This window comes from Falco peregrinus, unplaced genomic scaffold (assembly GCF_023634155.1).
Source record: "Falco peregrinus isolate bFalPer1 unplaced genomic scaffold, bFalPer1.pri scaffold_29, whole genome shotgun sequence".
NCBI classification, from domain to species: domain Eukaryota; kingdom Metazoa; phylum Chordata; class Aves; order Falconiformes; family Falconidae; genus Falco; species Falco peregrinus.
Window position 1 is genome coordinate 348,525 of NW_026599598.1, and position 144,179 is coordinate 492,703.

A 144,179-nucleotide genomic window follows, 5' to 3' on the forward strand; every position below is an offset into this window, starting at 1 on the left:
AGTGGGAGCAAAGAGGCTGCTGCTGCTGCTGCTGCTCGGCAGTTGCCCCCCTCCCTGGCTGCCTTCTGGCTGTAGTAGCGGCCACGCTAGAGGAGCAACCGGAGGCCTGGGGCATACCAGACCCCTATGGAGGGGTGCCGCGGGGACTCGAGTGGAATGGTCGAGACTAGGGGACCGGGCCCCCAGTCCGGTGTCTTTTTGAGGGCTTGAGGCTCTGCAGAGGGGTCTGGGGTGCAACGAAGGCCTCAGAAGGGGGCCTGAGTGGACTAGAGAGAGCCTAAGGCAGCCTCCGGGTAGCCAGGGGAAAGGGTGCCCAGTGCCAGGTGGCCTCCACAGCCATCAGGGACCTGGGCACAGGCACTGTCATGTGGGGAGGCAGGGAGCGTGGCATGGGCTTGTTGTGCTCATCATCTCCTTGCCCCTTTGCGGTGCCTTGATGTTGCAGCTAGCCCAGGCACTGCCCCCCACCAGCACAGGGACCCTTGCACAGCACTCCAGCTTAAGATCACTGGCACCGGCTGCCCAGAGAGGCCCTGGAAACATTCCAGCACCACCTGCACATGATTTTGTGCAACCTGCTCTAGCACAGCCTGCTTTTGCAGGGCGTTGGACTCGATAATCTCCAGAGGTTCCCTCCAACAACGACCATTGTGTGATTCTGGGACTCGTGGCACTTTGGCTGAGGAAGAAGAGGTCAGGATCCTCAGGCCACCCAACACCTGACTGCCTTCCCAGTGTCTGTCCAAGAAACCTGCCAGTCCTCACTAACAGAAGTTGGACCTGCACACGTGGGCTTGCACATGTGCATGAGCACTGCAGGGCAACAGCCTTCTCTCTCTTCCCCGTCCTCTACTGCAGGGCGAGCGCAGATGTTCTGCCAAGGGAGCACCAGTCTGCACAGGCCCTGCTGCTGTCGCTGTCATGCAGCGGCTCTTCTACCCTGGGCTCCTGCTACTGTGTCCCAGACCACTGGCCTGGTGTGATGGCAGACCCAGTGGCACTACCCGGCTCTGCACCTTCCCGGTCCATCAGGGCAACCTGGGTGCCAGTGAGGAAGCTGGGAATTGCCCTTGGCCAGGCCCTCTCCCTGGAGTTGCCAGAGGAGGAATTCCTTGTGGATGGCAGGGATGCCAAAGCATGAGGAATTCCCCATTGGACGGCAGGGACAGTGCGTAGAGCCCCATCGATTTGAAGCCACCCCCAGCAGCCCCTCAGCCATGGCCACGGTCACACAGAACCTCACCGAGGAGCTCATCCATATTGTCCAGGACACCCTCATAGTAACCAGGCAGTACCAAAAGTTTCTGCAAGTAATGATGGCCAAGTGGCAAGAGGCGGTCTGTAGTGGGACACACACCACGCTCACCACCACGCCACAGTTCTCTCCCTCCCCCCCGCCAGGAAAGAGGAGCAGCAGGAAAGAGGATCAGCTCTATCCAGGGCTGCTGGAGCCCAGAGGGTTTTTCCAGGGCCTTCGAGTAGAGCTGCTGGGGGCAGATGCGCACATGGAGAAGATGGCAGATGGGGACAAAGGCCAAGGGGAGGACATGGGGCCAAGCAGAAGCAGCCCTGTGCAGGTGGGCAGAAGGAGCCCAATGGGGATGAGGAAGAGGAGCCCCATGACTCCAGACAGAATCAGCTCCATGGGCCTGGGCAGCACCATCCACGTGGGGCCAGGCAGCAGCACCCCAGCAGAGCCCAGGCCCCAGCACCATGTCCCCACGGGCAGGGCACGTGGGCAGGCAGCCTCAGGACCGTGCTGGGCAGGATTGTGCCTGCAGGAGGGCTGCTCCCAGCTGTGGGGCTGCCCAAAGGCTTGGTGGAGATGCGACTGCCGGCACCACTGTGTCTGTTTCTGCAAGCCCCCGTGGTGGCAGCGCTGCTCCCACAAGAGCAATGGGTTGCCCTGCCAGTGGGCAGCTTGCAGGGTGCAGGGCTGGGACACCCCTGGCGTGCCCCTTCATCTGAAATGTTCAATCTTTTCTCTATCCATGGTTCTATCTATGGAGCTCATCCATCCATCCTGCAGCTGGGGCTGCATCACCCTCAGTGCCTGAACCCAGCGGGGATGGTCTGGCATTGGGCACCGCTGGCACCCACAAAATGGGGGGTAGGGGTGTCTGGTACCACAGTGGGTGTGCTGGCAGCTGGGGACCGAGTCTGGCTGGAGAAAGGGCGCAGCAGGGACCCCATCAGGTCCAACAAGTGCTGAGTCCAGCCACCTTGCTGGAAAGCAGCTTAGCAGAGGAGTCTTGGTGGGCCCCTCAGGCAGCTGCCTACTGGTCAGGGGATCTGGACCCCTGGCAAAGGGGGGATCCAGTATGTATTGAGACCCCACGGTGAATCCGTGCACCACAAATAGGAAGGCATGTTATCCCCAGGCTGGCATTTCAAATGCCTAACAAATGGGGTATGGCCTTGGTCCCTTGAATGCTTCTCGTCCAAACCAGATAATAGGGTTGAAACATGGGAAATAAATCCCCTACCCTATCCGAATACTCCCCTCAGGAATTGTTCATGAACAGTTTGATGTGAGTTGTGAAATAGAACCACGGTCTACCCCAGAAGCGCGAAGCCTTATTCCAGGGACGTGTTCTTGTTGGGGTTTTCTGGCACCAGTGTTTAAACCTGGAGATCGTATGTGTTATGCAAAAACTACCAATCCAGAAAACGCATTGAAATATGTAGTTTTGCTTACTCACAAAACAAAATGGAATTTTGTGTGGGAAGGGAAAACAAACAAGCTACCACCCATCAGCACGCTCCACCGGTCAATATCCAGCCCCTCAGGGTCCGTTCTGGGCATGTTCAGATGGGAAGATGTACTTTGCACTAACTACTTCCTCAAAATTATTTACATATGCATAAGGCACTTGCCTATGGCCCTTTGCTCCTGGGGGGTCTTTAATGGGGTCTTTGGAGAGCGCTGGTGGTCAACAACTTGGTGAACTTCAGATGAACTTTCCTGGGGCACCTGCACTCTACTTGTTCTTATAGAACTTCATCTCTTCTCTGTGCTCTATGCTTTGGAAGGCAACGCTGCGTTACCCCACTTCCCTTGGCTACTGTTATAGCCCAGCTGCCTCAGAAGGCTTGCCACCCCTTGGTGAGCTAATTCAATAGGTGGAGTTAATCACTGCCGTAGCTGCAGCCTCTCCTAGTGATTCTTTATAACTTCATCCCATCAGCGAGGAGAAGCGCCCAGCTCTGCCGCTGAAGGGCAGAGCCCCAGCAGGGCCCCAGCCCAGCCCAGGCTGCGCCTGCCCAGCTCAACATGGCTGCTGGGAGGCTGAGGGTGGGCAATGGCAGCTCCCAGCATGCCACGGGAACAACATGGCTGCCCTGCAGCACCGGGCCTACAGCTCCCAGCATTCCCTGGGAACAACATGGCCATGGGGCTGTCCCAGGCCTACAGCTCCCAGCATGCCCTGGGAACAACATGGCCATGGGGCTGTCCCAGGCCTACAGCTCCCAGCATGCCCCGGGGACAACATGGCCATGGGGCTGTCCCAGGCCTACAGCTCCCAGCATGCCCCGGGGACAACCTGGCCATGGGGCTGTCCCAGGCCTACAGCTCCCAGCATGCCCTGGGGACAACATGGCCATGGGGCTGTCCCAGGCCTACAGCTCCCAGCATGCCCTGGGGACAACATGGCCATGGGGCTGGCCCAGGCCTACAGCTCCCAGCATGCCCTGGGAACAACATGGCCATGGGGCTGTCCCAGGCCTACAGCTCCCAGCATGCCCCGGGGACAACATGGCCATGGGGCTGTCCCAGGCCTACAGCTCCCAGCATGCCCCGGGGCACGCCTTCTCCCAGCAGCCTCCCCAGGCAAGAGAGGGGAAACACCAGCCGTCCCCAGGGTCAGGGGTCAACAAAAGCCACCCAAGCGAGTTGGAGGCTATAAGAAACTATGGACTAGGATATTGTTTATTAAGATTTATGTTAAGCCCAATGTAAAGATTAGGCAACAAAAGATAAGATAACCGCCAGGTGTCCAGGATGCCGCTTGTGAAAGATAAGATAACCGCCAGGTGTCCAGGATGCCGCTTGTGCATATGAATGAAGGGTCAACACCTCCACTACTTCATGAACATGAAAGTAAAAAAAAAGGTATAAAAAGGGACTGTTTGAACTGCTCAGGACGGCAGTTGGCGGAGCGCAGACTCCCCTGTTGTCCAGCGCTGGTTTTGCTCATATTCTACTTGCTATAATTAATAAAAATTTTAATTGGATTATGATCTATTGTGGTCTCAATTTATAACAATTCTGGTGCCGTGACTCGGAAAAGGAACGGTGGGCTTTGGTCCTCCGGGGAGGCGCCCCGCGACATTTCGCGGCCCCGCGACCAACAGCTTACTCCAACCTTACCTACGAACCTAAATTCTAGAATAATGAGCAAAGGAGAAACCGGTAAAATCCCATAAAAATTCTGTGCACGGGAGTCCGGACGAAGACGCAGGACGCGTAAGTATATTGCGAATTTGTTCGCGGGTTTGCCGTTCGGGCGGGATTGGGTTTCCTGGAATATAACGAGTGAGTGTATGTTTGTGGATATTCCAGTAGATGGGGGCGAAGGGCAGCAAGCCTTTGACTCCCATGGGAAGGGTACCCATTGTACCTAAGAATACCCCTCTGGCATATATCTTAGACAATTGGAGATATTTCCCTGGAACTCTAGGGAAAGATAAGCAGAAGATGATAGAATATTGTACTAAGATATGGGGAGGGAAGAAAATTTCTAAAAATGTCTTTTGGCCAGTCTATGGGTCAGAAGAAGATTGGGTAAGACAGCAATTAAACCTCTGGGTTAATAATAAAAAAACCCTTAACCCGGAGGACAGTCGATATGCGGAAGCGTGGCTAGAAAGACCGGGAGCTAGACTTTACCCACTGAATGAAATAAAAACTAAACAAAAGAAAAAGCAAGAAGAGTTGGACGAAACCCTTCTAACCCCCCCTCCTTACATTCCTCCTCCTGCTCCCGCAGAGGTCCCCAGAGCGCCCACTCCCCCACCAGAGTCGGAACAAGGGTCTCCCCCTCTTCCTAGACGCATAACTAGAAGTCAGAAAGGGGCAGCTCAGATGTACCCCCTAAGGGAAATACCCATGGGGGGACCTCAACCTGTGATCGGATATATTTCCGTACCCCTAAACTCGGCTGACCTACGAGATTTTAAAAGAATCGAGATGGGAAACTTAATTGAGGACCCACTCGGAGTGGGAGAAAGATTAAATCAATTTTTTGGGACCAAACCTTTATACTTGGGATGAGATGTAATCTATCCTTGGTCAATTATTTACTACCGAGGAAAGAGATATGATGACGAGCAGGAATGAGACTGTGGGATGCTCAGCATGCCCAGGGACCCCAAGCAGATATTAAATGGCCACTCCAAAGACCTAATTGGGATAATCAGGATCCAGTGCATAGAACTCATATGCAGGACCTGAGAACTATAGTAATTCAGGGGATTAGGGAAGCAGTACCCCGTGGCCAGAATATCAATAAAGCATTTAATGAAATGCAAAAGAAAGATGAAAGCCCTACTGAGTGGCTGGAACGACTGAGGAAAGCCCTTCAGCTGTACTCTGGGGTAAATCCAGACGACCCTTTAGGGTAAGCGCTCCTCAAAACTCAGTTTGTGGCAAATAGGAGAGTCAGGGGCTCTATATCTTAGGGGACCGGAGTCATCATGAGCCCTTGATAAAATTAAAAATAGGTCCCCATAAACAAGAGTTCACCTTTTTAGTAGACACTGGGGCTGAAAAATCAACTATTAAGCAAATACCTGAGGGATGTAAAGTTTCCCCTGAAAAAGTACAAGTAATTGGGGCAAAAGGAGAACCCTTTAAAGTAAGCAAAATCAAACATGTGGTATTCGAAACTGAAAATAAATTTGGAATGGGTGAACTCTTGCTCGTCCCTGAAGCAGAATTTAATCTGTTAGGACGAGATTTAATTGTTGAATTGCAATTAGAAATTAAAATAAAAAATCAAGAGCTAACAGTGATATGGAGAAATAGTGTGAAATGGCGACAATGGACATCGATTGTGATTGTATATGTCTGCTCAAGGAATGTGGGTATGGTGACTGGTCATGGGTGCGATGTCTGGTCACATAGGCACACAGCTCTGAGGAGACAACTACAGTTTTGAGGAGACGCCTGCCCTTCTTCCTCTAACAAAGGGGCTATTTAAGAGATATTCCAATGCTATCTAGAGGGAGGGAGTGCTAAGTCTCCTTGCTGGAGAAGATCGGATGGTCACAAGGACATGAATCACCTACAAACCTGCAAGACCACCACATTCCAGGCAAAGGACTGATAAGCTAATTAACATACAAAGCGGGGTTCAGGTAACAAATATGTATAGGCGTTAATTGAATATTCATTTGTTTTATTGTATAAATGTGAGATGGTTCGTCACTTCGGGTATGCACGCTTGTGGAGGAGCGATCCCCCGTGCATCTGCGCGCAATAAGCATACCTACTTTATAACTTTCGAGTTATAGAGTCTAATTCCGCACGTCAGTTTGGCGAGCCAGGCAGGAGGATTTCTGCTCGGCTGAGGGACCAGCTGCGGAGCGGACGCTCCTAGGCGCGCCCCGGGAGATTTCCTCGGAGGAGCCTCCTCTTCTCAGCTGTTCACCCGGGAGCAGAAGAGAAACCCCTGGATCCACGGATAAAACGGTATGTTTAGTAACGGGGCGGCTGGTGAGACGCACGGAGACGTCCGGCGCGCAGCGTAGTCCCCAGGAGGAAAGGTACCTTGGGAGGGGGTTTGCTGACCAAGGGGTGGCCGCTAGCGATCTTGAGGGCAGATCGAGCAAATCCGAGGTTACTGCCATTCCTAAAAGCCCGGAGGCCTCGTGACGGAAAGCGGGGGGCGGGACGGAATAAGGCGGAATCTCACAGGAACAAGAGGGACCTCACAGCAAAAGTAAAAGGGAAACTTTTGCGTAGGAAAAAGAGGAAGCTAAAAACTTCCTTTAGGTTGTTTTAAGAATTGGGGAGTTCCTGGAATGTAACAACTGAAATAGCGCTCTGTGTCTTGTTTGTTCTATGTGTTGTCTTGTTATATGTTCAAAACTCGGAGTTATGAAATGTATGTTGAAAAATATTAACATTCTGGTAATTCGTGGCAAATAGCGGAAAACTTAACACTCTGCTTAAGACCAGGAAAAATTGGTTTTTGTTTATTGTTTGGTTTTTGGCAATTGTTCATTGAAATGCATACTTTGTGAACTGTTAGTGTTCCTAAGAGTTTGTACATAAGTGCACGGTACCGTATAACATACTGCTTGTGTGACTGCGGGCTGCCCGGAGAGTGTGAATGGTGTGATTGAGATGCGCATTTTGATTTTCCGTGTATAGCTTAATTATTTTGACTGAGTGTGAGTGCAAGAGTGCTTGAGACAGGCGTTTGAGTGCAAAACGAGTAAGAAGCTCTATCCGCGTTTCTGACCTTGGGTGGCTAAGGCGGCCGGGAAAAAAAAAAAGAAAAAAAACCCAAAGTAATTAAAATTGCAAAATGGGAAATGGAAGGAGTAAGCCCTGTGAAAAATCGCCCTTGGGTTGTATATTAAAACATTGGAGTGATATTGTAGGACATGGTGGTACCGAAAATAGAAGGAAATTGGTTAAATATTGTAATCAGTGGTGGCCTTTGTATAAATTGGAGAGTGATGCGAAATGGCCTCAGGAGGGAGGAACGTTAGATCATAACACTCTCCTGCAATTAATGTTGTGTCTGAGAAAAGAAGGAAAATGGGACGAAGTATCGTATGCAGACATGTTCTTTGTCCTCCAGGACAAACCTGAGTGGCAAAAGGACTGTGGATTAGTACCCCCTCGGGATCCTATGGTACTAGCACTAGAAAGAGTGCGGGATTAACATCACCTGATCTTTGATTGTGGCTCTAGAAAAGGATAGGAAAAAACTGAGACCTAAACTAGAAAGATGTTCTTGTTGAAATTTCTGTGTTTAAAAGCTCAGGTTGCGGTTCCTTCTGTGGAGCAACCAGAATGAAACACGTTGTAAGATATAAAAACTTGTACTAATGTATGTAAAACCTGAGGCGTGTGTGTGTGTGTAGAATCAAAGACCTTGTGAAAGTGTTGGGGTGAGTTTGTACAAACCCCTGTACCCCCTCGAAGGTGCGACTGAATCATGCTGGGATGCATGGCAGGATGTTTTCTGTTTGCCTGCGAAGGCCTGATATGTAATAACACAGACTTAAAGCAACAAGTAGCAGATTTGCATTCAGGGTAAGAAAGAGTTAAAACAGAAGTGCTGCTGCAGAGGCAGGCTTGTGTAACCTGCAGAGCAGGAAGAGCATCTCCTGCCCCGAACCCTTCTGATGGTGGGGAGGAGGGGGTTGCTGTTGCTGACAATTGAGCAGAAGGACCTGACAATGTCACCCCAATTGCTGCAGCATTTGCAGCACAACAGGACCGGTAACGGCCCTTCTAGGGCAGGGAATGGGTATGAGGTGGAATTTCAGTGAATACAAAACCAACTGAAAAAAATTGTTACAGTTGTGGGAGCTGCTGGCCACCAGGAAAGCATCCTGAAACCTTTAAAGTACAAACTAAAAAAACAAATAAGAATGCCAAATTCACTAAAATCTTTGTTGGCATGAGATTTATTAGAACATCTAGATGTTTAAAGAAGGGGAAATGAAATTAAAAGTTAAATATGATCAAGTAATTGAAATATTGAGCTTATCTTTAATTCAGCAGAAAAGAGGAAAAGAGGACCTCCCTGAAGTAAGAGAAATTTTTAACCAGGTGTATCTGAAAATGAATTCCAGGAAAGGTGAAAAATGCTTCACCTGCTACAGTAAAATGATAAGGGGGAGGCTTGCTCAGTTCAGATAAAAACAATATCCCTTGGTCAGCAGGGCTGTGGGGATATTGGCAGAAAAAGTGAAATAAAATACACTCTGTAGTAGATCTACTAATGTAAATCTGTGTGTTTTGCCATGACAGTGACTTGTTATGGGATGTGCAGATGAAACTGCATTGACAACGAAGTACAAGGAATAAGGTTGGTCAGATGCCTCCTACCATAGTCAAGGGCAAGACTGGGTTGGCCTCGGTGTTTGCCACCAAGAAGAATCTTGAGCTCCGCTGTTGGCTGCAACCCAGTAGGCGTTGAGCGGTGGGAACATATGCCATGCCAGACCTTGATATGAGGCATGGCCCACTCTGAGGCACTGATTTGGAAATTGGAAACCGCCTGGCCGACCATGAGGCCAGACGAGTAACAGAGGAGGTAGGAAAGGAGGAATTATCCTTAATACCAGATGATAAAATCCAAACTGTAAGTACAGATCAAGAGCCAAACTATTCTAAAGAAAACTTAAAGGTAATTCAGGACATGAATTATAAAATAAAATTAAGTAAGTGGACTTATTTAAGGGATGGTTGTATAGTGGTACCATCCAATTTAATATGGACCACAGCCCTATTATTAATAAGACGCATTGGGGAGCTGATACTTTATATAAAAGTCTAAATCAGAAATTGAAAGGGCGAAACTTGTATACTGTAATAAAACAGGTGACTCAGCAATGTGAAATGTCTTTACGCAATAATCCCAATACAGCAAATAAAATAAAACTAGGGAACATTAGCAGAGGGAATGTTCTAGGGCAACATTGGCAGATCGATTTCTCGCAACTTCCTTGAAAAGGGGGGTATCGATATTTGTTGGTACTAGCAGATACCTTTTCAGGTTGGCCAGAAGCCTTCCCGTGCAGAACTGCTAAAGCCCGGGAAGTGACCAAAATACTACTCCAAGAGATAATACCTAGGTTTGGAGTCCCAGCGGTAATGTCCTTGGATAGAGGACCACATTTTGTGTCCAGAATAGTACAACAGATCAGCCACCATCTAGGAATAGATTGGCAATTACATACCCCATACCGACCACAATCGAGTGGCCAGGTGGAAAAGATGAATCATCTAATCAAACAACAGATTGTCAAGTTAGGTCAAGAAACAAATCTAACTTGGCCCCAATCTTTGCCATTAGCTCTTACATGAATTCAGTCTAGACCAAGAGCAAAAGAGGGGCTTAGCCCATTTGAAATTTTATATGGACAACCCTGTGGGGTACAAAAGGGGATGTCTTCACAGATTGGTGAAGAAACAATGACTTCCTATATGGTGGCACTAAACAAACAATTAATAAGAATTGAGAAGCATGTGATGGGAACCCGCAGTAGGGGTCTGGATGGACCTGTTCACGATATACAACCAGGAGACTATGTATACGTTAAGTGTTTTGCAGATAAAACCCTGGAACCACAGTGGACCGGACCTTTTCAAGTCCTACTCACCACCTACACTGCAATCAAGGCTGAGGGACAGAATTCTTAGATTCACCATACCCGGATTAAGAAAGCCCCTGCAACTTCGTGGAAAGTAACCCCAGATAAAAAAGAACTGAAACTCAAATTTACTCGGACAAATGGGAACAATGTGGGTGGCAATTAAAGCTGCAAAGTGGGAAGCCTATGTAAACAGGCAGAAAGCCTGAAGCAGCCGTTCTCCTGAAGAATTCCCTTGCTGCCGAGAAGATGGTACACCCCGTGGCTCGAAGCAACCGAGTCAACGGGCAAGGCAGAGGAGGAACAAACTGTGGAGAAAAGAACCAGAACAATGGGACACTAAAACAACAATGGCCGAACTTCCCCAGGACTGGAGTAGTCCAGGACACCATGTCTGAACTCCGGAAAAGGTTAGATCAACGTAAGAAAGATCGTGAGGCGGGCAGGTCATGGTATGAAAACTGGTTTAATATCTCACCTTGGCTAACCACTTTGTTGTCTGCTTTAGCAGGACCACTTATTATGTTGATTCTGGGACTTATATTTGGGCCTTGTATATTACGCTACACTTTATTAGAGAACGGTTTGACATAGCTAAATTGCTTATTTTAACTACGAGGTCTAGGGCAAAATATAAGAGTGTATCTATTAATGAGGATGAAGATTGTTGTGAATGCGTTATGCCACGTGAGAACTATGCCTATTGTAATTGTGAGGTATTACCTTGTGAGTGTTATGATAAATGTTGGGATTGTGGAAAAAGGTTTGTTTGCAGTGCCGAGAATGAAAGCAGCGTCTAATAAACAATAATAGGATAAAAAGAAAAAAAAAAAAGGGGGGATTGTAAGAAACTATGGACTAGGGTATTGTTTATTAAGATTTATGTTAAGCCCAATGTAAAGATTAGGCAACAAAAGATAAGATAACCGCCAGGTGTCCAGGATGCCGCTTGTGAAAGATAAGATAACCGCCAGGTGTCCAGGATGCCGCTTGTGCATATGAACGAAGGGTCAACACCTCCACTACTTCATGAACACGAAAGTAAAAAAAAAGGTATAAAAAGGGACTGTTTGAACTGCTCAGGACGGCAGTTGGCGGAGCGCAGACTCCCCTGTCGTCCAGCGCTGTTTTTGCTCATATTCTACTTGCTATAATTAATAAAAATTTTAATTGGATTATGATCTATTGTGGTCTCAATTTATAACAGTGGCCAAACTGGATGCCTCAAGGTCAGGGTTTGTCTCGGCGGGTAGGTGAAATTCCTTGGCAGCGCACCTGTCCGAGCCCAGGTGCTTTGTTCCACGAGTCTCACGTGCACAGTCCTGTAGCTGAGAAGAGTGACAAAGAAACCCTGCACAATGGCCAGTGCCAGCCACAGCTGTGCACAGGCAGCTTCCAGCCCTGGGCAGGAGTTTCCTCCTCTGGCTGTGCGGCGCAGGGAAGAGGTGGGAGCTGTGCCGGCGGCCAAACAGCCCTTCACCAGCAGCACGTGGGGAAGCCCAGCGGCAGCCGCCTGCTGGCTGCAGGGGAGGTGGTGGCTGCGTGGCCACCGTGTGTCGCCGTGCAGCCTCGTGTCACAAAGGGGCAGTGATGCGGCACCCACCCGGAACTTGTGACCTCACCTGGCCAGGGCTGGACATCCTGAGCAGCGGGCCAGTTGGGCCGAGCTGCCCGTTGGGATAACTCCTTCTTGAGCTACTTGCATGGCTACCTCTTTCTAAACATTTCTCCTTTCCTGCTGACCCCTCCTCACCTTCCACCCTCTTTCAAAGGTAAGTTGGCTTTGACTTTTGGCACAGATCCTACAGGAGGTAAATCGGGAATAAAAGTGGAGGCCGCTCTCTGCCTCCCAACCTCTAGGCTGAGCTCTTCCACCCTTCTAGGCTGGCCAGACAGGCGCTATGGGGAGCGTTCCTCTTGGCTAATTCCTATGTCTTTCCCATCGCCTAGGCTAGGAAAGTAGGGAGGGGGCAGCCCGAGGCGTTGAGCTCAGCATAGCCTGACCCGAAGCCCACCTTGACTGATGGGTCAGGAAGGGAGACCAGAAACACAGCCCAGCAATGGCAACCGTTAAAGGAGCGGCCAAAAGGCAGTCACTCCTGCAGACAGGGTGGGCAAATGTGGGCTGGAGAGCCAGAGGGCTCTGCTGCCAACAGGCGCTACAGGCAGTTAAAACGACCACTGGAACACGTTTGATGGTGACTGCTGGCCTCTGGGTTTTTTGGTGCTTGAATGATTTTCTTGAGCTCCGCTTCTTTCATTGCAACCAGGTGACGGGATTGGAGCTGATCTTCTTTTTCTGGACTGCGTCCGGACATCCTTTGTCAGCCAAAGCTTCCCGCTGTGCTGCTGAGAGGAGCGATGGCCGCAATGGGGAGCAACTCCTGTGAGTAACGGTTTCACCAGCAGGCTTGGCCTTGGTGAATCCCCAAATGCAATGGGCACGGCTGGTGTTCCATCCCGCAACGTTGCTGTGGGGACAACCTCAAGGGAATTCTGGGGCTTTTCCTGAGAGCAGCCAGGCCTACCCAGGGGTTTTGTGCAACAAAACCATCATTTCCCTGCAGTCGTTGCCAAGGGAATGGCTCCACCACAAAGGATCCTCTTTCCCCCGGAGAAGATTTGCATGGGCTGGCAGCAAAGGCAGAGAGCTGGAGCAGGCCTCTACAACCTGGGCAATACGTGCTTCCTCAACTCCGTGCTGCAGTGCCTGACGTACACCCCACCTCTTGCCAACTACCTGCTCTCTTGTGAGCACAGCGACTCCTGTGAGTACTTTTTGGAAGATCTCCTTGTCAGTCTGTTGGGCACTTCCCAAGGACCCCCAGAACCTGCCGCTGGATGCAGGAGAAAAGCAGCCCTTCTTTCTCAGCCACCGCCAAGGTGGTGCTCTTGGGACGCTCAAGCCTACAAGCCGCTTGGCCTATCGAGGCGTGTTTGCTGTCACAAAGATGCCTCTTTCTAGTGCTGCCTGCCGTTCCCTATTCCTGCATCTAACCTACATATTTGCTGGTTGCACAGAAAACTTCTGTCAGCGAGGCATCCCTCTCAAGAATGTTTTCTGTGTGCTGAGATGTCGTGGGCTTGCTGGGCCATTGGCACCTGGGGACGACTAGGAGACTGTCCTAGCAGAACTCCAAGGTCTCCATGAGGTTTCCCATCACAATGGCTCTTTGACTGACCTGACCAGCTTGCTTCCTTCCCTCCCTCCTTCCCTCCCTCCCTCTTCAGGTCAGCAGGAAGGCTTCTGCATGATGTGCATCATGGAAGCGCACGTTAACGATGCCTTGTCCACCTCAGACTGTGCCATCCAGCCCAGGGCCGTCATCAATGCCCTCTCACGTAAGTCATCTCAGCTGCTTTGACTTGCTATCCTCTGTTGGCAGAGGACTGAAGTACTACCTTCCTCTTGATTAGGAATAGGAGGGCATTTCACGCTTGGCATGCAGGAAGACGCCCACGACTTCTTACGCTGTACTGTCACTGCCATGCAGAGAGCTTGTCTGGCTGGAAGCAGCGCGTAAGCACAAGCAAACGACCTTTCAATGTTGCCCAGCGCTTTGGCCTCCTTGACGTACCCCATCAAGGAAAGCCTATGCCCAGGGCTTTCAGGCACAGGAAAACTCTTGGAGGAGATAACTCTCTGCCTTACCATTTCCTTCCAGCTGGGACATCTCTTCTCAATATACTACCATCGTCCATCAAATATTTGGGGGCTTCCTGAGGTCCAGAGGTATGTTTCCACAACTGTTGCTCTCCTTACACTTGCCTGTGCCCTGCTGTGTGTCTGTGAGAGACAGCTGAGCGTGGGGCTGGCTCGAGTAGGGATGAAGAGCATAAACGGGCACGGTCAATCGACTTCGCCTGTCGCTGATCATTTCCGTTTGCCTTCCAGTCACGTGCTGCAGCTGCAAAGCAGTTTCCGATTCCTACGAGGCCTTCCTGGATGTGCCTTTGGATATCCAAGTAAGAGGGTTTCTCACTGTGCTTCAAGTCGTCCCAAGCTCCTTGTGGCTTCCCAGAATCTGCGCAGCTGGCTTTGAAAAGTGCGCTGTGAACACAGGAGAGCTGTGGGGGTGGTGGGAAGTGGTATGGGTGGTGTCTTCCTGCAACGGCCGTGGCAGTGGACTCCTTGTAGATGCTGGCTTTAAAGCTGGACAAGCACGCATTATCCTCTCTGCACCCCTGAGGGACTCTCAGCCACCTTCTCTTTGCCCTCCCTCAACACCCAACTGGCTCCTAGGCTGATGGCTCGTGTTGTTTTCATTCCTGATGACCCTGCACACCATCGGTAGCTGAACTGAGCGGTGGCACGGTGAGGTAGCTCTTAATAGTGCCGGCCGGGAATCTCTGGGAAGGGAGGGAAATGTTCGGCATCATACCCTCTTTCTGCCTCCCTCTGGCCAAGGTTTGCAGGGTCACAGTGGATCTCCTCAGCGGCAGCTCCCTGGGTCTTGTGGGCAACTCCTCCTGAGTGCTTGGGCGAGGGCATTTCCACCAGCTCAGAGCTCTCCTTTCTCACCCCTCCAGGCAGCCTCATCTGTCACCGCAGCTCTGGAGGACTTTGTCAAACCCGAGCAGCTGGCTGGTGAAAACAGCTTTCGATGTAACAGGTAAGAGGATGACTAACACCAGATTAAGACTTGCAGCTGTGTGGAGATGCTGCGTGTCATCGAGCCTCAGGAGGTTCGATGCACAATCAGGAGGCACAGCTTTTCTTTCTTCCAGCCTAATGGTTCTGAAGAGCCATGAAATGGCGTGAGGACGTGTGAGGTGGAAAAGGTTGTCTGGCCGCCGTGGGGCAAGCTAGGGTGCATTTCAGCGCTTTTCTCTCTGCTTGCTTTCAAGCTGTGGCAAGAAGGTTACCGCCCTCAAGAGGTTTACAATCGAGCGCGCGCCCAGGGTTCTCACGCTGTGCCTGAAACGCTTTGATTTCTCCGGCAAGAAGATCGGCAAGGTGTGTACGCAATTGGAGGGCCACTTTCTTTCTCGTCCTGGAGCAGGAGATTTCCCAAAGCAGCACGCTCTGTCACAAGCTGTTCAGGTGGAGCTTTTGGTGTTCCCTTCTGGGGAGAGGAGAGCTCCTGTGGCAAGGCAAGCACATGCTCTGCTGCGACAGAGCTGCTCTGGCCGAGAGCAGTTTCCTGCCACCCAAGGCGTCACCTGCTGCTTCAGGGACAAGCGAGTGTTGATGAGCCCCAGAGATGTATTTCTACACAGCTGGGCCCCGGTCTTGCCAGGCTCTTTCACGTCGTATGCCAGGATCCCTTATGAGCCCTCTTGGTCTCTCCACAGTTTGTGCAGTATCCCCAGTACTTGGATCTCCAGCCATACATGTCTCAGGGAGCAGCAGCACCGCCCCTCTACACCTTATACGCTGTCCTGGTGCACAGCGGTGGCAGCTCCTTGGCAGGACACTATTTCTGCTACACAAAGGTAAAGAGCCACTTCCTTCATCTCGGGGACTATGTGTGCTGGGGAAGGCAAACTTTGGCGGCGCTCTTTCTGGCAGCCAAGGTTCTGGGGGAGAAGGTCCCCTGACCAGCTGGGTGGGATTTGCGTTGGCAGACTCTTGCTTGTGTAGTTTTCTGCCTGTGTCGTTCGAGAGAAACCATGCAGTTCATCTCCACACGTCCTTGCCTTTCTTTGACAGGCCAGCAATGGACTCTGGTACCAGATGGATGATACGTCTGTGGCTTACTGTGACCGCAACACAGCTCTCGGGCAGCAAGCCTACTTACTGTTTTATATCAGGTAACAGCCAGGACTAACAGCTGTTCAGAACACGTTTCCTTTTCAGGGTTTTGCTATTTCTCTTCTGATCCTCCTGAGTTGTTCCGTCCCAGGAGGCAATTACTACCCGCACCACTCAGGGCTGTCGAAGGTGACCTACCTGCCGCCAGTCCTTCCCTTCCCTTGCTGGGCTTTAGGCTGCTGCCCCCATGTAAACTGCTATTTGTCTGCTCTCTGTAGGTGGCTGATAGAGAGCAGAGTCCCTGAAGGGGCCTACAGGGAAGATGGGGGGGGGGGGGGGGGGAGGAGGACAGGACTCCTGCTCAGGGAGCGTAGTGATAGGGCGAGGGCCATTAGTTTTCAACTTAAGGAATGTAAATTTAGATTTAATGTTAGGAAGAATTACTTTATGGCAGGGGTGGGGTGACCGTGGAAGTGGTTGCCCAGAGAAGCTGTGGATGCCCCCTCCCTGGAAGTGTTCCAGGCGCGCTTGGACAGGGCTTTGAGCAAGTCGGTCTAGTGGAAGGTGTCCCTGCCTGTGGCAAGGGACATGACCTAAATGCTCGCCGAGGTCCCTTCCAACGCAAACTGTTCTGTGATTTTACGATTCCACGAAATGGAGGCCATAGCGGGTATGAAGAGGAGGTCTTGCTGTGACAGGGGCAGAGTTGGTGGGAAGACCCCAAGTGAAGTCCCCATTTGTAGCCTGACGTGTCTTCTCTCTGTCATACAAACCGCTCCAAGTCAATGAGTGAAGGCCAGTGGAGGTTGCAAGAGCAGCCCTAAGTGGACATCACTCTTTTTTCTTATTTTCCCCAGATGCTCTGATGGGAAATCTAGTCAACAGGCGTCAATGTCACCAGCACCATCATATGCCCGCTCCTTCTTTGGTCAGCAGCGGGGCGGCAGGCAGCAGGCAGACCCTGTGGGACCACGGGATCAGCCTGATTGGACTAAGGTAACTCTGGGGAGGTGGGTCAGGGCAGCAGATGGACAGCGGATTTCTTTCGGGGGTCTTGGCATTGCTCTCCTTGCCCCCACACACTGCAGCCTTCTTCAGAGCCACCACGCTGCTCCGTCTCAAAGCATCGCCCCTAGATCCAACCTACTTGTGTGCCTTCGGCCCCTCTGCCTTTGCAGCCCTCCAGGAGGGCCTCTGGGAGGTCTTTAGTTGTCGCCTCAGAGCGCTCTGGAGGTTTCCCACTGCTCCATCCCCTCCAGGAGGAAAGGACAGGACCTTTTCACAGCTCTCTTGGCAGGATATGGCGATGGGCATGGAGGACTCTGCAGAGGACAGCAGCTCCTGGCCAGGCGGGCTCAGCATCACCTCCCATGTGGACATGCCCTTGCATCACTCCTGCGTCTGTAGGAGGCTGGAGTCCTGCACTAGAGCTGCATGCCCACACTGCCATCCACCATTTGACCATGTGCTGCACACTGCGCGAGAAGACAGCCACCAAGAGGAGCACAGATTCAGCCCTTCTTCCCGCTGCCAGAGGAATGGTGCCAGGAAGAGAACCCGGAGCAGATCCCCGCAGCGCAGAAATGATCTCCACAGCTGCTTCGTGGAAACCACAGACTGCAAGCGCTCCACAGGGAGGAGGAGGAGACCTAGTCCTCCAAGTTGTCACCACACTCCCAGGGATAACACAGCTCCAGGGCCCTCCAAACGCAGCTGCCAGTATACTCCTGCACCCAGGGCTGCTCCCAGGGAGCAAACCCTGCCAACGCAGAGAGCGCGGAGCCGATCCCTGTGGCACCGCTATGATCTCCACAGGCAGTTCACAGAGTACCACCCCTCAGCAGCGGGGATGAGAGCTGGTCCTCCAACACAGGACCGTGCTCCCAGCAACAACAGAACGCAATGGCCTTCCCACAGTAGCTCCCACTTGGCTCCCGCACCCAGGGCTCTTCTGGAGCAAGCCCTGCTCAGGCAGAGAGAGTGGACCAGATCCCTGCGGGCATGGCTAACATCTCCGCAACTGGTTAAAAACACACACCATTAAAACAAAACACACTCCTCAGGCCTATGCCAAGGACAAGCTGCCACCAATGAGGTTCATCTTCCACAAGGCATCACCATGCAGGAAATCTTCCAGACGAAAAGGAAACGATAAAATAAAGACATATCAAGCAAGAGCTGGCTAAAGGCTTAACTGGACGCAGTAGTGAAGGAGAGGCAAGCTTTTAACTGCCTGAATCTCCAAGAAGCAAGTGGAGTGTTGGAAGGTGTCTGAATGATCGAAGAGTAAGGGGAAGGGAAATCTAGCAGGCAAGCGCAAGGGCTTCTGTGCAGATGGGCTGCTGGAAAGGGGACTTCAGACGTGGCGTCCTTGGGCATGAGTGTATCTGCACGCTTTGGTGGTCCATTCTAAGTGGGGCTAGTACGGAGAAGGGTGACACCAGGAAAAGCCCAGGGCTGGGACCGCCAGGTGGGTAATAAATATCTCTGAACCTGTGCAGAGCCAAAGCTCCACTGCAGGCTGGCCAGCAGGTCCCTAAGGAAGGGATCCGTCAATCCAAGGAGCCAGTGAGCCACTCAGGTCCCCAGCCATCGGCAGCTCCAAGCCACCTCCATGGGCTTGGAGACTCCAGGGGCGATCACCCAGAGGCAGAACTGAAACCCATCGCTTGGCAATTACAGCCTGCCTCTTCAGGGGAAGCACTTCTTGTTTCCTCCAAGCCTTCCTCCTCCTGACGGCATCCTGTCCCACCATGCGGAAGGGCTCTTCTTAGAGATGTCTCTTTTGGGTTGGAATGCTGGACTTCAGAGCCTGCCTTCCTTGCAAGGAAACACGCCAAACACTAGAAAGCTTCAGGCCACTTTGGAGGCTACGCTCTGGCTGCTGAGGGAAGCAGGTTGGTTTGTTAGCTTCACCTTTGCCGGGGGCTGTGATGTGCCCGGCCCCACCATCCCAGCACCAGGACCACCCAGCCACCCTCTTGAGGCTCTGGGAAGGCGGGTGATATTTCCTTTACTGCGCCAAGTAGCTGACACAGGCTTTAGTCATTCCCTCTTTCTTGGCAATGCTTAGGATGGGCTTCAAAGAGGTTTAGTAAAACATTTCCCATCAAAAACTCTTTTGACAGAAAATGGCTTTTGGGCACGATGCAAACTCCTGTGGAGAAGAAAAGTTCACATCAAACCTGCTCAGCCGATGTGAGAGACCTTCATGAGAAACCAGGAGTTGTTTTCCTCCTCCCAACATTTTTGGCAAGGTACTGCTGATGCAAAAGGTTCTGTGTTGTCAAGGTGGACACAGGTTGGTGGTGGAAGTAATGGAGACGTTTTCATGTACTCCTGGGCCAGGAATCACTTGCGAGTGCTTGAATCTGACAGCAGCAGCGCCCAGGCAGAGCTGGGAGCAGCCCCTGGCGACATCTCTTGGCTTTATGGCAGTGTTTGCAGCCCCAGCACACGTCCCCTGCCCCCTGCAGAGATCAGGCAGGAGGCTGGAGGGAAGACTCCCACCGATGGCTTTTGCCTCCAGGCTGGAGCGCACTGTCCCAGGCGCAGGAGCCGCCACCTCCGCGCTCCCCTACCCCATGCTGGGGCAATAAGGCAGCACTCCTCCTTCTACAGAACAACACCCCAAGCTTACGCCGAGGATGAAACGCCGATTTCCTCCTCATGCAGGTTTCTCCCACGGCTACAGGCTGCCACAGGGCTGTAGGGTCGACGTTCACAGGTGTCTCGAATGCCAGCACAAGTGTGGCTTTTCACAGGCAACACTGCAGGGAGATTTCTGGAAGAGTGTATCAAACCACACATATTCATTTGCCTTTCGAGTCTGTTATGCCGAGGACCTGGCAAGGTCACTGGTTTTGCACAGCAGCGGAGATGCTGATGTAGCCACATGACTCCAAGGTCCAGGGGCTTGACAGGAACAAACCTCAACATCTCGGTGCTCACCGGAAAGTCAAAGGAGCTGGCAGTGAAACCTTCCTTTGAGACGGCTACATGAAATTGCATGGCAGAAACGGAGAGGCAGCAAGCTTTGGACCAAGGAAGCAGCTCTGTTTGCCCGGGGGCTGTAGCAAACTGCCGTGTTTCCTCCCCAGAAGCTTCCTCCGGTCCCCGCCCTGCTCGGCACCGAGCCCACAACGTTGCACTGCCAGTAGCACCAAAGGCAGACAAGGGGACAGGAGCAAGGTGTAACAGTCAGTCTGGGGTGGGAAGATAGGTGCGAGCTGACCAGGGCAGGAATCGTCACAGCCCTTGACAGGGTAAGTCTCGGCCAGCAGGGCAATGCAGAGGAGGTCCTGGAACATGTCACAGCTGAGAGGACCTGTCCTGATGGCTCTCCTGCATTTTCTGGTGTGGGGCAGAAGACGTGCTCCAGGGCAGGACTGGCCTGCTGCACCACGGGAAGGACAGAGCATGGTGGACCCCTCCTCCCAGGGCCGGCTGCAGGGCTGCGAAGGTGGCTGTGCAGGCAGGGGTGCCCAGCGCTGTCCTTGCCAGCAGGGTCCCTGCAGCCCAGGGGGCTGTGTGCTGGGGCAGGGGCTCTGCCACCTGCCAGGGGCAGCTCTCAGCCTGCCGGGGGGCTCCCCACAGAGATGCGGGGAGAAGCTGTGCATCGCGTCCAGGCAGGTTTTGAATGTCTCCAGAGAAGCAGACTCCACAGCCTCTTTGGGCAGCTTGTCACACTGCTCCAACACTGTCAAAGCACTATAAAAACTAGCTGGCTGCTACAAGGCTTTTACCATCATATGCCAGGTTAACTTCAATAAGTAGTTCCCACGCCTTGCCCCGGCACAGCCACCAGTCCCCTACAAGGTTTCAGAAGTTCATCTACGGGCCATGCTGTTTCTTCAGCCTCTTCAAGCCAGTCTACCCTGCTTCTCCCGGGGCCTCTCCTTGTCTCTCCGCCATCTTGGGAGGGGAGGGAGGGGGTGGGGGGGTGGGGAGCGGGTGCAGGAAGCAGCCACAGCTGCACATTATCCACGTCAGCCGCCAACACACCACCCCTGAGGCATGCCCACAGCTGTATATTATCAATATAATTAACCTGCCTTCATTCCTCTATAATTCCTCTACAATTCTCCCCCGGTTTTTTCTTTTCTTTTTTCTTGTTCTTCTTAACATTTCATTGTATTTATTTACGTATTTAACAGGTATTTAACAATCATCACAACATTTTCAAAATAAACTACTCATACAGTCCAGACAACTCGTCCCTGAACTCTTTTGTTCTTCTTTGTTGAAACATGTTTTACAAGTGTATAGGATTTGACCTGTGATGTGGTGTGCTACATTCTCAACTCTGGTGGGATCAGGAGGACTCACGGACACGGAATGCTCATTTGAAACCGGTGGGAACATTGATAATGTATGTTAAGAAGAGTGATTGTTGTGTACGTACCCATTTCCCTGAATATACTCAGGCAGGAATTCCTCTAGCTGGTATCCCCGTTCCGTTTGGGACTAACGGGAATAACTTGTGGCTAAGACCAGGATACGCTCCTTGGAACGAGACTGACCTCCAGACTTGGACAACACTGAATCCACACTTGTCCACTGTGAAGTGTGTTACTGCAAATGAAGCCAAGACACACGCAAATGCTCCCGCAGAGGGGGCGTGCCTAGGTGGGCAGCAGCTGAGGGCATGCGTGCTCAAGCACCTCCAAGTCCTTCCTGCCTCCAGGAGGTGGAGAGGTGGCCAGTGGTTGGCAGGCCTGGTCCTCTTGCAAGGTGGGGATGCTGGGGATGAGCAAGCACGTGGGCTGCAGCCACAGGCCATCCACATGCCTGAAAGGCTCTCTCACCCCTCTTGCTGGTCACCTAGTCCAGCTTCAGGTTCACTAGTGAGTTGCGTGCACACACAGGGCTCCCAGCAGTAGCTGGCCCAAGACACTGGGGCTTTCCAAGCGCTGGCTGCCTATGGCCTGTGTTGCCGTCAGCCTTTGCTAGCAGCCAGGCCAGGGGACCCACCGCGCAGCGGGTGCAGAGTGGGCCCACACAGGAGGGGCTTTGGGGTGGCTCTCCAGAAGAGGCCAGCGGGTCCTGTGGTGATCAGGCACAGGGCTAAGCAAGTAAAGCAGCCAGCGCTTTGCTTCTGTGTGCCTGGCTCCTTGATCCCCCCTTCTCTCCGTTTGCCGTGCTTATACGTGCCCCTCATCTTCCCTGGCTCCTCCCTTTCTCAGCCCTGCTCTCCTTGGCCAAGACAAGGCCAACCCCGCTTATTTTGCCCCACCGTGCTCCCAGGTTTGCCCCATCTGTCAACACACAGATGTGGCCTTTGGGTGCTCTTAGCTAGGTCCCCTTGCACTTGCGTGCCATTGCTGACGGGCTTGCCTGGGAACTGCTGTCCCTGCCAGAGTCCTCTCTGCAAAATGACCCCAAGCTCTTGAAGGTCAAGCAGCTGTGAAGCGTGGCCACCTCTGACGCCATTCCCCGCTAACCACCTGCCAAATGTGGTGCTGGAAGAGCAGCGTATCCCCAGCAGACAAGTTGTCTTCTCCAAGGACGCCTTCTGCCTGCTCTCCGCAGACCCACGGGAACCGGCAGCAGGTCCCTTGTCAAAACACAAAGCAGCCTTGAGCCCGCTGGCTTGGAGGCCCAGTTCTGGGGCCTAGGAAGCCCTGTGCGCCTCAAGCGCCTTGAGAGCAGCTCTTCAACTTTCAGGCAGAGCCTGCCCGCTCCTCCTCCTTGGGACCCAGTTGCTCCCTCCGCTGTGTTCCTTATGCCTCGCCACACAAGCCAGGGTGGCAGCAGGGAGCTGCCGCACCTTTCACAAGCTTTGAGGCTGCCATGCTTCAGGCCACTGCCCTCGCCCCCCCACGGACCTAGCCCTGCTGCGCTTTAAATGCAGTGCACGTGCCTGGATCCTGCTTCTCTGCTGCACTCCAGCATGTGAGTGAGCAAGGCTCCCCCAGGCAGTGGCAGAAGGCAGACTCCTGAGACAAGGCTGATGCAGGATTTACCAAAGCCATGGACAGCAATGGCACGTACGGCTAAGAGCAGGAGCATCCTTGTCTCTCGAGAGCTTCACCTTGCTTGTCCTTGCCACAAATGCCCTGCTCAGTGTGCGCCCAGAACTGCAATCAGACTCATGGATAGCAAGGAGGACACGAGGCCTGCCAGAGGGCGTTGCTGTCACTGACATAGCCAGCGAGGACTGTGCTGCACCTGCATTTCACTGTTCTTTGTGCAGCAAGGTTGACACTGCTGGGCTACGCTTGGCTTATTTGGCTTGCCCAGCACCGTTGCCAGCCGCAGCCGTAAGAGACATTGGCTCTTGGACACCCAGGCATGCGCGTGCTGCCTGTAGTAGCCCCGTTCTCTGGCGTCTCTTTATTGGGAAGGAGCTGGTGGCATGGGGCTGCGGAGAGCAGGGCGGCAGGGAACTTCCCAAAGAGGCTGTGAGGCCATGCTCGCTTTTGTCCTGTGAGCTGTTAGAAGGCAGAGCTGGGAGCCAGGCGCCGCTGCCTGCCATGGGGCCTGCCCACCCTGATGGCGCAAGCAGGGCATTCCACAAGGCTCTGTCGGGGTGCGCGATCCCAGCTTCTGCCTCCACTCCTGCTTGGGACCCCTCCTATTGCCTCCCCTCCCTCCCCTCCCCCCCCACCCCCCCGACGCCACCACGCCCAGCACCCGGAACCAGGCACTCTGTGACATCAGTCCCACGTCCAAGGGAACCCCGGGCAACGGGAATCCTGCGGGCAGTACGTCAGCAGCCGTACTGGTGGCGACAAGCCCTCGTCCTTGCAGCTGCCACATGTCGCTGGCAGCGATGGGTTTTCTGCGTCTCCTCGTTGTCCTGCTGGCCGTGTGCTGTCCTGTGCACGGCACATGGGACAGCTGTGGGTAAGTGGCCCGAGGCTCTGGGAGGGAGTTGGGCAAGCCTTGTGGGCTTCACTGGAGGGGGCCTGCTTGTCCCCCATGGCCACCCCCCAGGTTCCTGAAAGCCATGTGGGAGGCTCAGTGCCTTGACAGCAGCCAGGCTGCCGGCACAACTCGTCTACGGGCTGAAGCAGAAAGCGGGGCGAGGGGAGCGGGTTTTGGCCCCACGGGTTTCCTCGGCCCGTCTGGCCATGCCTTGTGGGGAGGGAAGACGGCTGGCCTTCAGCCGCAACGGCGCAAGCCATCCAGCAGCACAGTAAGGAGTTTCTGGTTACAGAGGGAGCTGCGGGCTTCGTCCCATGGCTTTGCACTATGGCATGTCGCGCGTCGTGGGTGGCACAGATGCCCAGCCAGGGGCCTGGCCCTGGATCGTCAGCATCCAGGCTCTCGTGGAAGGAGGCACGGCGCACATCTGCGGGGGCTCCCTCATCAGCCCACAGTGGGTCCTCACAGCAGCCCACTGCTTCATCGAGGTCAGGTAAGGAGGACCAGGGGTCGGGGCTAGCCCCACAACACTAGCAGGTGCCCTGAGCGCAGCAGCACGTGCTACTGCCGTCCCGTTGCCCTGCAGTACGCCCAGTGCCTGGGCACTCCGGAGCCCCGCCGAGAGGCTGCTCAGGAGAAGGCTGGGCTCGTGCCACTGCTTCCCAGCAGCCTCCCGCTCGACACTGCTTGAGCCCAAGGCACGCGAGGGCAGTCGCAGCCTCCCTAGCGCTGCTTGCCTCTCTCCCTCGTCGAGCAGAAGGCAGGGCAAGTGCCGGGCTGCTGCAGCACGTGGCTGCGCTCCCTCTGAGCCCTCTCTCCATCTGCCTTCCAGGCACATCACCGTCTTGCGCGTGGTGCTCGGTGCTACCCAGCTGACTCAGCTGGGCCCTGAGGCTCAGGTGCGCGCCGTCAGGCGGCTGCTGGTTCACCAGCACTACTGGAACGTCACACAGAGGAATGACATTGCCTTGCTGGAACTGGACCAGCCTGTCCAGTGCAACAGCTACGTACAGCTTGCCTGTGTGCCCGACGCCTCGCTGAGAGTCTCAGAGCTGACAGCCTGCTACGTCAGTGGCTGGGGTGCCAGGAAAGCAAGAGGTGAGTGGCCCAAACGCAGTGGCGGCGCCAGTGCAAGCTTGGCCAGCTTGGGGAAGCAGGATGCGCTTCCTGACGGCAGAGGCGAAAGCCAGAGTCAGGCTGTGGGGGCGTAAGCCTCTCTCTTCGAGAGAGGGGCCGGCGCCATTGACCCAGAGCAAGGCAGAAAGGCAAGAGCGGTCCAGCGCCTGTCCGCATGCAAAGCCAAGCCCCGGGGGAGGGCTTCAGCCAGACGGGGGAGGAGAACTGGCAATGAGCTGCTGGGTGTTCATTCCTTTCTGTGCTCTTCACAGCTGGAGGATCGGCATACGCGCTGCAGGAGGCCCAGGTCCACCTCATTGATGCCAGGGTCTGTAACAGCAGCGGCTGGTACAGGGGGGCCATCCACAGCCACAACATCTGTGCTGGCTATCCGCAGGGCGGCATCGACACCTGCCAGGTAGGAGCGTGCTACAAGCCAAGCCCTGGCAGCGCAGGCAGCCCCGCCACAACCGCCCAAACGTGCGCCATCACGGCCTTTTGCTGGCCACTCACACTCCCATGGCTGGGTCCCCACTGCTGAGGGCCTTACCCGCCCCTCCCCATGGGCAAGCCCTTGCCCAGGGCCTGCCCGCCTTGTCCCAGAGGCCTGGCACGCTGCCCAGAAGGCCCGCCCGGTGCCCCTGGCAGCCCAGAGCTTCACCATCCCAGCCGTCTGACACACCTTCACCACCACCGTGAAGAGCGGTGAGAGCGAGCCCTGCCTTACAGGCCCACCGCCCCCTGCCAGGCAAGCTTCTACAGAGCTTGGCTGGCCACTGAATGCAGCTCTGGCAGGTGCCGTGAGAGAGAAGGAGCCAGCCACCGGGCTGACGGTGGCCACCCAACAACCCCTTCGTCCTCTCTCCTGTGCTGCAGGGGGACAGCGGTGGGCCTCTCGTGTGCCAAGACAAGAGCGCCGACTACTTCTGGCTTGTTGGCGTGACCAGCTGGGGGACGGGCTGTGCGAGAGCAAGGAAGCCCGGAGTCTACACCTCCACCCAGCACTTCTACGACTGGATCCTGGCGCAGATGGGCCTGCGCCCAGCAGTAACCACTACTGCAAGGCCACAGCCAGTCTTCACCTACACCCCCGTTCAGAGGCCGAGGCCAAGGCCAAGGCCAACAGAATCGAGCCGGTTTCCACCCTGCCCGTTTCCAGTCCAGAAGCTGCTGGACTTCTTTACTCGGCTGCAGGAGCTCCTGCAGTACCTAAGAGCGAAATAGCTTGGAGCAGCACGATGAGGAGCATCCAGGGCAGGCTGCAGCGCACAACGACCGTTTCCTGCTGGGGCAATGCCTGCTGACGAAAGGCAGCCTCAGTGACAAAGGCCTGCTCTGTCCTGCCCACGCTCCTCGCAACGGCAGAACCCAGCAGGCTGCCTTCTTGCAATAAAGTGTTTCCGTTGGCATGGCTAACCACGCGCCAGTGCACTGCAGTCTCCTGTGCGAGGCAAGGACTTCCAGAGCCGGCACCTGCCGAAGGAGGCAGGCTGCCAAGTCGGGCACAAAGGGTCACCGCAAAGGGCTGAAGCTCTGCCTGCTCCGAGAGAAGCATGAGGGAACAGTGGAAGGAAGGAAGGCAGGTCATAGGAGGGCTCAGGGCCTTGGGGGTGGCAGTTGGAAGCAGAGAATGCCTTAGGCTGGCTCCTGCTGGCATCCCTGTGGGCTTCTGTACGAGGCGCAAGCCAGCTTGAAAGTGGCCGCTCAGGGCCAGCTGGGCTTCAGGGGAAATCCACGAGCTGGGGCCTTTGCTCACGCCACGGAGTTCCTGGGCTTCCCCAGGCTGCTCTGCTTTCACAGCTGCACCATGTTTCCAAGGCCAGGCCTACGGCTGCAGTGGCTGCCGGGAGCGCCATGAGCTTTGAGTGGGAGCAAAGAGGCTGCTGCTGCTGCTGCTGCTCGGCAGTTGCCCCCCTCCCTGGCTGCCTTCTGGCTGTAGTAGCGGCCACGCTAGAGGAGCAACCGGAGGCCTGGGGCATACCAGACCCCTATGGAGGGGTGCCGCGGGGACTCGAGTGGAATGGTCGAGACTAGGGGACCGGGCCCCCAGTCCGGTGTCTTTTTGAGGGCTTGAGGCTCTGCAGAGGGGTCTGGGGTGCAACGAAGGCCTCAGAAGGGGGCCTGAGTGGACTAGAGAGAGCCTAAGGCAGCCTCCGGGTAGCCAGGGGAAAGGGTGCCCAGTGCCAGGTGGCCTCCACAGCCATCAGGGACCTGGGCACAGGCACTGTCATGTGGGGAGGCAGGGAGCGTGGCATGGGCTTGTTGTGCTCATCATCTCCTTGCCCCTTTGCGGTGCCTTGATGTTGCAGCTAGCCCAGGCACTGCCCCCCACCAGCACCGGGACCCTTGCACAGCACTCCAGCTTAAGATCACTGGCACCGGCTGCCCAGAGAGGCCCTGGAAACATTCCAGCACCACCTGCACATGATTTTGTGCAACCTGCTCTAGCACAGCCTGCTTTTGCAGGGCGTTGGACTCGATAATCTCCAGAGGTTCCCTCCAACAACGACCATTGTGTGATTCTGGGACTCGTGGCACTTTGGCTGAGGAAGAAGAGGTCAGGATCCTCAGGCCACCCGACACCTGACTGCCTTCCCAGTGTCTGTCCAAGAAACCTGCCAGTCCTCACTAACAGAAGTTGGACCTGCACACGTGGGCTTGCACATGTGCATGAGCACTGCAGGGCAACAGCCTTCTCTCTCTTCCCCGTCCTCTACTGCAGGGCGAGCGCAGATGTTCTGCCAAGGGAGCACCAGTCTGCACAGGCCCTGCTGCTGTCGCTGTCATGCAGCGGCTCTTCTACCCCGGGCTCCCGCTACTGTGTCCCACACCACTGGCCTGGTGTGATGGCAGAGCCAGGGGCACTGCCCGGTCTGCACCTTCCCGGTCCATCAGGGCAACCTGGGTGCCAGTGAGGAAGCTGGGAATTGCCCTTGGCCAGGCCCTCTCCCTGGAGTTGCCAGAGGAGGAATTCCTTGTGGATGGCAGGGATGCCAAAGCATGAGGAATTCCCCATTGGACGGCAGGGACAGTGCGTAGAGCCCCATCGATTTGAAGCCAAGCCCAGCAGCCCCTCAGCCATGGCCACGGTCACACAGAACCTCACCGAGGAGCTCATCCATATCGTCCAGGACACCCTCATAGTAACCAGGCAGTACCAAAAGTTTCTGCAAGTAATGATGGCCAAGTGGCAAGAGGCGGTCTGTAGTGGGACACACACCACGCTCACCACCACCCCACAGTTCTCTCCCTCCCCCCCGCCAGGAAAGAGGAGCAGCAGGAAAGAGGATCAGCTCTATCCAGGGCTGCTGGAGCCCAGAGGGTTTTTCCAGGGCCTTCGAGTAGAGCTGCTGGGGGCAGATGCGCACATGGAGAAGATGGCAGATGGGGACAAAGGCCAAGGGGAGGACATGGGGCCAAGCAGAAGCAGCCCTGTGCAGGTGGGCAGAAGGAGCCCAATGGGGATGAGGAAGAGGAGCCCCATGACTCCAGACAGAATCAGCTCCATGGGCCTGGGCAGCACCATCCACGTGGGGCCAGGCAGCAGCACCCCAGCAGAGCCCAGGCCCCAGCACCATGTCCCCATGGGCAGGGCACGTGGGCAGGCAGCCTCAGGACCGTGCTGGGCAGGATTGTGCCTGCAGGAGGGCTGCTCCCAGCTGTGGGGCTGCCCAAAGGCTTGGTGGAGATGCGACTGCCGGCACCACTGTGTCTGTTTCTGCAAGCCCCCGTGGTGGCAGCGCTGCTCCCACAAGAGCAATGGGTTGCCCTGCCAGTGGGCAGCTTGCAGGGTGCAGGGCTGGGAACCCTCTGGGGTGCACCCCCATCTGAAATGTTCAATCTTGCAGGAGCGGGCTGGAAGCTAGGACCATGCGTGGCAATCAGTTAGCTGAGGGGAATGTGCTCGAGCTTGTCTGGACAACAATTAACATGATGAGGCATGTTTGCAGAGCACAGGGGAGTGGGAGACGGATGGCGCCAAGGAAAGGTAACACCTTGCTGTTAATTGCTGGTAGTTAACCACCAATCAGGGATTGCCTAGTATGCAAGGCTTAGCTTCAAGAACCAATCTGTTTCAAACGCGCAGCTTCTGAAAGTGCATAGAAACTCGTGATTGTGTACAATAAATTGACATTTGCTTGCATCAAGCTGCGTCCCGTCTCTTCATTCGCCGCAATCCATCAGTATAACCGTTTTTACATTGGAGCTTTTTACATAGTTTTTGTTTAGACTCCAAGAGTAACCACAGACCCCAGTTAAGGCCTTACCATGCTAGATGCTATTCAGCAATGCAGACATGCACAATTCCTGCCCTGAGAAGCACTGACTATTAAAAAAAAAGTCCTTGAAAGAAATACGGTACTTTCATTGTCATGATTACTTTAGTATTTCTCTATACTGCAAAATTGTTTTAAAAAAATGCACAACAGAAAATAAAAAAGGCTGGTATTAAAAAAATCCTATTCTAAAAAAATTCTGTATTTCTATAACCCAATCTCCATCAACCCCAAGACTGAAAAAAAAAACCCAACAAAAAACTAGGCTTTGGACCTAGGATTATTTAAAAATTCCCATTAAACTCTTCTAGCATTTATGCCATTTTCACCAAAGCTCGCTATACTAGCTTCCTATTCCATGCAAACTGATTAAAAATAAGCATATGAGTCTTATTAATATTACACAGTACAACTCTGCAGAAGTGTTGCTGGGTATGTACAGTGTATATCAAAATTTGGTATTCTGCTTTAACAGTATCATACTTATAAGCCTGTATTATTTTTACTATTATACATGAAGGCAGCTGATACAGAAAATAGAGCTGTGACAGCATGAAAAAACTTCATTTAAATAAGAATAATTTCTTCTGATAGCATTTTTCCTGGTGGACAAACAGTGACTAATATTATACTTCAACATCGTCCATATTACCTTGAAAAGATACCTCTTAAAATTCCACCTTTCAGGAAAGAATATGGGTTCCAGTTATCACGGGGGGGGGAAAGAGGAAACTGATAACATGCTAATTTAAACACAAAACAGTATCAGAATTCCACAAAATGTTGTGCATCTTATTTTGGAAGTACAACAGAGCTTGTTTCTTGAGAGCTTTCTAGAATTCTGTGTCTAGAGAGTCTAACACTCTTGCTCGACAGCTCCAGAAACACTGACGGCCAACAGGACTGAAGAAGATGGCCTTCAGGGAACGCACCTGAAGCGGCCACCCTTAGGCTGAGAGCAACTGGGGGAGCAGAAGGAAGAAGCAAGAATTCCCAGGTGCCTGTCCTTTCTTTTCTCAGTGCCATTCTTCCTCGCTCCTCCACCAAGCCTGGGGGCTCCCCCGCCTCAGCAGTAGCAGGTTTCATCGCTGGCAGAGTCCCTGGAGCCACTGAGCACCCTGGTGTACTCCAAGTGCTGCACAGCTGAGTAGGGTCTGTTTGGGACAACTGACCTTTTGACTGGATTAGACAAACTGCACGGTCAGATGCGGTTCGTGCTGAGCAGCTGAGCAGCAAGAGGCTGCGTGGCCGGCTCTTCTCGCCAGCGCTGGCAAGTCCAATAACTAAATAGCTACACTTCAAGTTCTACAATTGATAGGTATCCAGAACTTATCCATTTCACCGGACAGTAAATTTCAGTCTATTTTTTTAGTCACAGAACTAATTACATAACAGAGGAACAAGTCGATGGTAACATAAACTAGCCAGATTTGGAAACGGAGTTTTAAATATTTCTATAATAGTCATTTTCAAATTATCAAAAGCGTCAGAATCATAAGAGTATGAAACAGTTGCATTTCCCTTCAACAAAGATTTTTGAATCATGTAATAAGTGGTAAAGTTTTTAATTCCAAATCTGGAGAGAACCAAATGAGTAAGTGCATGTATCACTTTTCACCTGAAATAATTTGATATACTTCCCCCACCTTGGTATTCATTAAATTGGGTAGTATAAAAAGGTGAAATTAGAACCATTTCACCTGTAATTCTATTGAACTGGCAAGAGGGAGGTTTACATTTAAGGTTATGTCCCCCACTCACTTTAAGCACTGGATGCTGAAAATAGATATATAACCTCCCAAATACTTTTGCTTAGTCTGAAAAAAACCTTAGCATTTACAAAAAGCTGACACCACCACTTGGATTGCAATTCCTCAAGTTCTTCTTCATCTCTATCCATGACAATTTCAATCTACCTTCCCAGGAAAAGAGAAGTCTAATATATAATATATAATATAAAATGAAAGTATATTCTGCTCATGCGTATCAAATCACAACCCGAATATAGTCCGCCATATCTAGTAGTTTGTTATAAAGTCTTAAATAAAATCAAAAATGCTAAAACTATGAACAAGCATCGGCCTCTTCTCAGATAATTCATTTTTCCTTGAAAGAAAGCATAATCTAATTAACACTTTTTCAGTCACTGGTAGACTAGAAAATTCATAATAAATGGAAGTCAACAATACAAAAGGCATTCAAGTCAAAGAAATAATCACTGATTATAATGATCAGAATTCTATAATGTGAACAGCTGAAAATGACCAGAGCAGTGTCACCTCCTGGAACATTAGCTTAATTACTTGTACTTTGTACTATACTGTTTGAATAAATACATTAGCGTAAATCCATAGCTCACCAATATTATTACTGTCTTTGAAATGCTACATCTTCCTGTATAATGCCATACTCCTTCATCAAACCTTTTTTAAACAAGTGGGTTTGTTTTGGGGTAGACTCCAGTGCTGCTGCTTTACTGTTTTTAGACTACTTGATCATGGACAACACCTGGTCTTGTACTTAATAGTCTGAATCAAAAACCTAACCCTAACCCCGGGTGGAGGGGGTGGGGGGGGTGGGGGCGTGGGGGGGTGCAGGGTGCAGTTCCTGCTAACACAGGTTTAATTACCTTAAAAGGTCCCCTTAAAATTAGAGGCTGTTGGCGTATGGTTCGCTCCGCTTCTCTGAGAGCAACACTCACTACAAACAATCCTTTTTCCCAATTACAGTACCATTTCTCAGCATCCCTAAAGCTCCTGGAGTAAAATCTGATTGGGTGGGTAGGACCTTCGGGTCCTTTTTGCCAAAGACGAACGGACAATCCTGAGTGTGCAAACCCCCACTCAATCTGGACAGGTCAGTGGGGTGAACAGGACCCAAAGCGTGGTGGGTGTTGGCTTCGGACACCAAAAGCTGTAACGCTTCATCGTGGGCTGGAGCCCATTCCCAAGCTGCTCCTTTTCGCAGCAGGCCATATAAGAGTCGTGCAATTATTGCAAAGTCTGGGATGTGTCTTCTCCAAAAGAACAATAAGCGTGAGGCATGCTGCAGCTCCTTTTGATTTTCTGGAATTTTTACCTGCTCTAGTGTTGAGAGGGTGTCCTGAGGAATACAGGCTGAACCTCCTCTCCACCGTATCCCTCAAAATTTCACTTCATTTGCAGCAGTTTGTATCTTTCCCTCTGGTACCTGGCGTCCCAGAGACTCTAAGTGCTGTATAATCAATCTTTCCTTGTGTCACCTGTACTGGAATAATTTCATCCCCTCCTATCAAAACATCATCGGTGTATTGATAAACTCTAACTCCCTCTTCTGGGAGAATTTGGGCTAATTCTTGTGCCGAAGCGTGACGTGCTAAGGTGGGAGAATGTTTATATCCCTGAGGGAGGCGAGTGAAGCTATACTGCGGTCCCTCCCATGTGAAAGCAAAACGATCACGGTCCTCCCCTTGCTGGGGACCCATGACAAACATCTCTTTCGCATCAGCTGTGGCCATCACCGCATGAGCCTGTTCCTGGACGAGTGAGATGAGCTCAGCTCCCTTAGGCACTGCTGCTGTCAAGGGACCAGTGTCTGCATTAAGTCGACGATAATCTACAGTCAGTCTCCACTTCCCATTTGATTTACCAACTGGCCACACTGGGGAATTGTATGGGGAGTGGGTGAATGTTAAAATGCCCTGGTGTTTAAGATCCTCGGTCACAGGAGCTATCCCCTCCGGGCCCCTAATGGCAAGGGACAGGCTGTCACATTAGTCATCCTGGAAGGGGGGAGGGTAGGTGCTGCTTGCAACAGGCGCTCTTCTGCCCAGGACGTTTCAGCTAATTCTCTGATCTGAGGCGTGCCAAAGGACCATGAATTCCCCTGGGTATCATACCACTGCCTGCCCTTCAGTACATCTATGCCCAAAAGATTTGTCGGGAAAGGGCCTTTTGCAGCCTGGGTGTTACCTGGGTCTGCCTCCCCCGGCATCCATAATGTTACCAAGGCCACAGGTACTGATTGAGTTTTCCCTAAAGCATTTAGGACAATTGGGGTTTTAGACAAAGTCAAAATTCCACATTGCTCTGCCTCACTCTGCGTCAGTGCAGTGATTTGTGCTCCTGTGTCAAGATTGGTTTTTTCTGTGTTCCAACGGCCACTGTAATCATTAAATCTCCTCTCAAATTTAAGGTGAGTTGCCTAATAAACATTCACCCTCCCTTCCCCCCCCACCTTCGGGGGATGGAGGATAGTTTCTTCACTTCATCAGCTTTTTCCCCGATGCCTATTGATGGTGGGGCACTAGGGGTTGGCTTGAAACTAACTTTGTGCCCTGACCATGTCTGTACAGATTTCTCCAGTTTCTGGGTCGGGAGCCCATCCATTAGATCCCAGTGAATACCTCTCTGGAGCCCCAGCTGCCACCATTCCTGTCGGCTTAGGGGTCTCCCTCCCCTAAGATCAGTACATCGGACCGATTTAGAATTCTGACTTCCCTGAGCCTGTGCTAAGCGTCCCTCAGCTTTTCCCACAGTTCTGCGGCTCTCATTTCAGGTCTTTGCCAGGACCTACCAACGGGACCGTATTTTGTCCCAAAGTTAATTAGCTCTTGAGCAATTTCCCCTCACATAACTCTGCCTGATATGGGGGTATTTTGTATTTTCCCCTGTAGCTGGATCCCAATGGGTTTTAAAGAATCAGGAAGTCCTCGAATTAGAAGAGTCATCCCTTCTGGGTCCACAGGCATCGTCATGGGGGAGCCCTGGTGAGATTCAAGCCTCCTGTCATACATCATCTGCAGACAAGCTGCCTTTTGTACACTTTCTACCAGCTGATCCACCGTACCTGTTATGGCTAGGGGGTCTCCCCTTCCAGAGGGTTCACTCCCCCGGCCCAATATGCTGCCCTCTGCGTTAATGACCATGGGGCCTGATGGTTGCCAGCAGTTAGAAACACACCTGGGCCCCAGTATCCTTCTGCTTCCTTCTCTGACAACAAAATCCCATCCCCTCCTGACAAGGACGCTTTCCAAACATATTCTGTTTCAGATTCTTTTGGAGTCTTTGCAAAATCCTTCCTTAATTTTACTAACTCAGTTGCTGTAAACGGAGCCTCTTTAATAACCATTTGGGCACAATTTGGGCACAAGTGTCGTTGTCTGTCTCATATAAACACTCAGTCTTAACTAGGGGATACATGTGAGGAGGGTTTTCTGCTGCCTCTTTTTCCCCCGGGCATATATTTGTCTAATCCCTTTCTCTGTTAACTTCAACTCCACCTCCCCAAACGAGTCACTTTGTTTCCACAATTCTTCTCTTAATGTGTCTTTTAACAAAGCATTCTGGTTTCTCTCCTGCTCTAATAGCTGTTTGGTCTTTTCTGACTGCTCTGGCGGTGTTTTAACTGCCATTTTCAAGGAATCTACCACGGCATCATCTTGACACAATCTTTGGCTCCTATCTTCTATGGCTGCTGCAAACTTGCCCCTAAAACTGCACAAATTATGGATCTTTCCCTTGCCAGGCCTAACTTTAGCTTCCTTCTGCAATATTGTGATCCTATCCACTATACTCTGCGGTTGGAACCACTGATTTTTTGCCCATTCTCACCCTCAGGCAGCTGAGCGAGCATGATAGGTTCCCAAAAGTCATCCAGTTTATAGAAATCTTCGCCCCATACTTCAGTGGGGGAAACATCATGAACATCTGTAGAAGTGTGGGCACACACTTCACCAAAGAGGGGTTATTTCATCCTGAGAGGGCCTCACTGTAAATTCTCTTACCACTTCCCACCCCTGCCGCCGCCCTTCACTCTCAGGAGGTCACACTTGTAAACTTCTTTAGAGACTCATCTCTTGTTCAATTCTATCGCTTTGTCCTTCGGCTGTTTTCCTCACGGACAAACAGAACCGCGGATCCAGACTCCGCACTCAGTTCGCACCAAGGGACATCTCAGGCGCACACAGACACAGACACAGACACAGACACAGACACAGACACACAGACACAGACACAGACACAGACACAGACACAGACACACACACACACACACACACAGACACAGACACAGACACACACACACACACACACACACACACACACAGACACAGACACAGACAGACACAGAGATACACAGACACAGACACACACACACACACACAGGTACACACAGAGACACAGACACACACGCATGCGCACTCACACACACACACACACACACACACAGACACAGACACAGACACAGACAGACAGACACAGAGATACACAGACACACACACACACACACGCACAGGTACACACAGACACACAGAGACACAGACACACACACGCATGCGCACTCACACACACACACACACACACACACACACAGACAGACAGACACAGAGTCAAGAGCCAAGGAACTTTATTTGCCTAACAATAAATCTGCAAATGCAAAGGGAGAGAGCGCGAGAGCTAAAGTGAGAGAAAGGAAGGAAAGAAATAAGGGAAGAAAGAGTTCACGGCAATAGCTACCACCCCGGAGCTGCAGCGTCCCAACAGCCTGATTCGTTTCCCAGTCCGGTGGGGGAACGTTCTGTCCCATGTTAGTTGGTTCCATTTTTTATGGAGTTGCTATAAGCTGTTCTGCTTAACCACACCTTCCACCCGGCAATGGTGTACGTGCCCAACATTCCTCAGGGGCCTCTGGGCACCCTGACCCCCCTGACCCCAAGTCTGGGCACATGCACAAGGGTTTGGTTTGGTTGTGCAGGATCAGCCTCCCCCGTTGCTCCATGGTGTCCGTCGGTTTCCTCCTTTAACAATGTATAGACCAATCTCTGCGGTGGCAGTGGTGTTACCCTCCTGCCTTAAATCCCTTCTGTGCCAGTGGTGCTATCTTCCTGCCTTAACAATGTATTATAGATCATTCCCTGTGGGGATGGCATGCGTTTCCTGCCATAGCAATGCTGAGACAAAACATCTGCTGTGGCGATGGTGGGTCTCAGCAGCACAGTCTCTTACACCCAGTCAGGAGGGGTATCTTGAAATTTAATCTAGGGCCCAATATGCTTTTAAAAATTATGAAATTAAATTACAGTCTTGTGAATTTACAGTAACTTTTAATCCATAGTGGATAGCTAGATCCCTGTATGTATGTGGTGGAAAGAAAGCACTCAGGAAAAGTATTTGATGCATTATTGAATTATAACCACCCTGAAACTATTTTCATTGAATCAAACCTGTAGTGCAGTCCAGCTAAAAAATAGGTCAACCCTGAAAGTTAATATTTTTTATGTCATTAATTTACTTTGACTCATTTTAATAAAGTAGGAAAAATAAATGGGATTGAAACCAGAATGTGGACATAGAGTGATGGCCTTGTATCAGTGATACTAAACCAGAAAGCTAGAGGATGTTAGTCCCCGGAGGAGGAAGAGCCTAGGGTGGAAGCTCAGCAGGTGTGAAGGCTGCAGATGTATCTTGACTCCAGGTGAACCGACACTGCAGCCAGCGTAGCAAAAGTGTTGAAAGTGGTGAAAAGGTAAAACATAGAGGAAATGAAGCAGAGCTGAATTTTGGGGAGGAAAAGTTATTTCTGGTGCTGAGGAGGTACGAAAGAGGACTGGAATGGAGAAAGAGCACCACAGATTACCGTTGTGTGCTGAGTGGGGGAATGCCAGTCAGTGGGTGTCAGCTGGCTGGGGCAAAGGATCTCTGCCGATTCCCACCGATTGTAGAGATGTAGCAAAGCAAATGTCTCCTGGGAGATGAGGAGTAGTATTGTCTACAAAAAGCCTGTGCTTTATGCTTTCTGATGGAAAAGTACCCTCAACAAAAAAAAAATAACTCCCTTTTCAGACTTGAAGGCATTTACAGTGGTTCTGCCCACTGTGGCTGGATGACTGAGCTGGTTCCTTGCGATATGTGAAGAGCCCTGCTGAGGTAGGAAAAGGGTCATCATAGTCCATAGTGCTCTTGGAAACTGTCTTTTCCTGCAAAAAGCCTAGATTAAAGATTCAATCAATAACAGACGATGTTCCCTAAAATCCAATGAGTCCTTGCAGAGTAATAAACCAATTTTACTAAAATGAGTAGGGCAGAGAAAGGTGATGCTAAGGACAAGAAGAAGTAATGCTGAATTGGAGGTAATTGTCATATTCCATTAAGTTTCCTGCATTGCCCTAGGCTGGTCACTTCCTCCTTTTGTTTGTTTAATAGAGATCATGGAGTGAAAGGACGAGTCTTGATGAGTACTGGAAAAGGATGCCTCCAGTGAAATGACTGAGTTGTCTTATAAAAAGATTAGTTACATTCATTTGTTGTGCATGAAGCAATGCAGGAGCCATCTTCTGTGGTCCAAGGGCAACGTCCCTAGTTGCAGTCCATGTGAAGTGCCTCCATGTCCACGTATGTGCTACCAAAGTTCTTCAAATACTGCATGGCCTCTTGGATTGAAAGAACATGGATTCTGTTTTGAGGACTTACTCCAACAGTGGAGAATTTCTGTATGACTCAACCTTTGCTATCAGCTATAGCCTGTCATCCTGAGTTCCTGGAGCATTTATTCTTCAATCCGTTTTATAAGTAAAGCAGCTGAGAGACACACTGAACACACTGTGCTAGAGCTGAAGATACAGTACAGGTGGTTCGTATGATTTCTCATGGCCACTGCTGTACTACTTCCATAGCAAATGTGGTAACATAATTCCACCTCTCAGTCTCTCCTGCAGAAATCTGCGCTCTGCTAAGAATTTTATTCTGCAGATTCATACAGAAATGATCCTAAATGCCAGGGTTGAGTTCTCTGTGCATTGTTAAGAAAGAATTTAATTAATTCCACAGTTAATATGACAAACACCAAGCCATGAGCTGTTGTTCCTTTAGGAATTAAAAGACAACAACAATGAAGGCACTTCTGAAGAAGGTAGAAGCCTTGATTGAAGAGACTTGGAAACTACGAATGTGAGTCACGCCAGTGAAACATCAGGACGGTTTGTGCTTGCCAGTTACATTTGGTCTGTGGTGCATTTTGGCACCTGTGCATGCAACTCTACTAATTTTTACTAATTGTGTCCTTATTTCTGCTTTCTAGCTGGGGAAACGGCAGTTCCTTGATTAGAATCACAAAAGTAAATCTGTGGATTGTTTTTATTTTAAGTGGAAGAGAGTTCTTCAGTCACGGTAAAGATCCAGTAAAGCTGTGTCACGTAAATCAGTCTTTGCTTCCCTGTTGCTTAAATAATAAGACATACTTCTTATATCGGGTATGCACAGACAAACCGCAAAACCTAGATGTGCCAGAAGGTGCTATCTGTGTGGACCAAGCCTTGAGGGAGGGAGGGAAAACTTGTACCAGGCTTAGGTTAAAAACATATGACAGAAGAGAGCAAAGAGCCAGGCATTTGTCCTGGAAGTCCTGTTCTAACAGCCTCTTCCAGTGTGCTATATTCTGTCTTGGGGACCTTTTCTGGGGCCTTTTTTTTATAGTAGTGTTTAGTTATGGCAGAAATGCTGACATTTCTTCCAGTAGCAATGTTGTCCCTGAAGAAAATAAAAGCTTCACTGACAAAGGTGGAAATGAAAGCTGAAAACACAATAGCATTCAGACTTTTGCCAAGAATTACTTGCTAGCACTAAGGGCCGGACCTCACCCAGGCAGTAATACCTTCCTTCCTGGAGCCTTGCAGAACGTTCCAGAAACTCTGGAACTTGAGTGGAACAACGTGCTGCTGCCGTTCAGCCTTACATCAGGCACGGTGCTGCTGAACGCCAAGAAATTTCACTCGGTGCTGAACTCCTTGTCTGCTACTTGCACTTTTTGATAAAAGGTGTTCATTACTCAAGGGAGCACAAGGGCATGTGCATACGCTGGTTTTGTCCATCAAAACAGCTTTACTGGTTGTCCCACCCTCATCTTTTTGTTTTGTACTTTAGTTTTATCTTTAGTGTCAATTTTCTCAGCAGTGATTACAGTGCTCTGCATAGAAACAAGCAGAGATTATACAGGCGGAGAAATGAAAGAAGCTGGATTTGAAGTAGTGAAATCCACAAAAAGTAGAAGCAAGCAGAACACAAACCTGTTGAATGTGGACAAAGTTAGGTTTTAGAGCAGTGCCCATTATAGGGAGGTTTTCTCTAACACAGATACAATTATTGTGCATGTCATTCATATTACAAGAAATACTGAGCAATTGTGAGAAAACATTCCCTACCAAGAAATATTTTAGGGCACTAGAATTTCATATGGAAGCTTTCTATCATCAAATGTTATTTTAAAATGTTGGTTCTTGCTTTGGATTTTTGCGCTTAAATCTTTCGGAACTCTCACTTGTATAATTTCAGACTTCAGCTCTGCTTATGATGCAGATGGAAACCTACCTGTGTGCAGATGAATGCTGTGACGTTTCTGTGAAGTGGCCAGAGTTGCAGGTGGCATATGGCAAGAATCTGCAGTATTTGCACTGATGGAACATGCAGGTGACGTAGTGCCCTCAGATACAGGGGACAGATTGTCAAAATTGCATTTAAAACAACATGCATGCGGAAGACCAGGAAAAAACATGCAACAGTGAAAACCTATTTACAACCATTTCAAACTCATTCACAGCATTTCCAATGAATATAAGCAGTTCTTGCCAACTGCCACTTAAATACCACTTCATCTATACCATTTCATGCACACAGACCAGGTTTGGGGGGGTTCTGTTCTGCAGCAAGTTGCAGTGCCGAGCAGAAGCCAGGGCAGGAAGCGATTATGGCTAAAGAGCCGATGCTGATTGAAAGTGTGTGATGCTGCAGAGGGAATGTAACACTGTAGAACCTCAGCTAGTGTGGAAATAGATTTCAAAACCAGGGCACATGAAGATGTAAACAGTCAATAGGACTGGGGCCCACCTTTCTCCTAACAATCAGGTCATTAGCAGGAGGAGTGTGCAGAATGATTTCCATGATTAAACTGCAAGTGCAAAATGCATGGAAGTGCGTGCTCATCAACGCTGAGCGGAAACGGCCTTGCTTTTTGCCATGTTTCTTCTCCTGCTTGTTCTAATTCATCCTGGATACGAGAGTCAGGCGTAAGGGCAGCTTATGTCTAGCAAGTGCAAAGAGGCCTTTGAAAAGGCTTAAGATTCTTCTGTGTAACTATACTGGGGAAGCATTGGGAAGAACTGTGCTTCTGATTTTCAAGGTTGCTTCCCCGAAAAGTCATCAGCTCGCATTCAATTAAAATTGCCAGGATCTGAGTGGAAAGTGCCTCTGATGAGAAATGGAACAGAATTCAAATATTTGGTAGAGTTAGCTATTGTTATAATGTAAGTGATGATTGTTATATGGGTGAAGGGGACAGCTTCCTTTTTATTTTGAGTGTTATCTAACTTCTGATTCCACCATTTTTTAGAAGTCCGGTCAGTGTAGAAAGCAGTAAGAAAGACAAACTTCAACCTGGGAGACCTTACTTTTTTTTTTTTTTTTTTGTAAGATGTGTATGATGCTCTACAATCACATTGTGTACGTCAGCAGTTTTGCTTTTCTGCCAAGTGCACGTGCCAGTAGAATTGCTCATAGCCGAAAGGGAATTGCCAGGCTACCCTACTGCTAATGCCATGCTTCAACACACAGATGTACCCAGGGCAATGCCCTTCATCACCCTGGGCCTTTAAGCAGCTGAGCGCTATTTATGAAAACACTGAAGTTTCCCTGCACTCTTCCATGTACCATCTGAGCCACAGTAACTTATTAAAGTGAAAAACTTCTAGAATGACAAAGGTTCTACTACAGCACCAAGAAAGGCTTAACCAGTGAAGATAACCTAGACATAAGGACGTTTAGGTAAATTGCAAAAGCCAGTGATCCATCGTTTTACCCCTGCACTTCTGGTACCTACTTTTCTCTTGTTTGCTCCTGTCTGTATGCCCGTAACATCTACACATCTTGTCTTCCATGTCCAAAATGAAAGCTGGTCTTTCTCACAGTGGCTCGGGCCCCTCCTATGACAGATGGCAAAATACAGGTGCAGGATTTTGTTGCAGGGATGAAGCTGGAATGTAATACAGCCAGTCATTTATAAGGCGAAGATTAAATTCAGCCCATGTTCAAAGTAATTTCTTCCTTGCCCCAAAATAGATGAGTCAAAAAATCCCCCAAGTATGTCCTTTTCTTGATGGGAGAAAGCTCAGCGCCATTGTGGATGCCAAGAAACAAACCAGGTTTTAAACCCCAGCTTCTCTGAGATATTGATGTATTTCTGGGAAGCAGCCCTGCAACTCCTGAAAATTAGAGGGCAGCACAAAACAATTAGAGTTTATGAACAGTAAATACAAAGACACATTGTTGATTAGATTGGTCTGAAGAATTATGTGGAAAAGGGAGCTGGAATGGGCCTGTGTGATTTAGGATTCCTTGGTAAATAATTTCTACTGTGGCTACCTAGTTGCTGTGAAAGGACTGTTAGCTTTGGACAGGGTTATTTTTGCCTTGATGCTCCAGAAATAGGTAAGCATGATGCTGTTTCATGAAGAGCCATTAAAGAGGAACATTTGAGCTGGGTAATAACTGTCTATTCATTCTTGCAACAGGGAACGCAGTTTTATGCACAGGATTTTGATAATACAGCCGGAGGTTCAAAGTGAACTTTCTCTAAGGCTATGGCCAATTGGCACTTCACCAGCAAGAAGCTGACTGGCAGTAGTATTCGTGTAGATGCCACGGGTGTTCATAGATGTGAAGGAAGCTTGCTTGCTTGTTTGTTTATAAAGGTGCCTAGAGCTCCATTCTGCATGAAGGTATTGCTGTAGACATCTGGGGGTGGGCCTGTGAGGTGGGAGCAGAACTTGTACTCAGTTTCTACAAATAGAACAGAATTTGCAAGGAAGAAAAAAAGTGAATATTGTCCTTGTTGTTTGTGATACACAGCTGTGCTCAAAAGGCCCAACTAGTGTGTGGTCCAGATTATCCTGAATAAAACATGGACTGTGCTGCTTGTCTTCCTAACAGTCACTGTCCTTGTTGTGCTTCTAGCAGTGATTAATAGTAATAACTAATCATTAATAATTCATCATAGTTAACAGGTAGTACAATGATCAGCTATCACAGTAGCCTCAGTTAAAGTAGCGCTTATGCTTGGGGAAAGGCGGTACTATCAATGAAAAGCAATTTGCAAATTCAAGGTTGACTGTGTCAAGAAATACAATTATAAAATCAACTTCATTTGCAGGTGCAAAGAGCCAACACCATCTGCTACTGGCAATATGTAACCAGCGGGCGAGAGGAGGCATAAATCAAACCGATGGTACAGTAAAAGCTGAAAAACTGGTTGTCCACCCCTTGTCCTAGGGGCCTTCTCTAGGTACCCTGATACCTCCCCGCACCTGCACCTTGTGCTGCCATGCTGCTGGCTGTCATGTAGAGGAGCTCTGTTTGATGGTGGTTTCCATAGTCTTCTCAAACTAGCTGTGCTAGGAAAAGGCATGCAAAGACGTTATAATTATAAGCAGATTAAGAAGTTGTCTTTCACACTGCTATTTCTTTAAGCCTTCTGTGATGTTAACCTGTTTTAGAAGTGAAAAGAAATCAGTTAGCCAACAGCAATGTTAAGTTAACAGACACTGGTATGAGGAGAGATTGGGACAGCCAAAGGTCGTCTTGCCAATTTCTTGGGGGTTTATGGGTAAATAACGGGTACAAGTGACACAGTGTGAGAAATCTGACCCACATGAATGCTGGAAGGTGTTGAGGCACTGAGGAGTGAAGTCTTGGGTTACATGAGAAAAGCTGTTCTGCTTGCCTTCACAAAAGAGACAGGGAGACTGTGGTGCAGGTGGGGTGGGACACGGAGTAATACCCTGCTCCAGCTGACCCAGGCCCATCAGAGGAGCTGCCAGCTCTTCAGAGGCCCATCTGCACCAGCTCAGGGGAGCAGAGAGGCCCAAGGCTGGGCGGGAACCCAAATGAAGGACTCAGAGGAAGGGGCTTGCCAAATCCAGTAGGCTGCTAGAGAGATCCACGCTGTGTGTACCTGTATCTAGCTAGGTATCTCCGTCTGCAGACACAGCTACAGGCACGTATCTTCGTATATAGAGCTATACATGTTTCTGCACTGTCACATCCTCAACAGCCTGCTGGATTTAGCAGTAGAATGCCTGACACTGTGGTCTGGAGCTGAAGGTGTGATGGATAGGAAAGAAACCAAAGCTCATGTTAGAGAAGAAGCTCCACTAATAGGCATAGTTGAAGAGATGTGGTTTGGTAGTGGGAAACATCTCTTGGCATGCTGTTTGTTCAAAGTCTCATACATTTCTGCCTTGCTTAAGAAAGGCATCCTTTGTCTGAACTCCTTGCTCCGGAGTGCAAGGAACACTGGCAGTGGGGTGCAGGAAAAAGCTGAAATTCCCTTGGTCACATGCAATTTGCCTGCACTGTTTGCATTGTGCGGCGAATGAAGAGACGGGACGCAGCTTGATGCAAGCAAATGTCAATTTATTGTACAGAAGCACGAGTTTCTATGCACTTTCAGAAGCTGCGCGTTTGAAACAGATTGGTTCCTGAAGCTAAGCCTTGCATACTAGGCAATCCCTGATTGGTGGTTAACTACCAGCAATTAACAGCAAGGTGTTACCTTTCCTTGGCGCCATCTGTCTCCCACTCCCCTGTGCTCTGCAAACATGCCTCATCATGTTAATTGCTGTCTAGACAAGCTCGAGCACATTCCCCTCAGCTAACTGATTGCCGCGCATGGTCCTAGCTTCCAGCCCGCTCCTGCAGCATTGTACAGACAAAATGAAAAAAAAGCAAAACAACCAACCCTCAGCATGCACTCGCTGTGTGCGAATAGTGCGTGGCCAGGTACTACGACGCTAGGTAACTGGTCCAGACGCTTAGACAGAAATTATGCAAGACAGACACCTGCACAGAAGATCAGTTCCCTGCTTTATAGAACAGGATACAGCTCTGCTTCAGCATGGTGAGCTCGGGTATTGCCAGATGTGTTAGCAGCACGTCCTGGTTTCAGCTGGGATGGCGTTAGTTATCTTCTTAGGGGCTAGCGCAGTGCTGTCTTTTGGCTTTGATGTGAGGCACTGCAGTTCCTCAGGCCTCGTTAGCAAAAAGGCTGGAGGGGCGCAAGGGCTGGGGAGGGGAGACTGCCAGGTCCGCTGACCCGAACCAACCGAAGAGGTATTCCGTGCCATGGGACGGCACGCCTGCTCTCTGTGTGCCTGGGGGCTGGCTGGGCAGGGGGCTTGTTGCCTGGGGACTGGCTGGGCATCAGCCGGTGGGTGGCCAGCAGCTGCGTTGTGCACCACGTGCTCCTTTCTTCCTTTCCCTCTCCCTTTTCATTATAACTATTACTGTCATTGTTCTTGCTATTCTTCCATTTTTATTCTGTTTCAATTACTAAATTGTTCTTACCTCAGCCTTTGAGTTTTGCGTTCCTTTCCAGCTCTCCCCATCCCTCTGGCTGAGGGGGGAGCGAGCGAGCGGCTGCGTGGCACTGGGTTACCAGCCGGGGTTAAACCACGACACCGCACCACTTGCAGGGTAGCTGGGGCTGTTTCCAACAAGCAGCAAGGAGCAGCCACCCACATTTGAGAGCAGGTTTTTCACTGGCAACCAGGAACAGACACGTCATCACTGCAGTGAATGACTGGACTGGGCTTTCCCTTGCTGCTGTGCTCGATGTTAACGCTGGTTTGCCCAGCAGCCGGTAACCTCCGCTTCTCGCTGGGAGCCAGCAGTAAAGCAGCATTCACCACTGGCTTTTCTAGGCACACAGAACGTGCAGCTTCTTTGTTTTTAGCCACAAGTGCTTTATCTCTATATCCAGGGAAGTGTGGCGAGGGGTACCTCTGAGGTAAAGGCAGGATGAAAACAGGACACAGGTGGTCAGCATGCTTACAGGATAGATACCAGAGTTAGGTTCCCTCTGCAGAGCATCAGCGGAACAGAGTGGCAGCGATCAGCAATGAATCATAAGCAAACGCCTGGATGTTTCAGAAGTCAGGACTCACTGGGAAGACATACTAGTGCTGCAGCAGCACTACTCAACCACTACTCTGCCACTGAGAAACTGAAAAACTCGTGTTTTGTAGCCACCATTCAACATGGTATTTTCAAGACAGCAAAACCTGGGAAACTCCTGACACATTTGCTCATGAGGAAAAAGCAACTGGCATAATAAGATTTTCTGAAACAGGATTGTTTATTCCATACAACTGATTGCAAAGATCTGCAACCTGCTTGGAGCTACTGACCCCAAAGGGTTTCTAATGTACCTGAGCAAAGAAATCAAGAAACACGCTTGCTTTCTCCTTTGGAAAGAGATCAGGAAGCTCCTGAACCTGAACTTGACTGTTAGGGCACAAGCCAGAGAAAGCCTTGCTAAAGCCAAGGTAAGCAGCACGCACTGCTCTTCCTCTGTCCACTCAGTTACTCACACATCGCTAGAAAGGTACCAGGTTAGTGCGGCATGATTTCACCCTGTGCAAACCCATGCTGACTCCTCCCTACCAACTTCTTGTCCCCAGTCTTCGGAAACGGCTTCCAGAGTACGTGCTCCGCCACCTTCCCAGGCAGCACGGTGAGGCTGCAGTTCCCAGCTCCTCGGGCTTGCCCTTCTTGAAGATGGGACAGACATTCCCTGTCTTCCAGGCCTCAGAGCCTCCCCTAAGTGCCATGCCCTCTCCTGCTTCATCAGGAGTGTCCCCACAGTGACACCGGGGACGGACTTTCGAGCGCAGGAATTGCCTGGCCTTCTCTGTACCGCCCTCACGCCTCATCATAACTGCTACCAATGCCGGTTATGGCAGATGCCAACACCGAATTTCTGTTCTGCTGCTCCACCAGCCAAGAGCTCTCCCCTCTCACTAAGAGCTGGCAGCAGAGAGCGGTGAAGAAACTTGAGCACAGGTCACGTCTGAGTTTATCACAGTGACTGACAACACAACGTGAACGTCAACATGTTCTGTCCCTGCTTCCTCTGTGGAGACACACTAGAAAGCGGCAAAAGCTGAACTTCTCTTTGACCACTCTGGTGCAGGCTGGAGAAGTTTTGTTACGCCTTTTCCCTTTGCAGCTACAAATTGGCTGGCTCCCCATGGGATCAAAACCTGTGGGATTTCCCAGCCAGCAGAAGCCCACCTGCTACCTTCTGCCCAAACCACAAGGAGGATTGCTCTAAAATACAGGAAAAGTCTGGGAACTGATCATGAGCAATACCACAACATACAGCATGCTGGCCTTTTGCCTGGCCTCCAGGACAGGCTGAAGGTGCAGCGGCGAACAGAGCTGAAAGGAGCAGAGCGCTCTGGAGAGCTGTACGGTTAGGGAAAGGGGTAGAAAGCGATGTCAAGAAGGGGAACGATAAAACAGAGACATATACTAGATGACAAAGTTTATTAAATTTCAAGTTGAAACAGAATATCTGAATTAAATACAGTGCATTAACTTCACAAATATGTATTCATATAAAAAGGAACAGCGTCACAGCAACATTCATTGCTTTCCTCACTGCCTGTTAACCCAAGTCCTTGAATTAGTGGGTAAAACCCCCAATTTTTTCCAGTCTTAATTGATCTCGGAACAACCATTCTTCCTTTCCCAGAACTGGGACTTTGTTCTATCATCTTCTGATCACTACTGACTTCTGTGGACAGGAAATGACAACGCAGATCTTCAGTAACAGGTAACTCCCTGAAATAAGTAAACCTGCTTCTTTTATTGACACAAATGTCCCAGAACACTGGCTACCATCTGGGCTACAGCCACCACATCATCAGCTGCTAGCAGCAACAAAAAGATTGGCTGCCCTATCATACAAGGTTTGGAAAGTACTGAGGAGACTGGAAGTTAGTATTTTAACATTCATTTTTCCCGCACATGAAGTGTTTCAGGTACAGCGCAGCTGCTGATGTAGTAACTGGGAATGTCTACAGCTGCAGCGGCCTTTAACACAAACCCCAAGATGAATACCGTGAGGGGCCACGGGCACAAACGGAAACACAGAGGGCTGGGGCTGAACGTCAGGAAATGCCTCTTTCCGATCAGGGTGACTGGGCACTGGCACAGGCTGCCCATGGAGGCTCCATCCTGGGAGATACTCAAAAGCCAGCATGGTCCTGGGCAACCAGCTCTGGGCGGCCTTCCCTGAGCAGGGGAGCTAGAACGGATGACCTCCAGAGGTCCCTTCCAACCTCACCCGTTCCGTGGTCCTGTGATCCAAAACAAACATACCAAACCCACCACGTAACTCTCTTGGCACTGCTACACACTCACAGTAATGTTAAACCTAAGGCGCATAAGGTGACAGCAATGTGAAGTGCCCCGTCCTCCAGCATGACCACTGGTAAAGATTTCACTTTATCGGCAGAAGCAGTCACGGCATCTGGACTGAAGCAGCAGGCTCAAATCACATCAAATGATGTCCTAAGCATTAAAGTAACACTGGAAACATTAAAAACACACAGGGTGAAAGGATTAAGCAGAACAAAGGGAATGCTTTTGTTAAAACACAGAACATCAGTGGAGAAAAAATAATGCTTCTACGTTGATAAGAAACATTTTGACAATCCTGTCAAGCTCAAGAATCAAGGTGAGTCATTCTGCTAGTCCGACAAAAACAGGTGTGCTTCTTATGGCGAGTGCAAAATAAAACACCTATGCATCAATAAGCCAACAGGCAAGTGCAATGTGCTTGACATCCATTTGATAGAATTCACATTCGGACTGCAATAAACACATTTGCACATCTGAACTGTGGGAGGAGAAACTATAGACGCACTATGTAAACAAAATCCTTTCCGGAGCTTTTTTCCCAGCATTTTGTTCAAATCAGGTAATTTTTGGTTAAAACATCACGGTACTCCTGTACTGCCCTGCAAAGGGGATCCTGGTCAACGTGGATACTTTTTGAAGATCCGTCAGAAAATACCACGGGAGAAGCTCCAGCAGATCCAGCTTCAAGTTCAGCAGTGGCTAGGGAGAAGAGAAACAAGATTCCCGTGTTGCTTTTACCCTAGACAGGGCCAAATCAGTCACTATAAAAACATTATGGATAACTGGAGAGACTACAGTCCAGAAAGAGATTTAAAAACTTCCAAGGGATCGTAACAATCAAAGGGCTAGGCACAAAGGGAGAAACAATCTTTTTCCACATTTGCCTACCAGTCAACAGTATTTCTAAAGCCAGCGAAAGAAATTCTATAGGCTACACATTGAACATCTTCAGGGAATCCACAAATGACTCCTGCTTACACCAGTGCTAAACTGAGCCCCCCTGCAGACCTCTCGAACCTCCAGCATCTGTTTTCCTTGAATGTTCAAAGCAGTGATTTATTGGAACTCTGCTCCTAAAAACCAGCTTCTGCCTTCTCTGTGACAAACTTAAAAAGAATCCGCCGGTGAAAACGCAAACGCCTTTGCAATGCAGTCAGGCCAGGACAAGTCTCCTAGCCTGGCACTTTCTTTGAGGGGCGTCTTTGTAACTCACCCTGGCAAAACCCTCTTTCCTCCACAAAAACACATACTCAATTGACGCAAGCCCACCTTTACTGTTCTTCTCCAGCCACGTTTTTCAGACAAGGTCCTGAAACCAAGCGCACTCTATGACACCTAGCAGACGCACAGTCAGGTTCAAAATGCACACGGATGAAATGCAACGGCTTTGTGTCCATTCGGACACATGGAACGAGCTGTGAAGCTACAGCTGAACACTCTCTGTATTACCAAAAGCATGCAGGAACAGAAGGAAATTCTCGCAGGGGCTACCTGCTTTGAAATAGCACCAGTCACTGCAAAGCAAAGCAGTGACTCTGGAGGAACGACTACCCTGAAATAGGTGGAATTCCTCTTTGGACACCTGGCTTCATCATGCTATGTGTTAAAAGCATTCAACTCATCTTATGTTTGCCTAAGTGCTACTAAATAATTTTTTCCTAAAGAAAGGGTATCTTTCATCACTGATTCTATTTTCCTTGCTTATTCAAAAAAAGACTGCAACATCTAAGCTACAAATACAAGCAATGAATAAGAAACAGCAAAAATCAAGGTCCAACAGCAGAGAATGTGCACGGTATGATTTAGTGCGGAATGCAACTGATGCACATGGAAGAAGCAGTGATGGCTGAAGTCTATAAACATCTTCTCTCAGGGCTTCTTTTACGTTTGATGCTTGTGCTCAAGGATTCACTCTAGAAAAACGTGACTTCAGCTTAAGCCAAGTGCCACCCGTGTAGAGGAAGTGGGTTAGTTTTCTCTGCACTTGTCTTTTTCAGGCAACGGCATAACATTCTACACAATCTTTTGGTAAGCAGGAAGTTTTCACATTCAAGTCTAAACTGGAAAGCTAGCAGAAAAACCTCCCTGTGCTTAGCACAGGAACTTGACAGCTTTCAAGCCATTATGTTCAAGAGTTAGGAACACTCCTCTTTTTCCTTAAAAATGCCCCTAACATAGTGACACATTACCTTGTTTAAGTTCTTTAGCGATTCTTTCATCTAGTTCCTGCCGTACCTAGAATTATACAGAAAATATAGTTAATATTTTAACAGTTACGTTTTTCTAACGTTAAACTTCTAAAACATTCTTAAAACCCACACATAATGAGAGAAAACCTAAAAATATAATTCCAAATAGACACATCTTGGTTTGGGGTTTGATTTCTACTGAAGAGAAACTTTTGGCCAGTCGGGCTGCAGCTGCCTCATTGCTCAGCAACGTTAACAAAACAATTTGTAACTCGCCAGCTGGATTATTACTGGGCATTTAACAAAATACACAGGAAGAAAGCAAGAAAGCCTAGCGCAGTTATTGCGGTGAAGGTACGGCTGAAGTTTATCATCAAACACACGAACAGAATGTCAGCTACACGCCGAGATATGTACAGATGCCACCCACAGGGACAAATCAGCCAGTTGAGGCTGGCTTCTGCAACTTCACAGAGAGAAGGGCTGCACCAGCAGCTGCTGCAGGATTGACATACACCATTTGTATAGAAAAAAGCGTGTGCCAATATTCTTCTTTTCTCCACCTTAAGATGGGAAATTGAAAGAGCTCCTACAGATGATGCCAAAACTTTTATTGTTATTGCAAATACCATGACACACATTTATAAAAATATAAAAGCACACACAATTTTTTCTTGCAAACTGTGTACTAAGACAGACAACCGCAGCTACAGCTTCTACGCAGCGAGTGCTGTGGGGTTTATTATGTAGCTGGAATCAGCCTGGATCACTGCAAAGGAGCACTTACGCCTCTTCTCCCCTAGAAAGTGGGTATTGTTACCAATTAAGTTATTCTCACTTATGATTCTGCCTTCAGAAGCCTTCACAAGAAGGAATCACATCTCTTAAATTAAGAGTCACAGTCCAAGCGCTATATGCTGTTGTTTACATTTGATGATACTTGCTACTCCTACATTTTTCCCATCAAATTTGTGACACACAGGAGTGAATTTCCAAACGGATACCATACAGCTTCCAGGGCTACGATGGCCATGAAGATGCTGCAGGGCTTGGACCTTGTGAGCTCTATGGAGAGGCTGAGAGCTGCAACTGTTTCTTTACTGGAGAACAGGAAAGCTCAGGGGGACCTTATCTATGTGTATAAATACCTGGTGGGGGGAGTACAGAAGATGGAGCCAGACTCTTCTCAGCGGTGCCAAGCAAAAGAACGGGAGGAGAATAGGCACAAATCCAGACAGAGGAAATTTTAACATAAGGATTTTTATAATTATTATTTCTTAAAAAATTGTAAGCATGGACAGCCACTGGAACAAGTTGCCCAGAAAAGGTTGTGGCGTGTCCATCCTTGGAGATGTATAACACCTGGCTGGACAGAACAGTGAGAAACCTGCTACGGCTGACCCTGCTTTGAGCAGGGGTGACGCTGGACTAGATCATCGCTAGAGGCCCCTTCCCCTCACTCCTTCTGCGACTCTCTTGATTTTAGTACTGAATTCCTGGGGGAAGAACCATTTATTTTATGAAATGAGCAGACCCACCTAGCAGCGTAACAACAACAACAAGAACGGAAACACTGCACAGGGTACTCAACAGGACACAGAGAGCAAGAGCCTCAGGAAGGAAACCACTCTGCTGACCCTCACAAGAGGAGCAGTAACAGGCAGTAACTGCAAGGGTCAAAGGAGCGGGGCTGTAAACCAGCGAAGCGGAGGGAAGGGCTCTCTCTCCAGGAACACAGGGAAAGCTGGGACCAAATTCACCGGATCCTGCAGGAGAAGCACCCCTCCGTGATACTTCATTGAAATACTCTGTGCCAACAGAGCCGCATGAACAATGGAAAAGGACCCCCCAAATCTCTAATTGTTTTCCAGCAGGTACAAGCAGAAGCAAAATCCCGGACGAGACACAGGTAACAGAGAAAAGCAGGAAAACTAATGCCTAGACCAAAATACGGCCCAAACCCAGGACCAATCCCAAGCAAATAAGTAGCAGTTGAGGTGTTAGAAGAAACCACTTTCCCTCGTTTCTGGAGTCTTCACAATGACTAAAAGGTCCACAGGACTCGCCACAACATGTACGAATCAATCAAGAGAAGAAAAAGATCTTGTTTTCCTCTTATTCATTCCATCAACGTCTTTGTGATTCTCATCCATGTCTGAGGGAAGAGAAACAGGCGGAAATAAAGCCAACACGCTGATTTCTGACAAGGGAATGAATGAAGAGCCAGGCAAAATACACCTCCGAGGACCTTAACTTGCCTCCACTTTTCTCCTTCTCCCCAAACCCCTGGGAAAGGCATCACAGCTGAGTGTCCCAAACCTCCTGAGCAGGTACTTCTCACCTCACTGCACACCTCTTCAGGCGGTAACACACCAGGTGTTCATTTGCAGCAGGCACCTTCTCAACAGTTCTTTTTCAGAAAGTGGTGTTGACTTACTACTTAGCCACACAGGCTGCTTTAGTGCAGAGTAAGCTGGATCCTGTAAGACTCTGTGAGATGATGCTCAACTTCAGAACAGTACTGGTACTCCAGACACAACTGTTGTGACCACCAAGAACTTTTTGAATACCAGAACTGGCAAGGAGGGTAAACCAGCCTACTCCCAGAGCTCAAAGAAGTTCCATTGTAACAGATTAAATCCATAGACTATCATCTCACAGATGGTTAACTACCACAGAAGCCACTGCATTACAAACACATAAAGCAGAGAAGTCCCCTGCAGCAGTCATTCTTTCCCTTGGACAAACTAAAGTTCAAAATATGCGCAGTGTTAGGAAAATGTGAATACATCAGTAAGTTTTAATCAAAACCTAAGAGCATAAATAGACAACATTTCCAGTATAAAAAAATACCACCCAATATTAAACAATGCTGGCTGCAAACCCTGCCATGTATCTGGCTGCAGAGAAGAGAGAGACGGGCAGGTTTTTGATGAAGGAGCTGAAGAAGAAAGAAAAATGGCCTTAAGTTCACAGGTCTTCAGCGAGAAACAAGAACGTGGCCTACATGTAAATGAAGAAAGTAAAAAAGCTAACAACAAAGACTGCTACAAGAGTGCAGAAAGCCAAATCAGAAACGGAACAGAAATTGAAAGATGAAGTAGGAAGCAGACATTTCCCTTCCCACATTAAACTGGTTTCATTTACCCACTGATTCACCCTGGTTGCAGAGTTCACTGCTCTTGTCTGTCAAGACACCCATGTTCATTTTCACCAGCCTTTGGCACAGCTCTTAGGATTTAAGCTTGACATTTGTTAAACCTAACAACAGGACTCCAGTCCCAAAACCTCCTTGCAGCACTTGCAGGAGACGTTCCTTGCCTTAGGACTAAGGGAGCAGGTCTGAAATACTGAATTGCTAGTTGCTACGGTCACTGTCTAATGACATGCACAGAATTTGTCAAGTACTTGTAATTTATTCCACATCACTGAAGCTCTAATAAAAATAAAAACCACCAAAAAAACCTGAAGACATTTGCATGGGATTGGGATTCTGCTGGTTAATAAGCTTGTGCCAATATGAACTTTTTGGTATTTTTAAAGATCCTTTTGCACTTCAAGGTGATTCTTTTCTGTCGCGTATATATTTGATAAAGGGGAAGGGGCTATACTGTAATGGAACACATTTCTTTATGCTTTTTTAAGAATAACATGCTCGGTTTTTGCTGAACTTGCGACATGACCATCTTCAACATGTACGGCTCTATGTGTAATCACTGATAGTCATGCCTCATGTTTAGGAAAACGGTGCAATCTTTCAAGCCTTTGAACACCAAATTCCTTAGTTAAGTCTAAAGAAGAAACTGTGTCCACTTGCTAGTGGAGCACTCCTTCCTCTTGTCAGCATCATTTACCAGTGTTTCTTCCAGCAGCTGCAGGACCAACGAACACCATCATTCTGAATAATAGCAGTGTGAACTATTTTCACCTCTTTGCCCCTGAAGCTATTTCAAAGCTTCTGCACAAACGAAATGTACACAAACATCTTCCTCTTCAGAATGGCTGGCATGTTCCCTACTTCCAATAGCCCTTCTCACCTTGAGGAAGCTACTACAAGGAACACCAAACCTGCAGAGAGCTTTGACTAAAAAAAGCGGTGCAAAAGGACTGCCTGAGGCACACTGCAATTTCAGCTTCTTAACTCCCTGTCATCTAGAGCTTCAGTGGCAGAAGCATTTGTCATCTCCAGCCAAGGCAGCACTGCGCATCCTGAATTTAAAGGCAAGGCAAATTCTGTAGAAGGGAACCAGGTTAGTGGGAAAACAAAGCTGAGGCATAACTGAAGTAAACAGTGAAGTGAAGAAAAGGCTTGGAGTCAGAGAAATTCTTCTGCTTTGAAACAGTCTGGTGAACAGACAGAATACTAGGCAGCACAACCAGCAAAGCATTTCAAAGTAGACTAACACTATAATCTCTGATTTCTTCCCTCATGCTCCAACTTGCCTCCTGAATGGCACGGGACCCCTGTGGAAATGACTGCACAGACTGTGCATCTGGTGATTTTGCATTTGGAAACTGATTGAGATTTGCCACCCATTATTGTATGCAGAGGGATACATGCAGTTTTTCCCCTTTTGTTACTTCCTGACTTCAAAGTCTTACGTTCCAATTCAATCCTCTTTTCTCAGATGCATGCTATGCACGTGACATACTGCACCCGACTGAGAAAAATTAAGCCCGCAGCTCTAAGCGAAATACTCACTTAGATGCACGCCCTCCAGCAAGTACTGCACCTCTGAGAACTCAGTTCCTTTCTTCTGAAGGACTCCAGAGAAGATCAGGTTTTAAGACTTCCCTGAATACACTGAACGTCAGGTGACTTGAGGCTACAAGCAGCGCCACTACAATTAGTCTCAGTCGTTCCCCAACTGGTGATTACAGGAAGAAATATCATAAAGAGATGTGCAGCTGGATTTAGTAACAGGGAGGTTATTCTTTTTTTCCTGTTTCTTCTTCAAAAAAAGAAACCACAACTGTTAAACCCTTTTCTTTTAAACTAGGACAGCTTTTTTCCTAGAAGCGGGATGGTTTCCTCCTTTGCCTTTTTCTTCTTGTAACATCTCGCTCCCATCTCTCTCTCATTTTCCCCTGCCCTCACTTGCTCCCTGCTCCCTGTCCCTCTTGTTCCCTTGTCCTGGCTTTCTCCTTACTTCAGTTTTGCAGTGGATCCCTGAATTTTGCCTCCTTTCTGCTGCTTGCGTGCAGAATAATCCCTGCAGATGGTACAGTACTAATTGCCTCCCATGTTCTTTATGCAGCGTTATGTCCACCCCTCTGACACAAAAAACACATTCGCAACGATACAGAAAAGTTCATCTCTAACTGCCGCTGCTACGCACTACCTACACACCGCTTTGTCCATTTTTGTTTTGTTGTTTGGTTTGGTTTTTTCTTTTTCTTAAACCAGGCACAGTATGCAGACACGCTATTTAAATGGATTCTTTCCAGTGTAGGTGGGACCAGCGAACCGAGACAGACTTAAAAGTGAGCGAATGCTTCTCACATCCATTCAACAACAGAATATGCGAGGGACAGACACTGACTGAACAGGCAAGCTTGCCCATGCCTCAGTCCTATGCTAGGTGGGAAACTGATTACAACGACTGACATCTGGTTTCCAACTCTCATGATATCACGTTTACCATTCTGTGAGGGATGTGCTATCATGCTGACTGCTAATTACAGGGCATACTTTGACCAGAGGTACGCAGAGGTTGCAGCTTTTGTACAAAATCAGAAAGCTCTGTAGACTTCCTGAGGAGCAGTTACATATAACACCACATAGCAGGACCCCCAAAAACAAATGCCTCCTATGCACAGCATACGTCCCGCACTCCAGTGAGAAGTTACGTGTCCTGTTCATGCCATCCTACTTTTGAAGCATCCCTTTGTTGGTATTGCACTAAAACAAGTTCCGGTGAAGAAACTGCTAAAATGAAGATCAGGGAAGAAGGAAAAGGTGTCTCAAACAAAGATGTCTGATGGGATTTTGCACTCATCATGAAGTTAGCTGTTTTAAAAAAGGTCATCCACAGAATGGCTTGGGTTGGAAGGGACCGTAAAGATCATCCAGTTCCAGCCCCCCTGCCATGGGCAGGGACACCTTCCACTAGACCGGGTTGCTCCAAGCGCCACCCAGCCTGGCCTTGAGCACTGCCAGGGATGGGGCATCGGCACTAAATTTTACTGAAGAGCTTATTTGGCAGCTTCCTATGCCACAGTATTCTTTATCACAGTTTCTCTTGCAAAAGAATGTTGTTACGCAGTCCATCATTTAGATCTCAGTATTTTTTGGTCTTTGAGCACTTCTGGAAATTTGTATAACCCTGATGACCAAAAGTCTTCGTTTCTACCACCTAGTTGTGTACTGTTTTGATGAGCAATTTGGTTTGGCATATTAGAGCATATGGTTTGGAACTAGAAATGGATTCTAACTTTAGACTGAAAAGCACAACCTTGCTTACAGATACTCTTCAACACTAGTTGAGAACAGTATTTAAAAACGCTTACCTTAGCCACATAGGCTTCAACTCTGTTTCTGGATGGTAACGTATTCCCGGTCGGGGTTAGGAAGCTTCCTCCTAGATTTAGACTTCTATTCAGTGCCGGATTGTTGCTAATATGTCCCAGTTCAGTTGAATACAGAACTGGACCACTGACAGCGCTGCTTGCAATTAAAGGTTTGCTTCTATGGCACTCCTGAAGGAGCTCAGCGTTGGCTTCTGCTAGTCTCTCATTAGCTCTGAAACATTCAGAAGCATACAAAGAATTATCTTTGGTAATAACACTTCCACAAAGTTACCCTCCAGGTCTTTGACTATTATCTGACTTCGGAAAGTGGAAGGGATTAAGAGAGTCCAAAAAAATCTCCATAACTGGATCTGGGGGTTTTCTGGAGAGCCTATTTCTAAGTAGTCACTCTACCTGCAAGAAGCAGCAAGAGTTAACCAATACTTTGGACTTCTCAGCATTAAGGCCTCAAAGCAGTCTGTGCACACCGTGGGTTTACATAGCTTTTTCTGAAAGGTACATCACCTGCGTAAGAACTCTGGGCTACCCTTCCCTTCCCAAAGAAAGCTGAAACCTATGACATGCGGCTAAAATGGAAGCCAAAAGATTTTTGTTGTTCTTCTTCATAGCACCAAATGCCGTTCTCTGAAGGGCCTATCCTTATTCAAGCAGTAAAGGACGTGACATTCTCTTTTCTGCCATACTTAGAAGAAGCAGCGCAGATTAGAGACTGGCAAAAAGGCTGCCTGTTAAAACAAACTCAACTTCAAAAATATCCTATTAACGCCCATGATCGGTGGCGTTACTGCTGGAACACTGAAGAGAAGCGAAGATAGTTCCAATGAACAGGGGGGAGCCTTAAGGTACTTTCATCACAAATATGCTATCTTATGCATAATGCTGACCAGATGTAGAAAAGGTATTTAATGAAGAAAACTGCTTGAGGAAAAAGTAGTATCTTATTATCACCCCAAAAGAGCAGGGACTTACCTTTCCAGTTTTTTTGCTAGGCACCTTCCATTTTTAACTTCCTCCAGATACAGGTCTTTGTACTTTTCCACTTCTGCCTGTGCGGATTCTTTTTGAAAAGTACTGTCTCGCTGGGTATTTTTTATCCTGTCTAATTCACGTTCAAGGTCTCCAATTCTCTGTTCTAGCTGGCTTGTCAGCAAAGCGTGATGACTGGCTCTGATTTGTTCTAATCTGTCCTGGGAGGCTGCCTGCATCTGAAGTAGATACACACTTTCAACCACCGCAAAGAAAAAGAGAACTCCCCTCGCCAGTCAATTGCACGTACCCAGTTTCAAGGGCCCAGCTCTATTCAGCGAGGCAGCTGTGCCTCCTCACTGCCATCAGCGACCAGGGCAGAACCCTGGAACTACCACACTGAATGATTCTTTTCATTCAGAAAGAACCCCCATCTTAGCACTATTACTCATCAAAGCTACTGATGAAGAAACACTATCTCTGTAGGACAGGGCATAGCATTCCTCAAAGAAATTATGGAGATGCCGCACCCCCACCCCGCACCCTGCAGCTTTGGTGACTTCTTTTCTGAGCGTTGCCCCTTGTGCAATGACTAAGGAAGATGCGTATGCCTGGCTGTGACAACTCTAAGTTGCAATACCCATTCAAGGATAAAGAATGAGAACAAGACCAGTGGACAGTGATACCCCTCCAAGAACTGCAAAATGAAAATCCACACCTTGGGCAAGTTTTTGATTCAGGGCCTGCAGGCACACTGCATGCACATGAAAGCATCTTGCCCAACCATATTCCCTTCTCCCACTGCCCTTCAGGAAAAACAGAAGTACAGCGTAACACATGGAATCAGGCACCACCACCACCCCTAAAAATGACAACCAAAACAGAAGTCTATAACAGACACACATAAGAAATTAACTTACCTGCAAAATCAGGTTGACTTCTTGCAGTTTTTGTCTTATTTCTTGTGCAGCTCGTTCTTCCACCTCTCTTTTGTATTGTTCTATTTGGCTGCGATCCACCATGTTAGTCTCCATATGGTGTTTGAGATTAGCCACCTCTTCTTTCAGCTGGCTTTTGCTCTTCTCCAGTTCTTCATGGTTCCCACGCATGGTGGACAACTCCTCTCGCAAATCATGATTTTGTGCTTCTAGCTGCATGCCTTTTTTAGACTTTATCTCCAGCTGCTGGGAAAGTTCATCAACCTGTACACAGGAAAGGGGAAAAAAACCAGGGAACTCAGAGGGATCTAAAATTAGTCAGATCTGTGAAAATTGGTAAAGGAGTTGGCCATCAACACTGTATTTACCATCTGCTGATTCAGTGTTAAAACAAAAGTGAAACCAGGCTCTTCTTTCAAAACAAGAACAGCTTTCACATAGTTTCTGACAGCATTCCTCAGGTTCCCATCCTTCCTCAGTTCTGCAGTGGGTCACGGACCGAGAGGTACCAAACCAGCGGCATGACACCCGCAGGGCTAGGCTGAAAAGCACCAGGGCTATTCTTCTGCGAGGTGTTCATACGATCATAGGAAATCAAACACACCCATACCCAGTTACATCACAGCCACATTCTGGTTTCATCAGAAAAAAACCATGTGTCACGCTTCAGAGGAATTGTCACATGCTCTCACACGGTCAAAGCTTCGTCACAGAACTGACAAGACAAGAAACGGATACCCTTTCCTTCCATTACGCTAATGGATCTGGAAACAGTGGTTCAGAACACCGCTTTTACAGCACTGGTGGCAGAAGACAGTCTCTTTAGGTCAAAGCTACGGTTTGTTTTCAAAAGATTTCCAGGAAATATCAGACTTCCCATAGGTCCCAATGGTCAACTACAGCTTCTATCCCCTTCTTTCCCCCTCCAGAAACATCCATTGTCTATACCTATTAACCATAAAACATGATATCCCATCCTCTTTTGTTTTTAAAAAAGTGGGGGAAACCAGCAGAGTCAACACTTGAAAGAGTCTCTAAAACAAGTAGAAACTTTACACTTATTTAAAATTGCCCAAACGTAATTCCATTCCCTGTCATTCAAAATAACTCTTCCAACAGGAACACAAACATGCTGCTAACCTGTGAACTAAAAATGAGCCACTCTCAAGGCAGTTGACTCATTCTACAATATCATCTTCTAAAAAGGAGCATAATTTTGAAACACAGCTACTTTAGCAACAAATCTCAGTAATGAGCGGAGAAGCAGATAAAAGGTTCCATGCTACCAAACAGCCAGAGCAACCTCAAAAGCGTTTCTGGGTCTCCAAGACCAGGAAAGACGGACTGAGTCAGCTACTAGTAAGCAATAAGTTACTGCAGTCATTTTTTCTGCATCACCTCACACTGCATTGTGCCCTGGGAAGCAAAGACACCATTCCGAAAAGCAAACCCCCACCTGCCTCCTGCTCAACTCGTGCCCGAGACAGGCTTCAGGGGATGACCTTGGGCAAGGCCAACTGCACAGAGCTGTTCCGAGTGATGGTGGCGTTACTCCCCTCTTCCGAGAGGGAATGCATCCGTCGGAGCCCGACGATGCTGCCACGGCCTCAAGCTGCAGCCAGGCCTGCGCTGGGCCTTCACTGCTCTCAGCCCTGACCCTCACCCATGGACGTGACGGCCCAGTAGGACTGCAGACCTGCCCATCCCTATGGACCGGCCTGGTGATCTGCACTCTTGGAGCACTCTGCTTACTGTCCCCAGAACTCTTCTGCTCTTCCTGGTGAGAGCCTGTGGGGCTGATCCCCGGCCTGTGTGGTCACAGACCCTGCCAGCCTTGCTGTGGCTCTTGCTTTGCCCTTCCTCTGCACGACAGCCTGCCCTTGACGTGCCCTCGCAGATACTGCTGTATACGTAACACTTCCATCTTTACCCTTAAGAACTGCATCAGTATCACAGCCGTCTACTACTGTGACCATAGAGGGAACGTCAAAAACCAGTCAAATCAATTCAGAAATACAGCCAAGAAAACAAAAGTCAAAATCAACAACATGAAAAGAAGTACGAAGAAAGAACAGAGGTTCCGAAAGAAAAACCACCACCACCAAAATAACCCAAACAAAGCAAAGCTCACCTTTGTTCTTAATCTGTCAGCTTCATTGACCATTTCAGAATACCTGTTCTTCATATCTGCCTGCAAATTAAGCTGGGACAGTCCCCCTCTCTCCTCATACACCCTTAGTTTCTTCCTAGCTCTGCTCAGCAGCCTCTTCAACCTGCACAGCAAATGAGTCACAAAAACAATGAAGCAAAGGAACAAAACTGGACTTTTTCACATACTCTCATGTAAACAGCACAGACACCGCTTGCTTCATCTTTAACGTGCTTGACACACCAGGAATTACCAGGAAAAACCAGTATTCCTGTGCCACATACACTTGGGGAGTCCAGATTTCACCTGAAAAGAGGAATGAAAGACTCCCTTTTTCCCAGGAGAACCGCAGGGCAACCTGCAGCTGCAGTTGTTTTGGCAGCTATTGAAAACTAGGGGCTGATATACAGAAGTACCTTGCAAGAACTAGCACGAGGCCGGCATCTGCTCACAGTTAGGTACACCTATTTTTACACTAAAGTTTAATAAAACATGACTTCTACGCAGGGATACCTCTTCACCATGCTAAAAAGCCATACCTCTTACAGTCTTTCTGCAGATCGAGGTTTCTTTTCATTTCTTGGTCCAGACGTAGTTCAACTGGGTGTTTCAACTCTACCAGCTGCTTTCCTTCCTTTCTTTCACTCTCGCACTTTCAAAAGAGAAAAGAAAGATGTATCACACACACAGAGCACAGGAAAAATACCTACGTACAGTCTGTGCATCTAGCGTTCTCCACAGAGAAGCTGCCGGACGTCTCTATCCGTTTGCCACGTTCCACAGAATGGCATGGGACAGAATTCCTGAGGATATTCCATCCCTTCAGGTTTCACATCAAACAGACCAATACGTAACTACAGAAACAGATGCCCTCGCTGAAGCAAAGGCCATCCTCTTCTAGACAAAGAGGTGGAAAAGATGCTGGAGAACACTTTTGGCAGTGCCTCTGCTCACAGTAGGATTACGTAGGAATGCACTTCATGGGACAACGCTGACCCATCTAAAGCTTTCATGGGATCTCCCACCAACCAGCAGGCAGGGGCTTCTAGAGGAATCTGATCTTTTGGAGTTCTTCAACATTTTATGAACTAAGTAAGAAGAATCACCTTTCCTGATCAAAGCTTAGACTTGGATACCTTTTTTCTGTTCTCTGCTTAGATCTGAGGACTAATACCCCGTTTGCCAAAACCTTCCGCAATTCCGAGAGAAACATAACAAACCAGAACAAATCGGTATTCTTTGGTCCCATGCACATAACATACCAGGTGCACTGTAGAAACAAAATAATTTCAAGAACGGACAAACTTTAAATTGTTCTTTCTAAGCATATCCTTTACCTCTCTTTCTACTTTGTCAGTCTCATATTCGAAGACTTGTTTCCTTAAATCAGTACTCTTGGCATTTAAATCCTTGTTCTGCTCTTCTATGAGATAAATTTGCTTTTCCCTATCAGCTCTGAGTTTGTTCAGAGTATCATTCAACCGGTCCTGCACATCATTCACTACTTCTTCTTTCATGATCCTCTTGCTCTGTGCATCTTCCAGCTGCTGACGCAGGAAAAGGTTTTCACTCTGGAGCTGGGCCAATCGCTCCTGCAAGGACTCCTGTTTTATTACAAGTTCGCTTACTGGATCTTTCTCAAGTTGTTGAGCACGATCACATTCCTTTGCCTGACGCTGGGCTTGACTTAACTCTTTTTGTGTCATTTCTACAAGCAAAGTTTTTTCTCTGAGGGTTTGCTCCAACTGGTGAAGCTCATTTTCTAGCCTATTAGCTTTGCTTTCAGCTTTACACAGCTGCTGAGACAAGCTCTTGTTGGTTTCTTGCGTGTCGGAGAGGTCATGATGGAGCTTGCCTTGCAAGCGATGCCATTCATCACGTTCTCTGTGAAATCTTTGTTCAGCATCCTTTTCTGATGACCGATGACGTTCAAGTTCTTGAACAGCAGCATTCAGGCGGGAATGAAATGATTTAATTTCTGCCTCTAGTCTGTCTTTACTTTCGTTTGTCTGCTCAAGTTTGGAAGTCAGCACTGCAGATTCTGTCTTTAGGAAGTCCAGCTGCGCATTGTACTGAAGAACCGTTTGTGTTAATGCTTCCTTGTTCAGTTTAAGTTCCTTTTTGAGAGCTTCATTTTTTTCTTTCAAGGTCTCATTTTCCTCTAAAGATTTTCCTTCTTCCTCCTGGTGCTTAAGTCTTACTTGATTGATTTCTAGCCTTAGCACAGCAATCTCATCTTGTAGTAACTGATTCTTGTACAACAGATCCTTTTCTCTCTCAGTGTTGGATTCCTGAATGACAGGGAACATGAATAAAGAGCCAATTGGGAAACGAATCTACAAAAAAAACTTCAGCAATAAACTGCATTTTAACATTTCTAATACTGAAGGGTGACTTCAAAGATGAAGTTTCAGGCAATAAGCTACTCTGTGAACCCACGCGCATGTACAATGTACGTACACAACGGAAGTGTAACATCTCCTTAAAACCTAAGTGAACATCCCAAACACACAATACCCCCTTAAACCTACAACCAAATAATAAAATTATTTAAAACATCTCAAGTGTAAAGCTTTTAAAATGACAGTGCTTTCTTGTATGTGCATGCCTTTATAATATTGCCTTTAAGGTTGAATTACTTGTGCTACAGATCTGATAAAAACAAGGCTAGAAAGGGTATTTTCCTTCTCAAATGTCTTCTGAACACTTATCCTTTTGTGTTACTGGAAGTTAGCTATAAAACTCAATCACCCCCAGAATGCAATAGTCCTGGATATTTCCTCTTTATTGTATGTGTAACTTTTTTCCACTTGAACACATTCACCCTACATTTATTGGGCAGCACAGCCAGGAACAAACGAGGCTTCCAAGCACTGCACATTCTTAGGAAATTCAGTAAACTCTTTTCAAGATCTTTTTTAATACAGTGTTGATGGTTGCTTTTTCTCCTCCAGTTACTCTAACTCCTACAGAGAGTTGAATTCATTGTTGATATTCGATCATAAAATTTCAGTATGTGGAGGTGGAAAAGAAAGGCATACTTGCAGTAAGTAAGTTCAATAAGGGAATAACTAATTAAAAAAAAAAGCAATGGAAACACAAACACTGTCAAACAACTTTCTTCCTGGTCAACCTTGACATAGGTAGCTAGGTGTCTCGTTGCTAGAAACCCTAAAAAGTGATAATAAAATGTCTGTGAAATGACAAATAACAGATAGGTTACGAAACGGGGTAAATAGTGTGTTCTATTAGTTTCCGACTTGCACAAGTCATTCAGGTCCATACAGGAGTGATGCTGCTTTCCAGAACTTTTAAAGACATAAGAGAAAACAGGAAAGGTATTTACACAGTTAAGTTCCACTGGTAAGTTGTAAATAATCCGTCAAGAAACACGGAAAGTTATATAAGATTTATGATGACTTTAAAACAAACATGGTGAAATCTGACTTATTAGAAAAAAAAATATCTGCTTACCTCTGAATTTTTTCCTATAGATCTTCTTGTCTCTTCTTCTAGTTCCATTTGTCTCCCAAGGTGGTTGTTCAAAATTCCTTCTTGAAGGGCTCCGGCACTCTTTTCCTGAGAGCGCTGTGTCTGTGTTTCATCACGTTCCTCTTCAACCTACAGTAATACAACTGCTTGCATCTCGAGAAAAATCAGAGCTAGCAATACACCTTCCCACTCTCCCCAGAATACTTGAAAAGATTTTTGATTCCCCACAGCTATGATAATCCACCTATAAAGAATAAATTTTAATTTTCTTCTGAAAATATAAGAAGAAGAAATACAGGATGTTTTGTAGTAATTTAGAAAAAAGTCAGGCTTTGCCCGAAATACAAATGAAACCTAAATTCTGAAAAAGAAAAAAAAGGATTAATAAAGTGAAAAGCCAAAAAAAAAAAAAAAAAAAAAAAAAAAAAAAAAAGAACAGACCAATTGTGAACCAACTGTTCTCTACTGCCCTCAAAATTTGGCAATAGTTATCCAATGCCTCTTCCATGAACAAAGCCCCTCCTTCTCTAGGCATACTGGAATACAAGTGAAAAGAAGCAGAAAAGAAAGTGTTTAATTCATTATTTAATATACCCGTTTCAAGAGCTTTCTCAGTGTTCTTATCTCCATTTCTAAATTCCTTGAGTGTAACTCAAGTTTCTGTTTCTCCTCCCTTTCTTTACAATATTGATCTTCTTTCCTTTGGAGTTTTTCTCTCACTTTCTCACAGAGCACTTCTACTCTGAGTCTCTTTGCTTCTTCTTGTTTCAAAGAACACCTGGGATTTAACAGAGTATTTGAGAAACAAAAGCACTGATATAAAAGTAGATGTTCCACATGATGAACTTGCAGAGACAACTCAAACCATAAAAAAACTTAAATGTTTCCAGATTCCATATTTTCACTGTACTTTTCAACTTTTTAAAGAATTCTAACTTCATTCCATTGTCCATGATATCAGTTGTACAAGATACGGAAATAAACCATTGATACCAGTTTTCTGTAAGGTTACACAGGGAAACGCACACTAGTGTGTACACTTCTATAATAAAAAAATAAATCCTCTTCATATTAAAGCCATTGTGTTGAAAAAGGAGTTTGTTGTCTCATCGGATCAAAGCATCATAAACTTTTACTATGGTTAATATACATTTTCTTGGTATACTGAGGCTACATATTACGGATTCAGTGACTAGAAGCAATACTGGTGAATCAGCACGCCACTTACCTATGGCAGACCCAACAATTTTTCAGCAAGCCTTCTGTAAGGCTGCCCACAGACAGAACAAGCAGCTTCTATTTACTCCAGAAGGATGTCAGTGTTCAAAACCAGATTCAGAAATGCATGGGGTTTAAGCTGGATACGATTAAAACCAGTTTTAAACCTCAGTGGATCTACCTCTGGGAGAAACTACAGCAATTTCATTTTGAAGCTGATTTATAAGGAAAGCCTTATGGAAGGTCAGCTTCTTTACCAACTGAAACAATCAGCAATGAGCACTGACATGGTAAAAAACGGTCCATGGTGTGCCCACGGTACCCAAACAAGAAAGCAGCTTTGTGTTTGATCCTTATTTTGACTATTTTTTCCGATATACTTGCAATGATGAAGAAAAAAATAAAAACCAAGTACCAACGTAAGGAAAGAACTGCCAATTGAAAGCCTGCTTTAGAAATTCTGCAAAACAAGAATCAACCACCACTAAAATTACTTGAAAGACTGACAGAAACATTTGTATTTGAATGGCGTATATTGCAAGGAAAAAGCTTTACATATAATTTCTAGCGTAATTTCACAAAAAGTGTAACTTTTGAAAGTATAAATTTAACGCTGCTTGGAGAATTCACTTAGAATGAAAATACTACTTCTTTATACTTGACAGATGCTTGAGGATTTTGAACACCTGCTGAAGTCAAACCCAGGCCAAGCTGGGACAGGCCTCGTCTTCCTCGTACTCCCCTCCCCCGCGCTGGGAGGCCCAACTCCCCCAGGCCCAGCTCCCGCAGCCTCCCCTCACAGGGCTGGTGCTCCTGCCCCCGCGCCAGCCCGGCATCTCCCTGCCAACCTCACACGGGCTGGGCAAGATCTCCTGGGCTGGGCGGCCAAAAACCGGACCCCGGGCTCGAGACACAGCTCAGCAAGCCCTGAGGAGGGGTGGGCACTCCCTGCCCCCAGTGCCCTGGCACTGCTGCCCCCCAGACAGCCCAGGCCGCTGCGGGCCGCCCCAGCTGCCAGCTCACGGTGGCTCCTGCTGAGCTCGCTCTCTGCCTGGGCCGCCTGGCCCTGCTGGGCCAGCTCCCCAGCCACGCCATCCCACCGGGGATCACCACGAGGAGATCTCCCCTCCCAGGCCAGGGCTCTGCAGTTGTCCTTGCTCAGCTGCCTACGGTGCCTGCTGGCCACCCCTGTCTGACGTGATGTCAACAGCGATGAGAAACCTCACACCTCCGGGTCTAGCTCAGGAGTGTGGGGAAAGGGGCGATCCCAAACTTGACCTTTCCAACAAACAAACAGGTAAGCAAACAAATGCTCTAAGCTCTGGTTTGACTTGCACTGGGTGGAGTTACCAGAAATCCTAGTATTATAGGCCAACTGAAGCCGCGAGGACAAAATGAAAAAAAAACCCACACCCAACCATCTCTCAGATCTCTCTTATAAATCCGATTTCCCCATACACACTCTCTTGTCCTCTTCTCTTGCTAGAAAACAAAGTTAAAACATCATCCAGAACATTGTACATGGAGCTGATATCCGGCCATTTTTCCCCTCTCACATTATGTACTTCATAGCATAACTGGCCCACGGGATTCAAAAAACCCAAACCCAAAAGACTGGAAACTTCTCACCCTGTTGCCCGCACCATCAGAGCCTTTTGGAATAAAACCACTGACAAGATAATACATTATCAGACCACAAGTTTACATACTTAAGGCTTTGGATGTCACTTTTCCATTCTGCTTCTTGGTGAGCCAATATGGATTTCAAATCTTGAGTCTTCTCCGCTCTGAACCGTGACTCCCTCTTTTCATCTTCCAATTCCCTTACTTCGCGTGAGAGAGCTGTATACCGATTTGTCCCACGTTCTATTCTCTGTTCATATTCAAGAAGTATGTTTTGCAGTTTCAACAAAATAGCAGAACCTGCTTTGAGATAGAAAAGACACAAAGCTGCACAAATACTGCCCAATGTATAAGCTGTTCAACGCTTTGCTGCATTAGGTGCAGGTGGCAGGTCTCGGTAGTGGGAAGGTCCCTCTGAGAAGCAGCCAGGGGTCGCCCCGTGCTGGACACGGACGGTTTCGATGGACCCACCGCAGGGCACAGCTGAGCCTCTCAGCCGTGCTGGCAGCACCTCAGGAAAAACAAATGCAGGAAAGGGCGAAACGGGCAGAGAAGGGGAAAAGCATGTGAAAACCAGCCCCGCAAACGAACACCCAGGTCAGCGAAGGAGGAGGGAGAGGTGCTGCTCCAGGTGCCAGAGCAGAGATTCCCCTGCAGCCCCGGAGAGAACCATGCTGGAGCAGATACCCACAGCGCAGTGCTGCGGAGGACCCCGTGCCAGAGCAGGCGGATCCTTCCCGAAGGACCTGCGACCCATGGAGGGCCCAGGCTGGAGGAGATTTTCCCCAAAGGACTGCAGCCTGGGGGAGGACTCACACTGGAGCAGGGAAAAGGGACGAGGACGGAGCAGCAGAGAGAAACTGCTACGTCCCGACTGCAGACCGCAGCCTCCCCGCGCTGCCTGGGGAGGTGGCAGGGAAGGAGCGCAGCAGAGCTTGAGCAGGGGGGGTGCCGACGTGTCCTTCTCAGGTTTGGGGTCTTTGTTTCTCACTATCCAAATGTATTTTAATCGGTGGAGTCTGTTTTGCCAGTGACAGTCACTGGGAAGTGACAGCCCTGCCTTCACACTGACCCACAAGCTTTTTCGCCCCATTTTGTCAAGGAGGGGCAGTGGCAGCACTGGGGGGGGAGTTTGGCCTTCAGCCAAGGTTAACACTTGCCTACTGAAATTTTAGCATAGTTTAAGAGCCCTAGTAAGTGATGCTTATGTTTATATAATGCCTTGTGCATATATGCAAGCATCTTGATTCCTGTTATACATGTATTTATTTATTATTTTTAAGCAAAGCCATTATTTTGCTGTACTCTTTGTCATTAGCTGTTGAGGGGTGTGCTGGTTGTGGCTGGGATAGTGTTAATTTTCTTCGCAGTCGCTGGTACGGGGCCATGTTTTGCAGTTGGGCCGCAAACAGGGTTGGTAGCACGGGGATGTGTTCCTTATGGCCCAGCAGCGCCCACACAGAGCCAAGGCCTTTTCTGCTCCTCACCCCACCCCACCAGCCAGCAGGCTGGGGGTACGCAAGGAGCCGGGCCGGGACACAGCTGGGACAGCTGACCCAAGGGATGTGCCATGCCACGCGGCATCATGCTCAGCATATAAAGCTGGGGGAGGACGAAGGAAGGGAGGGACATCCAGAGTGACGGCACTTTGTCTTCCCAAGTATTTGTTATGCGTGACGGAGCCCTGCTGTCCTGGAGATGGCTGAACACCCGCCTGCCCATGGGACGTGCTGGATGAATTCCTTGCTTTGCTTTGCTTGCGTGCGTGGCTTTTGCTTTTGCTATTAAACTGTCCTCATGCCGACCCATGAGTTTTCTCACTTTTCCCTTTCCGATGCTCTCCCCCACCCCACTGGGGTGGAACAAGTGAGTGGCTGTGTGGTGCTTAGGTGTTTTGGTGTGGCTGGGCTTAAACCACATCAAGGGGATATAAAGAAGAAAAAGCTCTTGCTGACTTTTGATGACCCCATTAGAAGGAGCTGAACTGTACTTTGCAAGAAGCTGCTTCTCCAGCTCTGACTAGACAGAGAACCAATGATAACATAAGGGCACATCGGCTGGTAATGCAGGCAACGTCTCAGGTCAGGTGACAGTCTCACAGCTTTTGAGGGGGATCTCTAATCATAAAGAGATATTATATCAAAATACGAAACTAAAATACTTAGGAATGCATACAAAGAAACCATGTTTTAAGGGGAACTTGTAACAGCTGAAGACGGTGACTTGAAAACATACCCGTATGATCCACACGAAGCTGTTCTAACAGCAGCATAGCCTCCTTGTAGGTTGAAGTTCGTAATTCCACATCCTCTGAAGTTGGGTCAGATGAGTGAGTTAAACCAGGGTCATCAGTTACTTCCGTTGGTATGCTGACCTACAAAAAATACAGTACTTTCTGTAATTCCACTGTCTAGGATTACAGACCATTACAAATGCAGGAATGATTCATTCTCTCCTTCACAGCCCACAGATTTGTCTCAAATACAATAAAGCTGCATACCAGCAGCAATCCGTACATCTGGTTGATCACTACATAAACACTGCTCCCATCTACGTGATTAAAAGTTGACAGAAACTGTTTATCAAGAACTTAGTTTACAGTACCTTGCTCTTTTCACTCCCAGTTGTTGCTGCAGGTCTAGAAAACAGAAATATATTTCAGTACTGGAATGCTTACATTGCAGTATGAATAATACCTGAAGTTTGTTTGAAAACTTCATTTCAGAAGTGAATTAAATGAAAATCTAGTATAGTAACTTCGCTAGATATAGATCAAGACTGAAACAATTATTGTGTACTATTATGTCTATTGGAAGGCTATTTTTTCCGCAAGATATTAAGCAAATAGTTGAAATAACTGTTCTCTCAGCTTCACACAAAGTGACAGAAATCTTACAGCTACAGACATGGAGCTATACGGTTACGTGCATTCCCTGTTTAACACCAGGGGTTTAGCTCTCTTCAGTACCGAGAATCCTTCTCCTACAGGTCAAAGAACTGTAATTTTGGATTCTCTGGTGTCCTGGGTCTGGCTGGGATGCAGCTTATTTTCTTCACAGCAGCCCACACAGCGCTGTGTGTTAGATTTCTGACCAAAACGGCGTTGATAACACACCAGATTTTTAGCTAGTGCTGAACAGTGTCAACAACTTCTCTTTCTCACTTTGCCACAACCCACACAAGTAAGTTCAGGGTGGGCAAGAAGTCAGGAGGGTACACAGCTGCAAGAGAAAAGGTGGAGCGGGGAGCAGGGCAAAAAATCCCGAGACACCTGCAGTGAAAGAGTGATGTTGCTTTTCTGTAAGTCTCGCCTCACCCTTTTTAAACACATAAAATACTTCTATGCCTGTGCACACACTCATGTAATTAATCAGAATTTGTGCACAGTGACCTTATCATTAACTTGGCCAGCATGCTCAAAGCACTCTAAACAAAAGCAAAGTGTTTGTCAACACAAAGTGCACCAGGTAGTGTGGTCACAAGAAAGAACAAGAATCTTCATATGCATCAGGTTTACAAAAAACCTCAACACACAACAAAAACCCAAACTTGCCTCTAGCTCTTAGGTCAACTTACATCATTAAGTAAGTTTTTGTTTTCAGCATTCCTTATATGCATACCTTCCTTCATCCTCAGATGTTTCACTGGAAGTGCTCTCATCCCGTACTTGACCATGATTGCCACTGGAAGAGCTCATCGGCTGATGAGCCTTCTGCTTTGAAGGCTGCCTTCTACTTTTCTTTGCAACTTTGGCATTCAGGGCCATTTTACTGCATTAAACAGAAAGGGGGGGGAAAAAAAAATCACCAAGTGAGTAGGCTTACAAAAAATATCTCTGTGAAACAGACATAAGATGATGTCCAGAAACGACTGAGACAAAAAATATCTACTATAAAAACACAGACTTGACTGCAAAGATCGTGGAAGATACCCAAGTACTTAAAACACCTGCCCCTAGGAGTGGGGGGGACACGTGGAATCTGAGCTAGATCCAGGTTAAGCTGGAATACCCGTAATATCCACGTTACAGAAAGCATCTAGAGCAGAGATTCCTTTGAAGGACAGACAGGAAGAAACTCCTGCTTTAGGTTTACATAAAAATACGTGTGCCTTCTTTAGGCTTTTGAGATTGGTTTGGTAATATCATCTTTTCCCCTCTCCCGACAAAGGGCATATTAACTTAATGAAAAGGAAAACACCAACCGCACGGAGATCGCTAAAATCACCTAGAAAAGGGAGTAGCAGCAAACCCCAAGTTCCTACTTTTCTTTTCTAGGTGGCCATTTCCTACAAAAATAACTGCTTTTTCCAGTCTTCAGTTCTGGTTTTGAAGATGCATTTTGCCTCAGTATTGACAAGGAAAACACAGCAATTTGGGTGGGGGGTTTATTTTTTTTCCCCTTTTCTTTTTTGTAGAGCAGGCAATAAATTTGAATATCGTGAGCGTCGTGTTTTCTAAAAAGACATTTTCTTCACTTTTTGAGAAGCAGTGGACTACTCACTATGGCTTTCACCACTGAGGAAACTACTTCAACTACTACAATATTAGAAAACCTAAGACACTTACGTAGTACTACAAATAAGAATTAGAGATTATTTCCTTAGCTTACCATTTCATTGGCATTTTAATCAATTTTGAGCTCTCCTCAGATGAAAAACTCTTTTTGTCTTTTTCTTCTAGAGTGTTTTCATTCTCCATTTTCAAACAGTCATTCTTCCTTACAGTAATCTTTTGTTTCATTTGCCGATTAGTGATGTTGTCTGATGGTATATTTAATTTACCAAGACATTCCTGTTTTGCCACCGCCTGCACTTTTGAAATTCTTCGTTTGCTTTTTTCCTTCTCAACCTATAAAAAGAAAGTTAAGCTTCATGTATTTCTTAGTATTTCTAAAAGACAGAAACACCACATCCAAGACTGATTAATTCAGGGTTTACCCCTGAAATAATATAAAATTAGAGAAGCATTTTCACAAAATTACACTACAAAGCATATTATGTCATTGAAAGTACTTTGAATTCACTCATGATTAAAGATAACAAGAATACAGCCCTTAGAAAGAAAACAATGGCGTCTCTTAAAACATGAGAACAACAAAAAAGGGAAAGCATTACTGATGGACAAAGAGTTAGGAGGACTGCACAATGTCAGTTGGAACACCGCCAGAAAAGAATATCAAGTGGAACTGTACTGGGCTACTGCTCCCTGAACAAGGGGAGGAAAGAAAAAAAAAGATCCCAAACCCACAAACACAAATGGTTTCACAGGGAAGAGGAATTTTAGTGAAAGGCAATGAAGACACACCATGCAGATATCACAGCACATGAATTATTAGTCAAGACCCTGTTCAGAAGCTATTTTCATTCTTTGACTCAGAATCAGAACAGACGGAATTGTATGGATTTCTTTTTAAGGCAATGTAGTGATAACTACTTGCACTGGAACCAAGTGCCACCTACTGTTACACTGGAGCAATAATGCATTCCGTTTTCCAAAAATGGGGAAAAAGACAACTCTCCACTGCTCCCTTTGTTCACCAGTCACCTATTTCCATTAGAACAAAACCCAATTTGTAGGAAGCATCCTCCTTCAATGATGAATAGCTAAAGTGAACAGGACCCTTGATCCAGAGCGAGATTAAAGAATAAAGAGCAGCAGGTGAACTACCTCTTCTGGCAGCTGTACCTTCTCTTTCTCCAAAGCCAGGAATACTATTTGCAGCATTCCTACCTCACCCTTTAATCTTCCCGTATCTTGTTTTAGTTCTTCATCAAGATTCCTTTTCAGCATGACGTATGATTGCTGAGCATTTGCAAAAAGACTTCCCATTTCTGCTTCTCCTGTTTTGTTGATAAAGCAGTCCCTGGGAAAAACATCACTAAATCCAGAGTCTTTTCCAAGTTCCCTCTCTGTTACAAAAAGTCCATTTTCACCACGTGGAGAAACTGTCTTATTGTAGGAATAATATTAGAAATGTCATCCAAAAGACTGGGTTTTAAGCTGTACCTCGGGGAGTATTCAGGACCTCCCACTACGTTTCTACTGCTTCCATCTGCTAGAGGCACCTTCGTATCATCCATATTATACGTGCAATCTTCTTCATCTGTACTCCAGGTATCTTCCATGTTTGCATTTCAGTTATCTTGATCAGAAAGGACACCAAGACTCGGATTACAGTTTCCATTTTGGGTACTTTTCCACCTAGCGTAAGTTTAATGTCTCCAAATTCACCTTTACTTTCTAAGCTGTTACTTGATTCTGTTGCATGAGATGAAACAACATGAGAACTCTTCAACTCGGCACTGAAGCCATCTTCTGACATTTCTTCCACAAGGGAAGGAGTTTTCCCAGTTTCATTAATTTCACCAAGCAGCTGCTTTAGTTCTGCTGTAACGTTTTTAAAACTTGTTTTCAATTCCCCCTTCTCATTTTCAACCCACATTCTTGCATCTCTTTCTTTCCAAGGTTTTGGACTTAGAACTGCTTGTCAGCACTGGGCAATTCCTCATTTTCTGCTGTGAAATTTCTGATGTGAAATTTCTGCCTTATCAGTGTGATTTTCATGTGCTGTTTTTTCTATCAAGTTGATAGTTTCTAAAATATATTTATCCTTAAGTAAACAGGTACAGACAGAAAGATTATCAAGAAAAAAAATATTACAGTTGATCTATGCAACTTCTGTTGCAAACTCATCATATAATGGAAATAAGGCATTTTGAAAGCCATTTTTATAAGAACAATCAAGGGACGCTAAATGAAAGGTTCACTGCACACCATCTTCTTAACAAGAGAAGGACTCAGAGACAACAGTTTCTTGGGTTAGGTTTGCCTAGGCATTAGGGTTGCTTTTACCTTTTAGCCTGCTGGCTTTCTGTAACTGCCGGCGCTTGTCACAGAGCATGTTTATTTTTCACGGTTTATCGCTGTAATACCGTTTTTCATTAAAACTGCCAACATTTTTCTCACCCACCCTCCTCCCTCCATCGCGCTCTACCGTCTGGCATTGCACAGTCCCCGGCCACCTAAGCTAACCCAACGGGAATGAACATGACAAGCTTCTGACCGTTCACCACACAGAGAACTGGCTAAGGGAGGATTATTTCTTCACCCAAGCTTCAGAAATAATAAATTCCACTCCAAGGTGCAAAGGAAAGGATTTATTAGGGAAACCTGCCTGCTCCTGCCCTCATCCCAGGAATCAGGAACCCAAGCTCGCAGGAAAACCGCACCACGCCTTAACCCTACCCAGCCCCCTCAAGTCCCTGTCCCCACGCTCTGTTTCTGCTTCTGCCCCGTGTCACAGTCCTGCCCACACGCTCCTTCCCCTCACGGTGCCTTCTGAACAGGGCCTGCAGCCTTGGTGTCCCAGCGGGCTGAGACCCTCACGCTCCTCGCGCTCCTCTCTTGTCAGCCAGGCCCTGTTCTCCCGCGGCAAAGACCCCTCCGCTCACAAGAGGGAAGGAGCACCTCAGCCAGACACCACCTGTCTCACCCTCCCCCTTCCCAAGCTCACTGGCCAACTACTACCACCTTGCAACAGGCTTAAGTCCTGCGCTTTGCCTCCTAGAATTAGGCACGTCCCTCTCTCGTGATGCCCGGCTGTGGGGTGGAAATCATTTGCTACGCTGTCCCTTGGGTGTTCCAGAGGACGCCAGACCCCTCTGTGCAGCCCTGCCCCGCACGCCCAACACAAGCAGGACGCCTGCCTTATTCCCCTCTAGGATACCCTCTGAGAAAACCCTTTTCAAACACTTCACGTGGCCAAACAAGAGCGTATTTTGCAGAGGCTGGGGAAGCCTCAGAAAGGTCACCACATTTCAAGGTGCTCTCTTTGATCTTTGTCTTACAAAGAGGAAGACCGGCATGTTTCATCAAACAGATCAGCATGTTACAGACAAATCTCCCTCTTCACTTGAATGTGCATTTTGCACAGGCAAAAAAACCCCCCACATGTGGCCGCACATTTGTTTCTCAGCAGTGCACAAGAGGAAAAACACCCCTCAAAATTTAAGCAAACCAACTGAAAACAAATCAGCATAACAGCAAGCATCCGACATAGTGACAAGGATTTTACCCCACCATAAGACGACTGTATCCAACTTTCCTTCAGACTGTAACGCAGCCTTCACCTACAGGACTCTCCCTTCAGCATTATTCACAGACTGGTAAGTTTTCTTTACCTTAGTGTATAATACAACTTACTGAATCAGACTGTAATCCAAAATATTTGGGCTTACATACCTGCACCCCATAATATTCAATGGCATCCTTCACGTTGTCTTTTTCAGCTGATGATGACATATGAAAGGTAGATCCTGAGTTCTCACCTGCAGTGAAAAACCACACATTTTTATAACCAGCACGACTTAATACTACTTATTTACACCTAGAGTGCATCTTGAATCATCCTACTTGTGACAAAAATCTTAACATAAAATAAATCCCCTCAAATTTGTGCACTCCGAGAGAAAATTATCGTAACACAGATTTAAGATGCATCTGGGTGAATTCCTTTCTTCCAAGGCATTCTACCTTTTAATGTATAAGGGAAATGTGCTGAAAATCACTACACATTGTCACAAAGAGGCCATTCCTGTTTCTTAAACATGCACAACAACTCTCTCTCATACGCAGATATACACCTCTGTATCTCTGACACACTGTGCGCCACACAGTATTCCTCCCGCAATTTCAGTTTCCCTATGTGTTGCGCACAGAAAATCACGAACAACAAAGCCACAGGCTTGAAATCTTGAAGACCCCAGCTTTATTCCTTGCACAACACAAATCTGTCTCTAGACATGGATCTAGGCAGAGTATTTCAGTCAAACTGCTGCCCCATCTGTCCCAGAAGACATGGACGGGCCGCTGAATGAAAGACAGGCTTGTGAAATGTGGAGAAATCACCCACGATCCGGATGTTTTTACCGTTGAAAACTGGATTCCATCCTTTCCTCTCTCAGAATTTCTACGTAATACTGGACAGGTCACAAACTCCTCGGAAGCAGTCACTCACTCAGTCTGGGCTCCCCATTCTGGGGTGCCTACCTTGAATCTCTGTTATATCTGAGAACTGGACTCCAGATAGTTCCAGACACAATTTAGAAGCAGCAACTCATTGTATTGTTTGTGTGGAAGGCACACGGAACATTTTGAAGGAACAAGTATTCAGAAAGAAACAAGTCCCAGCAGGTCAAGTGTGGCATCTAAAACCAGAGATGGATTCTTTTCACCTTAATCACTCTGCATCTCCTTTCCTGCTCCATCATCCTATGGCTTCTACCTAATAGCCTTTCAATACACAAAGCTTCGCTGCTGGAGAGGGACACAACATTCTTCCCACAAGAAAAGCGAGCAAGACAGGAAGAACATAGATAAACTCACAAAAATACAAAAGGGCCCGCTATTTATGAGTCACAAGGCCAACCTCACTCTTGGCATTTTCTCCTGTAGGTGACTCCTTTTACAAACTTTCATTGTCTACGTGCTACTCCTAGAAGCCTCTCCACCCAAGTACAGCAGCGGGTGGTCAGTCGGTCAGACAGACGGGGCTGCTCCTACTCTGCTTCCATGAAGGTACGCTTACCAGATTTCTTCTGTCACTTCACCAATGTTCACTCAGGTCACAAACAGCAAAAAGCAGGCAGCTTCCTACCATACAATTTGATATGCGCCATCACCCCCATCATGTAACACGGGCACCACAACTTTGCTTAGAAGATAGACTTCAATATTTTGTGGATGCAGGAGAGCTGTGACACCTCTCCGGTCTGCACAACACAGACCGAATAAGCTTTTCTGCTCAACTGTATCTGCCTGAAAACTGGATAAAAGCAGACCTGCGAGCACCCAGAGTTTTGTACTGCCCTTCTAAGGCTGCAAGTCACATTCTCTGTTCAGAGTACGTAGGCGTCTTCGTCTTTTGGATTCTGTTTCAGAGTGCAGTCACTTTCAAATTAGGCACCATGCTGCTAGAATGAAAAGCAACCCTAACTCCTGTTCAGCCTTGCCCATCACGGTCAACAGGAAAGATTTCAGCAGCAGCTATTTGAGTCTGATGTCTCCCTTTTGAGGTAAGATTTTGATAACATTGGAGCCCCTAAGAATCCTTTTCCATAGGGTTTAATCAATCTTGACATTTCTGTATGATGGGTACAGAACAAGGAAGAAGCAGGAAAGGTGAAAGGCTACAGTGTTCTCCTACCTGCAAAATCCCCGTTCTCATCGCGTCAGTAACTCTAGTCAGTAATTATTTTTCCAACCACTGGAAAAATAACTCAAAAAACATCAACTAAAAAGCTAAGGACTCCTCCCATTAGCTGTTGCAAGTAAAATTTCTTCTTTTCTTGGAGCAGTAATTCACGAGTCTATTTTCTGTGTTATTGGCTTCTGTCAACACTGTGAAAGAGGATGACTCCTCATCGTCAAGAGTTCTTCGCTTTTAGCACAGGGAGAAATTCTGAGTTAAAACACTGGTAGAACCCTACTCCAAGGCTTCTGAAGAGCCCGTCATTCAAAAAAATGTATATAAAAAATTCACAGGGTAAACCAGATTCCAGTATTTTTGCCTGTCATTCCCCCACCTTTTACTCTGTCTGCTCTCTAGCTAGCACTGAAAGATGACTTCTAGTCATCGCCGTTCTTTCCACTTAGTCTTTACCTCTCCACTCTGTTCTGAGACTTCCCTCTTCATAAATTGTACATAATGTACATAACGACTTTTTGCAGATTACAGTGGACAGCACCTACTTTGCTATACAGAAAACATGAGAACACCGCTATTTTGTTTTGACTCAAAAATAATTTTAAGAATGTATTCCTATGAGTCAGTAACAAAGTAAATAGAATGGGAAATTCCATCTCTCATTGGATATTTAATTATGCAAGATACTGTACCTGTTCTCCAGATTTATCAAATAAAGTTGTCACGGATGGCATTCAAGCCCTTTAGAGTCAGAACTATTTGTGCTGCAGGAATCAGGATGCTTTGCTGAAGCAATCTAAATTGCTTAAACCCAAATCCCAACATAAAATGTTTGAAAGAAAGAAATTTTTACATCTACTTCTTAGCACCTGACCTTCAAGATAACATATGGGTAAAAACCAGCATGACGCAAATGAATAAAGCCACACAGGAAAAACAGCTGACATGAAACGAGCCATGAAAAGGCAACCTTTCCTTTCTGTGTTTGTAAAATTGTAACGTACTGGTCCATTATGGGGCTACACTCCACATTACTGTGGAATACAGACATAACCAAAACTCACGTTTTAACTGAACAACCTCTAACAGTATCTGTGTGTCTTACCAGAACACCGTCAGTGCAAAATAAAGGGCAAAAGGGGACCTGTTGCTTACCCATTGCAAACACATGAAAGGGAGAAGAGCGAGAGGAGAAGGAGGGACATACTTCTAGAGAGAAGCTGCACCTCTATTATTGTCAAAAGATCAACAATCCTTTTTTTCTTTCTTCCCCTAAAGCGAAGATGCCAAAGAACTTGGAACTATTTGTATTCTATACTTAGAAGTTACAAGTCCACTTACTTGTCTACATATCTGTTCACCTCTCTCTGGTTTATATTGTCAATAGCCAATTGTAGAAACTCTAAAACCTGAGTGGCAAATTGTTTCTCATCTGATTAACAAGTGTGATTAATACAAAATACAACACAAATCATCAAATATGCAAATTGATAAACATGAGAACAAAGACATTAAAAACCCATTCAGGTTACATATCCTCTCTCCAATACATAGCCGACCAGCTAGCCGCTTCAACTTTGGCCTTGTTTCCGAAGAAAAGAGAATTCCTGAAACACGCTGACACTCATTTCCTCCCGTCTTGTCTCTCTTCCTCACTTCCTTCCCCTGCCTCTGAGCCTGCTGGTCATTTTCCATGAAACAAGAGAGGGAAGCCTCGGAGGAACGTGTTTGTACATGATTCAAAACAACTGCCAGGCAGGTAGAGAAAAGCCAGGCAAGTAATAATTCCTGAAAACTACAGCTACGGCACGAGCCCAAGAATTACCCTTTGTGGCTCACCTGCAGCTCCTGGACAGCCTAGCCTACAGATCCCTAGCCTGGAATCAGCCACAGCACATGCTCAGAGACCCAGGAAAGGCAGGAAGGGGGGGGTTGAGAAACTGAAAGAGAAGCAAACTTCAGGACTGCCTGAAAAGGGGAAATGACAGCAAGTACGGTGTAGGAAGCGTACATCATGGAAGGGTATGGACAGTGCGGAAAAGCAGACGAGAGGAGGGAGCAAACACATACACCGAGGTATATTTCAGTAGACCACCTGCTCCCGGGATGCCTTGCTAGAGCCATTAATTTAATATTAGAAAGAAAATTGCAAGTACAATGGGTCTGTCCATAAAAGAACACTACAAAGAGATTGTTATGAATACCTTCAACATCTTCTGCATCTCCTAAGCCGAATTCCTCCAAAAGATCTGCAAAACAAATCAGATGCCTTAATAAATACTCCTGTCTAGAAAGATTATGAAGCTAAACCCAGAGCCACATGAAGTGAACATTACCTGATTTCTGTTGCTTTTTGTTAGGAGAGGTTTCACTCCTTTCCAAAACAGATTCAGGGGCCTTCAGCTATGAAAGACAATCCAATGACAAAAAAAAAAAATAAAAAAAAAAAAAAAAAATCAATCACACTTAAAGTAACTCCATAATATTTAATGAGCAGAACAAGCAGTCAGTCTGACATGAACAAATACTTACCTGGGAATTGTTGGGTTTCTCCAAAAAGCCTGGAAGTGAAAAATGTTTCAGAAAGTGTTATTTTATTCAATTTTTATTTAATGTATAAACTTTTTACTCCATTCAACATCAGTAGTTTCTACAACTAAGTATTAGTTGCAAGCATTATTTCATCGAGACTGCGATACTTAACACTCAATTTACCTTATCCTCCAGCATTGGTATCGGTATACAAGAAAGGGACAGTGCATGCTTCCCATCATGCACCTTGGATTTAAGAAATAATACTCACAGAACTAGGACAATCCATAGGAAGCAATAAGGATTTGCTTGTTAACAAAACAAGATCAAAATACTTATTTGGAGGAGCTGAATCCTGCTTTCTACAAAGATTATTTCAAAAGCCAACGCTGGTCTGCTGTAATGAATTATCATAAAAGAACACTACGAATTATATAAAATAACAGCTCTATGACCCTGATGTTGAGGGATATTTTCCTTTCCATCGATAGGACAGAGAAAACATGGGTGCAGACATAGAAATCTCATACACATCATTCAATGAGGAAGAATCAAACTAGTTCTTATCAGGTTGTTCTGGTTCAGCTTGCAAGAAAAGAAAAAACCCAAATGACAATTGGTTGTAATCTGCATTTATAGCACAGTTCCAAATAGTTTCATTTTTTTTAAGATTCTTTTCCAACATTAAATCACTTACAAACCCACACAATCTACTGGCCCACCTATATTTTTCAGGTCCTCTGCTTTAGCCATCTTACAGTTTGAGTCCTCTCATGAAAGAAGTGTATGGAACGTTATTAAGAATGGCTCCATAGCAAAACTTTGTATTTAAAAAAATAATTAAAAAACAAACAGCATTTGATTTCAGGAAACTTGGTGGTCTAGCAGTATGGAAATACCTTAGCAAGATTATCATAATCACCTTTTATCCCCTTTTTACACTGATTTTAAACTCATCTTAGTAGATTCATACAAAGCAGACTTTCATGACAACTACTCGACAAGTAGATTTACAAACTCCCAGGAGCTTTTAAAGTTTTGCTTCCAGCTTACTGGATTAGCTTCTTCAGCTATTCTATTGTACTTACACTACAAGCAGGACTGACCATCTAGTAAAAAAGAAATCCTTCAGATGAGAGTTCTACCCCAACAGCAAAACTTCCCTGCCATTCTACACTCCAGATGCTCAAGAGACAGCATCACAAAGTACAGGCAGAAACCCTGAACTCACATTTTAGCTCCTAGGCAAAGCATAACAGAAAGGTATAAAAAAAAATTAAGGCGGGGGGAAAAAATGCTTGGCCAGATCATAGCTTTCTCCTGCTACATCATCATCCAAGGATGTTTAGGTGTTCAGACAGGTCAGCCCTAAACCACATACACTTTCATCACTATGCCACAAGAACCTGAATCCAAAAAAATACAGACACATCCAAAGAACACACATCATGCAAACAAGGTAACTTCCTTTACAAACTTGCCAGCAAGCGCCGTGGGAGCTGGTGTTAATTAACAAATACTAAGCACTTCATTGCTATAGCGCGCACCCACACCGTAAGCGCATTCCTAAGGCAGACATCGATAACAGCTCACTTCAGCCTATACGTGTTTACAGACAAACATTTAGTCCACCAGGAAGTTACCAGTCTGGCGCTCCCCTGAAACAATCCGCGAGCGTGCTCCGTGTCTGTCTGCAGCTGGAAGCAACACACCAGGTGATCCTTCCTCCGGGCTTTCAGAATCCGTCTGTGTAACATAAAACACGGGCGTGAGCATCGGTACAAATTCTCAACTCATTTCTACGCAAAATGTTCCTGCTAAGCCAACTTGCACAGCATGGAATCACAAAAGCCTTTGATAAGCCCCTTGGAAAGGGCACGTCAAGACACAGTCTATTGGAAAATCACAGCAGACTTGTGTGTTTTCAGATCTTAGGCAAAAACCTCACAACTCATCTAAACTATTCTGTCACGTTGGCAAACTGCACAGCCGCAAGAGAGAATTAACACGGTAACTCGAGCTGTGGGTTGTAACTGCAGGTCTGGGGGGGACCCAACTTTCGGACTGAACTGGCACCCGACACTCAAATTTGTGCTGATGTTCCCCAGGCACACATCCTGCAGTGGGGAGCGAACACGTTGCTACTCCCAGTTGCACGGGCTGAACAAAGACGAGCAAGACAAAGCTTACAGAAACCAAAGCTACCTAAACCCCCCCAATAATATTTTAGCCTTGTATTTGTAAGAAGGAGATGGGGAAGAGTTCCTTCTTCCTCACAAGAAAAGTCAGAGGGGGTAAGCTACAGACTCTGCTCGTTTTCTTCTAACCCATTACCACAGACAGGAAGAACTAAAAGGGCCAACACAGCCAGCACGTGTGGTATCTCTGTTGAGCATTACTTTCAAAAAGGGCCAAAACGGTAGAAAGGCTCTTTTCCGAAGCAGCTAATCATCTAGGCTGCAGACCCTAAGGGCAACCACTGAACACGTCAGCGGAACAGAGTTGTGTGGTGAAAAAGCAACAATCCCGCCAGCCCCCGTGAGGAGCTCAAGAGTATTTTAAGCAGCAAGAAACTTCACTGCCGCAATACTGTACTAGAAACCCAACTGCAAGGGCCAGTTGCCATGAGACCCAAATCATTAGCTCGACCTACCAGCATCCCAAGCCTCGCTGAGCAGCTAGCACACAGCACAAGTATTTCAAGGGCCCCCAGTTACAAACATACAGCAGAACCAGGAAGAGAGGAAATAAGCCTCAGCCGCGGCCGGGCCCAAGCTCCGAGTGCTTCTGGATCTCACTCCCCACCCCCACCACTGGGAACCCTGGTCTCCTTCACAGGAAATACCTCAGAATCCCAGGGAGATTCAGCATCTTCCTCTTCCTCTGCTCCCACTGCTGTCAGGGCACCTACAAATGCAGGAAGAGGGGAGACACTGAGCCCTTCTATTTCACTCTGCTTTTCCCCATCACCCCTGCGCCCAAAAGGTGCACAGCGGTTCTGTTGCTGAGGACAAACTAAGGAGTGAGTGTTATTCAAGGGTTTCTTCACACCCAGCACACAACATCATGGTATTTCCTTTAGATCGCCACCTCTCTTGCCTCCTCTCCAGCAGGAGATGGCTATGCACAACAGCTGACACAGCTACAAGCAGCACTGAAGACGTGTTTGGGTCACACTCAGGAAAAGGCTCCAGCACGCTGCAGCCCTGTGGCATACGGAGTTTAGGTCACCTGCTCTCCAGTCCACAGCTCCAGAAATTGCCATTGACTACCACCATCCACTGTGCAAGAAGTACCATAGAAACACCACCCGACACATCTTCATGCTAAAATCACCAAGAAACAATGCTCCTTTTGTAGCACTACCAGAAAAGATCTTCCTTGACTAGCAGTTTTTACCCTGCACCTTCCCAGAAGGTAGACACCTAAGCATTGCCATTTAAAAAGAGGAGAGGCTCACAGCCCAAAAACTCACCCCAAACACACAACTTGTCTCTGTCTCAGGGGCTAACATCCCAATCTCTTCTCTACTAGACACACGCAAGGCTCAGTCTCAGTAGGTTCCTGGCCAGATTAAACTATCTTCATTTCTCTGTTTTAAGCTAGTCCGTTAGGTAAAACTGATTCAGGATTCGCTCTCGTGGAGACATGCGCACAAAAAACGGGAAAGGAGCTAGAGACCAGTGAGGGCACCCGTCCTAGCAGAGGGGAACTGCTGGTTCCAGCCTCAGCTAGGACTACTTACACTGTGCCAAACGCAGGCTTATGCTAAAATGCACAGACAGAAGAGCATGTATAGGCACAACACCTGGAATACAGCAGGTTCTGCCAGGCCCGCTCTGTAGCATTTGATCAGCAGCTACACACGCTCTGGTAACACCTACCACACCACTCTACTCTCTGGAGACAGAGAGTGGAAAGTGTGCCTTCTCCTCCTGCTCCAAGACCTGAGGTGAGCACCAGAGTGCTCAGCCCTGACTGACGGGGCAATGCTTTCAAGCACACTCAAGCGTGGCACTGGAGAGACTTTCTACGTTTTAAAACTGGACAAGGTGAGGCACTGGAACAGAACAGCTTTCTCTCAGATTGACTCAAATCTTTCCCAGGCTTCAGCCAAGAGCAATCACAACTTTTCAGTCTGACAGCACGGGCCAGAAAGGGCAATACTACTGTCACACCAAGACACTCTAATCCTCCTCTTTTTCAACTGTGCATTTTGTTCTGATCGCTTCAGGGAGAACACAGCAACAAAACCAAGAATGACACCTGCTCCATTTAGCATCGTTTGGAATCCAAGGCCACAATTTGTTCTTCAGGAACGAATGATAAGGAACAAAAGCTACTTTCCTCCTTGCCAATGCCCACTAGGGTTCACAGGCAAGGGAAAGACTTACTGTTTCAGAAGTCAAGCACCATTTCAGTTCATTTACTGTGCATTAATATTTATAGAGGAAGAACTGGGAGCAGTATTCACTAACTCACTTCTCTCACCAGTGTTGTCTTTGGAAGCACTGTGGACTTGATGGCTATCATTACAAATAGAGTTTTTCACACCCTCAACAACTGCAGTTTGTAGCTCTTCACCAGCGTCTTCCTTTTCCTGCTCCTTCTCCTCTTCTTCCTGTTCAGGTGATTTTTCCTAAAAGAGATTGACCAAACAGCTGGAAATAGCAGAAACAAGCACCTTCTTAGCCACCCATCGACAACAACTTTAAAAATGCTTCTCCTGTGTAAGACAACAGGGAAACTTTGTTGAGCTTTGTTTTACAAGGCCTTCAGTTTTTCTGGGAATCTCTGAGGAGACAGCAATGACATTAGCCCTAAGTCATTAGCCCTGGCTCTGCAAAGCTCCTGAGAAGCAATTCTTCCTGTCAGCCTAACTCTAGCTTTCATTTCAGTTACATTGTTTTGGAACACGCTCCTTTTCCTCTACTTTGCTCCAGGAAAATCACTAACTTCCTGCTCTCAATCTGACTCAAACTTTTTGGTTCCTCATTTTCAGCCATCACACCAGGTATTTTACTAAATGGCAATAAATCTTGACAGATAAAAACTGTACATACAACTGAGAAAAAAATTAATTTATTTCAGAAAAATTATACTGCCTATTTGTTTTCCTGCAAAACCACTGCAACCAATAAAAAAAACATTGAAAATACTGCCCAATATTATTCTTATACCTAAGAAACTGCTTTGGTTAGGAGTAAAGGCATTTTCTATTATAAAAAAAGGATGATCAAAAGATGGATATACGTGAAATATTAACAGAAATCCAGTTTACCTTTTGGTTCTTACCTTTATCACCCTTAGAAAATACCTTTGTGATTGAATCAACCTTATATAACTAACTTTGGTGCCTGAGTGAAACGCTGCTCTTACATTTTCTTCATGCCTATTCAAGCACAAGTGTTCCCTTTCTTGTTTCAGTGCTTCACAGACTTTATTATCTACTTCACATTGCTCTTCTTCTGTATCTTCATCATCCACTTGTTCAAGACAGACAGAGTTTGGTCTTTGACTTTCAAGCCTTGGGCTTTTTCCTGCTGACAAAAAACTATTATCACTTTCAAAGCCATTACTGAAGCTTGACTTTTTCTCCTTAAGACCACAACTATCTGAGAGAAGCTGAGGTGTCTCTTTTTTCCAGTTTGTCATCTTAGACTCTGCAAAAAGGGAGTCATCATTTCTGTGAAACTTCGCCTGAATCATGCTTTTCTTGTTCCAGCTTTCTTGTTTATCTTGCAAATTATTTAGATTCTGAAAGACAGTTTGCTTTGGTACTGACTTGCAAGATACTTCATTATTCACCGTCTTTGGAGACATGGCACTTATGTCAAAACAACAAAAGGAGTTATGGGAATGGCAACAGGCATGTTACCAGATTAACGGAGTAATCTGGGAATGTCTGGAAAAGGAACCAAGTCAAGGATGGGCAGGATGGAGGAAGGACTTCGCCAGGGACAAAGGCTTAGGAGGGGATTAATACCTTCATTTTAACAACATGACTTGTTTTTTCTGAAATGCCTAAGTGCAGTGTTTTCAAAGTGCTACTTTTCTCATTTACTATAGGAAAAGAATTGTTTAAAAAACTACTTAGCAAATCTACTTTTATATATTAGTATACTATGCAATCTTTTCCAAATAGCTTACTGTTTTTCCTGAACTGCTGGGAAACATTCATTAACAATGTCAAATTTGGCTTCTGCAGCTTCTGTAAATAAATGATTATTTTCTTTTAGAACACTAACGACAACAACAAATCCTTTGGTCACATCAAACCTTGAACACTAAATGTAATCAGGCTGTCCTTTCGACAGTGGTCAGGTGCTGGCTCCATCCTATACTTCTAACTACAAAAACACTCCTCACATATGCAATTCAGTGAGTATTTCACCCCCAAAATACCATGCAGGCACCCTTCTGAAAATTGTTTCCAAAACTATGGTTACATGCATAGCAGTTTGAAAAATCTGGGTTTAATATTTGTAGTACTTCAGTAAAACTCAGTTATATTTAAGATCGCAGCTTCTGGATGCTTACCTGCAAGTGTGCACAAGGGAAGTAACTGTTAAGAACCCTAGGTTTAATGCATTAATTAGTCCCTGCAAGTACACTTACCAGAATATCCTGAAATTTCAAAAACATGCCAAAAAATGCATAATTTGTATTTAAATCGGTGCAAGAAAATGAAATCATGTTAAAACTGAACATGCTTGCACCTCCAGTATTAGAGTAGGTTGAACTAGAACACTGGTTCCTCATCGCTGCAGAATCCCAGAGCAACAGAACAGATGCTCCAGACATCACTGCAGAAGTTAATAATGCTTCAGAACACTAGCAAAAAAAGCAGGCCTGAGAGCTTGTAGCTGACAAAAAGAATACTACCTAAGCATTCAAAAAAAGGAGGGAAAACATGCAGTGTGAGATTGCATGCAAGCACAGAATGCCATCTCAATAGAAAAAAAAAAGATGACCCATTTGAGTAACTCATCGGCTGAGCACTCTTGAGTAACCTGATGAGGAGGAAAGGAGAACTAGGTGATGAAGGATTTCAGTACATCTTCATTAAAAAGTGCCCTTTATCGGTTAGGATTCTATCACGAAATTTACAGGAAACATTAACAGTGTTTGGGGAAGAACAGAACAGGTTATATTAGTAACTTATAAACTTAAAATCTGACTCAAATGACCAAGAACAAATAAAACTGTGGCGATTTATCTCGTCGCCTATTGCTCTTTTGCCTCAAACCACAAATCTACTGCATGATCTGCCACAGCTACAGGTCTTTTAGGAAAAACTCACAGCAGAAGAAAGGCTGGCAGGTCAGAGAGTGCTTCTAAGGAGAAAACAATATTGGCTAGAACTGTAGTTTCTTTCAATCCCCCAGAAAACTTGCCTTCAGATCACTTATTTTTATAGGACATTTACTGTAAATACACCGTACCTTGGGAGTAAAATTGAGTTCTTCCTCAGAAGTATGCCAACTGACATCGCTCCCCTCTTTCTCCAAGCTTCTTAAAAAGTAAAGCAAAATGAGTACCGTGTCTCTCCAATCATTCCTCAGGTATGTGCTGGGTATGTTTAAAGTCTTACCCGATTGAGTCTCCTTGCGACAAGCCGTCTATTGCTGTTCAAACACGAATTGACATGTTGAAATTAGATTTGGCATGCTAAAAATTAACCAGCACATACAAACATTTAACCTGGACAACTCTACATGTCATAACAGAATGAAACTTTGGGGAGTCAACTTAACGTAAGACAGCATGAATGAATGCATGCATTTCCAAACAACTGCTTTTTCAAGCCACACTGAATTGACAAAACAAAAAAGACTAGAGTTTTAGATCCTTTGAACTTTTATACCTAAAAGTTTAAGAACTACCTCTAAACTAAAAAAGCCCAGCATAGCATGAATATGCTGTGTTAATAAACAGTTATAAAATACTGGTGCTTTAGCAAGACGGTAAATAAATGAACTGCTGAAGTACTCATACTGCACACACAAGCACACCCTGTTGACAGAGATTTTACTGGTTTATATACTATACTAGCTGGTGCTCTACCCACTTACACGTTATCCTGAAAAGGTAAAAAACATCAAAAAGCATAACCAAGACCTAAAGCTTATCCTCACGTAGAAGAATCCCCAGCAGTTCTCTACGCTGCACCAAAAAGGGTATTCAACAGGCAAAACAGGCGTACCCAGGGCACTCTATACTACACTCCAAGCTTTCATCCATGTTAAGACAGCAACTGGCACATAGGATCACAGGATAAATCAGGTCACAAGGGACCTCGGCAAGTCTCTCAGCCAACCGCCTCCTCAAAGCAGGCTCGGCTCTGAGGTCAGATGAGGCTGCATAGAGCTTTATCCAGTCTGATCTTGAACCATTCAAGGAGGGAGACTGCACAACCTCTCTGTTTTACTGTTCTCACCATGGTGAAGCTGCCCACATTCCGTTAGAAATTCTCTTCTTTCCATTTATGCCTCTTGTACCTTTGCTTCATGTGACACACCACTGGGAGGCACCTGTCTCTGTCTTCTCCTCACACGTACTGGAAGCTGCTGCTGGGTCCCCTTCAAAGTCATCTCTTCTCTAGACTGAACAAGCCCGGTTCCCCCAGTCTCTCCCCCAAAGGCAAGGAGTCCTGCTCCTGGCAAAGCTTGATGGCCCTCCACTGAACTCGCTCACGGATGAAAGACCACTCTCTCTTGCACTGGGGGCTCAAAATTATACCCAGGGAGCTGGACACAACCCAGGGACTGCCAAGAAGCGGCGTACAATCCCCTCCCTCAGTCTCCTGGCTACGCTGCTCTTCATACAGCCCAGGACACCGTTAACCCTCTCAGCCGGCAGGGCACCCTGCTGGCTCATTCTCAGCTCACTTTCTGCCAAGACCCTCTGGCTATTCCCAGCAAAGCAGCTCTCCAGCCAGGCAGCTCCAGCACGTGCTGTAGCAAATGGTTGTTCCTTTCCATGTGCAGGACTTGGCATCTGCCCTTGCTGAATTCTGTTAAGACAGGCCTGACAGCCCATTTACCCAGCTTGTCAAGATCCCTCTGAACGGCAGCGTGGCCCAGATGCACATGTTGCAAACTCAACCATAGCGCACTCCAGCACACCACCGATGTACTAAAGAAACCTGAACTCTAGGAATCCAGCCTGAAGAGTGCGAAAACCTCTCAATTATCAACACCTAAGATGAAATAAAAGGCTTCTTCAATTCCCAGGACAGAAAGGAAAAAACCAAACAGAGCCTCCACATCGTATCTATTTCAGCATTCCTCAAGTCCTCGATAATTAGTTCTCGTTAACTATCATCACAAAATGAAGTTGCTTATAAAGAGGAGATTGGTGGCCTTCCATAAAGTTGTATGATGACAGCCAAACCGAGGTCTTAGACAAAATCATTAAACGGAAAAGAAAACAAAGGGCGTATCATGTTGAGTAAGTTATCTGAACTTTTGCTTTCCATGGATAGTAACTTTAAGCAAGGATCAAAACCAGTTCCCATTCTCCTTTAAAAAAGCAAGAGAGAAAGTTTATGAGCTAGTTTTCAGACAGATCTTGATGCCCTACTGTAGAAACGGGATCTAGAAAAGTAGTATCTAGGGATCACTTGTTTCTACTTTAATTGAAGTCCATTTTCATTTTGGAGTAACAGAAGAGCATATATATTTTTTTTTAATATTATTTACTATCACTAATGACACAAAGCAATCACTCAATTCAGTAATTAAGGACCCGTGCAAAACACGCAAACAAAAAGCACCCAAAGCCTGCTCTCAAACCTAATTTATAAAACCAAAACCATCAGAATAGAGACCTCCAAGATAATAAACATCACAGGTGTGTTAGTATTTGTACATCACACAGCATGTTCCATAGTTGAAATGCTACTGTATAGAATACCTTTCTTTGGTTTTCCCGTTCTTGATGTCTGGCTAGGAGATTGTGGCATTCCTATATCCATTTAGGGAAAGGCGTGTCAAGGACAGACCAAACAAGGGCACCAGAATAAATGTGAATCCCCCGAAATTTGGAAAACATAACCAGTACATTAACAAAGCTATAGCAATGGGAGAATGTACTGTGACCATCAGCCTACTCTACAGTTACAAGAAGTAGAAGCCAAACCTATCACAACCTACAGAACTCTACTCTTAAGGGGCAGTGTCAAACACTGTAACTTAATTTACTTGCTCCATTGTAGAATACCTATATTCCAATATTTTGAAACACTGAAACAGATTCGTGGCAGTTTACTGTACTGCCAACTTTGCATTTCTCTCAGCTTGACTAGTCCTTGCCCAGCACTGACTGCCAATGCAATTCCTTCATATTTGTAGAGTGTTTTATACGTACGGCACACGTAAAATCCCTCCGTCTAAGCATCCCAAAAATCTGTAGGTGCCAACAAACTTTGGAGGTACACTAGCCAGTTGTGTCAGATGGTGCCTGATGCAGACACAGCCCCCTCCTACCTCAGTTTGAAGGTAAAAGCCCTGCATATATTGATTTGACCATGCTGAACTGCTCACGTAGAGAAGCTACGCCACCAGCCAGAACGCAGGCTTGACAAGCAGTCGGAGTGAATACCCTGTTCCCCCAGGGCTATAGGGCAGGCCACAACTGGACCAAAACGGGTGCACTGACTGCTGTGAGTGTCATGCATGTGTGCTTGTGTGTGTACGCGTGTCTATGTGCTGTGGAACAGAAGCTTTAGAATACAAATCACCATCCACCCGCTCTACCCATCCTACTTAGTAAAATGTTATTTTTTATATCAATGAATGGTGTGGTTCTGTTATTGCAGCTACCCAACACCAAATGTCTGTGTGACAAGGCCGTAACATTTGCCTCAGAGCAACAGGGCGTCCTGCTTATATTGATGTTACCACAAATACACGGAATGGATGTGGCAAGAGGACTCCTATCAAAAATACACATGTAAGAGTTAAAAAAGGACCTCAAGATTGTTTCTCATTCCTTCTCCATTTCTCAGTTTTCTTAAAAGGTGATACAGCAGATAAAAAGCACACTGAAGCACTCGTTTCTTTTCCAAGAGCTCTATGATGAAAAACCAATGGTTTCTGTAGGAACAACACACCAATACGCAGTGCAGCAGCTAAAAAAAGCTGCCACTGAAGACATACTAGAAATCTGAACCCTCGCTTTTAGAAAAAATACATAATTACTTTTTGCCAAAGAAATTCCAACTTCAAATCTGAAAAGTCTGTCATTCGATATGCTAGAGGTGGAAGCCATTCATTTGGAGGTTTTTGCCAGTCTGTCTGTAATCAACAAAAAGGTTCATGTTCTGACAAAAAGTAAACACTCAAATAAGCATGAGCCAACTTCTTAAATGTACCGACTTGCTCACTAGAGGCGAATATTTTGAACAATGTTCAACAAGTGCAAAAGTAGCAGCAAAAGGAGGAAGGACTACATTGAAGATCCCAGAAAAACAGGAATGAAGAGCAAGATTAAAACAAAGAATTCAAAGTGGGTATTCCTCCGTTGTCCCACGATCAGTTGAGCTTCTCCTCTAACAGGGGCTTCAAAGCTTTTACTGCAGCCTGTCAAAGGGACTCATGATGCAGGACCTGCGCTTTGTGTGTGCAAGCAAGAGACTGCAGAATCAATGCCACTAAGCGTTCCCTGCATGCTACTAATCCCTCTCACTCAACAGGCCGGGGTCATTTTCCAGGAAACTGAGCACAAGGAGAAAAAGATTCGTACTACTCAAGAAAAACAAGCCCTACTATAAACAGTTTGAGAACACAGCACACTCTTTCTCCTCCCAAGTCCTTAACCCACATAAATATGCTCTTCACACTTCCTATGCCTCTTCAAGTGAGGATTTCCCATAACGTTGTGGACTTATGCTAGTAGTATTACTGTCTCCAAGGAACTGAGCAAATTACTTGGTTCAAGAACCCATATTTCCCTGAGGGCATATTAATTTTGGAATCACACAACAGTATTATTCTTCAAGCCACATATTTTAAAATAACCCAGGCCTGCCAGTCATCACAATGTGGTACCACAGCAATTATCTATGTGCACAGGAGGCAGCCACAGAGTGCTGTTTGGGTAAAAGCAACATTTTGTTGATTAAACTACCTGTACCAAGCCCTTTCCAAAAATAAAATAAAATATAAAAACCTCCGCATCTTCCTTCAGTCTATCAAGAAACTTTACACATTGCTGACTAGATCAAAATAACTAGTCCTAAGTCAAAGGAACAAAGTTTGGCTCTAAACTAAATTCCCCTACCTGGGAAAAGTGAACTCGGAAAAATATCTCACGTTTTGCTCATATTTCACGACATATTTTAAAAAGGAGTAATAAACTGTGTTTGAACGCTGTCTGCTGCCCATTTGCCACAAAGTTCTGATGTAACACCCTTAAAAAAAAAACAGAAAGGATAGAACTTCCCACTGTAGGGCCTGAGATGTAAAGTACAAGAAGTTCGATCTATATTAAAAGATTAGTTTTCTAAGATTCCTCTAGGGCTATATGAGCTCATAAGCACAGACTGGATCTTAAAAATTAAGGAGTTGTGGGGTTTTTTTTTATTATTTTAAAATGAACTCACTGAAGGAGCTAATTTTTTGATAACAAGGCAATTCAATTGTTTTTCTGGATCACAAGTTAATATGGACTTTTTAACGTTTATTTCATACAATTACTGGAAGTAGAAGTGTTATCTATTTTTACTGGAATCAAACTATGTCCATGAAGATACAGTACACACAGAAGTTGCATTATTGTTCCTAACCAAGTGACTTTTCCAAGACGATTTTTCCTAAGTATGTCTCTACAGCACCTACACAGAAACAATCGTAACTGATGCTGAGAAATAAGACAACTCACTAAAAGCAGCTTAGTGCAGGTGAAACTATTAATATTAAAACACCACTGCACAAACTCAGTGGCTATCAACAAGACATGTACAGTCCTGCTAACTCATCTGTTGCTTCCCAGCTACAGGAAGATGCACAACTACTCAGGATGAACCTACTGCTTTTGCAATTCATTTTCACAATCTGACTGGCCATCTAAGGTACAAGTACACACCCCAAAACCAAAACCACTCTCACCTAGTTCCTTCCCTGTCCCCCTTCTCTCTCGGTATGAAAACCTATACAGATGGGCAATCTGGCAGGCAGAAGGCAACAACCCGGTACGTGGGCCCGTAGCACACAAACCGCAGCTGCCTTCACCCCTGACAAGAAGCACCTCCAACCAGCAACAAGTCAGCATATTCACAAAGCTTCTTGCGCTACCCCACCTGATGCCTCCACTAAAGTCAACGGTGAACACAGCGAGCGCTGACAACACAAACCCCCTAAAGAAAAGGCCACAGCGATTTTCCTCGTGAGCTCCTGCGTGATTAAAGATCCTACCTCCTCTGTCCACAGCAGGTGCACCCAACGTCAAGCCAGCAGCTCCGGCCCGGTGAGGAATGCCAGGTACTGTGCCGCCTTGTGCACCACCTTCGTCTCTGTCTCCCCGGAATGCGTATGCCACCAGTTGTTTACAAAGACTATATAGGGAAAGAGAAGAAACGTATTTGGTAAAAACAACCACATACTTGCTTATACAGTTTAATAGAACAGTTAACAGCCACTTATCCACCCTACACGTATTCATAGCCGTAGGAATTCATATGCTTGTATGCATTCACCGAGAGTAATACACACAGAACTTACTGCACGGCTACTACCTACTTCAATATTCACTACAGTCATGTTCACTCTAGAGGTGCATATCCACACCTACGAAGCCATTAGCTCCAGCTCGGCACAGTATTTTCAGCCTAGCTGTTAAGCAACCATAACCACCTTAGAGAAGGGATACGCACAGGTACAAAGCTATCCATAAGAGGGGTGAAACTGCTTAAGACTTTAACAAAAGGGATATGTTAGATCTCTGAAAGAAAAGGCTGGTAGTTCCTGCTCATTGTAGTGGAAGTCAGTAAGGGCAATGGTGCTGGTCTGAGGAGAGGACCGACATGCATTTCAGTTTGCCACGTTCCACCTCTGGGTAACTGTAGGATGCAGACGTGTTTTAGAGTTTGTATTGGGCAGGTGCAAGTTTAGCATCAAAACTTGACATCTAACAGACCATTCGGGGCGGAAATTTTCTTCAACATCCAGATTAATACTAGACACAGGGAACGATACGTATCAGAAGACGTCACTGAGCACAGCTTCAGGACAGCTTTCAACACACCATTAAACCTTGCTGCTATTACCAAAACCATTCAAAAGCCACACTGACAACTGACAACCTATTCTAACAATAAAGTCAAAAATTTACCTAGAATATCCATGAGTAACAGCATAATCCTCAGCTGTCCATCCGTTAGTGTCTTTATGGAAAAGATCAGCACCATATCCAAGAAGAACTTTTATTAAATTAAGCTGTCCACCAGATGCTGCAGTCATAAGTGGGGTTCTGAAACACCAAAAATATGTTACGAAGTAGATCATTTTGACACAGACACTGTAATTATTTTTATTCCTGTTTGCTCTCAAAAACTACTGTCCTCATTACTGAATGAGCAAAAGAAAAAGCAGTTTTCATTAAATATGAAGAGCAACCATAAAATGCAAGAGGGAGTCAAAACAACCAAACCTTCAATCTTCAGACAAAGCTTCCACATAGACAACACTCACGTACAAACTACGCCACTATGCAGGAGATGTTTTTTTCAAATCGAGGCAGTGCTGCTGAGCTAACAGCATGTTTCCTGCCAGAAGGGACACCACAGGCAATGCCTTCTTGTAATCCTCAACGAGGAAAGCACCCACTGAGGTATGACAACAGCCAAGCGCAGATGTGCTTTCACAAGCCACACAGAAATAGCTGCTATGTGGCTCCCCGGTTTTTTTTTTTCAGAGCTCACTCTCATGCCTCTGATTAATCCAACCTAAAGAATACTAAAGAGACCCATGCAGAGTTTTGACAAACCACTCACCTTTCACAGTGATCTCGAGCATGCACATCAGCTCCTTTCTGCAGAAGAAACTCTGCTATATCTTCATGATGTTCAGAGATAGCAAGAATAAGCGGAGTGTTTCCCTCCTGAAAGGGCAGATAAATAAATTTAAAAATAAAAGTAAAAAAATAAAAAACCCTACAAGAGAAATACTAATACAACTTTTTGAAAGAACTTCTTCAACAAATACAAAAATTTACCTTATTCCGAGCATCAATATTGGCATTATGCTCAAGTAACAGCCCCGCTACGGTTGTATTAGGAGATCGGACAGCAAGGTGAAGGGCAGTGTTGCCGTCAGCATCCGCCAGATGGGGGTTGGCACCGTGCTCTAGCAGAATAGCTACACATTCTTCTTGCTGGCACTGTACTGCCTGGGAACAACACGCAAAAAAGGAAGAACTGCCAGCACTCTGTTACAATTGCCCCGGCTTCCCAATGCTGGAAAATAAGAGCACCTTCAAAGCTGAGCTAACATATGCCTATTCCACGCTGATTACCAGATGCATGCTTCTATGCAGAGCTGTGTAAAGAATCCTTCCAGCCACCTCTCATTTAATGCACAGTTGACAAGCCCCACTTGAAAGAGCATGACATATTCCACATACCTTCATCAGTGGCGATCTGTTATCACTGTCAGTAAGATTTAGCTTACACTTGTTTTCTACGAGATATGTAACAACATGCACATGGCCATTCGCAGAAGCAAGATGCAGCGGTGTCCTAAAAATTAAACATATTAAATTAGCACAGACAACTAGAGAAATAATTTCAGTCTCTGATAAATTGATATGACCACAAGTTTCACTTTGCACAAAGCAAGCTTAAGAAACGATTTCTCATTCTGTTACCAGTAACAGCAGTTGTGCACCAAACACCCGAGACTGGCCAGCAAAACCCCTCCGCAGCATCTGCTTAGTAAGGTGCCATTTCCTTCACTCTAGAACTTAATCTGCACAGATTCCCGTGCCCAGGTGGTGGTCACTGCCTCCAGCAGGACTACACCTGTGACACAGCAAAAAAGCTTGGGCATCTGAGAACTATGGCAAGCAACCCTCTAAGTTCTATAATTATTCATGTGCCGGAAGTATCAGAGATGTAGATGGGCTTTATATAAAGAGTATCAGCGTTTCCCTGCACTTTGAGGATTTCTGCTTTTTCTCTAGCCTGCTTACTACTGCAACAAAACCAAGTACTCACTTGCACCAAAGTGCCCCCCATCACATGCAGCAAACCAGACAGCAGAACACTGTAATCCTGAGTACAGGAAAGTAATACCTGATCCTTCAGATATGTATAACTATGATAGTCATAATAAGCCTACTACAGAGGAAGTCCTCTCCAGGGACGGAATACTGTGTTTCCATAATACACGACCAGCATAAGAAAATGAAACTCTTTTCTTCAAGTTAAAGCCTTGCCAGAGGAAAAAAAAAAAAAAAAAAACCACAAAAAACCACCCCAAAAAACCCCTCCTTCAAACCACAGATCATCTTAGGTCTGATGTCAATTAACCAGCCTACTTATACTGAAAGAAATTGCCCAGAAAGTCCTTGCATGTGTTTCCCCCTAAATCAGAGGCACAAATCAGCACAAGCTTCACTCTGTGCAGAAGCAAAGCACCTGCTGCTCTGCAGGACACCTGTCCCAACAGAGCAGAAGACAAGCTAGAAAACAGCTGGGACCTTCCTCCCTTGAAGGTGATGCAGTAACAATCCCACAGTTCCTCAAGAACTGAGGGGAACACCAGCACTGGTTCTGAACCACATCGCTGCAGGTAGGTCCTTCTCTGTATTTAGGAAAGCTCAACTAGCCTTGCAATTGTTTGGGTACCTTGCTGAGACAGGAGCACAACAGCTCCCTGGCTAAGGGGGAATGGAAAGGGAGAGGTACACAAATGCAGTGGCAGGTGATGCAGAAACACAGTAATCTGTAACACAGATACTTGCTACAGGGCAGCTGACATCCTCCTCCACTGCAACAAAGATGAGGATGAGAGAAATACAGAAAACTTCAAAGAATTTGTAATGTCTTGCTACAGACAGGGAACAGACTGGAGCACTGACAGAGGAGTAGCTCAAGAGCAACTACCACCACTTTTTGAGAAATTCCCATGGAAACATGCGGGATTCTTCATCTCTGAAGAAATGACTGACTCAGATTATCTGAAAGCTAACCAGGACCGGTTATGAAGGAGTCCACAACCATCTGAAAGCTGCTACTACCAACCGCCAGGAAGCATGACAGACGTGAAGTAGTCACTATCAGCTCTGCAAACAGAAAAGCCTTCAGAAAACTTGTGGACTTGCTGCTGTCCTCCTCATCCAAGCCTCTCAGTCCGTCAACAGGAGACGGCTCTGCTTGGAGCAAGGCCTGCTGTGCTCCACAGAAGATCCACTTCAGGGAACAGGCTGGCAGAGAACACCAGGGCTCAGGGTTGCCTGTCCCTGCAAGAGGCCTCCAGTAACACCGAAGTTCTTCTGCCACCCAGCCCTGGGGACACTGCCCAGATTCTGTTCCTGCTCCTGCAATGCTACGCTGATCACCTACAGAGTAGAGGAGAACTGCTGATGCCTGAGCAGCCACGAAACAACCCCACTGGGAAACAGCAGGTTGGCAGTACACACTTTGAATGGCCCTTGAGCCGACAACCCAGCAGCTACAAGCCAAGCAATGAAAGCGCTGGAGTTCAGTCTGACAGGCAGCTGACAGGGTCAATCTCCCTTAGCGATGAGCTCTGACCCAGGATCCATGACTAGCTGGCATTGTGCCTGCAGTGCTTCCACCTCTGTGCTGACTTTTGCCCGTCTCTGTCAGTGAGGCTGAAGGTTTTGCTAGACCACCTCTGAAAGCTGCCTGCTCCTAACTGATGCTGTATCAGGCACACTTTCGGGAGGTCTTATGGGCTACAGGACCCACTTTATGGAAGGAACCTGTTGGTGTGATCCTTGCCATGCTCCTGGTGCAGGATTTTGCTTTTGGAAATCCTGAGCAGCAAACCTGAGATATTCATACAACCAACGCACACATTGTTGCCGTTACTTTGCATTATTTCCTACTCTTCACCTCTATTTCCAATGATACCAAGTCTTCCAACACGAAGCCCTGAAACGCACCTGCATCTGGTGGTCACTCACAACACACATCACACCCACAAGCACTAAGAGGGCACAGGTGGCCTTGCAACCCTCATGGCTGGTACAGAGGGCAGTGGCTGCAGCAAGTAGGCAGGCTCTGGCCACCGAATTGCTCTCAGCCTCGCTTTTCAGCACTGGGCATTATCACGGCAAAACCACCACCGTGCTCATCATAGTATGCTGCCTTTTCTTTCTTCCCTCCCTCTCCCCCCCCGCCCCCGGCTTGTTTTTTTACAGTTTGTGACTGTATTTGTCCTCTTATAACACTGATAATTGCCTGGCACACAGAAGGAAACCCTTCAGAGGAAAAAAAGCTTTCTAGACAAGATGAACTTGAAACGCAAAAACTAGCGAAAATTCATACCAGGGTCTGCTAAGAGCTGGTGACTGACTGCTGACTGAATCAGAAAGCAGTAAGAAGAAAGAGAGAAAGGTTCCAAACTATTTCCATAAATGCCATCGGGCACCTCGACTCTGGCAGCTGAATTATGCACAAAAGTGCACTCAAGCCACCTTAAATGGCACCCCCCACCTCCAGCTGCATAAACAAATACTGGCTGGCAACACTCAGGCACACAGCCCACATGCTGACTGACTGCACTCTTCATTGCCTTCCTACAAATCTAGACAGTTTCAGGTGTTTTCAGGGCAATAAGCTAGCTGGCTGGCAAAAGTCCAGTCTTCAGAAAAGACAGCCCAGGATGCTGAAGTACTCTGATTAAACCAGCATCTCCTCTGAATGTCATGGATGTTTTGACTCAGTCTTTTCAGAAAAGGCATTAACAGCTCGACACATCCAAGACCCAAAAACCTCAGCTGATTCCCTTATGCTTACGGTGGACCATGAGGAGCTATGCTGCAGCCCAGGGCTTCTCCCTAAGATATAACTGCCAAGTACTTGCTGTGCTTGACTCAAAAGCACACATCCTACCACCTGCCAGAAGCAGCAGCTTCCTCTGCATGGCACTGCCCAGATCTTCCAAACCAAGGCACTAATTAGCTGTACCAAGGCCACAGAGCAAACAGCAAAGTAACTGCCACCTAAAATCAGACTGATGTTGCTTTGGCTGCAACACCACAGTCACAAAAGGCACATCAGGCAACCGTCCACACAGCACCAATACACAGCACACTTACCCTTTCCTAAACACAGCGCTTACCCCTCTTTTACTCCCAGCTGAGGCAGTGCAGCTTGCTCAGCTCAACTACTAACCCCGCACGCCGAGGCCTCCGAGGTGCATGCACTCTGCCTTCCAAGCCTGCCTGGAGAATGGCCCTGAGGCTCCTTCTGCAACCCCCCTGGCCAGGCTGCTGCCGGCCCCCTGCTGCTCCTGCGCCCCCAGGCAAGGCAGCACCCCCGGGAACGAGGGCACGGAGGGGGCCGGGGCAAGACGGGGGATGCTCGGCCGACTCCAAGGGCTCCTGGCAGCACAGGCCTGGCTCCCCGCCCAGGCTGAGGCTCCCCGCAGCGATGCTGCCGTTCGCTCCCAGCGCCCTTGAGCTGCCGGCGGCTGCAGCTGCACCTGCGGGTCCCGGCGCTGCCCGCAACCCCCCCGCACCCCGCCCCAGCACCGCCCGGCGCTGCTGCCCCCCCGCCGCTTACCGCTCCGCCGTGTCCCGCTCGTCGATGCCGCATTTCTTCAGTCTCTGCCGCACCTGACCCAGGTCGCCACGGGCGGCCGCACGGTGCAGCTTGCCCAGCTCCTGCAGCCGGAGCTCGTAGGCACCGGTGGGGAAGGGCTTGGCGGCGCTGCCGGACGCTGCCGGCCGCCCCTTCTTCTTCCTCCCGAACCCGAAAAACCTCTTCATCCCGCGGCACGGTCCCGCCTCAGGGAAGAGATGGCGGGAGGCACGCGGCGGGCTGCGGCAGGCCCCGGGCAGGGCCGGGGGATGGGGGGTCCCGGGCAGGGCCGGGGGGTCGGGGGGCCCGGGGCTGGGCATCGGGGGGTCGGGGGGCCCCCGGGGCAGGGGCATCGGGGGGCCCGGCGCTGGGCATCGGGGGGTCGGGGGGCCCCCGGGGCAGGGGGCCGGGGGATCGGGGGTCCCGGGCAGGGCATCGGGGCTCTCGGGGCAGGGCATCGGGGGATCGGAGGGCCCCCGGGGCAGGGGGATCGGGGGGGCCCCCGGGGCAGGGGGATCGGGGGGGCCCCCGGGGCAGGGACGGGGGGTCGGGGCCCCGGGCAGCGGCCCGGTACGGCTGTCTACGGAGCGAACCACCAGAGGGCGGGAAGCCGAGCGCACAGGCTGCTCCTCAGCGCGGCAGCGGCGGACAGCGCCTCCCTCAGCGGCGAGCGCGGCGGTTAAACGGCCGGCGGGCTCTGCTGGCGGGGGCGGGGTCTGCTCCGGCGCGTGTCCCGCGCGAGTGACGTCACTTCCTGCCCCGCGGTGCCCGGCGGCTCCTGCGCGGTGCCCGGCCGCGGCGCTGCCGAGCGGGGCCGGGGGCAGCGAGAGGCGCGGCGGGTGGCGGCGGCGCTGCGCCCCCCGCAGAGCACTCGGGCCGCTGCCGGGAAGCCCGGGGGGTGCCGGCGTACCGGGCAGCAGCAGCTCCCCGCTGGCCCCGGCGGGGCCCGCGCTGCGAGCTCGCGGGGCGGCTCGGGCGAGTCGGTTTTAAAAGCAAATGGCTCAAACTGGGAAAGCGCTTGTCGTTCAGGGCAAGGGCATCTCGTCGGGGAGTTATGGCCAATACAGTTCTCCGACAAGTCTTAGGGTTAAGTCTTAAATTTAAGACCTAGGGTGAATTCTTAGGGTTAAAATCTTTAAGTCTCAGGGTTAAGTCTTAGGGTTAAGTTTTAAAGTGAAGTCTAAACGTTCAGTATCAGGGTTATGTCTTTGGGTTAAGTCTTAGGGTGAAGTCTTAAATTTAAGTCCTAGGGTTAAAGTCTTAGGGATAAGCCTTATAAGGTTAAGTCTCAGGGTTAAGTCTTAAATTTAAGTTTTAGTGTTAAAGTTTTAAGGTTAAGTTTCAGGGTTAAAGTCCTAGGGTTACTTCTTAAGGCTAAGTCTTAGGGTTGAGTCTTTCTTAGGGTTGAGTCTTAGGGTTTATTTTAAAGGTGAAGTCTCGGGGTGAAGTCTCGGGGTTCAGTTTTAAGGTTAAGTCTTAGGGTTAAGTTTTAAGGTTAAGTCTTAAATTTAAGACCTAGGGTCAATTCTTAGTGTTAAAAACTTTAAGTTTCAGCTTTACTTCTTAAGTTTAAGTCTCAGGGGTCTTAAGGTTAAGTCTTAAGGTAGGATTAAGTCTAAGGGTTAAGCCTTAGGGTAACAGTCCTCAAATGCATGAAGAACACGAGAACGGTGGTGCTGGGTCAATGGGTCTGTGCTTTCCTCTAGTGCTCTCCTTGCTACCACCTAGCACTCAGCTGGCAAGTTCATGGCCACAGCCAGGACCAGCCCAGCCTCTTGTTTTCCAGGGAGCCGATCACCACACATATGGGAAACAGACAGTAGACAAGACATAGTTCTTCATATCCTTTCCGTTGTTTTGCTAGAGAATCTAAAGTTTGATATACCTTCTTTTGTTTATATTTACATTGGCACTTCAGTGGGTCCAGACTAAATGGCAACTCTCTACCTGACTGCTCCAAAAATTGGTTTGAGCCCTCGGTTAGTAACCAGCCGTTGGTTAACTTTGTCTTTGAAATACAGCAACCTATGGTGGAATAGGAAACTGAGACAGTTAGGGACATCGGTTGTATTTACTCGAAGGAGGTGAAAAATTTTCTAGGGAAATTTTTCAATAGTGTTAGCATAAAAATCCTGTATGTGGCACATGAGCGACTGCTCTAGGCAAATGGCTTTTTAGAATAAGAAGCCATCCCTGCCTTAAGTGACACATCTAGAAAAATGTGTCACTATGTGAATAATAAGCTCACACAGCAAAGCTGCAGCTACCTGATAGCACAGTATTTTTCCTGGTTTGGAGGATTTTTTTATTCATCTAAAACTTTCCAACGGTCGTCACTGCTAGTTTACTCCCTGTATGACAAATAAGTAGTAAATGAAGGTGTTTTCATACAATGGAACAATCTGTCTGTTTGCATATTTTTAACAGCTGTTGCAAAGATATACTTGAAACCCTGAAGAGCTTTTGCTTTTTATACTACTGAAAACCACGCTACACAGCTTTTTGCAAATTTCCAGTTTGGAGAATCGCACAGTAATTGTTGGTTTGTTTCCGTGAAAGAAAAAAACCCAACACATCTTCCTTTAGAGGCAATATTTTGCTGCAGATTTTAGATCTATCTTTTCTATTTCATCTACCTCTTCTCCAGCTCAGAAAGGTCTACTTCTTTAGAAATTCTTTTCGTTTGATATGTTAGAACATCTCTGTGTATTAGTGAAAAAGGAACTGGACCTGCCCTTTGTCTCACTAAATTCTCATTTCCATAATACATGCAGTTTTCCTTTCCTTATTAAAGAAAATTACCAAATCCCATACAGCTGCCTGGGATCATGGATCAATCTGAATATGCGTGGCCCAGAATTACTTTTTGCAACTGATCTAAAATTCTGTGCCAAATTCAATCATAACCCAGGAATGGAAATAATAGGGATGACGTACTTTGCATATCTTCTCTGCAGGTTGTTATGACCCACTGCAAGTAAACAAGAAAAAATACACGTAGTGGACATTTCTAAACAAACCTCTGACATCTGAAGAAGTCATTTTGATATCAGATTTATTCTCACCATACTTTCTGCATGGAAGACCAGAAGAATCTATGCTTTTAATACAATTTGTGCAGGAAAGCATTGGCAAAAATACTAGAGTACTTGTTACGTTTGTTCCTACATCAAACATGCTGAGGTGAGGCTTAAAAGCCCACCAGTGAATTCACATTTGCCGCAGTGCTGTTAGTAAAAGCTGTAATTATCCGTATTTTTTTGAGAATGCTTAAAATGAAAACACAACCCAACTCTCAGTTATAGAACAGTGTAGCACAGCAAAGATGTTATCATCTAATTTTTTCATTATAAGATGTGGGTGCATAACCAAGAAGAACACTAACAATTATTTCTTAGTAAACCTTTGCAGCATAAAACCATTTAGTGGGGCAGTGCAAATCAGAACATACTCTGCCTTTAACACGAAAGAACACTTCTGCTGTATAGGTAGACAAAAAAATTGACTTAGTGGGATATTTTCATTCTCCCAGTGCTGTTTCCTCTCCTTTCGTTGTCAGTAACCTAGCTACCCAGTGATTTTTGTGGGACACTAGGGTTAGCATAGATGTTAGGTTACCTTTAGATGCTTTACATGTTAGAGATGCATTCCTCGTGATTCTGCTCCACGCACAAGAAAAAGCCCGGTTTGCTTTTGCCTGGAGCGGGACTCAGTATGTTTTCAAACAGTTTTCTGCAAGGATACAAACACTGCCCCGCTATCGCTCACAATGCTCTGGCCACAGCCTTAGCACAGATCACCATTCCACCTGGCCTCACAGTGTATCGATACATTGATGGCATCCTCAGCGGGGCAGAAGGGCCACAAAGCATTACAGATGCAATGAAAAACATTTGGGCAACACTAATCAAGTTGGGACTGGAAGTCCCAGAGTCAAAGTGCCAAGGGCCAGCACGAGAAGTTAAATCCCAAGAAGTCTGGCGGGTTGCAGGAGCTGCCTCTCTTCCACCAGACTCACTAGAAAAGAAAGAATCTGGGCACAGTCCATCCAGTACGCTGGAACTACAAGAAGTTCAAGGGACTGTGAAGTACTGGCGTAACCATATTCCTGCCTTTTCTGCCATTGCTTGTCCCTGGTAGAATTTGTTATAAAAGGGAAAATCATGGCAGTGGACATCTCATCAGCTCTGTGGTACCGTCCAGTTCCCCTTCCTGCAGGAGCATAACAGAGCCTGGCCGCGGGGTCTCCACTCCGCTCCAGCCTCCGTTACTCCTGTCAGCACGTGCTGAGGTTGCAGGCTGCGTTGCTTAGGGAGCCGTGGCAACACACATTTAGGATGGTGAATGCCGGCCATCCTGAAAGCGACAGCTGTCTTTTACCCTAAAAAGCTTCCTGTAATACTATGCTTCTCTGAGGTCCCAGGTTTCTCGAATTGCCCCCACCCCAAAGCAATTTCCCCACAGGGTCCCTAAGCAAGGCAGTGGCTCTCTCAAACTCCCTCCCAGCCCTGCCCTGGCTGAAAGAAGGCAGAAAGAAGCCTTCAAATGAGGGAAGTTCTGGCTGCAAGAGAACACAAGCTGATCAGGTCTTGGGATCCACTGACATCAACAGAAAATGAATTTAAAATAGGACAGAGATAACTGTGGCAGTGGGAGATGGTGACCTCTAACTGAAATAGTTCTGCCCCAAAGAGGCCAAAATCCCGCTTGGGGAGCACGCGTAGTCCGTAAAACACTTCAGCAGTGCTACTGAGGATGCGTACACATTTGCATTAGAAGCCAGAAACCAGTCACCAAACCTGTGTATGACACATGACTATGCAACGTGTGGCGCTCTGAGAAAGGCCCTGAACCCCTTCTCAGTGTTCCAATTGGACCTAAAAACTTTGCATGCACTTTTTAATCGCTGCCCCCAAAGTGATTTCCCCACAGGCTCAGTAAGCAAGGGGGTGGCGGAGTGGCTCTCTCAGACCCCCTGCCAGCCCTGCCCTGGGTGCCGGTGCCTCCGGCCCTGCCCCAGCAGACGTTGCTGTGCTGATGGAGGGGCTCCCTCCCTCTCCACTGCATTTGCAAAGGGAGTGGCTGGCTCACCCTTTGCTGCCCACGCAGCCAGCCCTCACCTTTAGCTGCTGTCATTCCCAGGGGCGCCGGCTCTCTCCCAGCACCCTCACACCTTCTCCCTGCAACACCGCGAGAGAAGCGTTCGCCAGGCACACGGGTGCCGTCACTGCCCTGCGCAGCTGGGCACCCCAGACTGGCACTGCCTGACTGCCTCCCTCACCAAGCACCTCCACCTCCACAGTCTCAAGCTCCATCCCTTTAGACGGAAAGGGGATCACTATTGAGAAGTAACCGTTCCTCATGAGGAACACAGTCTCTTCAGGAGGCAAAATACTTTAACAGCACTTAGAAACAAAGCTGCGGCATTTGGGGGGCCACCTCATCACTACTCCAAACAATGTGACCTTTGTGGAGGAAAACTGAAGAGCTAGAAAGTTTCCAGAGGACAGCAAAACCTGACCTGCTGAGAGCTTAGGACAGTGCACGTCATGTTCTTCTTCACACTTAGTGCACGTTTGACAAGCTGCGAGATGATGGTAAATTACTTCCTTCAGAGAGGACAGCAAGACACTGTTGCCAACTCAGCTTAGTTTTTTTTGGTTTTTTTGGTTTTCTTCTGGTTGGCCAAGCAAAGAAACGGAGGCAGTTTCGAAGTGCACAGAAGCACAGCTGCAGACATAATTCCTGCTGTCACGCAGGCAGCAGGAGTGAACTTCATCCCTTTGGGTCCTTTTGAGAACACCAAGCACCCAGATGGTGCTGAAGGATGTTTTTTTTACATAGGGGACCCTCGGAGAGAATCAGACATGTCCAGTTTTATTCCCTGGGAAAATGCCCTGACACTGTCCTGCCCCTCAGGTGGCGCAGGACAATTAAACGTATTAGTAAGCATGGGCTGATTCCTGGCCCACCATGATTCGAACAGCAGCCCACAAATCCCTCAACTAGTTTTGTTCTGCCGGTACTTATGACAGTTACATTGCTCTGTGTTGTGGGGGGAAGAAGATCACACAGCTTGCCCCTTTGATGCGCAGGGCTGCGTTTCAAAGAACTACGACAAGCCCAGAAGAGCACAGCACAGTACGGCTTACGAATCAAGTAAATATTGCATCACAAACCATAATGCATGTGTCTGTCCGAGAAAACGGGGTTTATGTAGGCACGTGGGAAGTGGGTCTCTTGCTCAAAACCCAGCAAATCCTGTTTAGAAAAGTTCATATACTGAAACGATAAGGCAACATACTTCTGGATTTCTCTCTAAATCCCCACGGAGATGTAATTCCCTCACTGCCATCTGAAATCGTACAGCTTGAGGCACTTTTCATGTAAAGCCAAGAAAGCTCAACTCAGAAGGCAAAGATCCTTCTTAAGGGAACGGATCATCTGTAACTACAAGACACCTTCCTGCCCACTGAAACATAGCAGCAGAGTTAAAAGCAGTTTTTAAATTCCAAGTGGAGACATTCAAAGTTTGAAAAGTACAGGACATTCTCTTCCTAGCACAAAATAATAAACTTTTTCCCACTTCTCTGCAAACCTTAACCCCAGTGCTTTGTATTTTTCACGCTACAGCACAGAAAGCCAGTACCCACAGTTGCACAAGGACTTCCACTGCCAGAGTGCAAAGCATTGAGGAGTCTGGGCTCAGTCTTGGCAGTACAGGAGTGATCCACCTCAAATGCACTGCACAGCCTGCATCTGGGGTATCACAGGTCAATAGTTAATCACTGCTTTTCCTCCCAGTGACAATAAAAAGAGAAAAAAAATAAAATCTCCTTACTTCCACGGCTCTTCTTTACAGGCTAGAGGTTTATGGAAGTGATGACCCATTTCATCCAACATACAAGAAACCTTTTGAACAATTTTCAGAGCTGTCCAAAAACCCCCAGATCTTATACAACAATCAGTCCAAAGAAAGTACAGAGGTCTCTGCGCTACTGGACACATGCAGGAACACTTGTGTTTACTGGACACCATTGTAAAAGGGAAAAGGCATTACACCAGCGTACCAGACCCTTGCCCAAAAGACTTTTCAAACCACCTGTTTGTTGATGCAGTCACTGCACTTCAACCCTTCCACCCATGACAACATCCTCTCAGGGGGCAGACTTGCCTGCCCTTGATTACAGAATCAGTCAGCAGAGTTCATACTGAACCAAGCTAAAAACCGGGCCCAACCTCTACGTTCACGGTTGGGATACACGGCTCCTATCACAGGGCACACACGGCGGTCCCACCTGAGTTACGTATCTGAAGTTGCAATTCCCACGGGTCAAATATTCCTCTTCAGATCTGCCTTGAAACTGAGGGCTCATGGTCAGCGAGAGAAGGGAGTTCCTTGCCTCCTGTGCAGTCAGGTCACGTTCCCCTGCTAAAAGCAGCCTGCTCAGGCCTCCCATTTGTGTACAATCTGTTAAAAGAGTAAAACCAAGTCTGAAGGTTATTCATTTGCTTCCTTAAACATCCTACCATTTGCAGCATCCAGCCCGCAGAAGACGACTTCTGACATAGCAACTTCTCCAAGCAACCTGCTATAAAAGGCAGGTCAACAGAATCACCAACAGCCAGGTCTGTACCCTCGGGGACAGACTTTCAAAGCTCTTTGGAGGATTGCACTGGATCTGCGTGCTTTAGACCCCACTGCATGGATTTACTATTTTACTGGCAAAGGTTTGATGTACCACACGTGAACATCTTCAAAACACCTACTGTAATGATCTCATGCATAAACAGACACAATGATTTTCTAATATCACACAGGAAGAACTCAATGGATGCTCCTACCAAGGCAGTGGCTCCCTTCTGTAGCCACTGAACAAGCAAAAGGATGGATCAGAACAACATTATCAAGCTCTGAAGCAATATTTCTCTCTTCCTTTAGCTGTAATTTAGAGCGTCATTGAGTGCTGAAGAGTGTCAGCCTGACAGCTCTGAAGCATGAAGCGCTTGATCCTCTGTGCCAGAACCGCACTGGCACTGGCCACACAAGCTGCCTGTGTACTCACAGGGTCAGGGTCAGGGTCCAGGTCCGGGTCTTTACTGCCCTGCCACCAAAACATAGAAGTGAGGAAAGTAAAATGGAGATAGAAGTGTTCTTTCTCCACATAATTGATGCTGGCAGCTTCTTGCCTCCAGCATTCCTGCACCTCAGGAGCTTGGGAAATGACAACAAATATGAAAGTTCCTGAAAATAATTTGCCTGACACACCACAGTGTAGCACTTCCGTATGCCCACACCACACTTCTGGCTCCCAGCTGCTCTCCTGTGCCTCCCTTTAGCTACCTGGGAGGCACCTTTTCCATCTCCTCAGATCTGGCCAGCTGAAGAACACCCAACTCATGGCTCTAACATTCTTCCCCTTCCTCTCAACGTCTTCCTGGTGGTCTCAGCTTTCTGCCCTCTAGATTAGGGGTCTATCATAACAGGACAAGGATAGCACTGGGGTTTTTTTTTTCTGTAAGGAAGCCAAATACTTAAAACTCTTAATTAAAATATAAAAATTAAGAGGAAGGGAATAGCCAAAATGACAGCCAAGTGGAAGTTTCATTTGGTGCTCAAACTACCTGAATACTTATGCTGCAGCTGCAGCCAAGAGCTGGCCCTTAGATGGCTGATCAGGATAAAGCCCCAAATCCTGCCACTAAGGTTTCAAATTACAAAAGAACATCATCTAAGGGAAGGCAAAATGGATAAACACAAACATTGCCGTATGTTTACAGGGCCTTCACAGCACAATGGTTCTCTTATGGCACCAAGAACTTAGCAGTATGAAGAATTACAAAGGTCAAGTGCTATTTATAAGCAACGTACCCTTAAATCAACACTAGTGAGAAAAGAGCCAAGCACTTGACCTGCAGAACGGCAGACGATTCGCGACTTTCTCCACAGCTTCTACTACTGATGAAGCTTATAACTACCTCACCATTTGGGAACGACATCCGTTGCTAGTGTTGCTCTGGGTGGAAACTCAGCAGGTTGGCATGTCCATTCCTTCAGAGCCAGAAGGAATTTGTCATTACAGGAATTCTCATGCCACTGAACTGGCAGCAAGGTACACAAGCCTCTTAATCCCTTGTTATACTTCTACACTTGTGCCATAAAACCATTCTCCACTCTCCATCTCACCACCTCTCCAAGCAGAAAAGTCCCATCTGCCACACACCTGTCACAAACTACACAGGGTATGACACAGGTTTCAAATACATCAGAAAGTATCAAATCAGAAACTTTAAAACATAAAAGAAAAATAAAAAAAGGTGGCAGTGGGACATTATTTTCTACCTTGACTGTTAGGTTCACAAGCTGCTAGTAGTTAACATTAATGGCTCACTATTTCAAGGTCATGATGGCAACAGTTCTGCAATGTGTGGATACCAGAGAGAGAATTCCTGCCTTGCACTAGTTCAGGTGCTCCACCTATACCTCTTCACAGATTTGATTTTTTTTAATTATTTTTTTTTTAAATGCTTGTCAGGGTAGGATCTGCCTACCGAGACCAGATTTTAAGTGAAATTACATTACGCACCTCTTGATTTAAATACAGCAAGATAGCTCCACTGCTACATTCAGCCGCAAGAACGTAAACACCTCCAGCTTCATAGACACCCATACACTATTTTTGTAAGGAACAAATGACTAAACATGGAACAACACTATGAAAAAGCAAAAGAATGCACATAATCAGCATTTCCCTATTTGGACCAAAAAAAGAAAATCTCTAACAGCAGATAAGTCTAAATTAAAAATCAGCCACATCCAGATCCCAAATGGGGGAGGGGTTATTGTATGCCACAGACCTGGACTTGACTGTTGAAGGAAATGACGCACTAAGGAAAATTTGAGGTGGTTCTGCAGAAGTTCCACTACAGCCTTGGCAACTTCACTTGGGACATGAAAGGTACGTGCGCTATAGTATCACCCGCAATAAAGGAAACTAGTCTCGTAGTTTGAGTTCAACACCACATCCGCAAACAAAATGAGGCTGCCACATTTGAGGAACACTGATGAAAACCTCACCTGCCATCCCAAAGTTATGCTATGGCATTTCTTCCCTTTTTGCCATTTTCCTCAGCCTTGGTACATCTTTTGCAGAATCTGAAGCAAGGGCCCATAGCTTTTTCCTGTTTCTAACAGTGAATGTCTGGGTATCACACGTTGGTTTCTTGTGCGGCGCCAATAAGACCCAACACTTGCCTTCATAAATGCATCCGTACACTAGGGAAGAAAAGGAAAATTACCAGTCTTGACATTGTACTGCCCACAGGGCAGCAGAGTGCCCCACTCGTAAGTGGATTTAAGACAGTAAATAACCCTCAAATATCTTGATAAACAAGCACAGTTTAATCATGTCCTTTTAAACTAACCACCAACACAATCTAACAAGAAGACACATTAAGGGAAGCAGAGCTGTAGTTAAAAAAGTGGGGTTTCTCTTTCCTCTCCTGAGGGTTTACCACCCAGAGCAGGCTCAAGTTCTGAACCTGCAAACTGCTCCCCCACGCTTCTATGCTCATTCTGGGAAAGAAAGACGGCTGTTTGAATTCTTTTGCAGGTACAGTCTTTCTTTACTTTTGAGTTGGAATGAAATGAAAAGCTGCCATCAGTCCCACTTATGGCACAGAGACACACCCATGTTCCATGCACATGCCTGCACAGAAACGCATGCAGAGGGAAACCATCCCTTGGGTCTCAAATACAGAAACAGCACTGAAAACCTTGACTTCTGAGAGTCCCTGCAGCGTTCTCCCATGTCAATACACAGCATGCTTGTGGCAGGATCACCACCGCATGTGCGTCACTTGCTTTCATTTCCATCTTCATCTCTCACCTGGCACTTGCCACCTCCAGACTGCAGCATGCATAAAAGCAATTCTGTTTACTAGAAGCACAGCACCGTGTGAAACTTCTGCATGAAGTCTGGTATTTAAAGAAATTGCTGTAAAGAACAAAAATCTGCCGGCACCACTGACACACATACACGCTGTGTTTTCTGAACAGGGACAATACATTAAACTTGCAAACTAAGGACTGCGACAACTCGCTCCTTGCCCCTCTTCTTTTGCCCTCAGGCTGGCGCAGGAGCTCCTTTCACCAGAGCAGGCACACCACAGACACAGCCTCACCGAGGGGAAGGGTGGGGAGGGGATAAGGGCAGAGGGGGAAAGGAAAGACCCACAGAAGCAGCTTTGCCACCCACTGCCAAAGCCACAGCCTGCTCATCCTGTCCCCTCGCCCTGCCTGTGCTGGTCTGTGCCTCTGTCCCCCTTCCCGCCCCTCCGCTCCTCTCCCTGTCCCTCTCTCCTGCTGCTGATCCTGCATTCCCTCCGGCACCCCCCTGCCCCTCTGTCTCTGTCCCGCTCCCACCCTTTGCCTGCTCCTCACCAGTCCCTGTCCTTTCTCCATCCCTGCCTAGCCCCTCCCGCTCCCCCTGCCCCTCTGGATGCCTCCTGTCCTTCTCCAGCCACCCCACTGCCTTGACCCACCTCTCCCTGTCGCTCGGTGCCTCTCTCCCCCTCGTCCCTGGCCCACGGGGGCTCCAGGGCCTGGGCCTGTGCTCAAGCAGCCCCGGGCAGTGGCTGTGGGGCCTGCAGGGCAAGGGCTGGGGGCTGGTGTCCCCACAGGGCCCGACTGCAGGGCAGGGGCACCCCAGGGCCTGCTGGGAGAAGGCGTGCCCCGGGGCATGCTGGGAGCTGTAGGCCCGGGGCTGCCACACAGCCAGGTTGTTCCCGGGGCATGCTGGGAGCTGTAGGCCCGGGGCCATCCCACTGCCAGGTTGTTCCCGGGGCATGCTGGGAGCTGCTGTTGCCTACCCTCAGCCTCCTGGCAGCCATGTTGGTCTGGGCAGGCACAGCCTGTGCTGGGGCTGTGTCCCAGCTGAGGGGGGCCTGTGGCCGGCCGTGGGGCAAGGGAGGCCCTTAGGCCAGCGCAGGGATGTCTGCTGCCTGCTGGCTGCCTGGGGGTGCGGTGGGGAGGCTCCAACCCCCCGGTGTGCCGGGCCCCCGGAGCAGCTGGAGTCAGGCCCAGCCGGGGCAGCCCTGGGGGTGAGCTGAGAGCTAAGGAGGGAAAGGTGCCGGCACATGCCCTGGGCACAGGCACCAGGCACCCCGACTCGCAGAGCCCCCCGCAGCCGCCCTGGCGTTTGTAGTTCCTGCAGGAATAGGGCTAGCGTGTTTTGCTGCTGACTCCGGCAGGGCCCTGGCTACACCTGTCCTGCTGAGGGACTGGCAATATGCAGCTGCCTGGGAGAGTCACCAGCCGGAGTATGAGTGCTCAAGCCTTGTTTCCCTTGCTGGAAAACACTTCATTTTTAAATACAGCCTGTCAGCGGCGAGATCCAGGCAGTCGGGATTGCTTCCTGTAGGGAGCAGCCTGGTGACTCGAGGCTGCTGCCTTCAGTGGCACAGCTGGACGCTTCTCCTCGCTGATGGGATGAAGTTATAAAGAATCACTAGGAGAGGCTGCAACTAAAGCAATGATTAACTCAACCTATTGCATAAGCTCAGTAAGGGGTGGCAAGCCTTCTGAGGCACCTGGGCTATACCAATAGACGAGGGAAGTGGGGTAACGGTGTGTTGCCACCAAAACCATATAGCACAGAGAAGAAATGAAGTTCTATAACAACAAGTAGGGTGCAGGTGCCCCAGGAAAGTTCAGCTGAAGTTCACCAAGTTGTTGACCACTAACGATCTCTAAAGACCATAAGAAAGGCCCCCAGGATCAAAGTGACATACCCAAGTGCCTTATGCATATGTAAATAATTTTGAGGAAGTAGGTAGTACAAAGTACATCTTCCCATCTGAACATGCTCAGAACGGACCCTGAGGGGCTGGATATCGAACAGTGGAGCGTGTTGATGGGTCGTAGTTTGGTTTTTTTCCTTCCCACACAAAATTCCATTTTGTTTTGTGGGTAAGCAAAACTGCGTATTGCAATGTGTTTCCTTGACTGGTAGTTTTTTCATAACAGGTGGGATCTCCAGGTTTAAACCCTGGTGCCTGAAAACCCCAACAAGGACACATGCTTGGAATAAGGGTTCACAAGTCTGGGGTATGCCATGCTCCATCGTTCTATTCCACGATTCACAGCAAATGGTTCACAAACAATTCCTGAGGGGAGTGTTTTGATGGGGTGGGGGATTTATTCCCATGTTTCAACCCTATTATCTAGATTGGACAAAAATGTTTAAGGCACCAAGCCCATACCCCATTTGTTAGCCATTTGAATATGCCAACCTGGGGATAACATGCCTTTCTATTTGTGGTGTATGGATTCACCGTGGGGTCTCAATACATACCAGTTCCTCCCTTTGCAAGGGGCACAGATCCCCTGCCCAGCAGGCAGCTCATTGAGGAGCCCAGCAGGACCTTCTTTGCCAAGCTGCTTTCCAGCAAGGTGGCCCCCGCCTGTGCCGGGGCCTGGGCTTGTTCATCCCCAGGAGCTGGACTCAGCACTTGTTGGACCTGATAAGGTTCGTGCTGGCCCCTTTCTCTAGCCCAGCCTGGTCCCCCCATTCTAGCACAGCCACTGTGGTACCAGACACCCCCATGTCCCATTTTGTGGGTGCCAGCAGCGCCCACATCTCCACTGGGTTCAGGCACTGAGGGTGACACAGCCCCAGATGCGGGATGGATGGATGAGCCCCAGCACCAAGATAGAGGAAAGATTTTGTGGCGAATGAAGAGACGGGACGCAGCTTGATGCAAGCAAATGTCCATTTATTGTACACAATCACAAGTTTATATATGTTTTCAGAAGCTGCGTGCTTTAAACAGATTGGTTCTTTAAGCTAAGAATTACAGACTAGGCAATCCCTGATTGGTGGTTAACGACAAAGGACACTTTCATCAATTAACAGCAAGGTGTTACCTTTCCATGGTGCCATCCTTGGCGCCATCCGTCTCCCACTCCCCTGTGCTCTGCAAACATGCCTCATCATGTTAATTGTTGTCTAGACAAGCTCGAGCACATTCCCCTCAGCTAACTGATTGCCACGCATGGTCCTAGTTTGCAGACCGCTCCTGCAAGATTTAACATTTCAGATGGGGGTGCACCCCAGAGGGTTCCCAGCCCTGCACCCTGCAAGCTGCTCACTGGCAGGGGAACCCATTGCTCTTGTGGGAGCAGCGCTGCCACCACGGGGGCTTGCAGAAACAGACACAGTGGTGCCGGCAGTCGCATCTCCACCAAGCCTTTGGGCAGCCCCACAGCTGGGAGCAGCCCTCCTGCAGGCACAATCCTGCCCAGCATGGTCCTGAGGCTGCCTGCCCACGTGCCCTGCCCATGGGGACATGGTGCTGGGGCCTGGGCTCTGCTGGGGTGCTGCTGCCTGGCCCCACGTGGATGGTGCTGCCCAGGCCCATGGAGCTGATTCTGTCTGGAGTCATGGGGCTCCTCTTCCTCATCCCCATTGGGCTCCTTCTGCCCACCTGCACAGGGCTGCTTCTGCTTGGCCCCATGTCCTCCCCTTGGCCTTTGTCCCCATCTGCCATCTTCTCCATGTGCGCATCTGCCCCCAGCAGCTCTACTCGAAGGCCCTGGAAAAACCCTCTGGGCTCCAGCAGCCCTGGATAGAGCTGATCCTCTTTCCTGCTGCTCCTCTTTCCTGGCGGCAGGGGAGGGAGAGAACTGTGGGGTGGTGGTGAGCGTGGTGTGTGTCCCACTACAGACCGCCTCTTGCCACTTGGCCATCATTACTTGCAGAAACTTTTGGTACTGCCTGGTTACTATGAGGGTGTCCTGGACGATATGGATGAGCTCCTCGGTGAGGTTCTGTGTGACCGTGGCCATGGCTGAGGGGCTGCTGGGCTTGGCTTCAAATCGATGGGGCTCTACGCACTGTCCCTGCCGTCCAATGGGGAATTCCTCATGCTTTGGCATCCCTGCCATCCACAAGGAATTCCTCCTCTGGCAACTCCAGGGAGAGGGCCTGGCCAAGGGCAATTCCCAGCTTCCTCACTGGCACCCAGGTTGCCCTGATGGACCGGGAAGGTGCAGAGCCGGGTAGTGCCCCTGGCTCTGCCATCACACCAGGCCAGTGGTGTGGGACACAGTAGCGGGAGCCCGGGGTAGAAGAGCCGCTGCATGACAGCGACAGCAGCAGGGCCTGTGCAGACTGGTGCTCCCTTGGCAGAACATCTGCGCTCGCCCTGCAGTAGAGGACGGGGAAGAGAGAGAAGGCTGTTGCCCTGCAGTGCTCATGCACATGTGCAAGCCCACGTGTGCAGGTCCAACTTCTGTTAGTGAGGACTGGCAGGTTTCTTGGACAGACACTGGGAAGGCAGTCAGGTGTCGGGTGGCCTGAGGATCCTGACCTCTTCTTCCTCAGCCAAAGTGCCACGAGTCCCAGAATCACACAATGGTCGTTGTTGGAGGGAACCTCTGGAGATTATCGAGTCCAACGCCCTGCAAAAGCAGGCTGTGCTAGAGCAGGTTGCACAAAATCATGTGCAGGTGGTGCTGGAATGTTTCCAGGGCCTCTCTGGGCAGCCGGTGCCAGTGATCTTAAGCTGGAGTGCTGTGCAAGGGTCCCTGTGCTGGTGGGGGGCAGTGCCTGGGCTAGCTGCAACATCAAGGCACCGCAAAGGGGCAAGGAGATGATGAGCACAACAAGCCCATGCCACGCTCCCTGCCTCCCCACATGACAGTGCCTGTGCCCAGGTCCCTGATGGCTGTGGAGGCCACCTGGCACTGGGCACCCTTTCCCCTGGCTACCCGGAGGCTGCCTTAGGCTCTCTCTAGTCCACTCAGGCCCCCTTCTGAGGCCTTCGTTGCACCCCAGACCCCTCTGCAGAGCCTCAAGCCCTCAAAAAGACACCGGACTGGGGGCCCGGTCCCCTAGTCTCGACCATTCCACTCGAGTCCCCGCGGCACCCCTCCATAGGGGTCTGGTATGCCCCAGGCCTCCGGTTGCTCCTCTAGCGTGGCCGCTACTACAGCCAGAAGGCAGCCAGGGAGGGGGGCAACTGCCGAGCAGCAGCAGCAGCAGCAGCCTCTTTGCTCCCACTCAAAGCTCATGGCGCTCCCGGCAGCCACTGCAGCCGTAGGCCTGGCCTTGGAAACATGGTGCAGCTGTGAAAGCAGAGCAGCCTGGGGAAGCCCAGGAACTCCGTGGCGTGAGCAAAGGCCCCAGCTCGTGGATTTCCCCTGAAGCCCAGCTGGCCCTGAGAGGCCACTTTCAAGCTGGCTTGCGCCTCGTACAGAAGCCCACAGGGATGCCAGCAGGAGCCAGCCTAAGGCATTCTCTGCTTCCAACTGCCACCCCCAAGGCCCTGAGCCCTCCTATGACCTGCCTTCCTTCCTTCCACTGTTCCCTCATGCTTCTCTCGGAGCAGGCAGAGCTTCAGCCCTTTGCGGTGACCCTTTGTGCCCGACTTGGCAGCCTGCCTCCTTCGGCAGGTGCCGGCTCTGGAAGTCCTTGCCTCGCACAGGAGACTGCAGTGCACTGGCGCGTGGTTAGCCATGCCAACGGAAACACTTTATTGCAAGAAGGCAGCCTGCTGGGTTCTGCCGTTGCGAGGAGCGTGGGCAGGACAGAGCAGGCCTTTGTCACTGAGGCTGCCTTTCGTCAGCAGGCATTGCCCCAGCAGGAAACGGTCGTTGTGCGCTGCAGCCTGCCCTGGATGCTCCTCATCGTGCTGCTCCAAGCTATTTCGCTCTTAGGTACTGCAGGAGCTCCTGCAGCCGAGTAAAGAAGTCCAGCAGCTTCTGGACTGGAAATGGGCAGGGTGGAAACCGGCTCGATTCTGTTGGCCTTGGCCTTGGCCTCGGCCTCTGAACGGGGGTGTAGGTGAAGACTGGCTGTGGCCTTGCAGTAGTGGTTACTGCTGGGCGCAGGCCCATCTGCGCCAGGATCCAGTCATAGAAGTGCTGGGTGGAGGTGTAGACTCCGGGCTTCCTTGCTCTCGCACAGCCCGTCCCCCAGCTGGTCACGCCAACAAGCCAGAAGTAGTCGGCGCTCTTGTCTTGGCACACGAGAGGCCCACCGCTGTCCCCCTGCAGCACAGGAGAGAGGACGAAGGGGTTGTTGGGTGGCCACCGTCAGCCCGGTGGCTGGCTCCTTCTCTCTCACGGCACCTGCCAGAGCTGCATTCAGTGGCCAGCCAAGCTCTGTAGAAGCTTGCCTGGCAGGGGGCGGTGGGCCTGTAAGGCAGGGCTCGCTCTCACCGCTCTTCACGGTGGTGGTGAAGGTGTGTCAGACGGCTGGGATGGTGAAGCTGTGGGCTGCCAGGGGCACCGGGCGGGCCTTCTGGGCAGCGTGCCAGGCCTCTGGGACAAGGCGGGCAGGCCCTGGGCAAGGTCTTGCCCATGGGGAGGGGCGGGTAAGGCCCTCAGCGGTGGGGACCCAGCCATGGGAGTGTGAGTGGCCAGCAAAAGGCCGTGATGGCGCACGTTTGGGCGGTTGTGGCGGGGCTGCCTGCGCTGCCAGGGCTTGGCTTGTAGCACGCTCCTACCTGGCAGGTGTCGATGCCGCCCTGCGGATAGCCAGCACAGATGTTGTGGCTGTGGATGGCCCCCCTGTACCAGCCGCTGCTGTTACAGACCCTGGCATCAATGAGGTGGACCTGGGCCTCCTGCAGCGCGTATGCCGATCCTCCAGCTGTGAAGAGCACAGAAAGGAATGAACACCCAGCAGCTCATTGCCAGTTCTCCTCCCCCGTCTGGCTGAAGCCCTCCCCCGGGGCTTGGCTTTGCATGCGGACAGGCGCTGGACCGCTCTTGCCTTTCTGCCTTGCTCTGGGTCAATGGCGCCGGCCCCTCTCTCGAAGAGAGAGGCTTACGCCCCCACAGCCTGACTCTGGCTTTCGCCTCTGCCGTCAGGAAGCGCATCCTGCTTCCCCAAGCTGGCCAAGCTTGCACTGGCGCCGCCACTGCGTTTGGGCCACTCACCTCTTGCTTTCCTGGCACCCCAGCCACTGACGTAGCAGGCTGTCAGCTCTGAGACTCTCAGCGAGGCGTCGGGCACACAGGCAACCTGTACGTAGCTGTTGCACTGGACAGGCTGGTCCAGTTCCAGCAAGGCAATGTCGTTCCTCTGTGTGACGTTCCAGTAGTGCTGGTGAACCAGCAGCCGCCTGACGGCGCGCACCTGAGCCTCAGGGCCCAGCTGAGTCAGCTGGGTAGCACCGAGCACCACGCGCAAGACGGTGATGTGCCTGGAAGGCAGATGGAGAGAGGGCTCAGAGGGAGCGCAGCCACGTGCTGCAGCAGCCCGGCACTTGCCCTGCCTTCTGCTCGACGAGGGAGAGAGGCAAGCAGCGCTAGGGAGGCTGCGACTGCCCTCGCGTGCCTTGGGCTCAAGCAGTGTCGAGCGGGAGGCTGCTGGGAAGCAGTGGCACGAGCCCAGCCTTCTCCTGAGCAGCCCCTCGGCGGGGCTCCGGAGTGCCCAGGCACTGGGCGTGCTGCAGGGCAAGGGGACGGCAGTAGCACGTGCTGCTGCGCTCAGGGCACCTGCTAGTGTTGTGGGGCTAGCCCCGACCCCTGGTCCTCCTTACCTGACCTCGATGAAGCAGTGGGCTGCTGTGAGGACCCACTGTGGGCTGATGAGGGAGCCCCCGCAGATGTGCGCCGTGCCTCCTTCCACGAGAGCCTGGATGCTGACGATCCAGGGCCAGGCCCCTGGCTGGGCATCTGTGCCACCCACGACGCGCGACATGCCGTAGTGCAAAGCCATGGGACGAAGCCCGCAGCTCCCTCTGTAACCAGAAACTCCTTACTGTGCTGCTGGATGGCTTGCGCCGTTGCGGCTGAAGGCCAGCCGTCTTCCCTCCCCACAAGGCATGGCCAGACGGGCCGAGGAAACCCGTGGGGCCAAAACCCGCTCCCCTCGCCCCGCTTTCTGCTTCAGCCCGTAGACGAGTTGTGCCGGCAGCCTGGCTGCTGTCAAGGCACTGAGCCTCCCACATGGCTTTCAGGAACCTGGGGGGTGGCCATGGGGGACAAGCAGGCCCCCTCCAGTGAAGCCCACAAGGCTTGCCCAACTCCCTCCCAGAGCCTCGGGCCACTTACCCACAGCTGTCCCATGTGCCGTGCACAGGACAGCACACGGCCAGCAGGACAACGAGGAGACGCAGAAAACCCATCGCTGCCAGCGACATGTGGCAGCTGCAAGGACGAGGGCTTGTCGCCACCAGTACGGCTGCTGACGTACTGCCCGCAGGATTCCCGTTGCCCGGGGTTCCCTTGGACGTGGGACTGATGTCACAGAGTGCCTGGTTCCGGGTGCTGGGCGTGGTGGCGTCGGGGGGGTGGGGGGGGAGGGGAGGGAGGGGAGGCAATAGGAGGGGTCCCAAGCAGGAGTGGAGGCAGAAGCTGGGATCGCGCACCCCGACAGAGCCTTGTGGAATGCCCTGCTTGCGCCATCAGGGTGGGCAGGCCCCATGGCAGGCAGCGGCGCCTGGCTCCCAGCTCTGCCTTCTAACAGCTCACAGGACAAAAGCGAGCATGGCCTCACAGCCTCTTTGGGAAGTTCCCTGCCGCCCTGCTCTCCGCAGCCCCATGCCACCAGCTCCTTCCCAATAAAGAGACGCCAGAGAACGGGGCTACTACAGGCAGCACGCGCATGCCTGGGTGTCCAAGAGCCAATGTCTCTTACGGCTGCGGCTGGCAACGGTGCTGGGCAAGCCAAATAAGCCAAGCGTAGCCCAGCAGTGTCAACCTTGCTGCGCAAAGAACAGTGAAATGCAGGTGCAGCACAGTCCTCGCTGGCTATGTCAGTGACAGCAACGCCCTCTGGCAGGCCTCGTGTCCTCCTTGCTATCCATGAGTCTGATTGCAGTTCTGGGCGCACACTGAGCAGGGCATTTGTGGCAAGGACAAGCAAGGTGAAGCTCTCGAGAGACAAGGATGCTCCTGCTCTTAGCCGTACGTGCCATTGCTGTCCATGGCTTTGGTAAATCCTGCATCAGCCTTGTCTCAGGAGTCTGCCTTCTGCCACTGCCTGGGGGAGCCTTGCTCACTCACATGCTGGAGTGCAGCAGAGAAGCAGGATCCAGGCACGTGCACTGCATTTAAAGCGCAGCAGGGCTAGGTCCGTGGGGGGCGAGGGCAGTGGCTTGAAGCATGGCAGCCTCAAAGCTTGTGAAAGGTGCGGCAGCTCCCTGCTGCCGCCCTGGCTTGTGTGGCGAGGCATAAGGAACACAGCGGAGGGAGCAACTGGGTCCCAAGGAGGAGGAGCGGGCAGGCTCTGCCTGAAAGTTGAAGAGCTGCTCTCAAGGCGCTTGAGGCGCACAGGGCTTCCTAGGCCCCAGAACTGGGCCTCCAAGCCAGCGGGCTCAAGGCTGCTTTGTGTTTTGACAAGGGACCTGCTGCCGGTTCCCGTGGGTCTGCGGAGAGCAGGCAGAAGGCGTCCTTGGAGAAGACAACTTGTCTGCTGGGGATACGCTGCTCTTCCAGCACCACATTTGGCAGGTGGTTAGCGGGGAATGGCGTCAGAGGTGGCCACGCTTCACAGCTGCTTGACCTTCAAGAGCTTGGGGTCATTTTGCAGAGAGGACTCTGGCAGGGACAGCAGTTCCCAGGCAAGCCCGTCAGCAATGGCACGCAAGTGCAAGGGGACCTAGCTAAGAGCACCCAAAGGCCACATCTGTGTGTTGACAGATGGGGCAAACCTGGGAGCACGGTGGGGCAAAATAAGCGGGGTTGGCCTTGTCTTGGCCAAGGAGAGCAGGGCTGAGAAAGGGAGGAGCCAGGGAAGATGAGGGGCACGTATAAGCACGGCAAACGGAGAGAAGGGGGGATCAAGGAGCCAGGCACACAGAAGCAAAGCGCTGGCTGCTTTACTTGCTTAGCCCTGTGCCTGATCACCACAGGACCCGCTGGCCTCTTCTGGAGAGCCACCCCAAAGCCCCTCCTGTGTGGGCCCACCCTGCACCCGCTGCGCGGTGGGTCCCCTGGCCTGGCTGCTAGCAAAGGCTGACGGCAACACAGGCCATAGGCAGCCAGCGCTTGGAAAGCCCCAGTGTCTCGGGCCAGCTACTGCTGGGAGCCCTGTGTGTGCGCGCAACTCACTAGTGAACCTGAAGCTGGACTAGGTGACCAGCAAGAGGGGTGAGAGAGCCTTTCAGGCATGTGGATGGCCTGTGGCTGCAGCCCACGTGCTTGCTCATCCCCAGCATCCCCACCTTGCAAGAGGACCAGGCCTGCCAACCACTGGCCACCTCTCCACCTCCTGGAGGCAGGAAGGACTTGGAGGTGCTTGAGCACGCATGCCCTCAGCTGCTGCCCACCTAGGCACGCCCCCTCTGCGGGAGCATTTGCGTGTGTCTTGGCTTCATTTGCAGTAACACACTTCACAGTGGACAAGTGTGGATTCAGTGTTGTCCAAGTCTGGAGGTCAGTCTCGTTCCAAGGAGCGTATCCTGGTCTTAGCCACAAGTTATTCCCGTTAGTCCCAAACGGAACGGGGATACCAGCTAGAGGAATTCCTGCCTGAGTATATTCAGGGAAATGGGTACGTACACAACAATCACTCTTCTTAACATACATTATCAATGTTCCCACCGGTTTCAAATGAGCATTCCGTGTCCGTGAGTCCTCCTGATCCCACCAGAGTTGAGAATGTAGCACACCACATCACAGGTCAAATCCTATACACTTGTAAAACATGTTTCAACAAAGAAGAACAAAAGAGTTCAGGGACGAGTTGTCTGGACTGTATGAGTAGTTTATTTTGAAAATGTTGTGATGATTGTTAAATACCTGTTAAATACGTAAATAAATACAATGAAATGTTAAGAAGAACAAGAAAAAAGAAAAGAAAAAACCGGGGGAGAATTGTAGAGGAATTATAGAGGAATGAAGGCAGGTTAATTATATTGATAATATACAGCTGTGGGCATGCTTCAGGGGTGGTGTGTTGGCGGCTGACGTGGATAATGTGCAGCTGTGGCTGCTTCCTGCACCCGCTCCCCACCCCCCCACCCCCTCCCTCCCCTCCCAAGATGGCGGAGAGACAAGGAGAGGCCCCGGGAGAAGCAGGGTAGACTGGCTTGAAGAGGCTGAAGAAACAGCATGGCCCGTAGATGAACTTCTGAAACCTTGTAGGGGACTGGTGGCTGTGCCGGGGCAAGGCGTGGGAACTACTTATTGAAGTTAACCTGGCATATGATGGTAAAAGCCTTGTAGCAGCCAGCTAGTTTTTATAGTGCTTTGACAGTGTTGGAGCAGTGTGACAAGCTGCCCAAAGAGGCTGTGGAGTCTGCTTCTCTGGAGACATTCAAAACCTGCCTGGACGCGATGCACAGCTTCTCCCCGCATCTCTGTGGGGAGCCCCCCGGCAGGCTGAGAGCTGCCCCTGGCAGGTGGCAGAGCCCCTGCCCCAGCACACAGCCCCCTGGGCTGCAGGGACCCTGCTGGCAAGGACAGCGCTGGGCACCCCTGCCTGCACAGCCACCTTCGCAGCCCTGCAGCCGGCCCTGGGAGGAGGGGTCCACCATGCTCTGTCCTTCCCGTGGTGCAGCAGGCCAGGCCTGCCCTGGAGCACGTCTTCTGCCCCACACCAGAAAATGCAGGAGAGCCATCAGGACAGGTCCTCTCAGCTGTGACATGTTCCAGGACCTCCTCTGCATTGCCCTGCTGGCCGAGACTTACCCTGTCAAGGGCTGTGACGATTCCTGCCCTGGTCAGCTCGCACCTATCTTCCCACCCCAGACTGACTGTAACACCTTGCTCCTGTCCCCTTGTCTGCCTTTGGTGCTACTGGCAGTGCAACGTTGTGGGCTCGGTGCCGAGCAGGGCGGGGACCGGAGGAAGCTTCTGGGGAGGAAACACGGCAGTTTGCTACAGCCCCCGGGCAAAGAGAGCTGCTTCCTTGGTCCAAAGCTTGCTGCCTCTCCGTTTCTGCCATGCAATTTCATGTAGCCGTCTCAAAGGAAGGTTTCACTGCCAGCTCCTTTGACTTTCTGGTGAGCACCGAGATGTTGAGGTTTGTTCCTGTCAAGCCCCTGGACCTTGGAGTCATGTGGCTACATCAGCATCTCCGCTGCTGTGCAAAACCAGTGACCTTGCCAGGTCCTCGGCATAACAGACTCGAAAGGCAAATGAATATGTGTGGTTTGATACACTCTTCCAGAAATCTCCCTGCAGTGTTGCCTGTGAAAAGCCACACTTGTGCTGGCATTCGAGACACCTGTGAACGTCGACCCTACAGCCCTGTGGCAGCCTGTAGCCGTGGGAGAAACCTGCATGAGGAGGAAATCGGCGTTTCATCCTCGGCGTAAGCTTGGGGTGTTGTTCTGTAGAAGGAGGAGTGCTGCCTTATTGCCCCAGCATGGGGTAGGGGAGCGCGGAGGTGGCGGCTCCTGAGCCTGGGACAGTGCGCTCCAGCCTGGAGGCAAAAGCCATCGGTGGGAGTCTTCCCTCCAGCCTCCTGCCTGATCTCTGCAGGGGGCAGGGGACGTGTGCTGGGGCTGCAAACACTGCCATAAAGCCAAGAGATGTCGCCAGGGGCTGCTCCCAGCTCTGCCTGGGCGCTGCTGCTGTCAGATTCAAGCACTCGCAAGTGATTCCTGGCCCAGGAGTACATGAAAACGTCTCCATTACTTCCACCACCAACCTGTGTCCACCTTGACAACACAGAACCTTTTGCATCAGCAGTACCTTGCCAAAAATGTTGGGAGGAGGAAAACAACTCCTGGTTTCTCATGAAGGTCTCTCACATCGGCTGAGCAGGTTTGATGTGAACTTTTCTTCTCCACAGGAGTTTGCATCGTGCCCAAAAGCCATTTTCTGTCAAAAGAGTTTTTGATGGGAAATGTTTTACTAAACCTCTTTGAAGCCCATCCTAAGCATTGCCAAGAAAGAGGGAATGACTAAAGCCTGTGTCAGCTACTTGGCGCAGTAAAGGAAATATCACCCGCCTTCCCAGAGCCTCAAGAGGGTGGCTGGGTGGTCCTGGTGCTGGGATGGTGGGGCCGGGCACATCACAGCCCCCGGCAAAGGTGAAGCTAACAAACCAACCTGCTTCCCTCAGCAGCCAGAGCGTAGCCTCCAAAGTGGCCTGAAGCTTTCTAGTGTTTGGCGTGTTTCCTTGCAAGGAAGGCAGGCTCTGAAGTCCAGCATTCCAACCCAAAAGAGACATCTCTAAGAAGAGCCCTTCCGCATGGTGGGACAGGATGCCGTCAGGAGGAGGAAGGCTTGGAGGAAACAAGAAGTGCTTCCCCTGAAGAGGCAGGCTGTAATTGCCAAGCGATGGGTTTCAGTTCTGCCTCTGGGTGATCGCCCCTGGAGTCTCCAAGCCCATGGAGGTGGCTTGGAGCTGCCGATGGCTGGGGACCTGAGTGGCTCACTGGCTCCTTGGATTGACGGATCCCTTCCTTAGGGACCTGCTGGCCAGCCTGCAGTGGAGCTTTGGCTCTGCACAGGTTCAGAGATATTTATTACCCACCTGGCGGTCCCAGCCCTGGGCTTTTCCTGGTGTCACCCTTCTCCGTACTAGCCCCACTTAGAATGGACCACCAAAGCGTGCAGATACACTCATGCCCAAGGACGCCACGTCTGAAGTCCCCTTTCCAGCAGCCCATCTGCACAGAAGCCCTTGCGCTTGCCTGCTAGATTTCCCTTCCCCTTACTCTTCGATCATTCAGACACCTTCCAACACTCCACTTGCTTCTTGGAGATTCAGGCAGTTAAAAGCTTGCCTCTCCTTCCCTACTGCGTCCAGTTAAGCCTTTAGCCAGCTCTTGCTTGATATGTCTTTATTTTATCGTTTCCTTTTCGTCTGGAAGATTTCCTGCATGGTGATGCCTTGTGGAAGATGAACCTCATTGGTGGCAGCTTGTCCTTGGCATAGGCCTGAGGAGTGTGTTTTGTTTTAATGGTGTGTGTTTTTAACCAGTTGCGGAGATGTTAGCCATGCCCGCAGGGATCTGGTCCACTCTCTCTGCCTGAGCAGGGCTTGCTCCAGAAGAGCCCTGGGTGCGGGAGCCAAGTGGGAGCTACTGTGGGAAGGCCATTGCGTTCTGTTGTTGCTGGGAGCACGGTCCTGTGTTGGAGGACCAGTTCTCATCCCCGCTGCTGAGGGGTGGTACTCTGTGAACTGCCTGTGGAGATCATAGCGGTGCCACAGGGATCGGCTCCGCGCTCTCTGCGTTGGCAGGGTTTGCTCCCTGGGAGCAGCCCTGGGTGCAGGAGTATACTGGCAGCTGCGTTTGGAGGGCCCTGGAGCTGTGTTATCCCTGGGAGTGTGGTGACAACTTGGAGGACTAGGTCTCCTCCTCCTCCCTGTGGAGCGCTTGCAGTCTGTGGTTTCCACGAAGCAGCTGTGGAGATCATTTCTGCGCTGCGGGGATCTGCTCCGGGTTCTCTTCCTGGCACCATTCCTCTGGCAGCGGGAAGAAGGGCTGAATCTGTGCTCCTCTTGGTGGCTGTCTTCTCGCGCAGTGTGCAGCACATGGTCAAATGGTGGATGGCAGTGTGGGCATGCAGCTCTAGTGCAGGACTCCAGCCTCCTACAGACGCAGGAGTGATGCAAGGGCATGTCCACATGGGAGGTGATGCTGAGCCCGCCTGGCCAGGAGCTGCTGTCCTCTGCAGAGTCCTCCATGCCCATCGCCATATCCTGCCAAGAGAGCTGTGAAAAGGTCCTGTCCTTTCCTCCTGGAGGGGATGGAGCAGTGGGAAACCTCCAGAGCGCTCTGAGGCGACAACTAAAGACCTCCCAGAGGCCCTCCTGGAGGGCTGCAAAGGCAGAGGGGCCGAAGGCACACAAGTAGGTTGGATCTAGGGGCGATGCTTTGAGACGGAGCAGCGTGGTGGCTCTGAAGAAGGCTGCAGTGTGTGGGGGCAAGGAGAGCAATGCCAAGACCCCCGAAAGAAATCCGCTGTCCATCTGCTGCCCTGACCCACCTCCCCAGAGTTACCTTAGTCCAATCAGGCTGATCCCGTGGTCCCACAGGGTCTGCCTGCTGCCTGCCGCCCCGCTGCTGACCAAAGAAGGAGCGGGCATATGATGGTGCTGGTGACATTGACGCCTGTTGACTAGATTTCCCATCAGAGCATCTGGGGAAAATAAGAAAAAAGAGTGATGTCCACTTAGGGCTGCTCTTGCAACCTCCACTGGCCTTCACTCATTGACTTGGAGCGGTTTGTATGACAGAGAGAAGACATGTCAGGCTACAAATGGGGACTTCACTTGGGGTCTTCCCACCAACTCTGCCCCTGTCACAGCAAGACCTCCTCTTCATACCCGCTATGGCCTCCATTTCGTGGAATCGTAAAATCACAGAACAGTTTGCGTTGGAAGGGACCTCGGCGAGCATTTAGGTCATGTCCCTTGCCACAGGCAGGGACACCTTCCACTAGACCGACTTGCTCAAAGCCCTGTCCAAGCGCGCCTGGAACACTTCCAGGGAGGGGGCATCCACAGCTTCTCTGGGCAACCACTTCCATGGTCTCCCCACCCCTGCCATAAAGTAATTCTTCCTAACATTAAATCTAAATTTACATTCCTTAAGTTGAAAACTAATGGCCCTCGCCCTATCACTACGCTCCCTGAGCAGGAGTCCTGTCCTCCTCCCCCCCCCCCCCCCCCCCCATCTTCCCTGTAGGCCCCTTCAGGGACTCTGCTCTCTATCAGCCACCTACAGAGAGCAGACAAATAGCAGTTTACATGGGGGCAGCAGCCTAAAGCCCAGCAAGGGAAGGGAAGGACTGGCGGCAGGTAGGTCACCTTCGACAGCCCTGAGTGGTGCGGGTAGTAATTGCCTCCTGGGACGGAACAACTCAGGAGGATCAGAAGAGAAATAGCAAAACCCTGAAAAGGAAACGTGTTCTGAACAGCTGTTAGTCCTGGCTGTTACCTGATATAAAACAGTAAGTAGGCTTGCTGCCCGAGAGCTGTGTTGCGGTCACAGTAAGCCACAGACGTATCATCCATCTGGTACCAGAGTCCATTGCTGGCCTGTCAAAGAAAGGCAAGGACGTGTGGAGATGAACTGCATGGTTTCTCTCGAACGACACAGGCAGAAAACTACACAAGCAAGAGTCCGCCAACGCAAATCCCACCCAGCTGGTCAGGAGACCTTCTCCCCCAGAACCTTGGCTGCCAGAAAGAGCGCCGCCAAAGTTTGCCTTCCCCAGCACACATAGTCCCCGAGATGAAGGAAGTGGCTCTTTACCTTTGTGTAGCAGAAATAGTGTCCTGCCAAGGAGCTGCCACCGCTGTGCACCAGGACAGCGTATAAGGTGTAGAGGGGCGGTGCTGCTGCTCCCTGAGACATGTATGGCTGGAGATCCAAGTACTGGGGATACTGCACAAACTGTGGAGAGACCAAGAGGGCTCATAAGGGATCCTGGCATACGACGTGAAAGAGCCTGGCAAGACCGGGGCCCAGCTGTGTAGAAATACATCTCTGGGGCTCGTCAACACTCGCTTGTCCCTGAAGCAGCAGGTGACGCCTTGGGTGGCAGGAAACTGCTCTCGGCCAGAGCAGCTCTGTCGCAGCAGAGCATGTGCTTGCCTTGCCACAGGAGCTCTCCTCTCCCCAGAAGGGAACACCAAAAGCTCCACCTGAACAGCTTGTGACAGAGCGTGCTGCTTTGGGAAATCTCCTGCTCCAGGACGAGAAAGAAAGTGGCCCTCCAATTGCGTACACACCTTGCCGATCTTCTTGCCGGAGAAATCAAAGCGTTTCAGGCACAGCGTGAGAACCCTGGGCGCGCGCTCGATTGTAAACCTCTTGAGGGCGGTAACCTTCTTGCCACAGCTTGAAAGCAAGCAGAGAGAAAAGCGCTGAAATGCACCCTAGCTTGCCCCACGGCGGCCAGACAACCTTTTCCACCTCACACGTCCTCACGCCATTTCATGGCTCTTCAGAACCATTAGGCTGGAAGAAAGAAAAGCTGTGCCTCCTGATTGTGCATCGAACCTCCTGAGGCTCGATGACACGCAGCATCTCCACACAGCTACAAGTCTTAATCTGGTGTTAGTCATCCTCTTACCTGTTACATCGAAAGCTGTTTTCACCAGCCAGCTGCTCGGGTTTGACAAAGTCCTCCAGAGCTGCGGTGACAGATGAGGCTGCCTGGAGGGGTGAGAAAGGAGAGCTCTGAGCTGGTGGAAATGCCCTCGCCCAAGCACTCAGGAGGAGTTGCCCACAAGACCCAGGGAGCTGCCGCTGAGGAGATCCACTGTGACCCTGCAAACCTTGGCCAGAGGGAGGCAGAAAGAGGGTATGATGCCGAACATTTCCCTCCCTTCCCAGAGATTCCCGGCCGGCACTATTAAGAGCTACCTCACCGTGCCACCGCTCAGTTCAGCTACCGATGGTGTGCAGGGTCATCAGGAATGAAAACAACACGAGCCATCAGCCTAGGAGCCAGTTGGGTGTTGAGGGAGGGCAAAGAGAAGGTGGCTGAGAGTCCCTCAGGGGTGCAGAGAGGATAATGCGTGCTTGTCCAGCTTTAAAGCCAGCATCTACAAGGAGTCCACTGCCACGGCCGTTGCAGGAAGACACCACCCATACCACTTCCCACCACCCCCACAGCTCTCCTGTGTTCACAGCGCACTTTTCAAAGCCAGCTGCGCAGATTCTGGGAAGCCACAAGGAGCTTGGGACGACTTGAAGCACAGTGAGTAACCCTCTTACTTGGATATCCAAAGGCACATCCAGGAAGGCCTCGTAGGAATCGGAAACTGCTTTGCAGCTGCAGCACGTGACTGGAAGGCAAACGGAAATGATCAGCGACAGGCGAAGTCGATTGACCGTGTCCGTTTATGCTCTTCATCCCTACTCGAGCCAGCCCCACGCTCAGCTGTCTCTCACAGACACACAGCAGGGCACAGGCAAGTGTAAGGAGAGCAACAGTTGTGGAAACATACCTCTGGACCTCAGGAAGCCCCCAAATATTTGATGGACAATGGTAGTATATTGAGAAGAGATGTCCCAGCTGGAAGGAAATGGTAAGGCAGAGCGTTATCTCCTCCAAGAGTTTTCCTGTGCCTGAAAGCCCTGGGCATAGGCTTTCCTTGATGGGGTACGTCAAGGAGGCCAAAGCGCTGGGCAACATTGAAAGGTCGTTTGCTTGTGCTTACGCGCTGCTTCCAGCCAGACAAGCTCTCTGCATGGCAGTGACAGTACAGCGTAAGAAGTCGTGGGCGTCTTCCTGCATGCCAAGCGTGAAATGCCGTCCTATTCCTAATCAAGAGGAAGGTAGTACTTCAGTCCTCTGCCAACAGAGGATAGCAAGTCAAAGCAGCTGAGATGACTTACGTGAGAGGGCATTGATGACGGCCCTGGGCTGGATGGCACAGTCTGAGGTGGACAAGGCATCGTTAACGTGCGCTTCCATGATGCACATCATGCAGAAGCCTTCCTGCTGACCTGAAGAGGGAGGGAGGGAAGGAGGGAGGGAAGGAAGCAAGCTGGTCAGGTCAGTCAAAGAGCCATTGTGATGGGAAACCTCATGGAGACCTTGGAGTTCTGCTAGGACAGTCTCCTAGTCGTCCCCAGGTGCCAATGGCCCAGCAAGCCCACGACATCTCAGCACACAGAAAACATTCTTGAGAGGGATGCCTCGCTGACAGAAGTTTTCTGTGCAACCAGCAAATATGTAGGTTAGATGCAGGAATAGGGAACGGCAGGCAGCACTAGAAAGAGGCATCTTTGTGACAGCAAACACGCCTCGATAGGCCAAGCGGCTTGTAGGCTTGAGCGTCCCAAGAGCACCACCTTGGCGGTGGCTGAGAAAGAAGGGCTGCTTTTCTCCTGCATCCAGCGGCAGGTTCTGGGGGTCCTTGGGAAGTGCCCAACAGACTGACAAGGAGATCTTCCAAAAAGTACTCACAGGAGTCGCTGTGCTCACAAGAGAGCAGGTAGTTGGCAAGAGGTGGGGTGTACGTCAGGCACTGCAGCACGGAGTTGAGGAAGCACGTATTGCCCAGGTTGTAGAGGCCTGCTCCAGCTCTCTGCCTTTGCTGCCAGCCCATGCAAATCTTCTCCGGGGGAAAGAGGATCCTTTGTGGTGGAGCCATTCCCTTGGCAACGACTGCAGGGAAATGATGGTTTTGTTGCACAAAACCCCTGGGTAGGCCTGGCTGCTCTCAGGAAAAGCCCCAGAATTCCCTTGAGGTTGTCCCCACAGCAACGTTGCGGGATGGAACACCAGCCGTGCCCATTGCATTTGGGGATTCACCAAGGCCAAGCCTGCTGGTGAAACCGTTACTCACAGGAGTTGCTCCCCATTGCGGCCATCGCTCCTCTCAGCAGCACAGCGGGAAGCTTTGGCTGACAAAGGATGTCCGGACGCAGTCCAGAAAAAGAAGATCAGCTCCAATCCCGTCACCTGGTTGCAATGAAAGAAGCGGAGCTCAAGAAAATCATTCAAGCACCAAAAAACCCAGAGGCCAGCAGTCACCATCAAACGTGTTCCAGTGGTCGTTTTAACTGCCTGTAGCGCCTGTTGGCAGCAGAGCCCTCTGGCTCTCCAGCCCACATTTGCCCACCCTGTCTGCAGGAGTGACTGCCTTTTGGCCGCTCCTTTAACGGTTGCCATTGCTGGGCTGTGTTTCTGGTCTCCCTTCCTGACCCATCAGTCAAGGTGGGCTTCGGGTCAGGCTATGCTGAAGCTCAATGCGTCGGGCTGCCCCCTCCCTACTTTCCTAGCCTAGGCGATGGGAAAGACATAGGAATTAGCCAAGAGGAACGCTCCCCATAGCGCCTGTCTGGCCAGCCTAGAAGGGTGGAAGAGCTCAGCCTAGAGGTTGGGAGGCAGAGAGCGGCCTCCACTTTTATTCCCGATCTACCTCCTGTAGGATCTGTGCCAAAAGTCAAAGCCAACTTACCTTTGAAAGAGGGTGGAAGGTGAGGAGGGGTCAGCAGGAAAGGAGAAATGTTTAGAAAGAGGTAGCCACGCAAGTAGCTCAAGAAGGAGTTATCCCAACGGGCAGCTCGGCCCAACTGGCCCGCTGCTCAGGATGTCCAGCCCTGGCCAGGTGAGGTCACAAGTTCCGGGTGGGTGCCGCATCACTGCCCCTTTGTGACACGAGGCTGCACGGCGACACACGGTGGCCACGCAGCCACCACCTCCCCTGCAGCCAGCAGCCGGCTGCCGCTGGGCTTCCCCACGTGCTGCTGGTGAAGGGCTGTTTGGCCGCCGGCACAGCTCCCACCTCTTCCCTGCGCTGCACAGCCAGAGGAGGAAACTCCTGCCCAGGGCTGGAAGCTGCCCGTGCACAGCTGTGGCTGGCACCGGCCATTGTGCAGGGTTTCTTTGTCACTCTTCTCATCTACAGGACTGTGCACGTGAGACTCGTGGAACAAAGCACCTGGGCTCGGACAGGTGCGCTGCCAAGGAATTTCACCTACCCGCCGAGACAAACCCTGACCTTGAGGCATCCAGTTTGGCCACCAACTCGCTTGGGTGGCTTTTGTTGACCCCTGCCCCTGGGGACGGCTGGTGTTTCCCCTCTCTTGCCTGGGGAGGCTGCTGGGAGAAGGCGTGCCCCGGGGCATGCTGGGAGCTGTAGGCCTGGGACAGCCCCATCCATGGCCATGTTGTCCCCAGGGCATGCTGGGAGCTGTAGGCCTGGGACAGCCCCATGGCCATGTTGTCCCCGGGGCATGCTGGGAGCTGTAGGCCTGGGACAGCCCCATGGCCATGTTGTCCCCAGGGCATGCTGGGAGCTGTAGGCCTGGGACAGCCCCATGGCCATGTTGTTCCCAGGGCATGCTGGGAGCTGTAGGCCCGGTGCTGCAGGGCAGCCATGTTGTTCCCGTGGCATGCTGGGAGCTGCCATTGCCCACCCTCAGCCTCCCAGCAGCCATGTTGAGCTGGGCAGGCGCAGCCTGGGCTGGGCTGGGGCCCTGCTGGGGCTCTGCCCTTCAGCGGCAGAGCTGGGCGCTTCTCCTCGCTGATGGGATGAAGTTATAAAGAATCACTAGGAGAGGCTGCAGCTACGGCAGTGATTAACTCCACCTATTGAATTAGCTCACCAAGGGGTGGCAAGCCTTCTGAGGCAGCTGGGCTATAACAGTAGCCAAGGGAAGTGGGGTAACGCAGCGTTGCCTTCCAAAGCATAGAGCACAGAGAAGAGATGAAGTTCTATAAGAACAAGTAGAGTGCAGGTGCCCCAGGAAAGTTCATCTGAAGTTCACCAAGTTGTTGACCACCAGCGCTCTCCAAAGACCCCATTAAAGACCCCCCAGGAGCAAAGGGCCATAGGCAAGTGCCTTATGCATATGTAAATAATTTTGAGGAAGTAGTTAGTGCAAAGTACATCTTCCCATCTGAAAATGCCCAGAACGGACCCTGAGGGGCTGGATATTGACCGGTGGAGCGTGCTGATGGGTGGTAGCTTGTTTGTTTTCCCTTCCCACACAAAATTCCATTTTGTTTTGTGAGTAAGCAAAACTACATATTTCAATGCGTTTTCTGGATTGGTAGTTTTTGCATAACACATACGATCTCCAGGTTTAAACACTGGTGCCAGAAAACCCCAACAAGAACACGTGCCTGGAATAAGGCTTCGCGCTTCTGGGGTAGACCGTGGTTCTATTTCACAACTCACATCAAACTGTTCATGAACAATTCCTGAGGGGAGTATTCGGATAGGGTAGGGGATTTATTTCCCATGTTTCAACCCTATTATCTGGTTTGGACGAGAAGCATTCAAGGGACCAAGGCCATACCCCATTTGTTAGGCATTTGAAATGCCAGCCTGGGGATAACATGCCTTCCTATTTGTGGTGCACGGATTCACCGTGGGGTCTCAATACATACTGGATCCCCCCTTTGCCAGGGGTCCAGATCCCCTGACCAGTAGGCAGCTGCCTGAGGGGCCCACCAAGACTTCTCTGCTAAGCTGCTTTCCAGCAAGGTGGCCCCCGCCTGTGCCGGGGCCTGGGCTTGTTCCTCCCCAGGGGCTGGACTCAGCACTTGTTGGACCTGATGGGGTCCCTGCTGCGCCCTTTCTCCAGCCAGACTCGGTCCCCAGCTGCCAGCACACCCACTGTGGTACCAGACACCCCTACCCCCCATTTTGTGGGTGCCAGCGGTGCCCAATGCCAGACCATCCCCGCTGGGTTCAGGCACTGAGGGTGATGCAGCCCCAGCTGCAGGATGGATGGATGAGCTCCATAGATAGAACCATGGATAGAGAAAAGATTGAACATTTCAGATGAAGGGGCACGCCAGGGGTGTCCCAGCCCTGCACCCTGCAAGCTGCTCACTGGCAGGGCAACCCATTGCTCTTGTGGGAGCAGCGCTGCCACCACGGGGGCTTGCAGAAACAGACACAGTGGTGCCGGCAGTCGCATCTCCACCAAGCCTTTGGGCAGCCCCACAGCTGGGAGCAGCCCTCCTGCAGGCACAATCCTGCCCAGCACGGTCCTGAGGCTGCCTGCCCACGTGCCCTGCCCATGGGGACATGGTGCTGGGGCCTGGGCTCTGCTGGGGTGCTGCTGCCTGGCCCCACGTGGATGGTGCTGCCCAGGCCCATGGAGCTGATTCTGTCTGGAGTCATGGGGCTCCTCTTCCTCATCCCCATTGGGCTCCTTCTGCCCACCTGCACAGGGCTGCTTCTGCTTGGCCCCATGTCCTCCCCTTGGCCTTTGTCCCCATCTGCCATCTTCTCCATGTGCGCATCTGCCCCCAGCAGCTCTACTCGAAGGCCCTGGAAAAACCCTCTGGGCTCCAGCAGCCCTGGATAGAGCTGATCCTCTTTCCTGCTGCTCCTCTTTCCTAGCGGGGGGAAGGGAGAGAACTGTGGGGTGGTGGTGAGCGTGGTGTGTGTCCCACTACAGACCGCCTCTTGCCACTTGGCCATCATTACTTGCAGAAACTTTTGGTACTGCCTGGTTACTATGAGGGTGTCCTGGACGATATGGATGAGCTCCTCGGTGAGGTTCTGTGTGACCGTGGCCATGGCTGAGGGGCTGCTGGGGGTGGCTTCAAATCGATGGGGCTCTACGCACTGTCCCTGCCGTCCAATGGGGAATTCCTCATGCTTTGGCATCCCTGCCATCCACAAGGAATTCCTCCTCTGGCAACTCCAGGGAGAGGGCCTGGCCAAGGGCAATTCCCAGCTTCCTCACTGGCACCCAGGTTGCCCTGATGGACCGGGAAGGTGCAGACCGGGCAGTGCCCCTGGCTCTGCCATCACACCAGGCCAGTGGTGTGGGACACAGTAGCGGGAGCCCGGGGTAGAAGAGCCGCTGCATGACAGCGACAGCAGCAGGGCCTGTGCAGACTGGTGCTCCCTTGGCAGAACATCTGCGCTCGCCCTGCAGTAGAGGACGGGGAAGAGAGAGAAGGCTGTTGCCCTGCAGTGCTCATGCACATGTGCAAGCCCACGTGTGCAGGTCCAACTTCTGTTAGTGAGGACTGGCAGGTTTCTTGGACAGACACTGGGAAGGCAGTCAGGTGTCGGGTGGCCTGAGGATCCTGACCTCTTCTTCCTCAGCCAAAGTGCCACGAGTCCCAGAATCACACAATGGTCGTTGTTGGAGGGAACCTCTGGAGATTATCGAGTCCAACGCCCTGCAAAAGCAGGCTGTGCTAGAGCAGGTTGCACAAAATCATGTGCAGGTGGTGCTGGAATGTTTCCAGGGCCTCTCTGGGCAGCCGGTGCCAGTGATCTTAAGCTGGAGTGCTGTGCAAGGGTCCCTGTGCTGGTGGGGGGCAGTGCCTGGGCTAGCTGCAACATCAAGGCACCGCAAAGGGGCAAGGAGATGATGAGCACAACAAGCCCATGCCACGCTCCCTGCCTCCCCACATGACAGTGCCTGTGCCCAGGTCCCTGATGGCTGTGGAGGCCACCTGGCACTGGGCACCCTTTCCCCTGGCTACCCGGAGGCTGCCTTAGGCTCTCTCTAGTCCACTCAGGCCCCCTTCTGAGGCCTTCGTTGCACCCCAGACCCCTCTGCAGAGCCTCAAGCCCTCAAAAAGACACCGGACTGGGGGCCCGGTCCCCTAGTCTCGACCATTCCACTCGAGTCCCCGCGGCACCCCTCCATAGGGGTCTGGTATGCCCCAGGCCTCCGGTTGCTCCTCTAGCGTGGCCGCTACTACAGCCAGAAGGCAGCCAGGGAGGGGGGCAACTGCCGAGCAGCAGCAGCAGCAGCAGCCTCTTTGCTCCCACTCAAAGCTCATGGCGCTCCCGGCAGCCACTGCAGCCGTAGGCCTGGCCTTGGAAACATGGTGCAGCTGTGAAAGCAGAGCAGCCTGGGGAAGCCCAGGAACTCCGTGGCGTGAGCAAAGGCCCCAGCTCGTGGATTTCCCCTGAAGCCCAGCTGGCCCTGAGAGGCCACTTTCAAGCTGGCTTGCGCCTCGTACAGAAGCCCACAGGGATGCCAGCAGGAGCCAGCCTAAGGCATTCTTTGCTTCCAACTGCCACCCCCAAGGCCCTGAGCCCTCCTATGACCTGCCTTCCTTCCTTCCACTGTTCCCTCATGCTTCTCTCGGAGCAGGCAGAGCTTCAGCCCTTTGCGGTGACCCTTTGTGCCCGACTTGGCAGCCTGCCTCCTTCGGCAGGTGCCGGCTCTGGAAGTCCTTGCCTCGCACAGGAGACTGCAGTGCACTGGCGCGTGGTTAGCCATGCCAACGGAAACACTTTATTGCAAGAAGGCAGCCTGCTGGGTTCTGCCGTTGCGAGGAGCGTGGGCAGGACAGAGCAGGCCTTTGTCACTGAGGCTGCCTTTCGTCAGCAGGCATTGCCCCAGCAGGAAACGGTCGTTGTGCGCTGCAGCCTGCCCTGGATGCTCCTCATCGTGCTGCTCCAAGCTATTTCGCTCTTAGGTACTGCAGGAGCTCCTGCAGCCGAGTAAAGAAGTCCAGCAGCTTCTGGACTGGAAACGGGCAGGGTGGAAACCGGCTCGATTCTGTTGGCCTTGGCCTTGGCCTCGGCCTCTGAACGGGGGTGTAGGTGAAGACTGGCTGTGGCCTTGCAGTAGTGGTTACTGCTGGGCGCAGGCCCATCTGCGCCAGGATCCAGTCGTAGAAGTGCTGGGTGGAGGTGTAGACTCCGGGCTTCCTTGCTCTCGCACAGCCCGTCCCCCAGCTGGTCACGCCAACAAGCCAGAAGTAGTCGGCGCTCTTGTCTTGGCACACGAGAGGCCCACCGCTGTCCCCCTGCAGCACAGGAGAGAGGACGAAGGGGTTGTTGGGTGGCCACCGTCAGCCCGGTGGCTGGCTCCTTCTCTCTCACGGCACCTGCCAGAGCTGCATTCAGTGGCCAGCCAAGCTCTGTAGAAGCTTGCCTGGCAGGGGGCGGTGGGCCTGTAAGGCAGGGCTCGCTCTCACCGCTCTTCACGGTGGTGGTGAAGGTGTGTCAGACGGCTGGGATGGTGAAGCTGTGGGCTGCCAGGGGCACCGGGCGGGCCTTCTGGGCAGCGTGCCAGGCCTCTGGGACAAGGCGGGCAGGCCCTGGGCAAGGGCTTGCCCATGGGGAGGGGCGGGTAAGGCCCTCAGCGGTGGGGACCCAGCCATGGGAGTGTGAGTGGCCAGCAAAAGGCCGTGATGGCGCACGTTTGGGCGGTTGTGGCGGGGCTGCCTGCGCTGCCAGGGCTTGGCTTGTAGCACGCTCCTACCTGGCAGGTGTCGATGCCGCCCTGCGGATAGCCAGCACAGATGTTGTGGCTGTGGATGGCCCCCCTGTACCAGCCGCTGCTGTTACAGACCCTGGCATCAATGAGGTGGACCTGGGCCTCCTGCAGCGCGTATGCCGATCCTCCAGCTGTGAAGAGCACAGAAAGGAATGAACACCCAGCAGCTCATTGCCAGTTCTCCTCCCCCGTCTGGCTGAAGCCCTCCCCCGGGGCTTGGCTTTGCATGCGGACAGGCGCTGGACCGCTCTTGCCTTTCTGCCTTGCTCTGGGTCAATGGCGCCGGCCCCTCTCTCGAAGAGAGAGGCTTACGCCCCCACAGCCTGACTCTGGCTTTCGCCTCTGCCGTCAGGAAGCGCATCCTGCTTCCCCAAGCTGGCCAAGCTTGCACTGGCGCCGCCACTGCGTTTGGGCCACTCACCTCTTGCTTTCCTGGCACCCCAGCCACTGACGTAGCAGGCTGTCAGCTCTGAGACTCTCAGCGAGGCGTCGGGCACACAGGCAACCTGTACGTAGCTGTTGCACTGGACAGGCTGGTCCAGTTCCAGCAAGGCAATGTCGTTCCTCTGTGTGACGTTCCAGTAGTGCTGGTGAACCAGCAGCCGCCTGACGGCGCGCACCTGAGCCTCAGGGCCCAGCTGAGTCAGCTGGGTAGCACCGAGCACCACGCGCAAGACGGTGATGTGCCTGGAAGGCAGATGGAGAGAGGGCTCAGAGGGAGCGCAGCCACGTGCTGCAGCAGCCCGGCACTTGCCCTGCCTTCTGCTCGACGAGGGAGAGAGGCAAGCAGCGCTAGGGAGGCTGCGACTGCCCTCGCGTGCCTTGGGCTCAAGCAGTGTCGAGCGGGAGGCTGCTGGGAAGCAGTGGCACGAGCCCAGCCTTCTCCTGAGCAGCCTCTCGGCGGGGCTCCGGAGTGCCCAGGCACTGGGCGTACTGCAGGGCAACGGGACGGCAGTAGCACGTGCTGCTGCGCTCAGGGCACCTGCTAGTGTTGTGGGGCTAGCCCCGACCCCTGGTCCTCCTTACCTGACCTCGATGAAGCAGTGGGCTGCTGTGAGGACCCACTGTGGGCTGATGAGGGAGCCCCCGCAGATGTGCGCCGTGCCTCCTTCCACGAGAGCCTGGATGCTGACGATCCAGGGCCAGGCCCCTGGCTGGGCATCTGTGCCACCCACGACGCGCGACATGCCGTAGTGCAAAGCCATGGGACGAAGCCCGCAGCTCCCTCTGTAACCAGAAACTCCTTACTGTGCTGCTGGATGGCTTGCGCCGTTGCGGCTGAAGGCCAGCCGTCTTCCCTCCCCACAAGGCATGGCCAGACGGGCCGAGGAAACCCGTGGGGCCAAAACCCGCTTCCCTCGCCCCGCTTTCTGCTTCAGCCCGTAGACGAGTTGTGCCGGCAGCCTGGCTGCTGTCAAGGCACTGAGCCTCCCACATGGCTTTCAGGAACCTGGGGGGTGGCCATGGGGGACAAGCAGGCCCCCTCCAGTGAAGCCCACAAGGCTTGCCCAAGCTCCCTCCCAGAGCCTCGGGCCACTTACCCACAGCTGTCCCATGTGCCGTGCACAGGACAGCACACGGCCAGCAGGACAACGAGGAGACGCAGAAAACCCATCGCTGCCAGCGACATGTGGCAGCTGCAAGGACGAGGGCTTGTCGCCACCAGTACGGCTGCTGACGTACTGCCCGCAGGATTCCCGTTGCCCGGGGTTCCCTTGGACGTGGGACTGATGTCACAGAGTGCCTGGTTCCGGGTGCTGGGCGTGGTGGTGTCGGGGGGGCGGGGGGGGAGGGGAGGGAGGGCAGGCAATAGGAGGGGTCCCAAGCAGGAGTGGAGGCAGAAGCTGGGATCGCGCACCCCGACAGAGCCTTGTGGAATGCCCTGCTTGCGCCATCAGGGTGGGCAGGCCCCATGGCAGGCAGCGGCGCCTGGCTCCCAGCTCTGCCTTCTAACAGCTCACAGGACAAAAGCGAGCATGGCCTCACAGCCTCTTTGGGAAGTTCCCTGCCGCCCTGCTCTCCGCAGCCCCATGCCACCAGCTCCTTCCCAATAAAGAGACGCCAGAGAACGGGGCTACTACAGGCAGCACGCGCATGCCTGGGTGTCCAAGAGCCAATGTCTCTTACGGCTGCGGCTGGCAACAGTGCTGGGCAAGCCAAATAAGCCAAGCGTAGCCCAGCAGTGTCAACCTTGCTGCACAAAGAACAGTGAAATGCAGGTGCAGCACAGTCCTCGCTGGCTATGTCAGTGACAGCAACGCCCTCTGGCAGGCCTCGTGTCCTCCTTGCTATCCATGAGTCTGATTGCAGTTCTGGGCGCACACTGAGCAGGGCATTTGTGGCAAGGACAAGCAAGGTGAAGCTCTCGAGAGACAAGGATGCTCCTGCTCTTAGCCGTACGTGCCATTGCTGTCCATGGCTTTGGTAAATCCTGCATCAGCCTTGTCTCAGGAGTCTGCCTTCTGCCACTGCCTGGGGGAGCCTTGCTCACTCACATGCTGGAGTGCAGCAGAGAAGCAGGATCCAGGCACGTGCACTGCATTTAAAGCGCAGCAGGGCTAGGTCCGTGGGGGGGCGAGGGCAGTGGCCTGAAGCATGGCAGCCTCAAAGCTTGTGAAAGGTGCGGCAGCTCCCTGCTGCCACCCTGGCTTGTGTGGCGAGGCATAAGGAACACAGCGGAGGGAGCAACTGGGTCCCAAGGAGGAGGAGCGGGCAGGCTCTGCCTGAAAGTTGAAGAGCTGCTCTCAAGGCGCTTGAGGCGCACAGGGCTTCCTAGGCCCCAGAACTGGGCCTCCAAGCCAGCGGGCTCAAGGCTGCTTTGTGTTTTGACAAGGGACCTGCTGCCGGTTCCCGTGGGTCTGCGGAGAGCAGGCAGAAGGCGTCCTTGGAGAAGACAACTTGTCTGCTGGGGATACGCTGCTCTTCCAGCACCACATTTGGCAGGTGGTTAGCGGGGAATGGCGTCAGAGGTGGCCACGCTTCACAGCTGCTTGACCTTCAAGAGCTTGGGGTCATTTTGCAGAGAGGACTCTGGCAGGGACAGCAGTTCCCAGGCAAGCCCGTCAGCAATGGCACGCAAGTGCAAGGGGACCTAGCTAAGAGCACCCAAAGGCCACATCTGTGTGTTGACAGATGGGGCAAACCTGGGAGCACGGTGGGGCAAAATAAGCGGGGTTGGCCTTGTCTTGGCCAAGGAGAGCAGGGCTGAGAAAGGGAGGAGCCAGGGAAGATGAGGGGCACGTATAAGCACGGCAAACGGAGAGAAGGGGGGATCAAGGAGCCAGGCACACAGAAGCAAAGCGCTGGCTGCTTTACTTGCTTAGCCCTGTGCCTGATCACCACAGGACCCGCTGGCCTCTTCTGGAGAGCCACCCCAAAGCCCCTCCTGTGTGGGCCCACTCTGCACCCGCTGCGCGGTGGGTCCCCTGGCCTGGCTGCTAGCAAAGGCTGACGGCAACACAGGCCATAGGCAGCCAGCGCTTGGAAAGCCCCAGTGTCTCGGGCCAGCTACTGCTGGGAGCCCTGTGTGTGCGCGCAACTCACTAGTGAACCTGAAGCTGGACTAGGTGACCAGCAAGAGGGGTGAGAGAGCCTTTCAGGCATGTGGATGGCCTGTGGCTGCAGCCCACGTGCTTGCTCATCCCCAGCATCCCCACCTTGCAAGAGGACCAGGCCTGCCAACCACTGGCCACCTCTCCACCTCCTGGAGGCAGGAAGGACTTGGAGGTGCTTGAGCACGCATGCCCTCAGCTGCTGCCCACCTAGGCACGCCCCCTCTGCGGGAGCATTTGCGTGTGTCTTGGCTTCATTTGCAGTAACACACTTCACAGTGGACAAGTGTGGATTCAGTGTTGTCCAAGTCTGGAGGTCAGTCTCGTTCCAAGGAGCGTATCCTGGTCTTAGCCACAAGTTATTCCCGTTAGTCCCAAACGGAACGGGGATACCAGCTAGAGGAATTCCTGCCTGAGTATATTCAGGGAAATGGGTACGTACACAACAATCACTCTTCTTAACATACATTATCAATGTTCCCACCGGTTTCAAATGAGCATTCCGTGTCCGTGAGTCCTCCTGATCCCACCAGAGTTGCGAATGTAGCACACCACATCACAGGTCAAATCCTATACACTTGTAAAACATGTTTCAACAAAGAAGAACAAAAGAGTTCAGGGACGAGTTGTCTGGACTGTATGAGTAGTTTATTTTGAAAATGTTGTGATGATTGTTAAATACCTGTTAAATACGTAAATAAATACAATGAAATGTTAAGAAGAACAAGAAAAAAGAAAAGAAAAAACCGGGGGAGAATTGTAGAGGAATTATAGAGGAATGAAGGCAGGTTAATTATATTGATAATATACAGCTGTGGGCATGCTTCAGGGGTGGTGTGTTGGCGGCTGACGTGGATAATGTGCAGCTGTGGCTGCTTCCTGCACCCGCTCCCCACCCCCCCACCCCCTCCCTCCCCTCCCAAGATGGCGGAGAGACAAGGAGAGGCCCCGGGAGAAGCAGGGTAGACTGGCTTGAAGAGGCTGAAGAAACAGCATGGCCCGTAGATGAACTTCTGAAACCTTGTAGGGGACTGGTGGCTGTGCCGGGGCAAGGCGTGGGAACTACTTATTGAAGTTAACCTGGCATATGATGGTAAAAGCCTTGTAGCAGCCAGCTAGTTTTTATAGTGCTTTGACAGTGTTGGAGCAGTGTGACAAGCTGCCCAAAGAGGCTGTGGAGTCTGCTTCTCTGGAGACATTCAAAACCTGCCTGGACGCGATGCACAGCTTCTCCCCGCATCTCTGTGGGGAGCCCCCCGGCAGGCTGAGAGCTGCCCCTGGCAGGTGGCAGAGCCCCTGCCCCAGCACACAGCCCCCTGGGCTGCAGGGACCCTGCTGGCAAGGACAGCGCTGGGCACCCCTGCCTGCACAGCCACCTTCGCAGCCCTGCAGCCGGCCCTGGGAGGAGGGGTCCACCATGCTCTGTCCTTCCCGTGGTGCAGCAGGCCAGTCCTGCCCTGGAGCACGTCTTCTGCCCCACACCAGAAAATGCAGGAGAGCCATCAGGACAGGTCCTCTCAGCTGTGACATGTTCCAGGACCTCCTCTGCATTGCCCTGCTGGCCGAGACTTACCCTGTCAAGGGCTGTGACGATTCCTGCCCTGGTCAGCTCGCACCTATCTTCCCACCCCAGACTGACTGTAACACCTTGCTCCTGTCCCCTTGTCTGCCTTTGGTGCTACTGGCAGTGCAACGTTGTGGGCTCGGTGCCGAGCAGGGCGGGGACCGGAGGAAGCTTCTGGGGAGGAAACACGGCAGTTTGCTACAGCCCCCGGGCAAAGAGAGCTGCTTCCTTGGTCCAAAGCTTGCTGCCTCTCCGTTTCTGCCATGCAATTTCATGTAGCCGTCTCAAAGGAAGGTTTCACTGCCAGCTCCTTTGATTTTCTGGTGAGCACCGAGATGTTGAGGTTTGTTCCTGTCAAGCCCCTGGACCTTGGAGTCATGTGGCTACATCAGCATCTCCGCTGCTGTGCAAAACCAGTGACCTTGCCAGGTCCTCGGCATAACAGACTCGAAAGGCAAATGAATATGTGTGGTTTGATACACTCTTCCAGAAATCTCCCTGCAGTGTTGCCTGTGAAAAGCCACACTTGTGCTGGCATTCGAGACACCTGTGAACGTCGACCCTACAGCCCTGTGGCAGCCTGTAGCCGTGGGAGAAACCTGCATGAGGAGGAAATCGGCGTTTCATCCTCGGCGTAAGCTTGGGGTGTTGTTCTGTAGAAGGAGGAGTGCTGCCTTATTGCCCCAGCATGGGGTAGGGGAGCGCGGAGGTGGCGGCTCCTGAGCCTGGGACAGTGCGCTCCAGCCTGGAGGCAAAAGCCATCGGTGGGAGTCTTCCCTCCAGCCTCCTGCCTGATCTCTGCAGGGGGCAGGGGACGTGTGCTGGGGCTGCAAACACTGCCATAAAGCCAAGAGATGTCGCCAGGGGCTGCTCCCAGCTCTGCCTGGGCACTGCTGCTGTCAGATTCAAGCACTCGCAAGTGATTCCTGGCCCAGGAGTACATGAAAACGTCTCCATTACTTCCACCACCAACCTGTGTCCACCTTGACAACACAGAACCTTTTGCATCAGCAGTACCTTGCCAAAAATGTTGGGAGGAGGAAAACAACTCCTGGTTTCTCATGAAGGTCTCTCACATCGGCTGAGCAGGTTTGATGTGAACTTTTCTTCTCCACAGGAGTTTGCATCGTGCCCAAAAGCCATTTTCTGTCAAAAGAGTTTTTGATGGGAAATGTTTTACTAAACCTCTTTGAAGCCCATCCTAAGCATTGCCAAGAAAGAGGGAATGACTAAAGCCTGTGTCAGCTACTTGGCGCAGTAAAGGAAATATCACCCGCCTTCCCAGAGCCTCAAGAGGGTGGCTGGGTGGTCCTGGTGCTGGGATGGTGGGGCCGGGCACATCACAGCCCCCGGCAAAGGTGAAGCTAACAAACCAACCTGCTTCCCTCAGCAGCCAGAGCGTAGCCTCCAAAGTGGCCTGAAGCTTTCTAGTGTTTGGCGTGTTTCCTTGCAAGGAAGGCAGGCTCTGAAGTCCAGCATTCCAACCCAAAAGAGACATCTCTAAGAAGAGCCCTTCCGCATGGTGGGACAGGATGCCGTCAGGAGGAGGAAGGCTTGGAGGAAACAAGAAGTGCTTCCCCTGAAGAGGCAGGCTGTAATTGCCAAGCGATGGGTTTCAGTTCTGCCTCTGGGTGATCGCCCCTGGAGTCTCCAAGCCCATGGAGGTGGCTTGGAGCTGCCGATGGCTGGGGACCTGAGTGGCTCACTGGCTCCTTGGATTGACGGATCCCTTCCTTAGGGACCTGCTGGCCAGCCTGCAGTGGAGCTTTGGCTCTGCACAGGTTCAGAGATATTTATTACCCACCTGGCGGTCCCAGCCCTGGGCTTTTCCTGGTGTCACCCTTCTCCGTACTAGCCCCACTTAGAATGGACCACCAAAGCGTGCAGATACACTCATGCCCAAGGACGCCACGTCTGAAGTCCCCTTTCCAGCAGCCCATCTGCACAGAAGCCCTTGCGCTTGCCTGCTAGATTTCCCTTCCCCTTACTCTTCGATCATTCAGACACCTTCCAACACTCCACTTGCTTCTTGGAGATTCAGGCAGTTAAAAGCTTGCCTCTCCTTCACTACTGCGTCCAGTTAAGCCTTTAGCCAGCTCTTGCTTGATATGTCTTTATTTTATCGTTTCCTTTTCGTCTGGAAGATTTCCTGCATGGTGATGCCTTGTGGAAGATGAACCTCATTGGTGGCAGCTTGTCCTTGGCATAGGCCTGAGGAGTGTGTTTTGTTTTAATGGTGTGTGTTTTTAACCAGTTGCGGAGATGTTAGCCATGCCCGCAGGGATCTGGTCCACTCTCTCTGCCTGAGCAGGGCTTGCTCCAGAAGAGCCCTGGGTGCGGGAGCCAAGTGGGAGCTACTGTGGGAAGGCCATTGCGTTCTGTTGTTGCTGGGAGCACGGTCCTGTGTTGGAGGACCAGTTCTCATCCCCGCTGCTGAGGGGTGGTACTCTGTGAACTGCCTGTGGAGATCATAGCGGTGCCACAGGGATCGGCTCCGCGCTCTCTGCGTTGGCAGGGTTTGCTCCCTGGGAGCAGCCCTGGGTGCAGGAGTATACTGGCAGCTGCGTTTGGAGGGCCCTGGAGCTGTGTTATCCCTGGGAGTGTGGTGACAACTTGGAGGACTAGGTCTCCTCCTCCTCCCTGTGGAGCGCTTGCAGTCTGTGGTTTCCACGAAGCAGCTGTGGAGATCATTTCTGCGCTGCGGGGATCTGCTCCGGGTTCTCTTCCTGGCACCATTCCTCTGGCAGCGGGAAGAAGGGCTGAATCTGTGCTCCTCTTGGTGGCTGTCTTCTCGCGCAGTGTGCAGCACATGGTCAAATGGTGGATGGCAGTGTGGGCATGCAGCTCTAGTGCAGGACTCCAGCCTCCTACAGACGCAGGAGTGATGCAAGGGCATGTCCACATGGGAGGTGATGCTGAGCCCGCCTGGCCAGGAGCTGCTGTCCTCTGCAGAGTCCTCCATGCCCATCGCCATATCCTGCCAAGAGAGCTGTGAAAAGGTCCTGTCCTTTCCTCCTGGAGGGGATGGAGCAGTGGGAAACCTCCAGAGCGCTCTGAGGCGACAACTAAAGACCTCCCAGAGGCCCTCCTGGAGGGCTGCAAAGGCAGAGGGGCCGAAGGCACACAAGTAGGTTGGATCTAGGGGCGATGCTTTGAGACGGAGCAGCGTGGTGGCTCTGAAGAAGGCTGCAGTGTGTGGGGGCAAGGAGAGCAATGCCAAGACCCCCGAAAGAAATCCGCTGTCCATCTGCTGCCCTGACCCACCTCCCCAGAGTTACCTTAGTCCAACCAGGCTGATCCCGTGGTCCCACAGGGTCTGCCTGCT

The 144,179-nt window shown here is 49.8% G+C and overlaps 1 long non-coding RNA gene and 1 pseudogene across 1 annotated transcript; both read right to left on the minus strand.

The window, feature by feature from the left end:
• Window positions 1–46,627: 46,627 nt before the first annotated feature.
• On the minus strand, window positions 46,628–99,502 carry LOC129783318 (ankyrin repeat domain-containing protein 26-like; annotated as a pseudogene).
• Window positions 99,503–105,776: 6,274 nt separating this feature from the next.
• LOC129783338 (uncharacterized) lies at window positions 105,777–110,135 on the minus strand. The gene is made up of 3 exons (XR_008745251.1): window positions 110,032–110,135; window positions 109,221–109,418; window positions 105,777–106,613 (listed from the first exon to the last, which is right to left on the minus strand). It is a non-coding gene; the product is annotated as an uncharacterized LOC129783338 (long non-coding RNA).
• Window positions 110,136–144,179: the final 34,044 nt, after the last annotated feature.